The 144,179-nt window shown below is 34.1% G+C and overlaps 1 protein-coding gene and 1 long non-coding RNA gene across 2 annotated transcripts; both read right to left on the bottom strand.

The window, feature by feature from the left end:
• Nucleotides 1–33,997: 33,997 nt before the first annotated feature.
• Nucleotides 33,998–37,307, bottom strand: LOC149553287 (uncharacterized). Its single transcript, XR_016353065.1, has 2 exons — nt 36,389–37,307; nt 33,998–34,668 (listed from the first exon to the last, which is right to left on the bottom strand). It is a non-coding gene; the product is annotated as an uncharacterized LOC149553287 (long non-coding RNA).
• Nucleotides 37,308–40,925: 3,618 nt separating this feature from the next.
• On the bottom strand, nt 40,926–65,059 carry NRPB5 (Eukaryotic rpb5 RNA polymerase subunit family protein). Its single transcript, XM_089788761.1, has 5 exons — nt 64,858–65,059; nt 63,378–63,615; nt 63,054–63,233; nt 41,716–41,829; nt 40,926–41,417 (listed from the first exon to the last, which is right to left on the bottom strand). Exons 2-5 carry the CDS (start codon nt 63,570–63,572, stop codon nt 41,292–41,294), a joined length of 615 nt encoding a protein of 204 aa, XP_089644887.1. The 5' UTR covers nt 63,573–63,615; nt 64,858–65,059; the 3' UTR covers nt 40,926–41,291.
• Nucleotides 65,060–144,179: the final 79,120 nt, after the last annotated feature.

The raw sequence follows: 144,179 nt of genomic DNA on the forward strand, positions 1-144,179 counted from the left end.
AAGATGACAAGTCTTTGGCATTGTTTTCAAAGAGGGAAATAGTGTACCAAAGGGAGAAATACATAAAGAGGGAGAAATCCAATTTAGAGAGACATAAAGGGAGATAGAAGATACAGATAGAAGAAACATGTAATATCTACCTAGAGGGAGATAGTATACCTGTTGATCACATCTACCTAGTAAGAGGGAGATAATGTCAAAGGTGATATAAGAAGTGATTCAGAGGGAGTCATAAGGATGAGTTGGTTGATTGACTGTTGATCATAATAGAATATAGAATTTTGTAAACTATTCAGAAGATGAAAGTTGATGATAGAGGGAGAGATTTCAATACAAGGAATTTTTTTCTTTTTGGTATTTTATTGTTTGAACTAATTAAGTTTGGTCATTTTTTGTTTTCCATCAATGCCAAAGAGGGAGATTGTTGAAAATAGATTGATGCAAGTATGAATATGTGTTTCAATAATTATTTTTTCACTGACATCAAACTTGCTACTTGTTGGTAAGACAATTGCTAATTATATGATTTAAGTATTATCATTTTTTTGATTGAAGAAGACAATTTGATCAAATGAGGCAACAATAGCACCTAGAGGAAAGGTTGAGCTATGATATGGAAATGGAGTACAAGGATCAGTTAAAATAGCAATATTATAATGCATTGATAATCTACTTAAGGTTGCAAAGGATGGATACACTGATTAAGTTTGGAAGAACATGTTAAATAAAGTATGTATGTCAAGCTTAATAATTTGCACACTAGGTGCTTAGAAAAGTTAGTCTAAGCCAAGCATAAAATTAGTTGGAGCTTAGCAAAGTCATTTTTAGTGTAAGTCAAGTGGTACTATGTAAGTCAAGTTTAGTTGATGTTGAGCACTAGTAAACTTTAGTTTGTGTCGAGTGTTTTGATAGTGGATGTCGAGCAATGTAGTATGTGCCAAGCATCAAAAGCAAGTTAATGTTGAGTGTGATCATTATTAGAAAGATCTAAAATTTGATGAATCTGAGCTGACAAGTTTGATTTCTTAGATTGTGTGAATTGTGTGGAAGATAAGTTTGATGAGCTGGTGGCACAAAATTTATGGTGAACCATTTTGAGGTGAATTCAAAGAGAATTGAAGGAGAAGTTTCTAGAAGGGAATGAAATAAAATAATGGGTAGATTCATTGAATCCTACCTAATCTAACCTAACCCTAAAATGGACAATGGAGGTTGAATGACAATTTTTCATTTATAGAGATGTCTGGTTAGAAGAAAAGGTTATCATGTGCGAGAACCTAAGGAAGACAAGGAGTCTAGGGTATTTCTTCATTCAATGACCTAAGAGAAGTGTATGCATTGGTAAGAAAATCAAGAAGGATTAAGGGTATGGATGCTTGAAGGGTGAACAAGCTATCAGAGCTTAAATGTGTGAAAGCCAAGTAAAATCGAGGACTAGAAACAAAGATCTATAATCTGCAAGTGTGTTGTAAGTTGTTATCAAATCTAGGCTTATTGTTACTTTCTAATCATTGTATCAGACTAGGGTAAATTCTTTGGATTAAAGTTGACCTAACAATCATTTGTAAATCCTTTAACCAAGTGACATTCCAAGTGAATGATCTAAAGTCCTCTAACAAGTCTCACTCTTAATAGGGTGATTGACATCCTTTAACCAGGTCACATTTAACAATGTGCATTACAACCTTTAATAGGGTTGCCTTTCACAAGGCATCACTTCAAAAGAGTGACAATGAGTAGCATGTTACTGGTGGTTTTTCCCAAATTGGGTTTCTACGTTAAATCATTGTGTCAAATGTGTTACTGAATCTATTGTGTTTCATGTTTACATTTCTTCAAAGTTGATTTGACAGTAATCTACAAGTTTAAGTAAACATATGATCTAATGGATGCATGCATGGTGAAAAAATTTTCTGGATATGGGTTCACTAAGATGTGAAAAGTTTTAATTGTACATTTGGACCTTTGATAATTGATTCACCCCCCCTCCCTCAATTATTCTAAATAATTCCAACATCCCACAACATGATAAACTAATATAAAAGTTCCTTGTGATAGGTTAAACTCTATTAGGATCCAATGAAATAAAATTAATATATATGAGTTCTTGTTATGAGACATTGAATCCCTATTTGAAGATTCCAACCTTGTTTGGAGTTGTGTCAACCTTGTTAGGAGTTGAAAGGGAGAACAAATGAACCCAAACTCCAAATAGCATCAAAAGTTGTCTTCACTAGACAATCCTTTGGATAAGCATATCCAAGATATTTGAACTAGCTGAAGAAAAACTCCTTTTCCAATACAATTCCTTTAAAAATAAAAATACATCCTCAACATCAATCTTTTCTCTGATCAAATACAACTTCACATCCAAATTCACATAACCAACAAAATGATATCACCAATGATTAAAACTAAGGAAACAATCTTTCCTTTATACCAAGCCCTAAAAAAAATATTAAGTTGGCTTTGAGGCTTTCCTAATTAAAAATAATAATATAGCACATCCTTAGGATATTCCATTACATGTTACACAACAATTATAGTTTTTCTTTAAAGATGTTTATAATAGTTGGCTCACAAAGAATATCTTCAGAATAGTCATCAGCAAACCTCACTTAATGAACATCTATTTTTGCCATCCTAAACATAGTCTCTTCAAAATGTCTCTAACCTTCTTCTAAGCTCACTTAATCATGTTACATATTTGTTAAAAGATATATTTACTTTACTAGTAGCTTTTGAATGGCGATCAGAGTAGAGCAAGGTGAAATTTTGAATCAGAAGTTGGGCTAGAACACAGAGAAGATGAGAAATGGTGATCAAATTATAGGGAAAGAGTAGGAAAAGGATGGGAAAGATGCTAATGCTACAAAGGATGGGAACCCATGTGATTTACAGCCACATCCAAGTGAAAAGAATATCTTTCATCCTTTTCCTAAGTCTTCAAGGGGAGGGGCCCCTGGGGCCTAGGGATGATGGATGAATCTCTTTGGGGTTAAACCTTCAAGTAAGTCAATCTTCCCTAAAATCATTGATAAATTCAATAAGGAAAAGAGGATCTTTTCTCTGGAAGTACCCATTGAAATTATCAACCACAACATCCTGAGTATGGCGACTACCCTAGTGGGTAAATTTATTGGCCCTAGACCAAACATTGATTTGGCAAGGATTTTTGCAAGGAAATAATGGGAACTAAAAGGATAGGTTCAAGTAATGGCCATGGTTAAAGGTTTTATGCCTTTTGAGTTCTCCTATGCAGAGGACAACTCCAAAATTTTGTGTGGGGAACTGGTAGATGGGTAAGTCTGATCTTGTCCTTTAAAAGTGGACTTTCAACCTTAACCTAAACAATGACTTTCTAACCTAGGCCCTGACTTGGATAAGACTACCAGAGTTACCCTTAGAATATTGGCATGAAGTTTTTTTTATGGCATTTCCAGATCCTTTAGAGAGCTACTTTCAGTTGATCCTGTTATTGTAGCCAAGAAAAGAATTACGTATTCCAAAATATGTGTTGGGGTGGTTGAGGGTCAGGATATGCCCCAAGTGATTGAATTTTAGTCTCGTCTAGAAAGAAGGGTATAGAAAATTGACTATGAAAATGTTTCTTTTCCCTACTTCCATTGCAAAAAGGTAGGACATAAAGCGAAGACTTTCCCAATCTTCATTAAGAAGGTTAAGTCTAGTAAAGCCCAAAAAAAACTAGGTAAAAATAAAGCAGGTGGACCCAAAAAGGTGTGGAAGAAAAAATCCTCAGAAGGAAAGAAACTAGGGATGAAGAAGGTTATGATAAGTGGGATCTACCAAAGGATAGGAGCAATCTGGCAGTTGTCAAAGAATCTGAGTAGATGGATCACTCTACAAATAGCAATGACTTGACTGTTGTTCCAGGATCCATTAACCCTATAGATGGGAAGGGTGGGATTCCCTCTCCTAAGAAGGGTGGAAATTTATCTACTTTAGATACCAAAGAGAAGGAGATGGAAATATCTTGTATTCCATATTCTCAAGTAGGGCCTATTGGAGAGATGCAGGAACATCATGTATCTCTTAGGAATCAAACACCAGCCCTAATAAAGGGGTATCCCTTGCAACTATGAACATAATCCTATAAAAAAATTTGGGCACTACCCCTGGGCACCTCTCACAATTAGAGGTTGTCTTTGATAGCTATAAGGAGTTAAATGAGGCCCCTTGGATATCTGTCAAGAAGAAAAAGAAGAATAGTAGGGATCCTTGCCCAGTCTCTCTAGCCACTACTACGAGCAAGGTGAAAGCTGATATTGGAAACAAATCCATCACCCCAAGAAGAAAAGAAAGAACCTTGAAATCAAAAAGGAAGAAACGAGAAGGAATCTGATGGATGGGACACCAAGAACCATCCAGGAATAATGCACTCCAATCAATGCATGAAGATCATTTCCTGAAACATTTGTGGACTCAATTGAATCCACAAACAAGAAATAATTAGGAATATGGTAAGGGACCATAGACCAGATGTTTTTTTAATCTAGGAAACCAAAATGAAGAAGGAAAAGACTAAGAAGATATCCTTTGAGAAAGGCATGAAAAATGTGGCTACTGACTCGGAGGGTGCTTTAGGTGGGCTACTAACAATATGGAAGGATTCTTTGGAGGCCAGTATCATATTTAATGAAGGTAATATTTTTCTTATGAACTTTTTTAATCCCAAAGATAAGATGAGATGGTTTTTGTTGAATCTCTATGCTCCCAATACTAAGAATAGTAGAAGGATTTTTTGGATCAAAATTATAGAATTGTTTATCAATTTAGGTGACACAAAATGCATTATTATGGGGAATTTTAAAACTCTTTTAGCGTTTGATAAGATAGGAGGGCTACTACCTGATGTTGAAAGTAAAAAACACTTGGTTGATTTGATTAGGGATTTGGATCTTCTAGATGTGGTCCTTGGGGGCTATAAGTTCACCTAGTCTAATAGGAGAATAGGCCAGGATTGCATTTAGGTAAGGTTAAATAGAGCTCTTATTTCTTTTCATTGGTTGGGCAAATTCTACTATAAGATTTTTGCTCTTGTGAGGCTTGGATCCGATCATTCTCCTATTTCTCTTACTCTTGATAAAATCAATAGAAAGAAGACCTTCCCCTTTAGATTTGAAAAAATGTGGTCGACTCACCCTAGTTTGCATAACAAAAGCAAGGAGTGGTGGGATATTGAGGTGCATGGGACTTCCATGTATAAATTTGCAAAGAAACTTAGGTTCATAAAATTAGATATACACAAATGGAAAAAATCTGACTTCAGCAATATTTTTTAGGATAAAGAGAGGATTTTGGGAAATTGGTTAGGTGTAGAATAATATCTAGACTTGGGGTTATGATGATAAAATTCTTAACTCTAAGAAGGAAATCCTAGCTAAGCTTCACAACATTGTTGGAAAAGAGGAAATGTTTTGGAGGTGGAGGTCGAGGTCAGTATGGCACAAGGAAGGGGACAAAAATTCCAAATTTGTCCACCTATCCACTATGAAACACCGAGTAGCCAACAAAATTAGTAACATCAAAAAGGGTAATGATACTTTAAAAGATGATAATGACATAGCAAAGGAGGCTATCAAGTATTTCTCATGGATTCTTACAAAAGATCTCAACTTAGATGTTTAGGACCAGAATGAGGTTGTTAACTCCATTCCCAAAATCATCGATAATGCTCAGAACTAGGCCTTACTGGCTATCCCTAAGTATGATGAAATTAAAAAGGTGATTTTTGATCTTCCAGATGAGAAGGCCCTTGGCCCTAATGATTTTCCCACTTTCTTCTTTCATTTGTACTGGGATATTATTCATGTTGATATTGTTAAATCTGTCTAGGAATTCTTTAGTGCTAGAGACCTACTAAAAGAAGTTAATGCTACTTTTTTTGTTCTAATTCCTAAAATCATTGCGGTGGATACCTTTGGTTCTTTTAGACCTATCATTCTTTGCAACTCTTTTTGTAAGATCTTTGTGAAAGTTCTTACTAACAAACTTATCAAAATTCTTCTAGAGATCATCTCACCCCAACAGTCAGGCTTTGTTCTTGGCAGGCGAATTCTAGATTCTATCATGGAAGTCCATGAAGTTATTCATTCTTTGGAGGTAGGGAGGTAGGAAGGATTTTTTCTCAAGTTGGATCTTTCTAAGGCTTGCGACAGGGTGGACTGGTGGTTTTTGGATAGAATTCTTGAAGTTTTTGGTTTCAATGCTAAAATAAGGAAGTTGTTTTTCCAACTGGTTTCCACTCCTTCCTTTGTGGTCCTTGTGAATGGGGCCCCCTCTAATTTTTTTACCCTCAACAGGTCTTGGCCAGGGCGACCCTTTATCCCCTATCATCTTCATCATTCTAGTTGAAGGCCTAGGTAGGTTCATTTACTCTAGAAGGGGTAGAGGGGGTTTGGTGGGTTTGAAGCCATCTTTTGGTCCTTCTATGTTTAATCACCAGTATTTTGTTGATGATACCATTATGGGAGGTGAGTCCTCAGTGAGGGAAGCTAGATCTATTAAAAAAATTGAACACTTACTCCAAGGCCTCTAGGCAGCTCATTAACTGGGACAAGAGCTTGGTGTTTTTCTTCAATACCCCATTAAGAAGAGAGAAGAAAATAGTGGATATTTTAGGTTGTATGGTTGGATCTGTTCCATCCATTTACTTAGGATTCCCCTTGGGGTTTAAACATCCAGACACTTTTTAAGATAATCTTGTGGATAGATTCAACAAGAAGCTTGTTGGTTGGAAAGGTATTACTTTGAGCCAGGCGAGTAAAGTGATACTAGTTAAGTCTACTTTATAGAATTTACCTACTTATGCTCTTAGCATTTTTTCTATTCCTTCCAAGGTAGCTAACCACCTTGAAGCTATCCAAAGGAACTTTATGTGGTTAGGCATTGATGAGAGTAAGAAATACATATTGGTGGTCTAGGATTCCATTGGCAAATCTAAGAAGCAAGGGGGTCTAGGGATCTAAAAGCTAAAACAATTCAACTTAGCTCTTTAAGAAAAATAGATTTGGAGAATTTTCAACAACTGTGAAATGAGAGATTTTGATGTCCAAATATGCTAATAATCTCAATCTTAAACAATTCATTAACATGGATACTGACCCCAGAGGTTCTTTCATCTAGAATGGTTTTATGAGAACTAAGGATCTAGCCTTTCAGAAAGCCAAATGGCATGTGGGAAATAGGGAAGATATAAACTTTTGGCTTGATGATTGGATCAGTTTAAGCCCTCTCTAGGAAATCAAGGCTTTCAACAGATGGGCTAATATTTGTATTAAAAGACTTGGGAGTAGGGTGAGTGACTACAGAATTTGCAATGGGTGGATTGACTTGGTAGAGGTGTCTTAGGATTTGAAGCCACTGATGGACATGGTTAGACATATTCCTTTATCCCACAATAGAGATGTCATTATTTGGGGGGAGACTATACATGGTCTTTATACTATGGCCACTGGTTATGAGACTTTGGAATTATAGGACCAAGCCCCTGTATGGGCCAAAGCCTGGTATTCACGTCTCATTCCAAAGATTAACATATTCTTCTAGATATTTCTCCAAAATCATATCCTCACAATGGATAACCTCACTAAACAGGGGCTAATCAAAACTCAGGTCAAAGAAAATGAAGAGGGTAGAATCTAGCTAGAGGAGTTGATTGATCTTGCTCTAGGCATCCTCAGTGACATTGCTAAGGAGCACCAAGACATGGATGTCCTTAAAAATTTGAAAAATAGTGTGGTGGATAGCTTTTGTACCACTAAGTGGCTTTTCCATGAAATCCTTGACCTCAAACACAAAATGAGCACTCTAGAAAGGGAGACCTATAGCTTAAAGAATAGGGTCAATGAGGATTAATAAAGCATGGACAAAAGAGTGGAATAAGTCAATAATAGGACTCATGCAATGGACAATATAATGCAAGGTATAGTTGAACAGAGCTCTAACATCCTCAAGGACAATGAGAACATCAAGAGGTTCATTCACTATGCAAATGACCAAAGCATTAGCAAGGAGTACGACCCTGACACCCACAGCTTAAAGGATAGGACTTTGGATGAAAGTGCAAGGAAGTGAACCAGATCTAATACTAGGAAAAAGGACACCCTAGCCCTAGACTAGGAGCTTTCTAAGATGAAGGAGGTAGTAGGAAAGCTATTGAGATGGAGATCAACGTAGCTAAAATGTTGAGAGACATCACCTGAGCGCCCTAGCCTTTTGTAGGTTGCCCTGGTTTTTTTTATGTCTCTCCCTGGCTTTACTTTTGTTTGTGTCTTTGTTTTTGGAAATGTTCTTTCTTTTTACTTTCTGGCTCTATTTGTAGCCTTTTGCATTCTATTGTAAGTTGATCTTTGCAATGTTCGGGTTTTAGGGCCCTTTTAAAGCCTATTTTCCTTAATCAAAAACATCTTTCTAGAAACTCTCTCCAAAAGCTACCTTTAGAAAACATCGCATAAATTTGTTGTGTCTCAAGATTTTTGTTTATGCTCTTGACTATAGTATCCTCAAACATTATTGAATATGTTTCCAATTGTTTGTAACCAAATTCTTTGATCATTGACCTCACCAAACAATTCTTCTTTTCTAATCGCGGTAATCTTCACAGAATAAAGTATATGTTGACATCAACAGAAAACATTGTCGTGAATGCAACACATAAGCTCCAAACCATGTCTCCAACACTGCTACAATACTTCCCCTAAGAAATAAGATCAATATTCATGCTAACAAATAAAGGATCAAGACTTGGGTAAAGAAGGTTGGCAAGTTGAAAAAGAAATTCCTTCTTGTTGATTATCAAGTTAATTTGTTGAGAATAATACAAAATTTGAGTCAAAAATATATGACTATGAAAGATTATATTGAGGAATTCCACAAATTGGATATTATATCTTTACATATTGATGATTAGGTTCAGAATATTTCTAGATATTTGAATGGTTTAAGGACTTCTATACAAGATGAGATTAGATTTGTAAAGATGGAAAGTTTTGAAGAAGCATACTTGAATTCCTTGAGGGTTGAGGAAATATTGACCAAGAAGCATGAACATGGACAAAGAGAAAGAGGTGGAAGATTTTAGAGGGGTAGAGGTAAATCCTATGGAGAAAGTAGTAGATCTAACAATGCACATCATGATAGTGGTAAATTTGAATGGAAAGATGATAATTCTAATAGAGAAAGAGATAACTATATTAGAGGTAACTCTTCTACTTACCCTAGGAATAACAATAATGGAAAGATAGAAAAATAGATCTTGATTTAAGGGAACTCATTTTAACTATAGGGAAGAAGGACATAGATCTTTCAAATGTACATTTTCTAGAAAGAAGATAGGAGGTAGTAGTAGAAATGCTTTGATTCAAGAGGAAGATATTGATCCTCAAAATGAACCTAAGAATGGAAAAAACCTGATGATGAGAAGAACATTGTGGAATGAGAAGCTAGGTAATGAACCTATTTTGAGGAAAAGCTTTTTTAAAACCAAATGTAAGATTGAACAAAAATTTTGCAAATTGATCATTGACAATGGTAGTTTTGATAATTTGGCATATGAGGAATTGGTATCTATGTTGAAATTGTAGAGATTGAAGAACCCTAACCCTTATCACATTTCTTGGATAAAAGATGAACATAAACTACTAGTAAGTGAGAAATTCCTTATGAAATTCAAGATTGGTAACTAATTTTATAAATTTTTGTGTGATGTTATGCCTATGGATTATATTTATATTCTTTTGTGAAGACCTTGGCAATATAATAGAAAAGCTTTACATGATGGTAAATTGAATCAATATACTATTGGGGATAATGGGAAGAAACAATTATTGTTGCATTTGATTGAGAGACCTAAGGAGAATCATTGTACTAAAGTTAGAGTTTTCTTGGTTGAAATAAATTAGCTTGTAAAGAAAATGAAGAAACAAAATGTTTTCTTTCCTTTGATACCTAGAAAGATAGAGAAATAAGATGAACTTGAGCATGTACCTGAGATAAGATCTTTGATGATTGAATTTTAAGATATCATTTCTCATAATGTACTTAATGGTTTACCTATTGTGAGAATTATAATTCTCTTTATGGATTTGATACCTAGATCTAGTATTCTTAATAAAGCACCAAATAAATTAACACCTACGGATAATGAACAATTGAATAGACAAGTGCATGAATTGTTTGATAGAGGTTTGATTAGAGAGAGTTTGATTCCTTATGTATTACCTACTATAATGGCACCTAAGAATAATGGAGAATAGAGAATGTGCATGGATTATAGATCTATAAATAGGATAACAATTAAGTACAAATTTCCCTTTCCTAAGATGGATGACATACTAGATTGTTTGAGTGGAGAAATGTATTTTATAAAGATTGATTTCAAGATTTTCTACCATCCTATTAGAATCAAAGGAGATAAATGGAAGACTTATTTTACAACTAATGAAGGTTTGTATGAGTTTTTGGTTATGCCTTTTGGTTTAACTAATGCACTTAGTAGTTTAATGAGATTGATGAATGAATTATTTAATAAGTTCTTGGGTAAATTTGTGATTGTATATCTTGATGAAATACTAATCTTCAATAACAAAAAACAAGGAACACCTAATGCATATCAGACAAGTATTATAGAGGTTGAAAGAGGAAAATTTGTTGATAAACTTGAAGAAATATTTTTTTATGAGAGGGAAGATTGTGTATATCAATTTTTTTATTTTAATTCATGGTTTTAAGATGGATCTTGAGAAATTAAATACTATTTTGGCCTACACCTAAGATTTTTGGAGAAGTTAGATCATTTTATGGATTGAAAAGTTTCTATAGGAAGTTTATCATAAATTTTAGATCAATTTGCAATGCTAAGACAAAGACTATGAGAGGTGATAAAAAGGAATTCAAATGGATGCATAGAGAAAATAAAAGCTTTCAAACATTAAAGGAAAAGGTTGGAGAATTACTTGAGTTTTCCTTATTTTACTAAAGTTTTTCAAGTTGATTGTGATGCTAGTAGAAGTGCAATTGGAATTGTTTTGAATCAAGAAGGTAAGCCTATAGATTTTACAATGAGAAATAGAATGATGCTAAGAAGAAACATTCAGTGTATGGCCAGGAGTTCTATTCTATTATTCAAGCCTTGAAGAAATGGAGACATTACTTGATGCTTAGAGAATGTGTGTTGCACATTGATCATAAAACTTCATAGTATCTGAGAAGTCAGAATAAGTTGAATCGAAAACATATGAAATGTGTTGATTATATGAATAACTTTTTATTTTGTGTTTAAATATAGAAGTGGACAATTTAACAAAGTAGTAGATTCTTTGAGTAGAAGAAGGATCTTTTTGACAAAAATGACAGTTGAAGTGTTTGGTTTTGATGATTTGAAGAACTTGTATGAAATTGATCCTGACTTTATAGAACCTTAGAAAGCTTGTAATAATGGCATAATTGATGAACAAGATAAGTGGGTTAACTATTTTATTCAAGAATAATTTGAATATTGAGCTTAAGTTTAGTTATATGTTTCATCCATAGACAAATGGAAAAACTAAAGTTGTACACAAAATTTTGGGTAACTTGTTGAGATGTTTAATTGGAGAAAAACCTACTAATTTGGACTTGGTATTGGGACAAGTATAATTTTCATATAACATTTCATTGAACATAAATATTAAGAAGAAACCTTTTGAGATTTTGAATGGAATGCATCCTAGAAGAACTACAAAGTTGAGGAACTTGAATGCTGAGTTGAAACATAGCATTGAAGCTAAGGAATTTTTGGACTTTATGAATAATTTGCATGAAGTAATGAGGAGTAACCCGAATAACAATAATCACAAACATGAGGATAGAGCGGATAATAAGAGGAGAGATAAAAATATATTTGAGGTTAGAGATGAAGTGATGACACATTTGAAGAAGAACATATTTTTCATTATTACTTATAGCAAGTTGAAGATGAAGAAATTAGGTCCTTGTAAGATCTTAATGAAGTGTGATAATGAAAATTCCTTTGAAATTTAATTTCCCAATGACAAGAATATATCCCATATTTTCAATATTTCATACATTTATGAGTACTATGAATCTGATGAAGAAACACCTAATAAACTTTATTATCCTAAGAAGACAGAGGGAATTAACAAAATTTTGGATACTAGAATTAGTACAAGAACCAAAGAGAAATACTATGAAGAATACTTAGCAAAATGGAAGAATAAACCAATTGAAGATAGTTCTTGGATATCACAATATGAATTGGATATTTGTGACACTTCTCAGAACATCATGGATTCCTAATGTACATTAATCTTTATTTACCTCAAGTTTCTGATGCAAAAAAATCTTGGGTACTTTAGCAATCTTGCATCAACCAAAATGTTTCATTTCAATTGTTCTTGTCTTTTGTTTAATGAATGTCCTTCATTGTTCATGTTTTCTCTTTTTGCATAGTTGGATCCTTAATTTGGACTTATCGTATTCACAGAAATTGATACATTCATATGTTGGATTTATCCTTTCTCTTTTCTCATAGTGTGTTATTTCCTAGTAGCTCAAGCAATGTGTGGGTTCATCTTTGGTGAGGTTACATGTGGTATCAAGGCTTTTTATGACCTATTTTTTCTTCTTGGATCATGCATGGACCTATCTTTGTCCGTACATATGTTATTTTTCTTAATTGTAATGTCATTGAATTCTCCTTTGGGGCAGGACCTATATTTTATAATAATATGCCTAACAAGCCGACTTCTAGTCTTGTTGGCTATATATTTTGAGATCTAGAACTAGGATAGGTAGAATGAAGTTATATAGAAGGAAAAAATTAAGAACTTTCTTTGTAAGCCTAAGCTTTTGAGCTCGTAGATTGAATTTTTGATGTTTATGGTTGTAACTAGGTAGGCCTTATGCCTATCATATTAATGGAATATTGTCTCATAATATTTTCATTGAATTCTATATAATTACTTGTGATTTCTCATCTACATTGGATTGCATGTGTAACTCTCAACAAGGGTAGCTTAGGATTTCCTTCTTTGGGCACCTAGTCTCATGTCAATCACACACCCAAAGTTTAACCTATTCAATCGATGACAGAAATGAATGAAGAAAGTATAAGAGTTTTAGTATCAATGAAGAGAAAATTGAGCTTCAATAGTATTAGTGAAATGAAAACAAGAAAACCTATTACAGAGATAATCCTACATGAAGAAGAGGAAAATGAAGAAGATAAAGAACTTAAGCATGTTGACATCAAAAATTTAAAGCCAAAGAGCTACTTGAATATTTTAAGAAGTTGGAAAGGAAGGAAATAAGGGATAAATTGAAAGCTAACAAGAAGAAATATAGAGTTGTGGAAGCTACTAGTGATATTCTTGGAGAATTAGTACCTGGTGTTTTATATGATATAAATACAATCCTAATTGATCAAATGTACGAATTAATCAAATCAATTGTAGAGAAAGCTCCAGAGCAAGAGACTATAAGACTTAAGATGGAAAAAGACACCTATGCAAGGAGGAAGACATAACTACTAATGGGAACAATAGACAAAGACATGGTAACTTTATTAGAAGAGGTAAACAAATTAAAAACTATATTGAAGGAATTTGGATAAATGATACTCAAAATATTAGAACTATCAAAGTTTTCAAAATCTTTGTAAAAGTTAAAAAATATAGCACAAAAAAAAATAGATTCATTAATTGAAATATTTTCAAACTCAACAATAGAATACAAATGAAAGGTAAATATAATTAATCAAAAGATAAAATGTATGAAAGATGAATAAGGAAATAGGATGAGTACATTAGTGGAGATGCAATCCTACTTAGCCCCTACAATGGAGAATATGCAACTAAGTGTCTGGAATGCAGAATGACTTCTTAGTCTACCTGATATGAGTACTTTAGACTCAATGGAAGAATTGGTAGAAGACTTACATGAACAATTATTCACATAATCATGCTTGAAAAAATCATAGGAAGACTCAATGGAGAAGGCTAATAGCAGTTTTAAGGAATTTTTTGATAGGTTGTGATCTACCTTTGTTATTGATGACAAAAGGGGGGGAAATGATAGAGGAAATAAGAAACAAAGATGGAGAAACACCATAAGGATGAGAGAAGGGGAAGAAATGGTATAGAGGTGTGAAAATTAAATTCAAGGTGAACTAAAGCAAGATGCAAAGTAAAAGGGGGAGTAACTCCAAGGTGAACATTTTCACAAGAAGCAAAAGGTTTTGATATAAGGTTTTATCAGTAATGCCAAAGGAGGAGATTTTGGCAAGTAAAAATTAAAAAGAAGATATGATTGGATATAAAAAGCTAAATATGATCAATGATAGGTTGTTGTTGGTAATAACTATGGCTACTAAGAGATGGCATGATTGGTGAGATGATGTAGATGATCAGTAACACTTGGTAACGATCTGTTTATGAAGGTGAAGTCATGAGCGAGCATGAATCAAGAGGAGTGGTCATAGAAGGATATTCTATGATGTCTACACAGATCATGTGTGTGATATCAACCTATAATCATGAGAGGTAAAAAAGAATTTGTGTCAGAAAATGATTAGGTAATATGTTAACTGTGATAGAAGGATGGTCAGATGATTGATATGATTGATGTGGTAAAACAAAAATAAGTGATAATGAATTCTATTAGATTAATTAATACTAAATTGACAATTAATCTTTGGAAGCAAGACCTATGAGAAGATTTGAGGTAAAGAAAGTGCAGGCCAAACACATTTTGACTATTATAGGGAATTACACAAGAAGACCTAATAAAGATCAAGGCAGTGATGGAAAACATATTAATGACTTTGAGATATGTTAAGTAAACAAGGTATGAGTGTGACAAGTTTTTAATTTTAATAAAGAGTTCAGATCAAGTGGAAAAAGAGAGTATAAGTTAAAGAAGAAAAGCGGTGAGTATGAGATAGACAAGAAAAATAGAGACAAAGAGATAGAGAAAAGAGATCGAGGGGTGAATTAAAAGTTTATGTGACCACAAAAAGTAAAGGAGAAGAGATTTAGTAGAGAGAAGCTATACTGTGAGTAGAACAAAATGTATCTAACAGGCAAGTAGTATTATAGATAAATCAATCAAGTTGTTGTTACATAACAATTGCACTAAGGGTATTTCCTTAAATGGGTGGACATTAACCGGTCTAATTGTTGTAACTCCTTTAACATGGTAGAATATTAGAAGGATTTATAGATCATATAACTAATTTAGATCCTAACATATTTTGTTGTACTTCTAACACTATACAAAATAGTCCTAATGGGGTGCATCCCTAGAAAGGGTATTTATAAGCTCCTAATAGGGAAACCTTTTTAACAATAATAAAAGACTTTTGGTTATCATCCCCATTGTGATTTTTAACTTCTAATGGGAGTTTTCTATAACACCAAAATGATTTTGTTCTGTGTTGTGCTTCTATGATTGATCGGTGAATTAATTTTGTTTATTGTAGTAGTTATTTGAATTGTGTTATAGAGATAAAGGTTTGATTGATAGTTTATAATTAGTAACTTATGTGTTGTACTTATTTATTCCCCTAGTACTATTTAATACTAACAAAATATTCAACTTGCACATAATTATAACTATAAAAATTAACATATTTAATCTAATTATACATGATCTTGTAGGTATTCAAACAAAGGGAAAATTTACATGTTCGATTTGTGGTCCAAAGATGAAATCTCATCATCAAAAAAATTTAGGAAAGAATGTGTTTGACAAGTAAAGGTACTTCCTCTACAAAAATCATAAGTATCAAAATACGGAAAAAAAAAAAAATTCAAACCACATCAAAACCACGAAGAATGACAACCCACCTATCAAAGTTGGAGTATAATATAATTAGTCATCATAGTAAATGTCATTGTGTTTTGTTTACTCATGATGTAATTGATGATGATTTTCATTGTTAACTTTTTTAACTTATAGCCTCATGAATTTTGTCAAGCTATTAATGAACAACTTTCAAACGGACTAAAAATGTATCTTGGATAATTTAGTAGGTTACCCTACTACAAGCAACTATAAATTGTGCATTTTTTTAATAGAGTGCATATTGGAAAGAATACAACATAGATGTTATGCCAAATATTGAATGGAAGATGTGACAAGGAAAAAATTGTCAAAATTTGTAGTGACATTCATGAATCCAATCATGCTTGATAAAAAATTTCATTCAATTAAATATAAATGGATACTAGATCAATACAAGTGTCATTCCTTGGTTATTAATAGAGAAACAAAGAAATGCTAGTCATATGAAATTTTTGATTGCCCACAAGATTTGTTGCGAACATAAACAATCCCATAACAAAGAAAAGTGGATTTGGGTTAGGGATGAAAATGCAAGATTGGTATACCTTCATTAAGGTAATTTGTGTTCCTATATATTTACTATATATTTTTATGTTGTGTGTACTTTTTATTGTATTTTCTTTTCTATAAAATAATAATAAAATCATTTTATAATTGTTACAATACATTCTACCTCTATCTCTCCTAGACCACTTCGACAATAATGCCAAGAAAGTTATATATAATCTTGGAAAATGCATGAGGTAAATTGTGATATTTATTCAATTTGTGGTATATATATTATATTTTTCTATTTTTTACTTACAATGTAATATATTGAATATTATTTTGTTAAGTCTCATTAATATATTTGTGTCTTGAGTCACTCATAGGTGGTTGTCATCTAAAGAGATCCATAAAGAAGATATAAAATATTGGAAGAGAAAAATTCCTCATCTAATGAGTGAAATGCAAAAGTTTCTACCTTCAACTTTTTTCTATGCACAAGAATACTACCTACACAAGGTTGATGTGGATGGTTAAGAGACACATGAAATTTTTGAAGGATTTTGTTCAACAAAAAGCACATACTGAGGGTTTTATGATAGAGGGATACATGGTGTACATTACCAAATACCTTTCTAAGTTCACAACAAAGATCTATGAAGATTGCATTTGGGATCCTTACCCTACTATTAAATTTGAGCGGGAGTACATAATGGGGAAAGGTAGAATGAGAAAAGTGAGGAATTAATTCTTAATCTTGTATGTGTATGTGTATGTGTATGTGTATGTGTATGTGTATGTGTATGTGTATGTGTATGTGTATGTGTATGTGTATGTGTATGTGTATGTGTATGTGTATGTGTATGTGTATGTGTATTTGGTACAAACCATTGCACCAAAACCCCTAGGTGTTAGTGAAGGTTGCCCACCAGGATCATAATATCCCACCATGCTCCAGAATCCACACACTGGGTTGGATGTGCGCCAATACGATGGGCACTCCCTTGACCATATGAGCCTTGGATGAACACTACAATGTCAGCATTGCCACCCGCTCTGATAGTTGAACCTGGGTGGAGGCTTTGATACCACATAGTACGAACTATTACACCAAAACCCTAAGGTGCTAGTGAAGGTTCCCCACCAAGATCATAGTAGTGTGTGTGTGTGTGTGTGTGTGTGTGTGTGTGTGTGTGTAATTTATTTATTCTTAATTTTCAATATACATCAATTGTAAATTTCTAGTTATTTCTTCTATAGGTGCTTGAGAGTGGGATACACTACTTTTGTATGTTGCAAATAATCTTTATTGGATGTCAGTGTGGATTCAATAATGTCAACAATTAGGTTGTGTATTAAAATGAGAAGGTGTGGCTTCATTAGTTAAAGAAGCTCATTGTAATGGAGATCCCAATGTTAAACCACGGGAAATTGATTTGACATATTGTTTAAGAGATAAATGGATACATATATTAATCACCCTTATTATTTAATATTTTTCCAATTGTAATGATATTGTGTGCCTATGTGTATGTCTCTATGTGTGTTATTTATTTCTTACATTTTTACAAGTTCAACATATTGTAGGTGAAACATCACAAGGCTATGTCATGCAATGGTCATAAATTTTGCATCAAAAATTTGGATGACACAAAGAAAACTTGTGATTCTAGAATAATTGTAGTATTTCAAGTGACTAATGTTTATTATTGAAGTGGCATACATCCTCAAATCTAATAAAATAGATACTATGGGATTTTTGAAGGCATACTTGAGTGTTACTTTTGGTCCAATCCAAATAAGTTATTTTTTGTTATCCAATGGTACAAGCTATGATTGAATGTAAATGATCCTAATAGAACTATTTCTGAACATGATAATAGATTTACAATGGTTAGTAAAAGGTCATTTGAGAAAGCGAGAAATGAGCCCTATGTTCTTCCAAGCCAATGTGAGCAGGTATTTTACTCAGAGGTTCCACAGAAAATGATTTGGTCATTTTTTGTTAGATATGATCCAAGAGGGAGGCTAGCAATGTATAATGTGATGGAAGAAGAATATAGTGAAGAAGTAGATGATGATGTAAATGATGATTATGATCAAAAAATGTTGATGATGTTGATGATGGTTGCAATAATGATGATGGTGATGATGGTGATTATCATGATGGTGATGATGATCATGATCATGATCATGATGAAAATGATGATGACAATGATGATGATGGTGATGATGATCATGATGATAATTTTGATAAAGAAGAAGATCAATGACATGAATGAAATGTATGATGTATGGGATTAGTATATTCAATAATTTGATTTTCATTTCTTGATATAATTTTACTTCACTTATATCATGGTTACTATAGTAATTCATGAAGAAGATGATGATGATGTTGTTGTTGTTGTTGTTAATGATGATGGTGATGATGGTGATTATCATGATGCTGACAATGATGATCATGATCATGATCATGATTGCAATGATGATGATGATGACAATGATCATGATGATAAGTTTGATGAAGAAGAAGATCGATGACATGAATGAAATGTATGATGTATGGTATTAGTATATTTAATAATTTGATTTTCATTTCTTGATAGAAATTTACTTCACTTATATCATGGTTACTACATTAATTCATTTTTTTAAATTATAATGCCATATATATCAAGGGATTACAACATGTTTATGATGATACATAAGTGATTTATGACGCATATGCTTCTATTATTAGTCATATATTCAATTTATATTTTATCAAATAAAAAATGTAATGCTTATGATGCTCAATTGTTGGTGTTGATTAAATGTATATATTTTGTGTGTGTTTTTCACCCTTGGTGGAAACTAATAATTGAGTACAAGCATTCTAAACCTTTTTGTTGAGGATCCTACATAGTTTGGATAAAGGAAAGGTAAGGAATAAAATTATTATGATGACTGCATATTGTAAGAATTAATGAATATGTTCATGTTGATTGCAATTTCATAATTAGCATACATCATGCGACTTAGATAAATATGATAATGATTGGCCTTCATATAAGAAGTAAGCTAACATAAGATAAATGAATTGCATATGTAGGAACTTGACCCCTTTGATGAGGATACTACAAAGTGTCATGGACAACCAACATGTATAAGTCAATAAACCCTATAGAAAATATTTATGACTTGCTTTCTTTCTCTTTAACCCATATTATAGTAGTTAATAATAAATAAATCTTTAGAAACTATATTTTGTGGAAAACTTTGAATTTTTTACCTCACCAAAACCACCTTGACATCCACATGTTATAGCTCTTTCCACTTTCTTGGTCATTGTATATGCTTCAAGTGAAAAGGAAGACTATTTTGTTAAAACTTTAATCTATTTTTTCCCATAAAAAACAACTTGACATTCACATGTACTTATAACTCATTCCACTTTCTTGGCCCTATTATATATTATAGCTCATTCCACTTGATCACCCCAAATTTATTAGGAAAACAAATTTGTTCATTTTTTCAAACCTCGACATTAGCAACAAATCTAATACAATTATCAACACTTGAGGCCCCAATTGGACTTATTTAAAAAATAATCACAAATTTAACTTTAGGGTTGACTTCTTCATCAATATTCCTCAAATTTAATTCCTTTCACAACAACAATTGACCCCCTACCAACTATCTACCTCATTGGATGGAGTGCATGTATAACCAAGTTGGTATCTGTTAGATGTGTCTTCCTCGAGCAAGGTAAATTAGGAAGAGAAGATGAAGTGAGACATGTAGTAGGTCTAAAAGAGGGAGACCAACTAGAGGTCAAAATATTAGAAGAAAATCTAATAAATAAATGGATTTCTTTCTTGCTCAAGGGGCATCATGTTCTTATGATGAAAGCATATAAGGAAACATTGATGTTCCCTTGAGATACAAATATCTATAGAAACAATGAGTTTTTAGTGTGGGGTTTTTGTTTCACCAAAAGATTGATATGTCAATGCTTGATACAACCACTCAACTTATAAAACATAGGAGGAAGTTAAGCCCTTTCCACGAATCCGGAGGGAAATGCTAAACATTTTCCCAACAATCTCCTTCTGAGCATTACCTGAGGGTTAGAGGATTTGAACCTGTGACCAAGCTTTGATACCACTTTTTAGAGTGGGGTTGTCATTGCACCAAAAGACCAATCTATCAGTGCTTAATACAACTACTCAAATTATAGAAAATAGGAGGCAGTTAAGCCTTGTCATAAATCTCAAGGGGAGTGTTGAACATTTTTCCAACATGAGTACCTTAGGAACTTCCTCCAATTTGATTTTTGTGATAATTAGAGGATATCACATAACACCATCATCATTACATAGATTGTGCCTATTTTACATGGATGACATAAAGGTCTCTTACAAAAAAGTAGTTGAATTGATAGAGTATGTTAGACTGTGTTACAATTATAAATTAGATTCAACTTATTCGATATTAAAAAATGTATGTGTAGGTATGCATTGTTAGAAAATTATTTACAATGAAAAGATAATGATTAGAGTAAATAGTGGTTATGTGCATTGACAGAACGCTAAAAAAAATAAGAAATATTGAAAGTTTTATAAATAATACATGACCTAATTCACCAATAAATGTTGCAAGTTTTATAAATTGTGTATTTGTATGTGCGATAATATCAATAAGTGTATGGGAAGATTTGATAATCAATTACAATTTGAATCACATAGACACAAAAAGAGTTACTATCATGGGGGTGGTACATACTATATACCATTTAAACTAACTTCTAATTAATGACTCTAATATAACATTTGATTATTAAGCTTTTTTGGGTAATTCTATGGGTTTCACTTCAATAAAGATATTTATTTAATTTCTATCACAATGCGACATGGATCCAATCTCACATAACACAGATAGGGATGTCGCTCCAGACCCTTCTACCAAGCAGGTAAATCTAATTGTAATTGTATAAATTAGATAGAAGAAAAATGTTATACTATTAGGTTCTTTTCTTTAGGGATTTGGATTAATTATGATAATATTACTAATATTATTTTCATAGATGGATGTTCGAGGAAAGACACCTACAGTACCCAAATCCATCGATGTAGAGGTGGACACACTATTATGGGATGATGACATCGCATATACTGAAAACCCTATTGAAATTATCAAAAAGATAGAAAAAAAGCAAAAAGAAGTTATTACTTTGGGATACATAATCCCTCAAACTGATGAGATAAAAAAAAGGGTACAAAATTTGATGGACAAGGTACAAAACTTGCAAGTAAGTAGCAATTAAATTTTGATTATAACATAAGTTCATTAATGGCTTATATTTTGTACTCTTGTATGTCATGAACTAAATATGTAGTGTTTTTTTTACAAGAATTGTTACGTCCTTATGTGTTGGGTGATGCGACGCGCTCCCCTGCCCACAGGTGGTTAATTATGTGGTGTTCCATGTTCACTAATAGTCATGGCTTTTGGTGCAATGGCAAATGGGCCCTACAATTGGTATCAGAGCCTGGTTTTGGCCTGGTCATGGGTTCAAATCTCCCTGGTGCCTTCCCGACCTGCGTAAGCACCTGGTATGCGCGTCGAGGGGGAGGTTGTTGGGTGATGCGACGCGCTCCCCTGCCCACAGGTGGTTAATTATGTGGTGTTCCATGTTCACTAATAGTCATGGCTTTTGGTGCAACGGCAAATGGGCCCTACATTATGAAGCTGGTCATGACCAAAATAAGGGTGCTCCAAGTGGTTCAAGTGATGACCATGTTCTATGCATACACCAACTCATATCTATGCATGTTTTTGTCTTCTATTAATGCATTATTATTCAAGTGTTGTCCATGTTCCTATGTAGAATTTTCCTTGTTCAAGAGCTAGCCCATCATCCTTCACCTATAATGTTGATTATAGGGTCAACAACATGTAGAAATTGACTTTTTTCACATCATACTAACCCAAGAGTTGGTAGATCTCTCTTGTGCTCTCTCTTTCATTATGTCTTTATTGCCCTTAAAGTGTTCTTTATTTGGGGCATTTCATAGTGAAAATATTTTATGTAGTAGGAGATGTACGTGAGGATCCAAAGGCCATAATAAGTGATATCACAACAATATTTCCTAGATCTTCCCATATTGCTAGTATGTGAACAGTGTTGGTCACATTTGTGGTGACCAAAGATTTTCTTCCATTAAGATTAAGAAGGTTTTAGGCCATATAAAATTATTGTTAATATTATCATATATGGTACATTTATAAATTACTTGTTAATCACTTGTTTTGGACAAATGATCCCATGATTTTATAAAAAACTACATCAAATTGTATTGGTGATCTTTAGGCCCACCATACATAAATGATGGAATGACCAAGATAAAAATTTAAAATAGGAACTCGAAAAACATTTGGTTATATTGTTGGAAACATCACATTCAACAAAATCTAGGTCCTTCGAAAAGTTGTCACATAAGATGCATTTAGAGAAGAACAAAAAGTACGAGTGTCCCCCTATGATTCCAAAGAGGGAGTGGAAGGACCTAATTTTGGATGCAAAGGAGAAAGGTGAAAGGATAACAAGACATACACCACTAGGTAGAGGAAGGTATGTGATACATCAATTAACAATGTGATTATGTGCTAATTACTCTATATTTATATAATATAACATATTTTAAACTTTTCATAGATTGCTTAACACGTTAAAGATAACTAAGACAAGACTAGAAAAGTAAGAGAAACACAAATTTGACTTTGATGGTTATATGAAAGTTCTCACACGAATTGTAAGTTTCAATAAATGAAATATCGCATTGAAATAATAAATTGCAAACATTTTTTTATCATTAAATAATACAAGCAAAACTTGTGATATTGAGAAAAAATGTAGGGCTCTGACTTCAATGGAGTGCCCATAGAAGATGACCTAAAAATTTACATTTAAAAGAAGGTTATGGAGCCATGGTTGTACGCCTAAAAGGATTGAGTGCAGAAGCACAAAATTCTAGCACATCTATTAATCATGTAATTAAGCTAGATAAATATTATTTAAAATCGAATACTTGAGAAATAATCTATTTGATTTTTATTCCCAACATAAAGTAATTATATTTGTTTTAAATAATCAAGAAATGATAATAATTCACATAACATTGGAATGCAACTTGCTGTGCATGGAATAGAACCTCCGCATGATGAAGGTGGTTTTGTGGATCTCGGTACTAGAGGTATTTATGTTTTATATAGTTTTATTATATAATTATCAATACAATTAAACATATTTAATTAAAATTGGTGTGGTAATTATTGTAAATTTTTTTTTTTTTTTATTCTAGAGCACATAGATTGTGGTGATCAAGTTGAGCATGATCTGAGTAAACAACATTAGGAACATGACGTGCCCCCATCAAGTAAATAGGTCCATTGTTATTCCTTAAAATGAATTAAATAGACAGAGTTAAGGAAAACAAATTGCTTGTACCATTTATTGTTGATGGTGGTTGTGGATGTTCTTTGACAATGATGTCACTTGCACTACTCACAAAGGCACTCCCCAAAATGGGGACTTTGTCCCCAAAATTTTACAAAAAAATAATATACCCAACCAAATTTAAAATACTAAAAATTCATAGAAAATTCAGATCCAAAGAATGACAAAAAGTCATACCATCTTGAAAATTGACCTCTCAAATCTGGTTTGCAAAACAAATGCCTAGAATTTGATTTTCATAAAATATAGGCAATTTTTTAGTCAAAAGTCTTGTTAATAGCTACCCGAATGCAATGGCGAGGTCAGAAATGGTTCTAAATGCTCCCAAAAATTGTTGATACTTGAAATCTAAATCATAATGCTCCAAAATGTGAGACAATGGTATTCTCCAATGGCTATGCAACAAAACTCCCTTGACTCTAATGCCATGTAAGAATTTTCCTAAGAAAAAGAATGAAAATTTCAAGATCTAGAAGCTCAATAGCACAAGAAAGACAAATGATATGATCCTCAAATGACTTGATTCAATGATGATCAATAATTAAAATAATAATGGGTAGTGGATACATCATATATGTGTCGGGTAGTGGATACATCATATATGTGCCTCAATATATAGGCAATGCATGATAAATAGGAGTGATGATAAAGATAAGCTATCAACCAAACAAGGTGTAATCACATGTCCACCAAAGGCGGATCATCCTCTATCGCGTAACAAAGTATGTGAAAAATGTGCAAAAATGAGAGGGTGATAATGTGATAAGAACACAAAGGTAGACCTCATGAAAAGAGGTGTGAGACATGTGCTCAAATAGAATGCAAATTCCTAAGTGTCTCAATGATAACTAATATGCATATGCATTATCCTATGTAAATTTAAGTAAAGTGTAACTAGTAATATTTAATTACACCAATAGATTGCAACATCTTCATGTATCACTTCCGAAATTTTGCATGTTGTGATAAAGGTTGACATGTTATCATATGAACATTACATATCATCACCACAAAACTTCGCAAAACTTGTTTTCAAACTATTTGGAAAATCATGCATACTAAAAGCACCAAAGGTTCAATGTTGGTTCCTTACTATGAAAGAAAAGGAGGTGAGAAAGGTCATAATAGTTGGTATGATGACCCATTATGTGCAAAGGTTTTTTGGCTGGCACAGTTGAAACTTTGCAAGTTTAAGGGCAGTTATTGAAAACCTACTTTTGCTTAAAGATGTTGGGTTGGTCACTTGAAAGAGGTCATCAAAAGGACCTGTTCTCCCTTATTATTTGGTTTTGGAATGAAATAGCTTCAATTGGAAGTGACAATACAAAAAGAAACTTACCATTGCAAAACCAACTTCATGTATCATGTGCTTCACAAGAGCACAAAAACTAGTAGCATTTAATTTGTGTACCACAAGCCATCTCAATGTGAAACAATATGTAAACCAAACCTCTCTTGAATTAATATAGGAAAAAATTTGAGATCTAAACTAATATAAGCACAACTATAGACAAATTATTTAATTATTCATTTCTTAAAATGTTTCTATCAAAGAGAATTTGTATAAGAAAATCATGTGTTTTAGCCTCTTAACTATGTTTTTGCCTAAGCCACTTAACCTAGAGTTACACATAATTTCAAAGGCTAAATAGCTAAGTTATAGACAAGGCTACACCTAAAATAGCATGCAACATCACTACAAGCTTAGTATTAATATTATTATCTTGTTTCAATTTAATGATTGAAATCACAATATTAATAACACAAAACCAAGAACAGCGTATCAAACACTATCAACAATGATAATAAATGAAACCTTCTCAACTACATAAATCTAGTATTGACTATCATCAAAAAAAAATGGTGCTCAAAGCATTTTCTTATGGATTACAAGATGCCCATTTATTAGTTCCTCTTGTAGGCAAGTAAACTAATGGAATCATTCAATTCCTTTGTTATTATACCAAGTCAATGCACCAATAACAATGAAGAATTATATTTTGATGGATGAAAATACAATAGTTAACTTTTTAATATTTAAGTTAAATGATTTGAAAATATGAATTCTCTGAACTTTAATTGGTTAGAAAAATTTAAAAAATAAAATTTCCTTAACAAATATAAAATTATTACATAACAATAATAATAACAATCAAATACGATTTTTGCAACCTTCCCTACTAGTTTTAGAGTGGCCAGAAACCTTCCCTCAAAGTTCTAGATTGGACAGAATTCTGATAAATAGATTGGGCATTCCTTGGTGAGTTCATCAACAAGAGTCGATGCGGAGGAAGAGTTGTAGATTCCTAGAGAACATATTAGGGAAAGAAATAGCATTGGAACAACTACGTCCCTCTAATTGAAGGCAAATCTCATGTGGCTCGGTGATCAAAATGTGATCAGCATTGTATAGCAAACCACCATTATTACAAGTGTATGCTTTGCAACTTACACAACATTGAATCTCTCATTCAAATGCCATGAAGAATTCTGGAATTTTGTCTGTTTTAGGGATTGTTAAAGTTTAAGATTATTTCTTGCATTTGTAGGATTCCCATCTAGCATATGTTTATTTTGATATATACATATTTCACATAGGTTTGTTTTGAATCGGGTATTATATTTAGCTAGGAATTATTGGAATATATATTCATTGCCTGATTTAGGGGTTACAACATTTCTTCAATATTTTTTTTAAAATTAAACAACAAAATATGCTTGATTTGTTTATTTTATGATGAACTGGATACTTTGGAAAATTAAAAGTCTTGTATTTGCCAATAGCTATGTGAGAATTTATCTGTGATAAATTGATTTAGTAATATTAAAAAGAAAAACTCCTAAACACAAAACAAATACAAGTTCAATTCTTGATATGGGTATAGACAATGAATGTTAGCAAATCATTAAAAGATTGAAATAAATGATTAAAAACTCCATTATTTATGCTTTGATGAATGTTGATGCCCTACTCTGTAGCGTTCTTATTCTTGATGGAGGCAAAGTAAATCTATGCAAAGGTGTTGAATCTAATTTTATGCTAGCCAATATGACATTTGTCTAAGCTTTTAAATGCTTTAATGTGCATCCATACTCTTGTCTAATGTTTCATCAAACTTCTCAATGATGATGTTTCATTCCTAAGTCATAATTAGAAGCACCAAAAGATGTATGATGGATGATGCATGGACCTCCAATCGTATAAAATAATTTTATGAATTCTTCTTAACATATTCTTTAGGAATTTTAATGTGAAATTTGCTCCCATCGATGATGTATAGTTATTCTGAAATGTGTGCCAAATGTTGGTGTTTTTGTACGAGAGATTTTATGAGCCAGATTTAATTTTATGCATTCAGGCTAAGCGATTGCCATGGAAAATAATAATAGATTACATGCCAAATACTAATTTATGGCATGGTTTTGGAGGAGAAAATGATTAATAATATGTTAAATTTTAATAAAGATATTGCAAGATCTAGGTGTGATGAGTGTTGGATTTAGCAATTACAATATCAAAATAGTTATTATTAGACTAATCACAATAGGTCCTTCCACATGATATGGCTCCACAATATTTTAAAGAATATAGCATAGAATCACTTTTTAAGGAGAGGGTAAATTTTTGTTGACATTAGATGTGTAATATTTTTTCTTTATGAGCTATGTTAGGATTAAACCACGGATAGAAATAACAATTACATGCAAATATAAACAATATTAGAAAATAATAGATCACACAAAAAGTAACACAAGACACTAAGATTTAATGTGGTTCACTCAATCCCTAGGCTATGTCCACCAAACAACAAGTTCGATATTATTACGATCTAGTGATTACAACTTGATTACAATCTGTAATCCCTTACAGCTCAATACTGCTGCAAGAACCAATTTTCACATCACAACAATGAAACAATTCCTAACCCTAAGCCCTTTTATACAAGTATTTTTACCGCTTTAGGGTTATAATTAATAATTACATGTTGGCCCAAAATCCCAAAAAAATAGGGCCCAAAAAAAATTATTTATGAAGTATGTACAGTACTTTCTTGATTAGTCACCACAAACTAACAATCTCCCACTTGGAAACTGATCAAACTCCACACTAGACAATAATCTCCCACTTGGAGATTGATCTTGTAGCAATACCACTATGACACAAGGCTCTCACGGAGTCAAACCACCCTGGACTTTGCTATTCTTTTATTCCTATTTAGTCTAGCAGACCAACCGAAGCTAAAGAGGAATGCAACTTCTCTCTTGTCACTACCTTTGTAAACATATCCATTGGATTGTCATATGTATGTATCTTGTCCAGCTTTAACTGTCCATCATCCAAAACTAATTGAATGAAATGGTATCACAACTGTATGTGTTTGGTCTTTGAATGCAGAGCAGAATTCTTCACAAGATGAATGGCACTCTAACTATCTGTAAACAAATAATTATCCTTTTGAGGGTGTCCCAATTCTTCCAAGAAGAACTGAACCCATATCATCTCCTTCTCTACCTCTGTAGCAACAACATACTCTACCTCTGTAGTGGATAAAGCAATAACCTTTTGTTACCTAGAAACTCAACTCACGGCTGCCCCACCAATAGTAAAGACATAACCTATAGTACTTCGCCTAGTATCAATATCCCTTGCCAAATCTGAGTCAACATAGCCCTTTAAGTTAGTAGTAGAGCCCCCAAAGTGTAAACACTTATTGGATGTTCCTCTCAAATATCTAAGAATCCATTTGACTCAATTCCAATGCTCAATTCTTGGATGACTCATATACCTACCAACGACTCCCACTACATGTGCAATATCTAGCCTTGTACATACCATAGCATACATCAAGCTTCCTACAACTAAAGCATAAGGTACCTTTGACATCTTCTCCTCCTCTTCTTGTGTCTTGGTACACATCTACTTAGTCAACTTCAAATGACTAGGTAAAGGTGTGTTGACAACTTTAGCATTCTCCATAGAGAAATGTTACAACACCTTCTCAACATAATCAGCCTGAGATAGCGTCAATTTTCTGTTCTTCCTATCTCTACAAATTTTCATACCAAGGATTTGTTTTAGTGCCCCCAAATCTTTCATAGCAAATGCATGTGCTAACTAGCATTTTAGCCCCTTAATCTGATCCATGTTAGATCCAACTACAAGCATACCATCAACATATAAACATAAAATAATGTAGCTATCATCATCCAACCTCTTAAAGTAAACACAATGATCTAAATGACACCTACAATATCCATGCTCATACATAAAACTAAAAAAATTTAGATACCATTGCTAAGGTACTTGCTTCAAGCCATATAAACTTTTCTTCAATTTGCACACTAAGTTCTCCTTACCTTTGACCTCAAATCCCTATGGTTGAGCCATATATATATCTTCATCCAAATCACCATGAACGAAGGTTGTTTTAACATCAAGCTACTCTAAATGCAAATTTTCAGTAGCCACAATACTTAAAATAGTACAGATAGAAGTTATCTTAACAATAGGAGAAAATATCTCATCAAAATCAATGCCCTTTTTCTATGCAAATCCTTTTACAACTAACCTGGATTTAAATTTTTTTCTTACCTCCATCCTCTTATTTTAACTTGTAAACCCGCTTATTCTGTAAATCCCTTTTACCTACAAGCAACTTGCATAAATCCCATGTCTTAGTTTTCAGCAACGAGTTCATTTCATCCTTCATTGCAAACTCTCACTGAATCTTAGTATCCACCTGCATAGCTTCGTCATAACATTCAGGTTCACTAGCATCTGTTTGTAAAATATAATACAAAGAGGGAGAAAATCTTTCTAGAGGTCTAAGTTGCCTTGTTGATCGTCTAACATAAATTGGTGTGTGTGGTATTTGTTGTTGTGGTTATTGCACATCATGAGGAATGGCTAGAACATCATCTATTGGAGCATCATCCAGCACTACATAATTATCTTTCTTCTTCTCGTGTTGTTGCAACAGATCTTTGTACAACACTTTCTCATTAAATATGACATCCCTACTTCTTACAATGTTATAATTTTCAAAAATCTCAAAGCCTATAACCAAATTCATTAATGTCATATCCAAAAAATACACATTTATTTGACTTAGCTTCTAGCTTGGTTCTATTTTCAGAATCTATATGAGTAAATGTTTCACAACCGAAGGTTGTGAGAAAAGAATAACTCACCTTCTTACTAGTCCATGCTTCCTCTAGAATACTACAACCCAAAGGAGTAGAGGGACCTCTATTAATCAAATATACAGAAGTATTGATAGCCTCCACCCACATGTGTAAGGGCAACTCAGCATGCAACATCATGCTCCTTGCACGCTCGATTATAGTCTTGTTCATGTGTTCAACCACTCTTTTTTCCTGTGGAGTCCTTGGAATAGTTTTCTATCTATGAATACCATTAGTGGAGCAATAGTCTTCAAATTCATGACTACAATACTCATCACCATTATCAGATCTGAGACATTTTAATTTCTTACCAATCTCATTTTCAACCAAGCATTTCCATTTCTTAAAGTTTGAAATACATCAGATTTATTTATAAGGAAATAAACTCATACTTTTCTAGTTGCATCATCAATGAATGTAACATAATAATGAGAGCCACCAAGGGAAGACACATAAATGGGTCCCCATACATCGGTATGCACAAGCTCTGATTTATCCTTTTTATTTTCCTTCCCAGTCTTCACAAAACTCACTCTCTTGTGTTTTCTATACACACAACTTTAACAGAAATCCATATTAACACATTTCAAACCTGGTAAAATTTTTTTTGAAAGAAGTACTTCCATACCTTTCTCACTCATATGCCCAAGTCTATTGTGCCACAGTGTTGTATCAAATCTACAACATTTATTTGTTCTCCTTGCTCAATTGCAGCAATTGTTCTTGAACACTCATTTTCCTCTAAAACAATTAAAGTAGAAGGAACAATATGACTTGTACAAAGATATAAGGTGCCTACTTTCACACCTTTTGCTACTACAAGGGAACCTTTTCAAACCTTCCATTTTTATCATTAAAAGTAACTACACAACCCTCATCACCAAGTTGCCCTATTGAAATTAAATTTTTACTTGGCCTTAGAACATGTCTTACCTCATGTAGTAGTCAGTGATTCCCATTCTACAACTTAATCTTAATTTTTCCCTTTCCAACAATCTGACAGGGTTCATTATCCTCCAAATAAACAAGTCCAAAATCCCCTTGGACATAATCAATGAAATAACCTCTATGAGGTGTAGCATGAAATGAAGCACCAGAATCTAAAACCCATGAATCGTCAACACTTTCTAAAGATAGAAGCAAAGCATCCTCTTCAAATTTGTTACCACATTTGCCTCCTTGTCTCCATTTGGTTTATCTCCTTCATTTTCTTTCGAGTCCAACAATCTTTCTTTTTATACCCTGGTTTCCCACAGTACCAACAGTCATTCAATCCTCTCGATTGAGACCTGCTCCCATTTGACTTTCCTCTTGATTTTCCATGATTTTTGGAATTACTCCCTCTCTCAGCCGTTCTACCTCAACTTTGTGCGTTCAAAGCACTTCCTGATGTGGATCCACCTAAGGTTTTCCTACGAGTTTCCTCCCTCAAAATAACACCGATCACATCATCATATTTTAGGGTACTAGATCCAGGAATAGAATTACTCACAACCATTACCAAGCCATTCCAACTTTTAGGAAAAGAACACAAAATCAAGAGAACCCTAATTTCTTCATCAAAATTGATACCCACAAAAGATAACTAACTAGTAATAGTATTAAACTCATTTAAATGATCTACTACAGATCCACCTTCTATCATTTTAATATTAAATAAACACTTCATGAGAAATACCTTGTTTGAAGTTGAGGGCTTTTCATACAATTTTGATAGGGTTTGCATCAACTCTTTTGTTGTCTTTGCTTTTGTAATATTAAATGTCACCGATGGTGCCAGGCATAATCGAATGCTTCCAAGTACCTTTCTGTCTAAAAGATCCCAGTTGTAATTTGACATAGTTCTTGGTTTTGCCTTCCAACGGCTTTCATAAATCCATCTAATAAAGATAGTTTTCCATTTGCATCTTCCGTAACTGAAGTTTTGCCTATTAAACCTGTCAACCCTTAGCTTACCCTTATTTTTATCGCTCCCACTCAACCGTGAGACTTTCCTGCAGATGATAACTGAAAGAACAACCTCACTTTGATACCCCACTTGTTAGGATTTAACCACAGACAGAAATAACAATTACACGCAAATATAAACAATATCAAAAAATAATTGATCACACAAAAAATAACACAAGACACTAAGATTTAACGTGTTTCACCCAATCCCTAGGCTACGTCCACTTAACAGCAAGTCTAATATTATTACAATCCAGTGATTACAACCTGATTACAATTTGTACTCTCTTACAACTCAATACCACCGCAAGAACCAATTTTTGCATCACAACAATGAAATAATCCCTAACCCTAAGCCCTTTTATACAAGTATTTTTATCGCTTTAGGGTTATAATTAATAATTACATGTTGCCCCAAAACCCTGATAAAATAGGGCCCAAAAAATTATTTATAAAGTACGTATAGTACTTTCGTGATCAGTCACCAAAAACTAACAAATTAGGCCTTTTTCCAATTACTATAATTCAAAACAAATTTTGTTTGCAACTTATTAGATAATGTTATATTATTTTTCTTCCTAATGTCATTTTTTCATTTAGATTTTATTTAAGAATATATTAAATAGATGGAAGTCATTTATACAATCATAATGAAAAAAATAAAAAATTGATAAATCTCAATATAAATCTTAAATTAACAGTTTATAATAAATGCAATAATATAGATTAGCAATGATAAATAGCAATTGAAACTATTTCATTTATTATGCAATTATTTAATTTTAGCTAAATTTAAATTATATATAAAGTTATTTTTGAAAAATCCTTAATGTATAATTTAAATATTTCAAATTTCAAACATCAATTTCCTATTTTATGTCTAAAATTTAAAATATTTATCAATGTTTAGAAAAGTAGAAATTAAAGTTAATTTTATCAATATTTAGAAAAGTAAAAATTAAAGTTTATAAAATATAACTTTTTAATTGAACTAATGATTCTTAATATATATATTGATAATTTGGACAAAAAATAAAATTTTGACTTCTTATTATTATTTATGTATTTTTAAATATTGTTATTTTAATTTTATATTTTTACATATAATAAAAAACTTATGAGAGAATACCTCTATGTTTTGATATTTATTTTGAAAATAATATACCTATAAGAGAAGATAAGATAAATTTATTAATGTTCAACAAGAGACCAACGAGGGTCTAAGAAAGAGCAACGCTTAAATTAATTAATATAATTAATGTTAATATTTTGAAATGTAAACGCTTAAAAATAATAATATAAGAGTTTGTGTTAGTGTTGGCATGGTCGTGTGGTTATATTTTACCCCTTGTTTGCATTGATTTATTGTTAGTTATCAATTAAAATATTAGTTTAAGGTTAGTTATTTTGGAGTTGTATATTATAGATGTATATACCATTTGACCTTGAAATAGATATTTACCACTCACTACTAACAAGCAACATGAAACTCCATAGTTCAATGCATCGGGACAATATCAACAACTGTCATGTTAAGAGATTACAAGTTGCTCACTAATCACTTCATCGTTCTCACTAAAGGCTGTGTTCTTAGTATTCCAATTATGTCTTCTGTGTTTAATAATGGCAACTGTTCTATATATAATTCTGAGCTTCTAGGAATCAACAGTTTTCCTTAGATAACATTTGAATATTGGTTTACAATAGACAATTTTACCATAACAATCAAAACTATTATGTCATCCATTTTAAGTTTACAATTAAATAACTCAACACAACAAAACACAGGAACTTCAGCACTTGTGCCCCTTGTTTAGATTCTAGCATAATTGTCACTTCATTCCTAAAATTAATATTATGAAATATTATAAATAAATTTAATTTAAGCAACCTAAAATAAGTCCTTCCCCCTCTAAAAAGGGATCTATGAAATAGAAATTGCCAAAACTGTACACTCAAAGGAAGCTCTTCACTGTGAAACCTATCAAATTCTTGAAGAATACTAAAACCTTAACCATCAAGAAGCATAATATAAACATTTTATATAATATAAACACAATATGGATCATAAGATTGATGTATCAAACTACAATAAGCTGAAAGTACCTATGAGTTTACCAAATCCTAACTGTCAGAACATGATTGTCTCAGACCCATATAGATAGCACAATCACAAGCATTACAGAATTACATCAAACGACTATACATAAGTTATAGAAAAGTTCTGAATATAAAGTTTCAGAGCAGAATAATATTTCTTATCTCCTCAACCCATGATTCCACCCAAAGGACACTACATCAATTTATGTACATTACACCAAGTCTTGGGGTCCATGAAAGACAGCACCACTATCTCTACAACTGGGAACTCTGCTACTGCTGCAATTGGAAGCTTTGTTGTTGAGATCGCAACCTCTTGTACCCTTTCCTTTTCTTCTCTCTTCCTCCCCTCTCCTAGCTTTTCGATCAAATTGTAAGACAAATTTCAAAAGGAGTTTTGTCCAAAAGTTTGTTTGGTCCATGAAAACCCATGCATGATCTCCCAAATGAACACACCCCTGGCTAAGCCATCCTGAAGTAGCCTCTCTATTGTTTTCTTTGCAAACCTCATAGTTACTGTGACCCGCCAACAAACATTGTGGGTTATTAAACTCCTTACTGACTTAGTAAGCACTCTATCCCTGCCACCAAACACATCATCATTTCTAAATTTTCAAATCAAAAATAGAATTTTAACAGAGAGAACAAACCAAAAGATATTTACATCTTTCTTGAGGATACCCACAGCCTACTACAATCTCCCATCTATTAACATTACAGCTGATAGAAATTTGAGATAAATCCCACATGTCCTTCACATAAATACAATAAAAGAAGATATGCTTCACAATCTCAAGCTACCTACAAGAGGACCAAAATTTGGGTTCCCCATCAATTTTGAGAATAGGAAGCTTATGCAAAATGAGACGTAAAAAAAACCCTTCTTTTTAGGCTCGATAGATCTGCTCCAAAGATTTTGAATATCTTTTTACCATGAGGATGCATCTTGGTTATCAACGAGATGATTATCCTTGTTATAGCTTTAACACTGGGGAGAAGGGATCCACCAGGTCATCCAAAGAGGGTGGTCTATCTTCAACAATATCACAAAATTTGGGGAGGGAGAAGGGAGAGCAAGCCTCCCTAAGAACAGTGTAAGCCCTCTATTGAAAGAGAGGTCACAAGTTCAAATCCCACTGGGGGGTAGGGTATGTACGCCTTATTTGTAGTGCCAAGCGCCTCTCGAAAAAGAGTACGAGGTAGTCCCATATCACTGTCACCATATGTAAACCCAAAAACTATGGCATAGTGTCGTGGATTATAAAACCCACTTACTTTTTTTTTTTATTATGATTGGGGGCATCAGATTTTAAGCAAAATTCATTCCAGCTCACCACGTGCCCCATTTTCATGATATCTATGAACCTCTACCCACTTGGAAGCCCAATTCCTGGCCAAGTAGCCTTGGAGATGTGCCAATGGATTACCATGATAATTTGAATTCCACCGTATACATCTTTATGCACACACATTATTGTTGTCACTAATAATGTTGTTATGCGTAATTGAGTGTAACACTTTCCCAGGCTTCCCAGATGACTTTGAAAACAATTGACCCAACTAGCTTGACATGGAAATGGCCAACAATCGTCACTGAGCTGCAAGGTCTTCTATGCAAGACTTTGCTTTGGAACAGAATATGAAATATTATGTTTTACAAGGATCTTCTATGGTTCTTCCCCTTCAAATGTTTTGAAAATACACTTCGCTGAATGTTCCAAACTTAAGATCTCATTGTCAATTATTATCCTATAGCCCTAATTGTTTAGTCTGAATAGCAAAATGGAACCACTGCCCAAAGTTTCAACAAATTTAAAAATCACGTTTGAATCTTTGAATGAAAATATGTCCAGAAATTAGCCTACTTGCAATCATACTCAAAGAAGTAAAAAATCCTCCATAAAAAACCCTACCTCGTAACTTTTAAATCAGCAACAAAATGTGTTAGACAAGCAAAATCTTCCCAAGCGGGTCCATAAAACCCAATTACCTCCAATTGACTACGCATTAAGCATCTATGTCACTCAAAAGAATACTACTACAAGTAACTCAAATCCATCAGTTTTTGTTGGTCACTAAAGCTTAAAATCCTCCAATATCATCAAACCCTAATTGCTGACATAAATTGTCCACAATTGTTTGGTAATAGAGCTAGTGCACTTTTTTCATTCCAAGTTGTTAAGATTCCAGATGGACTTACGCCAGTCTTTTTTAACTTCCATAACATTGGAGTGTCACTCAAAATAGCACAATCCACTATGCAGGCACCTCTACCATGTATCAGCAGCACTTAAACCTCACCTGATGTACTAAAGCACGCCCATGTGACATGTTTGCTACTGTAAATTGTTAAAAATCCACTCCCGAGAACAGCTATACATCCATAATGCCACTTGGAGATTTGCTCTTTACTCAAAATGCACATATCCTGAATATTTGTTACTTTAAAAAGTAGACCCAAACAGGGACAGAGGCAAAGAAGTTATCCTCAAAGTTCCATATGGGAGCCCATTTACGGAAAGAGAGTCATTTTACCAATCATCCAAGGTCCCCCACAAAGGATACGGTCACAATCCTCTTTGTTGGAGAACTCAAACAACAGGAAACCCATAGGGAGGGCAGCAATCTCAACTTGGCCTTTCAGATATCATTTCTTTTTAACATAAGACCAGACTTCTTCAATGTTAGGGTGGGAACCAGGAAACTTACCAGTAAGTGTAGTCCCCAAAGCCGATATCGAAGAATCTAGAACGGGGTTAGGGATAAGAATACATAACTCCCCATTTTGGCATCCCATTTTAACAGATTCCCCCGGAAGCGAAGACTTATTGCTCAAGTTGGCTCCAAATTGCTTGCCCCAATCTTTTTTATCCCACTTGAAGCTCCCTTTAATAGGATCCTCTGACCCCACTTTCACAGACACCTCTAACCCGCCTTTCACTAACCCAGAGGCAACACTTTAGGGAAGTGGGACTGCAACGTCAAAAGATCTGACCCGAGGCCCCTGCCACCCGTCATTCAAGACACCATCAGAAGAACCCCCCAGAGATTCCGGGAACAGAATACGGTCAAGTTTAAAACCAACAGAAAGGTGTGAAACACTTGCGGATCCACGGTGTTCATTTAAGATGTTTTGTCAATTGAATGACCTAGTTTAAGCATACCTTGAGACAACTTGTGCCCCTCGAAGATAAATCATTGCTAAAACCAGGTTTATTCAAGTGGGTTGACTGAATGACTGTTAGGTACTCCTATTTGTATCTCTTGACATTTAAGTAACTAGCAATCATACCTAGGTGTGCAACAGGTATGTTGTTTTGGTTTATCTATAGTCAATCAAACTAAATATAGTCTGTTTTTCAAAAAATAATTAATTAATTAAAATAATTTCTGAACATAGTTATTTTTTATTGACTAAACATTATAACGGTCAATTCAGACATTTGTACCCCATGAATCTTATACACTACATCAACATGACTATTAACAACCTTTGTTCAATTTACAAAAATTAAACAAAAATGATCATTTACCTAGGGAGAACATTATTACCCCTTCCTTGTATACAACATATTAAAAAACTCAGAATAACATATTAAAAAACTCAGAATATCATAGAATGACATTTAACCCCATAAACATTGATACATTCCCTTTGCAAATGGCCTTCTTGACACCCATGAAGGAGTTATTCCAAAAGTCATTTGGCGAGAAGATAGGAGTTCAAGTCTCCTTCCACCAATTTAGTGGAATTGGCATGTAATGTTGATAATGTCTCTTAGGGTCTGTTTGGTTCGTAGAATTTAAAAAACTCGAATTTCTACAAACCTTGATTTAGCCAAATTAAGGTTTTGTATATCTTTATTCCGATTTTTGGGATTTTACTAAAACCGTTTTTGTCACTCGAAAGATGCGTGTGAAGACACATTTTTATGCGTAAGCTTGGAGTTGAAGGCAAATTTCAAAAAGTAGTCCAATCTATTGTTTTTACACTCCTTAAAAAACAAAACCAAGTTTTGATTTTCAATTCCTACTTTTTTAAGGAAGTTGGAAAACCTGGTTTTGAGGCAAAATTGGAAGTCTCGTATGCTAATTCCATTTTTGCAAATTTTGAAACAAACGCACAAATTTTCAAATCCAGATTTTGAAAAAGCTAATTCCTGTCATCTTCTAGAAACCAAACGACCCTTAAAGATTTTCAATTTCTTATTAGACCTTGTTTGACATGCAAGTTTGAATATATGTACAATATGTTCTAGTAACAACTATTTGATACATTGAATAGAGAAACATGATTCTATTGACATGGTTGTATAATTATGACTTTTTTAGAACTAAATTAGAAAATGTATAAATAGTAACTTGCATTGGGTGTAACATTTTCTTTGATCAATTTAATTTTTAAACATAACTTTGTATTGAATAAGTTCTAACAATTAGTTCTAAATATAAATAAATGATACAAATAGAAATCATTCAAGCACAAAAACAATAAATTGTACAAACTAACTAATATCTTGTAAATTAAGTATATTATGTTAAACAAAATACTATAATTAATAACAATTAAATATATTTATTTTAAATTGAAACTAGACGTCAATGAACATACAAAGTTTAATTATAGAACATAAAATTTAGACATATATTATTGTTCAAAGGAAGTTATAATTAATAGATTGTATCATCACACTAAATAAAATGGGTAAATGATTATAATACAAACAAAATAATGTTATATATGTATCTTAAAAAGAAATATTAATATTTTTTTAATATTAAAAATAAATTAATTCTTCTTTTTCATCTATTTTTCACATTTTATGATAAATATCTAAACAATTTCTTTCTTATAATAATTTTGGAAACACAAAGTAAATAGAATAATTACAAAATAATTCTTAAATAGATAAAATTTCTTTTTTTAATATACATATATCATTTGTTTTTATGTGTTGTGATTACTTATTATTATTAAATATTAATCTTGAGTAGATTCAAATAATAGGCTCACTATTTCCCATTGTGTTGTAGGCCTCTTGCCTATACATATATCATTTTTATATAAATATAATAATTTTTTAAAAAAATTAAAAAGTGAGTAAAATTCAAATAGTTTTATGATTTATTTACTTATTATTAAAAATTAAAATAATTAAAAGTAAAAAGCTATAAATTAATAATAATTCTCAATAAATCATAATAAAATAATCTCCATTTACACCTAATATATATCTAATAATGTTGAATCATAATTAATTTTTAGGAATAAAAAAAGAATTTGATATTGTCTTTTTCAATTATCTATCTCAAGTGAGTCACACAATGTGAAAAAGAATTAACCAATTAAATGGTGCTAAATTACAAAAGCTAAATAAAAATCCAATTCCATCATAACTATTTGTTACAAACTATTACTAAAATTAACAAACACCAAAAATAAAGAACACATAGTGTTTAGTTTTAATTATATAATTAGTTATAAATTATATTTAAATTAATATGTTTAAAAGAAATTATATAATAATTATAATTTATTTTTTATATATGAATATTTAAATCATTTATTTATTTTTATATGAATATTTAAAAATGTAATAATGCATATGATATAGAGTATTAAGATGTATTATTTATCAATAGAATTGAGTAATGTCATTTAATTTTAAGTTTTTTTATGTTTCTAATTTAAGGAATTTGAATCTTATTTTTAAAATATAACTAAAATTAGCATACTCTTAGTAATACATAAGACTTATACTATTAAACTATTATTTTGAGCTCACTACTATCTATACCTATATTTCATACATTTTGAAATAGCTTAAGATAAATTTATCATTATAAAAAAGAAAAAAAGATGTATATATACACTTTATCTATATAAAAACTATTATTTTACAACAATTTTTTTAATTATCTCAAGTTCTACTCAAGTAAAGATCTATAGCTATACTATATTCAATATTCATTAAAATAATTCTAATAGCTATACTTAGTTACATAACTAAAGGCCAATACCTAGCCACTACCTTACCCTTGTTTTTAATAATATCAAATAGCTTGAGTTGTGGAGTTGTTGATGTAAAGCCAAATTGAAATTATAAAATAAATTTAATACACATACATTGATTTTTATTTTTTTTTAATTAATAAATTTACTTTGGAGATGCAAATCTCTATTTTGTCCACATATTCTATTATAAACACCCATACTCTCTCGAAGAAGAGAATTCAACTCGATGACCAATAAGCTATGTGTTATGTTTGCAATAATGTGTAGGAGAGCGCTTTAAAATTTTAATCAAATTTTATGATTTTACTATATGTAAAACTTTAATCCCCAATCCTGACATTTTATATGTATATATTTAGGTCACTATTAGATTGTAGGTTAGGTAATAGATAGTCACATGTTAATAATTAAAATTATAAATAATTTAGTATGATATTCATTTATATAGATTAAGTGTTCCAATATCTACATTTGTAAAAAAAATGATTGATGATTTGTACTAATTTAACATGAATCTATATATATGATTATAGTATTTCAACATAACTTAAAAATCTCATGATTTTAATCTATCTTTTTTTAATATTCTTCCCATAAACATTTTACTATAAAAACTTAACTATTCTTCAATCAACCAAGAGATTGAAATTTACACTTTACTCTTCAACTATAATATCTCTATTTATTTATTTATCAAATCACTTTTGTTAAAGTTGTAATGTTGTACTTTAACAACTATAAAATGGTAGTTCTCTGACAACATATCTACAAGCATTATCCACTTCTCACAAGGGTGACTTTAGTTAAGGGCAATACAATAGGTGAACCAAAAACGTTAATTATAATTTGATGGCCTTCAATAAACCGTGAATATGAATTATTAACCTCTGGGGAATAACCAAAACTTTGCAGCCATAAGCAATTGTCAAAGTGCATATTATAATCTCAAAAAGAACAGGTTTTTCAGTTTTAAGAAGAAAAAGCAACTGACACTACGGAGGATCTGTTTCAGACAACTAAACACTTTGATTTCATCCTTAAAAAGAATGACATGTCTATATACAGAATACCAACCACCAATATTCTTCAACGGAGCTGATTTTGTCATGTGTACCAAACAAGTGGCCATATGTTGCAAAAGTAATGCCAATCCATCATAATGTTCACCTTTCGAATGTATGATTGAAGTCAAACAACATATCGATAAGTCACATATCTGCCAGCTGTTTCGCTAGGCCGAATAATCTTCACAACTTGACCTCGCCTGAGCCCGTAATACCGTGAAATAGGATCTGACTCTTGCATTCGTGGAAGCTGAAATCAATTGTATTAACAGATAGAATTAGACCATTACAATTCAATCTTCATCCATTTAGATATATGACACATGAAATTAGACACTCAAATCCATAAAATTAGGTATTAACAATGAAGTTCATCTGTTAAACTATACAAGCAATATAAGTGATTGTGCCTTGTGTCTCTATTACATGCCATGCCAATCTCTTTGACAACTGAAAAGAATTAATAGTAGTACTCTGAGATATTAAATTTCCAGTTCCAAAAAAAATATAGACTTCAGTGATACATCCAATACTAATAAAATACAGACCTGTGTTTCTTTTACAGTGTATCTTTCCAGTAGTGCCTTTTTCTCTTCATTAGTCAACAGTTGGTGCTCTGGCACAAGAACATGTTCCTTTATGTTAACAAGTAGCTCTGCCTCCTGCACATGATAAAACACTGACAAAATGATCTTGCAAATTATGAAAAAGCAATTAGAACAATCCAGCCAGAGAATACAAAAGAAATTCTCTATATTTTTTTATCACTGAACAAATTCTACACTTAATGACTAAAATGCAAGGTTACACAGGTACGGGGGTACTTAGGAACAGGTAGGGGTAAGGCTATTTTCCAAAGTAGGGGATGAGAGTACTTGGGTACGTCAATTTTGTTTTTAATATAATTTAATATTTTATAGAAGTTTGCAGAAGTAATGTGCTGTTTCAGTTTCAGATTTGCAATATGTTTGTAATAACAATATATGCTAAATGTTTAAATGTTTAGATGCGTAGCAAAAAAGGCAAACTTTAAATATGAACAAGAAGATAATAAATCATATAACAATGACATATTTGATATTACAAATGATGCAAGATGTTGTTAGAAATCCAAGACAAATCTTTAAATTTTTCATGTTGTTGCCGAGTTTGAAACATTTCCTATGCATGCCGAGTGGAATGTTAGTTGATGCCGAGCTGCCAAGCTATCTAGTTGATGCCGAGCTCATAGTAAACACCTAGCATTAAATGCAAGGTTTTCGAAGGGTGTATGATCGATTTGAGCTCATTTTTCATCATTTTGAAATTGAGAAAGAGAGAGAAGAGCTAGTAGCGACCTCAAATTTGTCAGAAGTGATTATAGAAGATTTGTGCAGAGATCCATCATCACTTCGACAGATTTTCAAAGGTATTTATCGGAAGTCGAGCTATGCAGTTTCAATTTTTACAAACCCTAGTTTGACAAGATGGCATCTAGTTCAAAAAATGTTGAAGGGAAAGAAGTTTTAAATGTTCAGCTAGTCAGTAATGAAGTAAAGTAACCTGTATTTAAGGCCATTCCTAACATCACCTATAAACAAGACCCTTTTGGCGCATTGTCAATGGTCCCGCCAAATGTGATAATGGTGCAAGATGTGAGGAAATGCTACAATTGCAAGATAGGAAGCATTGGAGACATGGAGCTAAGAGGTGCGTATAACAGATTATGTGAAAACGGTGTTTTGAAAGAGGAATTCAAAATTGTTGAGAAAAAGGGTTTGATTGAGCCCTAGATTTTTCAAATGTTTTTAAGACTGAGTGGATAAGAATTGTGCTAAGCGAAATTCATGATGGTTCCTTGTGGCTAGAAGGAGGACCAATCAAAATAACCAAGAGAATAATTCATAGGGTTACTAGCTACCCAACCCTAGATCAGCCAAAGACACTCGAGTGATTCCAAGGAAGTAATTGAGAATAATATTGGAGTAGTTTGGAACAAGAGAGGTATGACTATAGATACCATCACTGATCCATTGCTAAACTTTGTTGCAAAGGTAATCTCACATTAATTCTATCATTCCAATAGATTGAATAGTGTACCCTACATAGCTGTGGATGTTGGTTATAAAATTGTCAAGAAAGATCATACATATGATCTAGCAGAACTTCAACTACAACAACTGATGGAGAACCTTGGAGCTATAAGGAAAACCAAGAGTGCAAAGTGCAAGTTTGGTTCTATGCTGGTTTGTATATTCTTTTATCTACAAAACACATTTCCCTCATTTGGTACTATAGGATGGAAGGCAAATAAATCAATTGTAGTGCAAATTAATGAGTACATTGAGCAATTAGGAGAAATTTTTGAAACTATAATGACTAGTTACTTTGAAGATTTTAAGAAGTCAATGACGTAGAGACTCGGGATTCCAATTTCTTGTTGATGCTGACTACACATTTGTGCAAGCTGCCACACCAACGGTAAGATGGTTAAGACCCTTAGGGTACAAGATAAATGTTGAAGAAGCCTCAGCAGCCATAACAGCCCTACTTGCAGAGGAAGTAGATAAGATTGCAAAAGACTTTGGAAACCATGAGATGGTGAAATCAAAGATTGCCATGGAATTAAAAACTGACTCCACAATTAAGAAAAAGGATAAATTGGTAAAGAAATTGAAAGCTAAATTTGGAGATGTTGCTAAGGAGGAAGAGGAAGAAGAAGAAGAGGATGAAAAGGAAGAACAAGCACAAGCACAAGCACAAAAACTTCTAGCTTTGACTCAAGGCATGGGATAAGATAAAGAAGAAGAGGAGACTACAGGTTCCGAGGGAGAAGAAGCCAAGGAAGCACCTACCACTGACGAGTCAAAGAAGAGGAAGGCAAAGGCACAGCCAGTGTCAACGGCAAAGAAAGTTGTAAAACCTAGCCAGCCAAAACCTACTACACCTACCACCAGAGCTAGCAGATGTGTTACTACCCAAAAGGCCAAAGAAAAGACCAAGTAGATAAAGCAAGGAGGCCAAGAGCAGAAAAAACAAAGAAGGACGTATGTGGCATAGCCAGATTCTGATGAAGAAAAGACAGAATCAGATGACAACAATCAATTCAAGGTGGTAAATCACAATCCTCTCTTTGATCTTGAGAACTTATGTGAAAATGTCAAGACATATTGACTTTGATAAACTGGGAAAAGAAGAGAAAAACCAAGTGGAAGAGGCATTATATGACATGATGTCAAAGTTTAAGAACACTCCACTAGAATTTGCCAACTCAATACCAAAAGGTTTATATGATATTGTTGAGCAAAAATGGCATTATTGTCTGAATTTGGAAAGATAGATCAGGAAAACAACATTAGCCCAAGTAATGCCAGAGTTGACAAAGGGACAAATTGCTAAGGTTGTCGAGAGATATGCCGTTAGGTTCACACCTAAATATAAAGCCTTTAGCATTCTCCAAAATAACATTGAAAATGTGGTCAAGAAATCAACTCAAATATGGAAACTTATCTAAGGGTTGACCACTGTGAAGCAAGGAGAAGCTAATCCTTCAAAGGGTAAAGATGATGATAAAGATGATGACAAAGAAGATGATAAGGAAGATGATAACAAAGATAATACAACTGGGGAAGAAACAAAAAAGCAAAATGATGACAAGGCAACAGCTGAGCAACAGCAAGATGAAAGGAGTGTGTAGGACACACAAGTGTCGAGCATCAGTCCTCCCCAAGACACAACCAAAACCATTGAAACTATAATTGTTAAGGATGTTTCTGATGCATCAGCTCAAAAAATCAATCCACTTACTACAGAAGATCTAAAGAAGATATTGGATCAGTCCACACTTCAAGCCAAATTATATGGCAATCCAGTTTTGGTTAGTGTAGAAGAATTGCAGAAGGCAGTGACTGAAGTCACAAGGGAGAAGGTGAATCCACAAGAACCACCTTCAATCATCCTTTCAATTACCAATGTACAACCTTTGGTTCAAACAAAAGTAGACACATCCACCAAGGTTGATACAAGTGTTAAAATTGATACAATTGAGAAGAAGGCAGAAGAGGAAGACACTACTACAGGTCAACAGCAGGAAATAGGAGAGATAGATTCATCTGTACCTACAGCACAAGAACAAGGTGCTAGCCAAGTCGTAGTGATAGACCAAGGCAAGCCTGAAGAGAGTGAACAAACACCAAAGGTGAAGGAACAAGTGGACATCTAAGCACTGGTAGCCCTACCAGCATCTACCACTCCTTCTACTCAAACTCTTCAAAGGCCGAGCACAGAAACCATTCCCTTGCAAATTTCAGTGCCAAGCCCAAGCTCATCAAAGGGAGAAAAGGTAATCTATTATGAAGACATAAGCCTTGATGAAGAAATTGTTATTCCAAAGTATGACTATGATACTATGACATTAGGGCAAACAGGCATTTTGCAACTAGCCTTAGAAAGTAAAAAGCATCAAGAAATGCTTAGGAGAGAACACAAGCAGAAGCAAGCACTCCAAGATATAAAGGACATCTTTTTAGATGCATTTAGTCTGCCAACTCCTGAAGAGACCAAGCCACTCATAGAACAACTAACTGATATAGTGGAAAAGGTCACTAATGAAGACCTTGATACAAATGCAAAACTTTTAGAATGGTCTAAAAAGAAGTTTCAAGGCAAGGTAAATGAGAAAATATCCAGTGAGATAGCACTACAAGAAGTTGCATTGGCAACAAAGGTTGAGGATGTGAAGAAGGTACTTGAAAATATATTCTCACTATACACAAAACTATGCAATCCTACACTCTTCACCCAAGAGACCAGAAGTCACATTCTAAGTCTAGAAAGCAAAATATCTGCATCAAGTGCAAGCCTACCATCAAATCCAGCTCAAAGTGAGAAGCATTTCAGAACATTGCTTCAGACACAAAGTCAGTGAGTTGTCTTAACAGCAAATGAGGCTAATATTAGAGCCAAACTGACAAGTATTCAGGCTACCCTCACCCCACATATAGAGATAATGCACAAGGAGCTAGGCTATGCCGAGACTTTACTGAAGAAAGACCCCAATCTTTCTACTTTAGATGCTCTAGTGCACATTGTTGTTGAGCTTGCAATCCATATTAAGTCATTGGATGTTGCATGTGATAACTAGGATGCAGCTCTAAGGTTAATAATGGATGTCCACAAATCCTTCTTGGGCAAACACATCATAGGTGTATAACCCATTTGACATAAGTGTCAAAAAAGGGGGAGATAAATAAAGACAAATGGGGGAGATAAAGTCAAAGGGGGAGATAGAGAAAATGGAGATGATAGTAAAGAACAAAGGAGTATGAACAAAAGAGAAATAAACAAGAAAGTGGGAGCATAGTAGCAAAGATATATCATTGGGGTGATATGCATTTTTTGAAAGAAAGCAACAAACAGATACAGATATCAGCTAAGAGAGAGCATATCAAATGAAACAGTATCAACAATATAGCGTATTGAAGTCAAAAGTGTATCAGCGGAGACACATTTACTCAAAGAGGAGCACAGATTTCGGATACAGGATAGATCTACTAACTCAGGGGGAGTTATCAAATTTTGAGGTATACAAGTTACTGCAAAATTTTGAAATTTTGAAGTTCCGTATATATGCCAAGTCATGGATATGTTATACTCGAGGGATTAAGGTTGATCATAAATATTCAAGTGTTTTTGACACTCATGTCAAAGGGGGAGATTGTTGATCTCAGATTGGTTTTGACAAGTGAGTATCAACACACTTAAGTCATTTACTCAATTCATGCCGAACTAATAATACATGCCGAGCACAACATGTAAATATTAGACGATGCCGAGTTGCAATGAGAGGCCGAGTCACTCATGTGTCGAGTCACTCAACAGTCGAGCAGATAGACCATGCCGAGTGATTCAGGAACCAAGTAAACAGTGGATGCCGAGTAATGCAGGTGTCGAGTCAGTAGACAGAACAGTGCATGCCGAGCATCAAAGACTTCATATGCCAAGTGACACAGTTTTGACATATTTGTTTGTAATGGAACAAACAACTATGTAAACCGTTTTTGAGCCCACTTAAAGATAGATTTTGATATTTTGGAGATCAGGACGAATCTATATTTGGATTCCCTATGCAATTACAAGCAACCAATCAGAAAATGAGAAGGATTAAGAGGCAAAATGGATGAATCTCAACTATAGATTCATACCTAACCCTCAGCCACCAAAGTCTTCTTAAGGAGGATGAAGCCCTAAACTCTTTATAAAAGAACGGACAGAGGAGTGAATGCTATGGAGAGTTGAAGGAGCAAACAAGATAGTTTGTAGAGCATTCAAGGTGACTTAGAAGTGAGAGTGAATTGCAAAATCAGTTAGAGAAGAACAGAAGATAGAGCAAAGGATACAGCATTTAGACATCCGATCGTGAAAGATCAATAAGATTATTGTTTAGAGGTGATTTGTTATCAGGCAAGCAAGTGCCAATCGCAGGATCTATGCTAAGACATTTTAACGGGTAAAGATCTTCATATTATGTATGAAGGAGCCATTTTCCAATACTAATCTTCAATTCTTTCATTATCATCATTCATTGGTTAATGGTAGAACCATAGAAGCACTATATTAAAGTACCCTGTTGCTAACCAAAAACTCTTCATATTACAGATACAACAACTTCCAAAACTCCTATGCTGAAGTTAAAAATGTCCATAGCCAATAATCAAAATGCAAGAATATGGGCATCATGATTTATGTGTCTGTCTGCTTAATAAAAATCAAGCTGCATTGAAAGTTGAAATTTATCCCTTCACCTTCCATTTTAAAGAAGCTTACTCCAATATTCCTCCTATTTATCTTTGACTACAAAGTACAATAATTACTCTTTTCCTCCAAAATATCTCGGGGACAATAGCTTGTTATTTGTTTGTTCAGCTTGTCAGTTTATATTTCTTACGGAACCCTATCTAACAGTTAACTACTATGTATTTATATATATTCTTCCCTAAATCTGAAAGAAATTAGATACATTTATATTTATAGCCCATCACAAATTGCTTTGGTCATCAATTCTTCAACTAAGCTATTTGAGTCCTTCTACAGTCCAGATTTTGCAGTTTATATATCATTGACTAATTATTTTTACATCCACAAGCTGTTCTGCAGTAACAACCTTTTCTGACCCTTAATGATAGTGCAAGTAGTGATAATTAGATTTTTTCCATATGTGCATGACCATAAACCCAAGTATGAGATTTTTTTCCACAGGAAGTAATATGTTTATATCTATTGATAAGTATTAATAAGTAGATTTTTTCCATATGCACATGACCATACACCCAAACTTAGATTTAGTAGAGTCAAACTCATTGACCCATGTTTATATCTATATTTATATAATTATAATCGAAGGCAAATATTGCATGGCCAAACTCAGCTGTATCAAATCTAGAAATCATTGCCGCGTGGATATGTGCATGACCATATACCCAACAAGAAAACTTAGATTTAGTAGAGGCACTTGAAATCATAGTTTTCAAATTTGAAGCCATACTTTAGAAATGATTATATGTTGAATAAAATCACAATTGTAAGCCTATATGAAGTTTACAATAAATCCGTGATACAATTAATTGTATTAAAGTGATTCCATAGATCTAACGATATTTGTCTCTACAATTGTTTAAAGTGATTCCATAGATCTAACGATATTTGTCTCTACAATTGTTTTAGGTTGTTGATGGATCTACTGAAAAATAAAAATATTCTAGGACACATTGCTAGGAAGAGGAGTCATTTGTGCTCTTGTCGTTGGTTTGGCTGCCTTTGTTGCATCCATAGCAGCGTCTGCGCAAGAAGGTAGAAGAGCAATACGTAAGCGCAAAAAAAGAGAGATTCTCTTTTATAAACATATTATCTATTCAAATGAGACTGATTGTCATGATCAAATTCGAATGAGTAGAGGAGCCTTCTTTTGTCTAGCCACTATTAGTAGGGAAAGAGGGAGCATCACAATATGATGCACTTAACATTGAAAGAACAACTTGTGATGTTCCTCCATACCCTTGGCCATAATTTGAGGAATCGTAAGATTGCCCATAACTTTGGTCACTCAAGAGAGACAATTAGTCGATACTTCCACAAAGTTTTGACGACAATCTTGGTAGTCCATGGCAATTACCTTTTGCCAGCAAGTCCAACCACTCCTCTAGAAATCAATGGCAAGGACCGTTTTGATCCGTACTTCAAGGAAGATATTGTATTTGTACAATTATTTTTTCTCGACTCTAAATCCTATTATTGCATATTTGTTTGATTATAAATTTTCCTATTGTAGGAATGTGTGGAAGCAATTGATGGAAATCATATTCCAGTCACTGTTGATGTCGACACTCAAGCTCCATATCATGATAGAAAAGGCAACTAGTCACAAAATGTTTTGGATGTGTCTTCATTTGATTATAAGTTTCAATACATCCTTGCTGATTGGGAAGGGTCTGCCGTAGATAGTCGTGTTTTAGCATCGGCTCTTTCAAGATCCGATCCATTAGTAGTTCCCCAAGGTATGTCAAATATGTTTATATAGTCATGCATATGACAATTGTTACAAAGATATATTAATATACTTTTATTTAATGTAGGTAAATATTATTTGGTCGATGTTGGATATCCCAATGTACCTAGATTTCTTGTGCCTTATCGTTGCACCCGTTACCATCTAAAAGAGTTCTCAAAAGCAAGCCCCATAAACACTCTTGAAGAGTTATTTAATCACCACCACTCCTCACCAGAAATGCAATAGTATGCATGTTTGGCATTTTGAAGCAACGCCTTCCTATACTGAGACAAGCGACATCGTATCAAATCATGACCCAAACAAAGATTGTTTTGGCATGTTGCATATTGCATAACTTCATTACCATAGAAGACTGTATTCCTTTTGAAGTAGACATTGACGAGGAAGATGATCGTGAGGGGATACATGTACCAATACTTGAGAAATATGGGATGACTCAACGCGATAGAGAGGATTGGAGGAAGTTTAGAGATGACATAGCAAAAAGGATGTGGGATGATTATAGATCTCGATCTTAGTTGTGATAGCATACTGTTTACCACTTGCATCATGTATGAGAATGTTGTGTCCAAATTTGAAGTGTGCTTTCTATAATACTCAGCTATTATAAAACAAACTATAATTCCATGTTTCAGTGTTTGTTCTGGTTTACATAACTTATTTCTTCTTAAGTGATTAGCACTCAATCTATTCTTGAAGGGTGCAAGCATCATGAACTCTCTGTGTGCAATGCCATTAAGATCTCAGAATGGTAAGATTGAAATATAGTTTCTATATCTAAGTTATTGGAATTTGAAACATATTTTTCATATTATTTCAAGCTCATCAACTTTACCTTTCTATTGAATTGGAATTATGCTCTTGTCATTTGTCATAGATAGAGGATGAGGGACACTAATGATTACAGATCTCAGTCTTACTTGTGATAGCATACTATTAACGGTGATATGAGTTGCATCCATTCCTGTGGGAATACTATTTGTTGTTTGACTCTTTATTTTCTTTCACATGTTAGTTCTGCACCTGAAACAAACTTCAAACTATTCTGAAAAATAGAGTGTTGTGAAATAAGAATGCCTTATTAGATTTCCTATCTTCTCTTGGTAGATCATACTTCTTTGGCAATTGGCTATCAGATTTGAGTTATGCTCTGAACCTCATGGATTGATGCCCCTTCTCCTCCAATCATGGGAGCCTGACTGTTTATTGATTGGGATTGAATCCCATTGGCTCACATCCTCTTGATAATTACTTGAAATACTTCCAACATTCTGTCAAACAAGTCACATATATATTCCTCTGTCTATGTTAGATACCATCAATTCTGAATGTAGCTTGAAAATCCTGATTAATGTTCCTATTCTGTATTGAAGAGCTTGAAACTGACGATATTTTGCAGAAGTGTAAGAAGGATATGAAGACCTTAGTGATGTGGATGGAGGAACGAATATCATAAAACTGATTCAAATTTAAATCTTTCACTCTCTACATTTTACTGATTCAAATTTAAATCCTTTACTTATAACTCTTCCAGCTGTAAATATGGAATGAGACAAATGTTATTTTAGTAATATTTTTCTTTTCTAATTGGATGTTCCTCTTATTTGCTGATTGGAAGGAGGAAATACTTGCTGATAACTCTTCTAGCTGTAAATATGGAATGACACAAATGTTATTTTAATAATATTTTCTTTTCTGATTGGATGTTCCTCTTATTTGCTGATTGGAAGGAGGAAATATCTGCTGATAACTCTTCTAGCTGTAAATATGGAATGAGACGAATGTTATTTTAATTATATTTTCTTTTCTTAAGTATAATTAGATCTGCGGTCGAATGACTACCACTAAAATACTATCAGTAGTCCTTCATGTTTTTTTATTATTATAATCTTTTATTTCTGTGGTCCATTTTCCTCAGCACTATCTATGTCATACACAGCACTATTGATGAGCATGGACTATGATGATGTTCAAGTTGCTCAAACACCTTCTTTTAATCAAGTCACTGAAACACCTCCTTCATCCAAGAAGGAGGTATTTTGGAAGCCGGTCATGGAGCGTAGGTTTTTAGACTTGCTCCATGAACAAATCACTCTCGGAAGGAAAGGTGACGGAGGCTTCAAAAAAGAAGCCTAGACAGCCATTGAACGAAAGTTCAATGGAGAGCTCAACATGAACTTGTCTAAGGACAATTTTAAGAACAAACTAAAAACCTGGAAGCAAGGGTACAGAATTATGAAAGAGCTGAAAAGTACCAATGGCTTTGCTTGGAACAAGTCTACCCAATCCATGGATGCTGATGACAGTGTTTGGGAAGAGCTCTTGAAGGTAACATGCATGTTAAAATCTTTTTTCCTTATTTACAACTAAGTAATTAGCAATGATAGTCAAATAATTAATTCAATATTTATGCCAAAATGCAGAGGAAGGAGTTTTAAAATGCTAGTCTTTAAGAGGCAGTCTTTTCAATACTTTAATGATTTAGCCTTGATTGTGGGTAACGATGTGGCTGAGGGTGCAACGGCTGCAACAGCACAAGAAACAGAAGAAAAGCACCATATGGATGAGACTATAGGTCTCAATGATGATTATGGGAACATTCATATACCTGTTTATGCTGATGTTGATTTGGATGATGAAGATATGACTATTCCTGTATCCAATCAGTTTAGTGCAGCAAATGGAAAACATGCTCGTTCAACATCATCATCTAGGAGGCCGAAGAAGAAGGCCAGTATGGCTAGTTCCGTGGATTGGATGTCTCATTCAATCGATAAGCTAAATGAAACCCTCCTTCAGCCTCAAGTTATTGAATTGGGTGAAGAGCATAAGCTAAAAGATCTACAAGATGTATATGCTGCACTAAAAGCCACCGCTGAACTTAGTATTAGTGCTTTGATTGCAGCATTTGACATCTTTGTGGCTGATCCTGATAGAACCAAGGGGTTCTTGATAATGAACGAAGAGGAGAGAGAAGAATATGTTTGAATAAAGTTTCTAGGGCTGTAGTACCTTTTGTTGTTCAATACTTTTATGATCAGTTTGATAACTATTAGATGTAGCTTAACTTTGGTGATTTACATCCCATGTGATGGTTATAGAACATGTGTTTTTGGCAACTGTTTGTCAGCAATTTTGGATCTGGATATATAACATATATTTTTTAAGCTTCTTTTAAATTAAAATCGTACACATTGAATGTTGCATTGTCTGTGAGAGGTTATATATATATATATATATATATATATATATTTTTTTTTTTTTTTTTTTTTTTTTCGCATTATTTTGACAATTGTTGCTATTTTTTGTTGTCCAATCTTGGCCTAAGCTGTAGGTTTTGCACTAAAATAAACTTTAGATTGATGCTACTCTGTTATGTCATTATACTTAGCTAATGACAACAATACTCATTTGATGTTTTTTGTTCAGTGCGAGATGTCATAAGCTGTAGGTTTTGTACTAGAATAAAATTTAGATCGATGCTACTCTGTTATGTCATTATACTTGGCTAATGACAACACTACTCATTTGATGTTTTTTGTTTAATCTGAGATGTCATGATACTCGCAACTGAAATGAGATGTTAGCCTCTATTGAAGAGCATGAAAGTTAGCAGCCTGTGTATGCATATATTGGAATCAATTTTTTAGTTTGTCTTGGCTTGAACAGTGGCTGGAGGTGTGGATTTAGCATCTCTTTCTTTGTCTTCACTTGAACAGTGGTTGTAGGTGTGGATTTAGCATCTCTTTCTTTTTCTTCACTTGAATAGTGGTTGTAGGTGTGGATTTAGCATCACTTGAACAGTGGCTGTAGGTGTGGCTTGAACAATTGTTGCCATTTTTGCTGTCCAGTCTTGGTCTAAGCTGTAGATGTTTAAAATAAACTTTGTTATTTCTACTGGCCATGGCCATTGTTTTGACAATATGACAATTGTTGAAATGAAATGTTAGCTTCTATTGAAGAGCACGAACATTAGTAGCCGGTGTATGCATATATTGGAATCAATTTTTTAGTTTGTCTTCTCTAGCCTATATATAGTTAGATATCGACACTCAGAGTTTCAGTCAGTGAAGGCTAAGACAAATTAACACACAAACGCGTTAAGTAACATCTACACCTTGTAGCAATCGTGGAGGAGTCAAAAGGTTGTATGCGAATGAAGCAATCCGTCAATATAGCACTAGGGAAATCGACGCTCAATCAATAGAGTCAGTTTGGGTTGTCCCGAGAACTTCTCGTTCTGTTACAAAACAAATTTAATTAGGATGATCAATATTCTTCTAAGACTGTCATAACGGAAGCAAGATTACTTTATTCATCTCAAATTCTATCATTACAGAATGGAGCAAATTCTAATATTTTTGTTATAAAAGTGCTAGTGTTATTTTTGCTGTCCAATCTTGGTGTAAGCTATAGATGTTGTATTAAATAAACTTTGTTATTTCTTCTGGCCGTGGCCATTGTTTTTTGACGGATCTTCCATGAATTTGAAGCCACTTCTAGGCTGTTTGAACCTGAAAGAAACTTGTGTTTGCCCTTTTGCTGAATACATGCCGCCATGAGAGTGGATTTTCTTAGAGTTTTTGGATTCAAACATTGTACTTCTCTTGCATTTTTGGCTTTGCTCCTTATCATTCGTGTGCACTTTTGTTGTTTTTCTGGAAAAAAAATCAAAGCCTTTTTTTTAATCAAATTTCTGAAGTGATCTCATGCATATACCTACTCCTTTGTCTTTATAGCTGCATGAAACTTTTCTAATCTTACCAATTTATTGATACAGGATACATGGCTGTGTGTGATGTGCCAATTTATGAATTCCCATGTTGTGCTGGGCCGTGTCTAGTAAAAGTATGGCACGCGATAAAAAATCTAGGGTGCCAATTTTTGAGTTGCCCTGACAAAAAGAAGGTTATTAATGACATGCTATATATTATATCTTTCAAATTAATGGCATGCAATCTCTTTGATATGAACTAATGTTGATTTTGTATTGTAGGGGAATGATGGTTGTGGATATTTCGAATGGGTTGATGTCCTCTGTGCAATTGCACATGATGAAGGAAATGAGTGCAAAATGCGCTAAGGCACGAGAGGTGGGCAACGCTGGCATTGCTTCAGCCAAAGCTGAAAAACAAGATCAAGAAACTAGTGCAAAACATGTAAGTCCCATGAGGCTGAAATAATGTTTTTACGCAGCCTTCTAGGTGTAATTATTGGCCTTGTATGTTGAAACCTTATGTGACAATGACCTTGTATACAGACATTAGCAAATTATTTGTAATGGAACGATAATTTGTAAAATGTATTCTGTTTTGTATGGAGTTAATATTTTCATTGTGTAGCATGGTTTTAATGATGATAAATTAAATGCATTTAAAATTCAGTAACTTACATTTAATCACATTTTCAATCAAGCGAAAATGATATATTAAAAATATAATTGGCAAATTATTTGTAATGCAATGATAATTTATATAATGTATTTTTTTGTATGGAGTTAGTATTTTCGTTGAGTAGCATGGTTTTAATGATGAATTAAATGAATTTAAAAATCATGTAATGTAACTTACATTTAATCACATTTTCAATCAAGCAAAAATGATATACTAAAAATACATTTCATTCATGTTAAAAAACTTAAAAGAAAAGATTGGCAAATTATTTGTAATGTAGCAATAATTTATGTAATGTATTTTTTTTGTATGTAGTTAATATTTTCATTGTGTATCATGGTTTTAATGACAATAAATTAAATGAATTTAAAAATCATGTAATGTAACTTACATTTAAATCACATTTTGTGAAAATGATATATTAAAAACATATTTCATATGTTAAAAAACTGAATAAAAAAGATAATGCTTCTTTTGGCTAGTATTCCAATTCCACAATGTGCAACCAAACAAAGGAAATGCGTATTCTCATAAAGAATTCTTGGTCAACCAAACGGTCCCAAATTGAATTCCCTAATCATAATCTGGATTCCAAATTCCAGAATCCCAAAGTCAGCATTCTGAATGCCAATGCTTTAATTTATATTCCAGCAACCAAACGGGCCCTTAAGGAACAAGTCAAGAAAGAAAGTAGTGGAAACTCTGGTGTTGAAGAAGAGGTTAGTGATGGAGAAGAACCTCTGCAAGATGAGGAAGGAGAAGAGATTCCTGTTGACCAGAGGCTACTTGTAAGGACTTTGAAATCCATGGAGAGAAGGACTATGGATGGTAAGCTTGACCTACCTATTTTCAGTGGGAAGATGGACTCTGGAGAAGTCATGGATTGGCTTGATGCTCTAAACAGTTTCTTTGACTGTGAGGAGATACCTGAACACCAAAAGGTGAAAATTGCAAAATCCAAGTTGAAAGGGTTTGCCTTAACTTGGTGGAATTTCATTCAATCAGAGAGAGTGAAATTGGAGAAAAATCCTATAAGCACATGTTAAAGGATGGAAGCCTTGGTGAAGGAGGCTTATGTACCAGAAGATTATGAAGTGCAACTTCATACCAAAAGGCAAAATCTGAGACAGAAAGAAATGAATGTCTGTAGTTATACAAAGGAAATTCATAAACTTGCCATGAAATCAAATATGGTGGAGCATAAAAGTGTTAAACTTGCAAGGTATATGCAAGGACTGAGACTCAACATTTAGGATGAATTGAGTCTATGCTCTCCTAATACAGTCCAAAAATGCTATCAATTAGCATTGAAAGTAGAAGGAAGACTCAAGAGAAGACAAGACCAAAGTGGAAAAGGCAGAGGCCAGAAGGACTTCAATAACAAAGGAAGAGGGACAAGCAATGGGAGAGGACAGAATAATAGACAATATGGTGACAGCAGCCAAGAGAACAATCAGGCAGAAGGAAGTTCTAGGGGATCTTCAAGAGGAAGAAGAGAAGACTCTAAAGGCCAATTTAGAGGAAGAGGTTCAGGACCTCCAAGATGCTATAGATGCAATCAAGTTGGGCATATTGCCTCAAAATGCCCTGAGAACCCAAGTAATCAGGCAGAGAGGAGAGCTGCTCTGATTAGGGAAGATGACTGTCAAGGGGACCAATCTCAAAATTCCTATGCACCACCTGAGGAAGGGGAAAGTCTAATGATGAGAAGGACTCTGTTAAGGACACCTACCATACAAGAGCCACCTCAAAGGATGTCATTGTTCAAGACAACTAGCAGAGTTGGAGACAAGGTATGTAAGATGGTGATTGACGATGGATCTACTGACAACATGGTGTCTGCAAAAGCAATAGAGAAATTGAAGTTGAAGAGGGTACCTCACCCATTCCCCTACAAGGTATCATGGCTCACAAAGGGTCAGCATGTTGTCATTGAAGAACAAGCTTGGGTGGAGTGACAACTTGGAAAGTACAGAGGTAAGGTGCTTTGTGATATTGTTCCAATGGATGCTTGGCACTTGTTACTTGGGAGACCATGGCAATACGATGTGGAGGCACACCATGATGGGAGATGAACACCTACACCATCAATTACAAAGGTGAAAAGGTAACTTTCTTACCCATGACTGATAATATGGAGGAACAAAAAAGAATCAAAGTTTTTATTTGTAGGTGAGGAGTTTCTAAAGACTGTCAAGAAGGACAGATCTCCATGCTATGCTTTGGTGATAAAGCCACAAGACAAGAGGAAGGAGGAAGTCCCTAAGATGGAAGAACCAAAGAGGAGAGTAGGTCCTAAGGAGGTTGTAGACCTACTTGACATGTATGCTAATATCTTGGACACAGATATACCAAGAACACCCACCAGAGAGAGGTAAATCATAACATTGATTTGATTCCTAGAGCAACTTGCCAAACAAGGCTGCTTATAAACTCACACCTCAGCAGAACAAAGAGATGGCAATACAGATTCAAGAACTCCTAGACAAGGGGTTAATAGCAAAGAGTTTGAACCCTTATGCAGTTCCAGCCCTTTTAGCTCCAAAGAAAGATGGAACATGGAGGCTATGTACGAACTCCAGGGCTATAAACAGGATTACCATAAGGTATTGATTCCCTATGCCTAGAATAGAAGATTTGCTTGATCATTTGAGTGGAGCAAGGTATTTTTCCAAGATTGATTTGAAAAGTGGATATCACCAGATTAGGATAAGGGCAGGGGATGAATGGAAGGCTGCCTTTAAAACCAATGAAGGCTTGTATGAATGGAGGGTGATGCCATTTGGGCTATCTAATGCCCCAAGTACATTCATGAGACTCATGAATGAGGTCTTGAGACAATTTCTTGGAAAGTTTGTCATAGTGTATCTTGATGATATACTAGTGTTTAGTAAGACAAATGGAGATCACTTGAAGCATCTTGATTTGGTCTTGACGAGGCTACAAGAGGTAAGGTTGTTCATCAACTTGGAGAATAGTGTCTTTGTGCAAGAGGAGCTTGTATATCTTGGGTTTATCATATCTGGAGGGATTATCAAGATGGATCCTCATAAGGTGGCAGTCATACTAAGTTGGCCTTCTCCAAGAAACATGTTTGAGGTAAGAAGCTTTCATGGGCTTGCTTCTTTCTATAGAAAATTTATTAGAAATTTCAGTCAATATTGTGCACCTATGTTGGACACAGTAAAAGGTGGTCAAAGATGCAAATTTGCTTGGACCACGGAGACTGAAGAAGCGTTTCAAATGCTGAAGAAAAAGGTGGCAAAGAAACCAGTACTTGCCGTTCCTGATTTTCAAAAGGTATTTAACTTAGAATGTGATGCTTCAAATGTTGCAGTTGGGGCAGTTTTGAGTTAGGAGGGTAGACCTATTGCATTTTTCAGTGAGAAACTGATTGACTCCCAAAAAAGGTATTCATCTTATGATTTGGAATTATATGCATTAGTTCAATCATTGAAGAAATAGAGGCATTGTTTGCTGCCTAGGGAATTTGTGGTTTTTACTGACAATCAGGCCCTTAGTTTCCTAAATAGCCAAGAGAAATTGAGCCATAAACATATGAAATGGGTAGAATCTATTCAAGCATTTACCTTCACAATAAAACACAAGAAGGGGTTGGCCAACAAAGTGGCAGATGCTCTGAGTAGGAGGAACTTGGCAGTGCAAGAAATCAGGTTGCAGAGTGTGGGAATTGATTCCTTGAGAGGAATGTAGGAAAATGATGAAGACTTCAAAGAAGTATATCAGGTATGTTCAGATTTTTCAAAGGATTATAATGTAAAATATGCACATTTTTTCATCCAAGATGGGTTACTGTTCAAGGACACCAATTGTGCATCCCTAAGTGTTCAATGAGGGAAAACATAATAAAGGAGAAGCATGCAGGCAGCATGAGTGGCCATTTTGGCTTGGATAAAACTTTGGAACATGTAAGGAGGTTTTTTTTTTGGCCTAAGGTTCAGACAAATGTGAGGAAGTATGTGGAGTCATGCTCTATTTGTCAGAAGGCCAAGGGAACTTCTACAACTGCTGGTCTATACCAACCTCTACCTATACCAACTAGATCATGGATTAGTTGCAGCATAGATTTTGTCATGGGCTTGCCAAGGACACAAAAAGGTTTTGACAGTATATATGTGGTAATTGATAGATTTAGTAAGATGTCTCATTTCATTCCATGCAAAAGTACTAGTGATGCTACCTACATTGCTAATTTGTTCTTCAAGGAGATTGTGAGACTTCATGGTTTACAACAGTCCATCATTTCAAACAAGGATGTGAAGTTCCTTGGGCACTTTTGGAGAACACTGTGGAGGAGATTGGGCACAAATCTGAGTTTCAGTTCTGCCTATCATCCACAAATGGATGGTCAGACTGAAGTGGTCGATAGATCACTAGGAAACTTGCTTAGATGTCTTACCAAGCAATATGGTGCAAAGTGGAATCAGATTCTACCTCAGGCTGAGTTTGCATTCAATGATTCAGTGAATAGGAGTATGGGAAAGAGTCCCTTTCAAGTTGCTTATGGGTACAGCCCAAAGGGTATCTTGGACCATCTGATGTTCCAATCAGTGCTCATGGTGAACAGTTTGCTGAACATATGATGGATGTCCATGATCAAGTGAAAATGGCATTGGAAAAGAGTGCAGTAAAGTATAAAGAAGCCAAGGATAAAGGTGGGAGAGATGTGCAATTGCAGGTTGAAGACTTGGTGTGGGTCTACTTGAAAAAAAAGAGATTGCCAAAGGGCAAGCACACCAAATTGCTGATGAAAAAGGTTGGTCCATGTAAGGTGTTGAGGAAGTTGGGAGCAAATGTTTATGAAGTTGAACTTCCAACACACCTTGGCATCTCACCAATCTTCAATATCTCTGATCTCACACCTTATAAAGGTGATGTAGATGAAGACAATGAAACACAGTTGGAGGAGTTCGAAGAAGATGTTGCAGCATTACCTTTCCATGCAAGAAAGGAACCTGAGATGATCTTGGACACTAAGATCATTAAGAAGACCAGGAAGAATACTTATAAGAAGTATCTAGTGAAATGGTCAGGTTATCCTGAAGAGGAGGCTGTTTGGATGGATGAAGCAGACATGAAGAGGCATGGCACAAGTTTGCAAGAACTTGTCCCAAACAGACTTGAGATTAATAAACCCCTCGAGTATTGTGCAGAGGCACACTCAAATGCATCTTCATCACGGAAATAATGTGTTAGAACTTCTCCGTTTGATTCATGTAATAAGTCCTAAGTGTAAGACCAAGGGACACAAGATGCAATTATAAATCTTGTCATCTACCTTGGGTCAAGGGACATTTTATGCTAGGACTAGGAGTCTAGGTGTTAGGAGGTCTTAAATATTGTTTTAAACATATTCTAAGTCCTCTAGAATGCAAGAAATAATGACAACTTACTGTTTGACAACTTATTGCTAAAAGTTGTCAAAAGTTTTCAAAGTTGTTAATGAGCAACTTTTGCATTTTTAGTTGTAATTGTGCAAAATCGTTCCAAACCACCTTTTGGTTGGGGGAACTGTTAGGACTTGTAGAAATAGGATGGAAAACATGTCCTATCACAGATTGGAATTGAGATTGTAAGGAGGACGCATTGAATCAATAAGAAAACTGAATTTTTGGTGTATTTTTGTTGTTTCTAGGTGTTGTATGGAATTGTACGGCCTGACATTGGATGGATCACATGGTCAAATAGAGGACAGACTCACCTTTCCATTGTATCTGGTGTGAGGCTTTGAAGTGAAGGGATAAGAAAGGAAGGTTTTTGTGCTGACTGGTTTAGAACAAGCCCATGCCTAGGGTTTCAACTTCTTTTGCTCATATCTTGCAAAGTAACCATGGGAAAACTCTAACCCTTGGTGATTTTCAAGATATACCAATGTACTTTAAGACTTTTGTTGTTGCAGGTTGTGAAAATCCTAGCCGCTGTAGTTATCAGCAAAACCCTAGGAAATGCATCTCCATGTGACAGTCCTATTTTGTGCAAATGATTGCATAAGTCAAGTTGGGGTGGAATATGATGATGAAATCAGAGAATTAATCATATTTCATGATCCTTGACATGATCCAGGTGTTGGTGGTGATTGGGAGGCAGTTTTGAGGGTACTTGCTTTGTTAATGAGCCCCAATTAGACCTAATTCCTACTAGGCGATTTAGAGGAAAAGAGGTGTTAGGGGATTGGCCAAGTACTCATCTCTTGGAATACATTGAGGATAGTTGAAAGTGTCATGTTGAACCAATAGTTGGGCTTAGCCTTGTCCTTGGGAGCCATTTAAACCAAGTTGCTGGTCACATTTCCTTGTAGCCCTCCTTAAGGAATGCAAGTTTCCTTGTATGCCATAAACTTGGGAATTGGGTTGTGAAGACTAAATAGTTTGTTGTGGTTGTTTTTAGTTTGAGGAAACCTAGATTCCGCCCTGAAAATCAAGTGTAACCTTGAGTACCTGTTGTTATTCAACTGGGTCTAAGTAGCCTAGTAGAAAGCCAGAGTGTGGGTGTGGACTACCTTGTGGAGTCTCAATCTATCTTGGGAATAAGATATTTGGAACATTTTGTTCATTCTAAACCTATCAAAGGTGCAAAGGGAGTAGATAGCTTGGGGTTCTGCACCAATACCCATTGCCACTGTCCTAACAAGTCTGTGAACAACATTTTATCCTCCTTTTATTACTTCTTGGCCCCTTTCCTATTTTCCAGATTCTATGTGCACAGAGCATCTGACAATCAAGAATCCTATTCATTCTTCTTGAAGGTTGAAATGTTCTTATTAGCAATTGGGATATAAGCCCCAAATATTTTGATGAAAGAATGGGATTTTAAGTCCCAAATATTTTGACAAAAATTTACTTACTTTCAGGTACACGAATTGAAATAAATAGGTCATATTCATTTTCAGATGTATTTCAGATGCATCTCTTCCATGAAGAGAAGAGAACAAAGATTCATTAACAGAGAAAAGAATTTTAAAGATTGCCATCTACCTTAATGGAAATTTTCAAGTTCTCTTAAACATTTATGACAACTACTGACAAGCTCAAATAACTGTAAGTGTTTTTGAAAATTTTATTTGTCACATCACACAACCTATAAACATTCTGTTGAGTGGCTACAAATATGGTATATGTTGAAGGCTTGTAATCTCTCATGTTCTACCAGCTGTAAGCATAATGCATACAATTCCTATGCTATCAGTGATTTTGAGCTTGGACAAACTGATGAGGACCACACTTTTGCTGTATCACATGCCTTGGCTTGAAACCATCATTTCTTAGTCAAAAGACAATTCAGCGTGGCTGTTTGCTCTAACTGTAGTTTTTAATAAGCCACAAGATGCAAAGAGATAAACATACTATAAAGTGCAAGAATACAAAATTAAAGTTAAAATAAAATATTAATGGTTTCAAGAATATCAAGCAGTAATATAATTTGATAGTTCAAGGCTTGAGTTTGAAAGTTCAAAATTTGAGATAGCCACATACAGTCATAGTTTCAATACAATATCAAAGTTAACTGGAACATGTCAGTTTTATTCAATACATCAGAGGACACATACAGTAAAAGATTTAATAAACTCCACACCACTTTCACTCCTACCAGCAGCACAGCCTATTGTAATTTAACATCATCATCCATGGGACTATAGCTGCAGATTCAGCTTTGCACTCACTTTAAACGTTTTAAGCTTTCCTCAATATTATAAAAGATTAATTTCTGAAACTCATACCCTATCGAGACAGTATACCCTAAATTCTAAATCCTTGTTCTAGTGAAAATATTATAAATCTGAACACTGTTTAGTTATGAAAGGTTGTAACTCACCAAAAACTAGCATATATTTTGAACATTTCAAATAAAAACTAATGTAACAAAATGATACTGCAGAAAAACAGAAGACCAAAAGAATAGAAAATTTTACAAGGACCGAATAACTGACCTGGAAAACCTCCAAGTGGAATTTGCCAGAAAACTCCTGAAGACTTTGTTTTGCAAAAGGAGTCAAGTTCTGCTGGACAACTAATATGGCCCGAAAGACACTTTCAGATTTCATTCGCTCTACATAAGTTTTAATCGTCTTTACCCCTACCTTAGGTTCTTCAGGGAAAAATACATATATCTGCAAAGAGATGGTGATTCTTTCATATGTCAAAATCCCTTGAATGGAAAACTCATGTCACATAAAAACAGAGGAAAAAAATGATTGACAGTGGAACTCAATGCAACTAATTTAATAAACAGAAAATGGCCGTAATACAATCACCTGATCACCAGGATCGCTGCGCTTACTTCTATTGAGAACAAGATCATCTTTCTTGGGTTCATCCCCAAACCTTTCAAGAAATTGTTCTTTGGAAATGTCGTCATTGTCAGTCACAAGATAACCCCTGTCCTTGAGCATTTGCAAAATGGTGCGCCGGATTCTGTAAAGCCTGTTAGTCTGTTCATTCATTGACATGGCTCCCTTCTCTCCTCTCTACCAATGCTCTCTCTCACTCTCTCTGAGACAATGAGGCTTCATGAGTCAGATTTTTGGATTGCTATGTCAAATGCTTCGAAACTTAACCAGGAGAAACAAAAACCTAAATTAAATTTAACCGCTCTCTCTTCATGTCACACAGTATGGAGATTTTGCCTTTTGGACTATGTCAATAATATCAATTTACAGACATATGAAGATGCAATTGAAATTTAACTATGATTATTTTCAGGTTATGTGCATAAGAGCTAACATCCACTGGTAAATAATATATTAATGAGCACTGATGCAATCCAGAAATATGCTTCATATGATAAGAAAATACTTATAATCACAATAGAAGATTAATGTATACTCCAATATAATGTATTTTCTTTGCTGGCAAAGATTTTTACATGTTTCAGCAACTGTGTTTTGGTTTAATATGTTTGTAACACGGTATAATACATGCTAGACATGAAGGCAACTAATATTTCTTATGCTCTAAAAACGTGTGCTTCAAAACAGAGAAATATTGACATTGTTAGTTAATTTCTTTGGTACATATCTTTTAGTAAAACGTCCTCCAATCTTTCATTTGTAAGACAAGCTAACCTCACGTACAGTTTTTAAAAAATGAAATTGCAAAATATAGAATAGAAAACATTAAATTAACAGAAAAAATGTAGATATTGATCAGGTGTTATGATTTCCACACACTGCCCAAGCCCTTAATGTCGGAGTCCATTTTAGAAATCTGAAAATATTAGACTTCACAATATTTTCGGCTAGCACCGATTCAAGTAGAGATTTGGCACTGATGGTGCAAAAGTCTTTATTTTTTGGCAAGGGAGTAAGATTATATAGGGCACAATAACGATGGTTTTTAGTTAACCGGGGGGGAATTTCCTGGACTCTATCTCTTCGAATGATTTCTTTGAAACTCACATTACAAATCATGATGGAGGCGATGGCTGAAACAATGTTTTGCCTTCATTCGGAGACTATTCGAGCATATGTCCAGGTTGCAACGCCTGATCCTTCAAACGTACAACAAAATGCGTATAGTTGTACAAAATTAACCCTAATGTCTAAGGACTTTGAAATGACGATTTCATATTCTGTAGTGACCTTAAAAAAAGAGAGAAACGAGAGCCCCAGCCCAGCACCAATGTAGAAATTGTCTGCGTTTTACAACTGTAAAACCTAAATTTACACATAAATTTGCCTAAGTTTTACAACTGTAATACCTAGATTTACATATAAATTTGCCTAACTATATTACCTGTGCCTCAGATTTTGCACAACTCTAACACTCGGCTTCTTTGGCCTGCGGTTCTTTCCCCTTCCACTGATCAAGTTTTTCTCTGCTACAATACTAATGCTGCAAAACAATGACGTTCCTCTCTCTGACACATAATTAATGCTCACTTATCGTCATTTTGCTGCTCGTGAAAATTCAATAAAAGCCCACGAAATTCTTCAGTGACCAATCAAAAAAAAAAATTTACATCTAATAATTATTTTTTTAATCTAAACTTGGAAATTCTAGCATATGACAATGGTACATTAAAAAAATATTATGGACTTTTTTCTGTAATGTTTATCAAAATAATAAATTTTATTTAAATCTTATAAAGATTTTTTTCCTTACAATTGATTATTTTTATTTTTAAAAATATTGGTGAATTATTTTATTCATTTGAAATTTATCTTTCCTTTTTTAATATTTAGATAAAAGATTCAATCAATTCATAAGTAGGAGGTATTTTTGGCATCCATTCAAATTGTGATATTGCTATTAAGATTCAACTGTGTAGTTTTTGCGCAAACTCATTGACCCATATTTCATGAGTAGTGGTTCACACGAACCCCTCTTTCATGAGAATGAATGAAACACTTAGCACCTATTAGATTTAGGAAGTGATGCTCACAGAGGTGAAGCACCGGGACTTCGTGGAGGTCACCCATCCCAGTACTTCTCCAGCTTGAGCGCACTTTACTATGGAGTTTCATGCTACTTATCAATTGATAGCTTAAGGGGCTTTCTAATGAATGGCTCATAAGGCACAACACTTGGTGAAGGTTTTGCAAATGGGGTTGCAAGCGGGGTGGATTTAACCATGGAGGAAACTTTGTAATTAAGCGTACTCAAGTTGGAGTTGTACTACGATGGGTAACCTCCCGAAAAGTTTCGGTGCTTCACCTATGTGAGTATCACGTAAGTCCAATGAGTGATAAGTGCTCCATTTGTTCTCATGAGGTATGGGTTCATGTGAACCACCACTCATGAAATGTGGGTCAATGAGTTCGAGCCAAAAACTACACAATTGAATTTTGATAGCAACATCACAACCCAATTAATTGAACTTAAACCATCATTCCATGACATAGAATGTCTCTATCGGGTACATTATTAGAAAATGAAGACTATATTTTTTTCTTAATTCATTAAAAAAACAATAGCTACATATATACTCTATAATATAAAATTCATTAAATGCTTTATTTTAAGTCTAAAGGTCCACATGAATGCTTCTACTTAGATTAAAATATTTTATTTCTAATGCAAATACTTGTATACACCAAACATTTTCTCACACTTTCAAAACTATTTATCTTTTAAATTTTTATTTTTTATTTTTTTGCATTAGACTATTTTTCTTTCAATGTTAGTTTTTTTACATCAAGTTAATTTTCTTTTAATATTAGGCAAGAGCTCTTGTTATAAATAATTTGCATTTTAATATTATTTATTTTTATATTAGGCGACTCTTGTTATAAATGATTTTTATTTTAATATTATTTATTTTTTATATTAGGCGGGAGCTCTTCTTAAAAATAATTTTCATTTTAAGTAAAAAAAATATTTCAAATAGATTAAGAAATATTATTTATTTATATGTAATTTAGCATATATGAAGGCAAGCCTCTCATTTGGGAGGTCTTCGATTTGAGTGTACTCAAACTCAGTACATTAACAATTGCACTCTTTTGTGCTTGCAACAATGAATCTTGATAAGTGTTTAATAATATATATGTGTGTGTGTGGAAAAAATTGATAAAAAGTTTTACAAAAATAGCTTAATTTCTAGCGAAAATGACAAAACAGTTCAATTCTGTGAAAAATCATAGACATAAACAATTGCGAAAGAAGAAAAACAGGTGTTCAGGTCAAAATGATAGACAATCAGCTCCAGATCTATGGCAACGTCACTGGGAACCCTCCAAAGATTGCGAAGCCAGATATTCTGTGGCGACGACTAATAGATTTGCACCATTCGAAGGTACTCCAGGTGAATCTTTCAACTAGTTTTGGATGGATGGGCATCAATTGCACCACAATGAGAGTTTCAATAGGGTAATCATTCCAAACGCTCCTCCTATCTCCACAGGCTCATCCGCTATCACATCGCCGAATCCAATTTTTAAGATTGAGCTCTTAGACAAACAATTACAGATCTTTAATCTCACTAAATATGCAAACCCTAATTTCCATCAGTTGTTCAGCAGCTCCCCTCCAACACCGCCACCAGTCATATCTAAATCTAAGCTAGCTTATCCATCATCCTATATTCTCCCCCATCGCTGGAGAACTAACAAACCTCTACCTTTAACCTCCATAACATCCCTGAGAGTATCCCTGAGAAAAACCCTTGATAAACCTATTCAGGTCCGTGACAAAGTGGTTGAAGAAAGCTGGGATGTTTGCCTCAAAAAAGGAGTATTTGCCATATGGAATGGTCCTGAGAATGATGTTCCACTTCTGTCCAATTGGTTGGAGGATAACTATGATGATCAGGTAAGTATTTCTCGGTACTCAGACAGAATTTTATTTCTAAAGTGTGAAGAAGAATCTCTCAAAAGAGAGTTTATTTCAGTATCTGAATGCTTTTTCAATGGTCATTGTGTTAAATTCTTAGAATGGTCACCTAATTTTCATATAGAGAAGGTAGAATGCTTGATCCCAACCTGGTTCATCATGCCCTCCCTACCCCCAGAGTTATGTTAGGTTGATACCATTAGCTCCATAGGATCTGCTATAGGTGAATTCAGAGGGATCGATGCCTCTTTCTATTGCTGCAACAGTATTAAAGTTCTTATTAACACTAGTTTTAATCATCCAAAGGTATTTCAAAAGAAATTAATCACGAACAAGACATCATATGATATTAATTTTCAAACATATAAAGGGAAAATTGTTGATATCTTAAAATTTGATGATCATCACAAAATTATGCCCAAGATACTTCCTCTCAATTCTGATTTCAGAAGTAAATTCCCATGGTTGAGGAATATGATTAACAAAATGATCAAGGAAGACTCTTTCAACATTGTTGATACAGCGAATAGAAGATCAGAAGTTTGTCGAAACAATGAAGGAAGGTTGAAATCAGTAATAGTAGTGGATTCCAAAGGCAAATCCACAACACATGGGAAAGGTAAGATTGACAAAAAACATAAAAGCAAGATCGGAAAGGAAGCCAATAAAATCAGCAAAAATAGAAACAGAGGTGGAGAAGGCACCACTTTACAACAACAACAATTAGATAAAGATAAAGTTGTAGGAGGAAAAACAAAGCTTTCCAGTTCAATAGTTAAGCATGCCACCAAGGGTACAGAACAGAGGAACATGTCCAAAGAGGCACAGTCTGAAACTGAGATTGAGAATAAAGAAAAAGACAATGAGGTGTTGGAGATCCATACACTATCTAATTCAGAAGATCCCCCTCCTCTGAGTCAACAAGTTGAGACAAAAAGTGATGACAAGGAAGCCACAACAGATGAGTTCCCAAATACAGCGCATAAAGGAGATATGGTTCAAAACGTGGAAGAATTTAGCATGGAAGCAATAAAGATTGTCCATGAACAAAGGCTCAAAAATAATGCAGATCCAAGAATCGAAGACATCCACTTGGAAATAATATCTACTCCACAACGACCAGGATCTTCGAAAGGTCATCAAGCAAGACATCTTGAGGAATTGGAGAACCATAAGTTGTTTAACTCAAACAAGGGACATTTTGAAAAATCACAGCAAGAGGACAGCAACAGCTCACATCCATTGCAGCTTCCAGAGAAAGATAGTTTGATGAAGCCACTAGGAATGTCGAGCAAATTCTAGCAGACTCTTGAAGCCTCTAATATCTCTCCTTTCACCTCGAACAGTAGGCTCTAGTAGACACATAAAGGAAAGATACAAACAGATGATCTACCAATTATAGAGTTTCAAGAATTTCTGAACAAGGAATGTATCTCAGGTCGTTTCATTGCCAATACTGATTTGACAAAGATCGATATTAAAAAGATTGAACTGCTTTCTGAAGAATTGATCCAAGTTTTCTGTCTAGAAAACATAGATCAATCATCAACCTCACAGAAGGAGGAACTCATTCAGAAAATCATTCAATTGGGAGGTGAAGACTACACATGTGAAGACCTAAGAAGTGACATAATCAAAATTCAATTGGAAGATACAGCATCAGCTTTTCCAAAACAATTGGATCTAGCCAATCAAATTATTTTAGAAAGCAGCTCAGAGACTCAGGAACAGGTGACAGTAAGCAAGTTAGACATAGTTCAGACAGCAAAAGACAATTTGGATCAGCTTGGTATTCACATGTCTCAAGAAGGGTCTAAAGTCCCATGTTGCGGGCAAACAAAAGGCAAAAGAGGAAGGAAGTCTCTAAAGGAACTTAGAGAATTAGAGGGTCGCAACAAGGACCAGCAGAAGTTAGATCATCTCTTTTATAATGGGAAGGGGAAGTGCCTTCCCGTACAGGTATGGAACTCACCACGTGGAATGCTAGGGGCCTCAACGCCCCTAGCAAAAAGAGGTTATTAAAACATAGCCTCAAAACTTTTAATTCTAATGTTATTCTTGTTCAGGAATCTAAACTAAATTCATTAGAAATAGAAAAATTTAATAGGATGCTTGGAGTCTGGTGCTCTACTTTTCAGGAATCTCTTGGGAACTCAGGGGGTCTAAGTATCCTTTGGGACCCTAGGAAGGTAAATATTAAAATTCTTAACTGCTCTAGAAACTGGATTAGTGGTAAGGTCCGAAGTCTAAAGTCAGAGCTAAACTTTACTGTTATTAATGTGTATGGTCCTACCAACAATTCTGATAAACAATTAGTATGGAATGAAATTGGTTTCTTTTTAGATAGTCAAGTCAATGAGATCGTTATATTAGGAGGTGACTTTAATATGATTCTAAACATTAATGAGAAGACAGGAGGATCTCTAGTGTTATCTCAAGCAGCTAAAGATTTTAAAGAATGGTGCGCTATGCACAATTTATTTGATATACCCTCTAATAATGGCAACTTTACATGGAACAATAGGAGAAAGGATCAGGCTTCATCGCAGAAAAATTAGATAGATTTCTGATTAAAGGTGAACTAGACACCCAAAACTTAAATTTTTAGTCTTCAATTCTACCTATTGCAGGCTCTGATCATTTTCCGGTCAGCTTTGAGTTCAGTGAGCCCAAAAAACTAGCTCATAACCCTTTCAAATGTGAGAAGATGTGGTTTCTTGATCCCAATTTTCTCAATAATGTTAAATACTGGTGGACTTTAGATAGTTGTGAAGGGTCCAAAATGTTTGTATTCATTAACAAATTAAAAATGCATAAGGAAAGAATCCAAAGGTGGAATAGAGAACAATTCCACAACATATTCAAAGAAAAGTTGGACATCGAAAATCAACTTTCAAATCTTAATTCGGAAATTATTTGCAAAGGAATGGATAACCATAGCTATCTGTTGGAAAAGGAATTATTAGCCAAGCAAGAATCAATACTTTCCAAAGAAGAACTCTTCTGGAGACAAAAATCCAAAGAAAAATGGTTGGCAGAAGGTGATCGTAACACTAAATTCTTTCATAATTCCACTCTCTATAATAGAGCTAAGAGTAAAATCACGTGCATAAAGAATCATCAAGGTACTTTTATGGAAAATCCAGGAGAAATAGCAAATATTTTTGTAGATTTTTTCCAAAATATCTTGAATAATGAGAAAGGCTCCAACCTTGTTGCGCAATCTCATCTTCTGAGAGTAATTCCGAAAGTTGTTACCCAAGAAGATAATAAATTGCTGAACAGACCCATCTCTCTAGAAGAAGTAAGGAAAGTGGTCTTTGACATGAATCCGGACAAATCGCCAGGACCAGATAGATTCCAAGCCTTCTTTTTTCAAAATTGTTGGGATATAATAGGAGTAGACCTCTGGAAAGCAATTGAAGCTTCCAAAAATGGGGGTTCTCTCCTATCCGAAATTAACTATTCCTTTATCACTTTGATTCCAAAAAAAGTTGATCCTGAATCGCCAGGAGACTAGAGGTCGATAGCATTATGTAACACGGTTTATAAAATTTTTTCCAAAGTTTTAGCTAATTGATTGAAAGGGATCCTCCCTAAGATTATCTCTGAGGAACAAACTGGCTTCATGCCAGGCAGATCTATTCTAGACGGTATTATCACCATTCAAGAGACTAGCCACTCTGCCGGTTATAATAAAGAAGCTTGCATGTTTATGAAATTGGACATCCAAAAAGCATATGATATGGTCGATTGGAGGTTCCTCTGCAAAATGTTAGAAGCCTTCGACTTTTCTCACCAATAGATTAATTTAATCTTCAAATTTATTTCAATGCCCAAGATTTCCATACTAGTCAATGGTACCCCTGAGGGTTTTTTTGACATTACAAGAGGCCTCCGACAGGGGGATCCCCTTTCCCCCCCTCTCTTTATTATCATGGCTGAAGTGTTTGGGAGAGCTGTGACAGATGCCTATTATAATCAGAGGATCTCAAGAATTATTGTTACTAAAGATTTACCTAATATAACTCACCAACAATTTGCTGATGACACGATCCTTCCTAGGAAGAGCTTGACCACAGAAGCCCGTGCCTTTAAAAGCATTTTAAACGAATATATGGAAGCCTCTGGTCAGAAGGTTAATGATCTCAAGTCGAAAATTTTCTTCTTGAATACCAAACCTGAAACTGAACAACATATATGCAGGATTATGGGATTTAAGAAAGGAACATTCCCGTGCAAATACCTAGGTATAGCTCTTGAGAAAGGTTCAAAGTCAGGCAAGGTTTGGGATAACATGATGGAGAAAATGGACTCAAAGTTATGTTCCTGGAAGGACAAATGGCTCACAAAGGCCTATAAATGCACTAAGATTCATGTTGTCCTTTCGGCTATTCCAACCTATCCCCTTTCGTGCCTTCCTCTCTCGCAGCGAAATCTTAGAAAATTTGAAACCAAGATGAGAAACTTTCTTTGGAACGACCGAGATAATGACAACAAACTGGCCCTTGTTAAATGGGATAACATTTGTAAACCGAAGTCATTAGGAGGACTTGGTATTAAAAACCTACAATGGTAGAACAAAGCCTTAGGGGCAAAGCTAATTTGGAGGCTTTACCACGAAAGTAATTGTAAATGGGCAAAGATCTTATATCACAAATATCTAAAGGCAGATGACCCTCTCTCAATCTTCAGAATCATATCTCCACCTAGAGGTTCAGAAGGCTGGAATTTTATGCTCAAGTGTCGCCCGTTGATCAATAAATACCTTACATGGAATGTTGGGTCAGGTGATGAGGCCCTTTTTTGGGATGATTATTGGGAAGGCAAGCCTCCCCTCTCCTCCCTCAAGATCTCTCTAACTCTCAAGGACAAATTAACTGAGTTATGGGGTAATAAAGTCAAGGACTATAGGACCCTGGTTAACTCGGATGGTTCTCTTGTTTGGAAATGGAAATCTCCACAAGAACTTGGCTTGGATGTTGAGTTTGTCCGCTATTTTGAGAAAATTCTGATAGATAAGGATCTTAAACATTCCATCAAGTAGGACTCCTTAATTTGGGCAGCTTCTAACGACGGGAAATATAATGTTAAAAATGGATACTTGGCTATTCTGGATGCTCACAGGCCAGAAGCAGTGGATATTCCAGTCAAGCTTTGTTGGGACCCCTCCTGCCTTCTGAAAGCTGGATTCTTTCTTTGGCTTGCAATTCAAAATAGGATTACTATGATGGATAGATTGTATATTCTTGGTATTCAGGGACCCTCTAGATGTGTTCTTTGTCTTCAAAACTCTGAAAATTCGGATCACCTTTTGTATCAATGCCCCTTTTCCCTCACTTGTTGGGAGTGGCTCAGACAGAAGCTGGAATGGTCCACACACTTCCCTAAATCTCTATCCGAATTGCTCAAGGGATGGCCTTCATTCAATGCTAAAGGTGTTTATAATAAGCTCTAGAATATTTCTCCTTCTATTTTGATTTGGGAAATCTAGAAAGAAAGAAATCGGCGTATCTTTCGTAATCTGGAGCTCAAACCTAAAGCTCTAATCTTCAAAATAGAAGCTAGTATTGTAGAAACTATGAACTCTCATTTGAGGAGGTCAAGATTTGAAGAAGGCTCATTCTCTAATTGGGATGGTCTCATGAAGAAGCTATGGCCTAACTTGATCAATCATCCTTTGCTTTACTCCAAAAGCAATTTTGTAGCAAGAAAAAATTGCAAATGGGAGCCTCCTCCCTCAGGTTGGGTAAAATTGAACTTCGATGGGGCACCAAGGGGCAAACTAGGTATAGCCGGCATTGGATGCATCATTCACAATGTAGAAAGGCTTTGGATTGCCAAAAAAGCTAAATCTATTCTCCCTACTTCCAACAACTTAGTAGAACCTGAGGCCCTCTGCCAAGGGATCAAGTTATGCCTAAAGCTCAACCTTTTGAATGTCGTTATCGAAGGCGATTCCCAAATTATTCTAAATGCTATTAGAAATAGATCCACACCTAATTGGGCTCTAAATTCACAACTAGAAGTAGCCCTTTCTCTGTTAGAGAAGCTAGAAGATTATAGGATCAAGCATATCTACAAAGAAGGTAATTATCTTGCAAATCATTTAGCCAATTTGGGAGCAGATGGGTGGGACACCATATACGTTAATAAAGGTGTCTCCCTTACTCATTGATCCTGCTAGACCAAGAATATACAATCTATTTATGATCAATCTCAGAGGTCTATTTAGATCAAGTATCTTTTATGGTTAAAATATCATATGCTTCATTCTAGCTTTGCGTTGTGATGGATCTTAGACTGGATAATTGTTTGAATCTTAACCATTCAACATTATCGTGCTTTTCTTTCTTAAGTTTCTTTTTTGGTTATAGGATTTAGGCCTTGCTAATGTAGGATTGAGCATGTAGGCCTTGATATTTCTTCAAGTATAGTTGCTTCCCTCTGAGATGTAACTAAATCATTTACTGATGGTTACTAGCTTTGATAAGGACTTGTTGTAGTCACTGTCTTATAGTTTGATCTCTGAATCATCCCTCTAAATCTTGTTTAGAATCTCCTTTAACCTTTAAGTATATCCTTCTAGTCTTTCTGACGTATCAAACTCTTAATAAAGGTTTATGGAAAGAACCCCTTAGATATCTATGGATTATGTTCTTATGTTACTCCTACTTCGATATGTTATCGCCTCTTTCAATATCCTCTATATTTGTATATATTTCTTCTCACTTTTTATTGCATGCCTCTGTTGTAGAAATTATTGTATCTTTCAATCTATGTATTTTCATATGGCATCGCAGGTATTTTTGGAGGATCTTCTATCAAGTAGTATTGACCATAAATATTGGTGATGTACTGAGCTCAATAAATTTGATACGGGTATGTCTTAACATAGTAGTCTTATTTCTTTTAATGAATATATGATCCATGCTGGCATTGGTTAATAAGGTCTGTACTAACTATGTGTTATCGCCTGCACTTATTATAACTGAGTTCTTCAATTCAAATAGCAAGTCGTGTCATTGGTCTTCCTATTCCTGTCTTGAAGGTTCTTGACTTGAAAGAGACTTTGCAGATGTATGGAGAATTTATATGCTTGCTGATTCAAATTTCTTTCTTCCTTTTTCCGAACTAGTCTTTATCTCTATATTATCTGTTGTCGATTTAGTATTACTTTAATGATTATCGTATATATCTGTATGCTGATCTGGATACCTCTCATCTCTCCTTATCATTGATGGGTGTGTTTATTACTAGAATAGATGTGTCTCTTAGAGCAGGTGATGATGTTGGAATCATTGGTTTTATTTGCTGACTGTAGTTATGTCTAGTCTTATTACCAATTATATTTTCATTGCTAATCTGAGATTGCTCAGAACAAAAATAGGATGCTTGAGAGACCCTTTCAGTTTCAACTTTGTCTATAGGTGCTGGGGTGTTCACTATTGAGTATGGTCCAATTTGTTACTACCTGTTCGCTCCTTCTAACTCGACATTGCAGTGTCTTGTTATGATTAGTAATTGCAATCTTCTCTTAGATTATTCGATGGTTTTTGGCGCTATCATTCCTCTATCCTCAGTGATGTTTTTCATCTGATGGTTTTCCATTACACATTTTGTTATTTTCTATGTTTAATTTTGGATTTAGGTTCTCCCTGCTTTTGTATTGTTATCAGAATTATCATTTAGATCCAATGCACCCATGAATTATACACCAGGTTTTCTATGTTCCTGAGCATTATCTATTTTGACGGATGATCTACAAATTTAACTCTTTCTACTACTCTATTTTAGCATAGATTTTCAATATGATGGTCTGTCGGTGTAGTATCTCTTTTTGACATTTGCAAACCACATTTGGGTAGCTGACAGGCAGACAGAGGTTTTTTTGAACCCTAATAATGTTCAAAAGATCTGGTTTCGTGGAGAGGCTTCTATCCCGGGATTCAAGAGGAGAACATGATTGATATTTACTAACTAATTAGATCCTGCTCATTATTTATAGTAAATCTAATTAGGATATGTAGAGTTTTCACTTTATTGCTCTGTAGATTTTTAATTAGGAAGTTTTTTCATCCATAATCTTGGTTTGTAGTTAGTATTTTTTGCTAGTCCTTAGCTATTTCCCTTTGATACATAGTTTGTACTTTCGGTCCTTTGATCAGTATGATAAAGGGTTCCATACTTTTCTGCTCATCCATGATCTTCATTTTTCATCTTGGAGTAGGGAACATTGCAGTAGGTAGTCTCACGCTCAATCGATGATGGTCTTTGTTTTTAAGTTTGCAAGCATTCATAGTAAGTGCATTTTAGCACAGTAGTTTTCTTTAGACTTGAAAGATTGACATATCCTATCTTGTCTTCTTTAAACTCTAAATGTAGAAGGATTTTGATTTGTTGAAGTCTTGTAAGGTAGGGAATTGATTCCCACGCTCCAGTCTTTACAGGGACTAGTGGTCTCCTGACTAAGATACTTTGGAGGCTTTTGATTACTCTTAGAGTTGTGTTACTCTAAGTTTCCATTTTGTCTCAGTATCAAGACAACAGGATTATCTTACTAGGAGATTATTTTTTAATTTAATTCCCTCATCAGATTAGGTAATGTAATTACACTTTAGTATCGATTTTCCTCATCTTATTTTGTGAATTGGATCAACTAACTCTACTAATGATTCATGATGTTTTGCACTAGATGTTTTCAGATAGGTATTTCGATAAAATAAGGTTTGACCTCTTTGCTGATAAGAGGGAAGGAGTTTTTTAGCTAGACAAACGCGTCCATGGGAATGTCCATGTGGAATTTTATGTAATTTATTAGATCTGGGGTATGCCCCTATGGAAATGTAATAATATAGGACGCAAGTACCGGGCAAGACTAGAGGTTTTCTTCTCTGTTCTTTCCTACCAGTGCCCGTTTGAACGGAGAAACGCTATGTATCTTTACTTTTCCTTTTAATAAAATGATCCAAGGCTCTAGCCGTAAACTGATAAAAAGTGTGTGTGTGTGTGTGTGTGTGTGTGTGTGTGTGTGTGTGTGTGTGTGAATAAATGAAATTATAAATAATTTTTATTTAAGAAAAATAAATATTTAAAATTGATTAAAAAGTATTATTTATTTATATTTAATTTATCATATATAAATAAAATTATTATCTTCAAAATTCTCCTCATAAAAAATCTATTATGAAAAATTAATAGGAAAATAAGATGAAAAAAATAGTACGGATAAAGATAAGAGCAATTACATTAAAGTAAAACAATTATAAAAACTAAAATTTAGCCAAATTTGATATAATATTAGAGGTTTAAAAATGAATAATATAATTACAACTAGACTAGATATAAACTAATTGATAAGGTTAGATGAACTACACCAAAATGAGAATTTCAAATTAAGAGATCTAATTAGTAAGGGTGGTAGTTTCTCATAATAATAATGGGTTTATTAATTATAGTACAACTTAAACAACTCCATTAAGAGGACAAAGTAAAGATTAAAACACTTAGTCATCAAGATAAAGATCATAGGGAGCATCCCTTGAGTAGTAATATAAAGGTTAATTGATTGTCTTTTTTCATCCTAATAATACACATGAATTGTTAATACAGATAATTTTTATTCAACTTAGATAAAATATGCATTGATTATTGCTAACAATGATCTTGGTCAAAGAGGTGAGTGTGTGCAGGATAAATAAAGAGGGCAATATGATCCGAAGTCAAAGTGATGTAACTCCCCGACCTTGCTTCCAAACCCCAACCTCTCACAGGGCTACCTTAGGTCAACCACTAGACCCACTAGGGTTTCTTTACACCCTATTCTTACTAGGACCTTGCTCAAGAGATCCTAATCCTTCAGTTGGGAGCACACCAATGAAGTAACATCAAATTTCTTTCTAGCCGGCTCCAGTCAACTACTAACCCTCAAGTCCATCTATAGCCCCAAGGGTGCTAGTTCTTCATCCAGGGTTTGTTTAGACTCCTAACATCCATGACCCTAAATAATGCTGATTTCATAGGTGCATTCAATCTACTAGGGAAAATACACCAAATTGCTCCAAAAAGGCTACTAGGAATTAGCCCTCCTAAATAGCTGGAAACAAGATTTCTTGAAAAAATTCTTAACAACCCTACAAAAAAATTACATTTATGGATACCCTTTTCGGAGTACTTCATGATTCTATGATTTTTCAACCCCCAAACTATCCGTACAACCAAAGTACAGTTTTAGGCCAAAAATGAGGATTTCAAGTGCTTTATTGTTGTTGTGATGGCAAACCACCTTGGAAAACATTCCAAGACCTCTCCTTTGGACTGAAGCAAGGTTAAACCTTCTCCTTGCTCACTGTGTAGCTGGATTGAGGTGTTTGCACATTCAATCCCCTCCATAGCTCATTTTTCCAACTGTGATTCCTAGCCAAGTTGCATTTGGCTTGCCTAGGGCATCACTTTAAAAATGTTTTCTGTGCTTCCCATGGGCTCTCCTTTGTTGTACATAATGTACAAGGAGTCTAGTTCCAAATCCCAAGAGGCCCTAAGACTCCATTTTTTATTCGCTGCCCAGTTCAGAACAACAACCTGCTAACTTACAAAATAATTTATTTAAACACACACAACTCTTTGTAACAACACAAAAACTAAAAAAAGAAATGAAGGAAAACTACTACTAACACTTCAAACTTAGAAAAACCTAAGTCTAATTTGTATAAAGCATGAAAAACACTCAAACAAGAAACTGTTGTAATGTAGTAAAAATGCTGATTACAATTCGTAAACTCTCATTTCTCCTTCCTCCAACCTCTTGAAAAGGATGAGTTCGACCTAATATAGGCTTGGCATGGATGTTTCTAACTACTTTACGTGATTGAAGGTCTCCCACAAAGAAGAATAAAAGTTACAAAAGTTGTCAATAACAACTTTGCAAAAAATGAGCAATTTTTGCAATTTTTCAAATTATCTTTCCAAACTTGCTCTACTTGCTACCAAACTTTCCAAAAGGCTAAAGATGGATCCAAAACACCTAATAAGGACCCTAAAACACTTGCTTTCCCTATTTGGCCCTCAAAAACCAAATATTCTCTATTGAGCCAAATGAGCAATTTTGAGAATTTGGAGCAATATTGCATTGTGGGGCTCTTCTAACCTATCTAACCTCACCTTAGGACCTAGTTGATCCTATTATTAGACTAGTGATGTGGCTAGCATCAATACAAGCCAAAAATAAGAAAATACCTAGGTTTCACACTTAGCCTACCTGGTGCTCCTGCACCATACTCCCCCTTAAGGGAAAGTCAAGTAACTCTAGCTTGAAGAAGGTCCAAAGGAATTCCTAGCTTCTTGAACTCAATCTAAGCCACCCAAGTAGCCTCTGAATCAAGTTTTCCCTTCCATTTGATAAGATGCTCAAAGTACACCTTGTGCCTAGTTGCCTTTGCGGGTCTTGTTTCAAATACCTTCTCCGCTTCTAATTTGATGACCTGAGGTGTTGTAGCAAGGTCCACATCTTCATAAATATCTATAGTAGTTGGAGATACAACACCCTTGAGAGCTACCAAATCTTGAACATTAAAGATTGGTGATATGCCTAGATCATGAGGTAAATCCACCTTGTAGTTATTTGCTCCATACCTTGCCAAAATCTTGCATGGTTCTATCCTCTTCATTTACAAATTGGTGGGAACACCTTTTTGGAGTCTTTCTTTGTTCAAATGTACCATGACATAGTCACCAACAGAAAATTGTATATCTTTCCTCTTTTCATCCAATTTAGCCTTGAGTTTTTTAGTGTTCTCTTGGATAGTTTACCTAACTTGGTCTTGAATTTCCTTCATCGTTTAAACAAAGTCTTCAGCTTGTCCACTCCTCTTATCCAAGTCTCCAAGATTCCTCAACTCACACACACCTCTAGGATGCATGCCATAAACCACTTCAAAAGGGCTTTTGCCGGTTGTTCTATTTTTGCTATCATTGTATGCATATTCAGCTTATGAAATCACCATATCCCAAGACTAACCATACTCCTTTGTAAGGCACCTCAAGAGGTTTCCTAAGGTTCGATTAACCACTTCAATTTGACCATCAGTTTGAGGATGGTAAGCTGAACCAAAAGACATGTTAGTACCAAGCCTCTTCCATAGAGTTTGCCAAAAATGACTCATAAATTTCACATCTCTATTTGAAACAATACTCATAGGGAGTCCATGAATCCTAACCACCTCCTTAAAGAACAAATGAGCAATATGACTAGCATCATTAGTAGTCCTACAAGGAATGAAATGTGCCATTTTGCTGAACCTATCCACCACAACAAAAATACTATCAAATCCTTGCTTGGTTTTGGGTAAACCAACAATGAAATCCATACTTACACAATCCCATGGACTGTTAGGAATTGGTAAAGGCTGGTAAAGACCTACATTACTCATACCTCCTTTTTCTTTCATGCATATGATGCATTGCTCCACATACCTGGTAACATCTTTGACAAGTCTAGGCCAAAAGTAGAATCTTTGTACAAGCTCCAAAGTTTTGCTCATGCCAAAATGGCCACTTAAGCTGCCATTGTGTTTCTCTTGAATGAGATTCTCCCTTATAGATCCCTTGGGAACACACAACTAATTACCCTTGAAGAGTAACCTATTTTGCAAAGTATATTCTCAAAAGTTTCTATGAAAATGGTTCTCAAAATCTGAACATACCTTATATGCTTCACCAAAATCTTCATCATCTTTATAGAGATGTTTGAATCCTTCTATTCCTATGCTATGGAGTTGCACTTCTTGGACTGTCATGATCCTTCTACTGAGTGCATCTGCTACTTTATTAAGCTGCCCTTTCTTGTGCTTAATGGTGAAAGTGAAAGCTTGCAAGTATTCCATCCATTTCAAGTGCCTATTGCTTAATTTCTCTTAGGTATTTATGTAACTAAGGGCTTGGTTGTCAGTAAACACCACAAAATCCTTAGGTAACAAATAATGTCTCCATTTCCTAAGACATTGTACTAAGGCATACAACTCCAAGTCATAAGATGAATACCTCTTTTTGGCTTCATTAAGTTTTTTCGTTATAAAAAGCTATGGGCCTACCCTCTTGACTCAAAACACCACCTATGGCTAAACCACTTGCATCATATTTTAAGGTGAACAACTTCTCAAAGCTAGGTAATTGCAATATAGGCTAGGTAGCTACTTGTTTCTTCAACAACTCAAAGGATTCTTCAGCCTCTAAGGTCCACTTAAACTTGGTTTTGACCCCTCCTTTGATAGTATCCAACAAAGGTGCACAAATCCCACTAAAGTTTCTAATGAACTTCCTATAGAATTGTGACAAACCATGAAAAATTCTTACCTCAGTGGCTGTAGTAGGTGTTGGCCAACTCAAGATAGCAGCAACTTTCTCTTTATCCATCTTCAAAGAACCTTTGGATACAAAAAAACCCAAATATACCAGCTCTTGTTTGAAAAATTCACATTTCTCAAGATTAATAGCCAACTTCTCTTCATGAAGCCTCTTTAGGACTGCCTCCACATGATTGAAATGGTCCTCCTTTGTCTTACTATAGATGAGAATATCATCTAAGTACACCACCACAAATCTACCTGTGAAATCTTTGAGCACTTCATTCATGAGTCTCATGAATGTGCTAGGAGCATTGGAAAGACCAAATGGCATTACAAGCCACTCATAAAGACCATCATTTGTCTTAAATGTTGTTTTCCATTCATCTCCCTCCTTTATCCTAATTTGGTGATACCCACTTTTTAAGTCTAATTTTGTGAAGTACATAGCACCACCTAGACAATCCATTAGGTCTTCAATCTGGGACATGGGAAACCTATACCTGATTGTGATCTGATTTATTGCTCTTAAATTAGTACAAAACCTCCATTTTCCTCCCTTCTTGGCTGCCAAAACCATAGGAATCACACATGGGCTTATGCTTTTTGAATTAGGCCTTGATCCAACAACTCTTGAACTTGTCTTGTAACTTCCAAATTTTGATCCGGGGTGAGTTTGTAGGCTGCTTTATTAGGTAGAGAGGCACTAGGAACAAAGTCAATTTGATGGCTAATGACTCTCCTTGGAGGCAAAGTAGATGGTGTACCATCACTCACAATTTCCTTGTACTTATCAAGCAAAGTTTGCACTTCAAAAGGCAAAGGTTCTTTGACTGATTTTTCTTCGTTTTTAGACTTTAATATGACAGCAAAACCTTGATTTTCCACTTGTTTAAGTTCCCTTAAGAACTCCTTCTCACCACATAACAACACTTTAGGAACCTTTTCTTGTGTTCCCTCTTCTTCTAGTAAAGACTAAATTTAAAAGTCTTACCTCCTTTCTTGAATAAAATGGAGTTTTCTCTACCATCATACTTCATCTCTCTATCAAATTGCCATGGTCTACCAAGCAAAAAATGGCATGCATCCATGGGCAATATATCACACAACAACTTGTCCTTGTAGCCGACTATGGAGAATTCCACCCAAGCTTGCTCATTAACCAAGATACTTTGCCCCTTATTTAACCAAGTGACCTTGTAGGGATTCTCATGAGGTATCCTTGTCAATTTCAGTTTAGTAACAACCTCTTCAGAGACGACATTATCAGTGGATCCTAAGTCCACTACCACCTTGCATACTTTTCCTAGAATCTTGCACTTGATCCTAAACAATGCCCTTCTTTGTTTGGGTTCATTATGGGTAGGTTGTTTGATTAGCACCCTCCTATACATCAAACTCTCTCCTTTTTTAGAATCAAGATGATCTACATTAGTGTCCTTGTTGTTTGAACAATCCTCTTGTACAAATGCCACTCTCTTGCTTTGATTCGAAGAAGAAGGCTTCTCAGGACACCTATAAGCAAGGTGTCCAAGCTGGCTGCAATTGTAGCACTTCATGCTTGCAAAATAAGAATTTGATCTGCCTACTCCTCTTCCTCTTTGAGAGCTACTATGATTTACTCTTCCTCTATTATGATCTCCTCTTTGTGAGGTTTCATTTGGTTGCTCATTGGTCTTACTTTCAACTTGACCTTTTGGTTCACCACCTCTACCATGGTAGCCTCCTCTTTGTCCTCTTTGGTTCCTTCCTTTTCCTCTAAAACTTGAATTGCCTTTCTTTTTGTGCTTCTCCTCCACCTTTATAGCAAGTTGATGGCATCTTTGGACAGTTGTAGGTGTCCACAAACTAAGCTCTTCTTGAATACTCCATTTTAGGCCACTTAGGTACCTTGCAACTTTGATAGGCTCCTCCTCTTGTTTCTTGGATCTCAAACACAATCTTTGGAATTCTTCTATGTAGGAAGCCACATCCATATCTTTTTGTTTCAGTCCTTGCCTTCTTTGATGGAGTTGGATTTCAAAATCCTTCAGAAGAAAGTTTTCTTGAATCATCATTACCATAGCTTTCCAGTTGGCTATGGGTGCTTTATCCTGCATAACTCTCTCACCTTGGACATATTTCCACCAAGTGAATGCTGATCCTCTAAGTCTAGAGGTTGCCACCTTCACCTTTTGAGCCTCAGTTACCCCTTCACACTCAAAATGGTTCTCCATGCCTTCAATCCAATCTAAGACAACATCTAAGTCCATCTTTCATGTAAACATAGGTATTCCTTCCAAAGCTTTGCCACCTAGTGCTTTGATGGCTTTTAAAAAGGGCTCTTCTTGCAAGATAGGATCAGGTTTAGGTACAATGTCTTCCTCTACTACCTTTTTTCCCTTTCCATCTTCTTCTTCATCTCTTTTCCAAGCTTCCTTTGCAACTGCATCTAGTTTTTGCTTCACCTCTTGCAGTGCTTCTTCAAGAAGCCGATTTCTTTCCTTTTGTTCATTAACCTCTTTAGCTAATTGAACATTAGTCACCATCATGGATTCACCTACTGATTTGGTAGCTTTAGACATCCACGACCTTTTCCCAAATCTTTAACTCACTCTGATACCACTATGATGTAACTCCCCAACCTTGCTTCCAAACCCCAAGCTCTCACAGGACTACCTTAGGTCAAACACTAGACGCACTAGGGCTTCTTTACACCCTATGCTTACTAGGACCTTGCTCAAGAGATCCTAATCCTTCAGTTGGGGGCACACCATCAAAGTAATATCAAATTTCTTCCTAGCCGGCTCTAGTCCACTACTAACCCTCCAGTCCATCTATAGCCCCAAGGGTGCTAGTTCTTCATCCAGGGTTTGTTTAGACTCCTTCTAATATCCATGACCCTAAAAAATTCTGATTTCATAGGTGTATTCAATCTACTAGGGAAAATACACCAAATTGCTCCAAAAAGGCTACTAGGAATTAGCCCTCCTAAATAGCTGGAAACAAGATTTCTTGAAAAAATTCTTAACAACCCTAAAAAAAAATTATATTTATGGATACCCTTTTCAGATTACTTCAAGATTCTGTGATTTTTCAACCCCCAAACTATCCGTACAACCAAAGTACAAGTTTAGGCCAAAAATGAGGATTTCAAGTGCTTTATCATTGTTGTGATGGAAAACCACCTTGGAAAATGTTCCAAGACCTCTCCTTTGGACTAAAGAAAGGTTAAATCTTCTCCTTACTCACTATGTAGCTGGATTGAGGTGTTTGCACGTTCAATCCCCTCCATAGCTCATTTTTCCAACTGTGATTCCTAGCCAAATTGCATTTGGCTTGCCTAGGGCATCACTTTAAAAATACTTTCCGTGCTTCCCATGGGCTCTCCTTTGCTATAAATAATTTAAAAGGAGTCTAGTTCCAAATCCCAAGAGGCTATACATTTTATACAGTGGGAAAAGGCCCTAAGACTCCATTTTTTATTCGCTGCCTAGTTCAGAACAACAACCTACTAACTTACAAAATAATTTATTTAAACACACACAACTCTCTGTAACAACACAAAAAATAAAAATAGAAATGAAGGAAAACTACTACTAACACTTCAAACTCAAAAAAGAAGAAGTCTGATTTGTACAAAGCATGAAAAACACTCAAAGCAAGAAATTGTTGTAATGTAGTAAAAATGTTGATTACAATTCGTAAACTCTCATTTCTCATTCCTCCAACCTCTTGAAAAGGTTGAGTTCAACCTAATATAGGCTTGGCATGGATGTTTCTAACTAATTTAAGTGGTTGAAGGTATCCCACAAAGAGTTTCTCTTTTTGCATAGAAGTTACAAAAGTTGTCAATAACAACTTTGCAAAAAATGAGCAATTTTTGCAATTTTGCAAATTATCTATCCAAACTTGCTCTACTTGCTACAAAAATTTCCAAAAGGCTAAAGATGGATCCAAAAACCTAATAAGGACCCTAAAACACTTTCTTTCCCTATTTGGCCCTCAAAAACCAAAAATTCTCTATTGAGCCAAATGAGCAATTTTGGGCAATTAGGAGCAATATTGCATTGTGGGGCTCTTCTAACCTATCTAACCTCACCTTAGGACCTAGTTGATCCTATTATTAGACTAGTGATGTGGCTATCATAACTACAAGCCAAAAATAAGAAAATACCTAGGTTTCACACTTAGCCTACCTAGACCTAGGTGCTCCTGCACCACAAAGTAGCAAGAAGAACACCTACTAAAATGGAAATTATAGAGTGTTAGAATTTAAAGAGATAGAAATAACTATTACATGCAAATATATCTTATATTTGAAAATAATAATTCACACAGAAGAGAACACAGGACACAAAGATTTAAAGTGGTTCACCCAATCCCTAGGTTGCATCCATCAAACAATGAGTCCAATGTTTTTATTGTCCAGTGATTATAAATTGATTACAATATGTAATCCCTTATAACTCAATAATACCACAAGAAGCTATTACCTCATTACGCCTTATGAAATGCGTAACCTTGAGCCATTTTATACAAGATTTTTGCTGCTTACAAAATTAGGGTTAGAATAATTACAACATGTCAACCCCCAAGGAATTATGGTGAGTTTACAATACTTCCATGATCATTCACCAAAAACTAACACAAAGATAGTTAAACAAAAATCCTCCAATTGTGGAAATGAGGAACAATCCTCATAATCCCATTATTTATGTAAGTAGGGGAATGCCCCTATATTTTTCTATATCTTTAGTGGATGTTAGTTCTATTGTCACAAAATCTTGCACCCTTGTTCAAAGTTTTTACCTAAGGACAACCTTGTGAAACATGGAAACAACCTCCAAGTTGTGGGACTTGAACTATGAGGTTGAGTCTCCGAAGAAGGCCAACTTCCTTTACTATTAGGATGCACTTAAACTATTCTTGAAGAGAAAAGGGAGAAGGAATACATGAAAGTAACTACCAATTCTATTATAAGGAAGTGATGCCCCAAAATAGGGTGTTCAAACCAATCTCTGCCCATATGTGCACAATATAAATAACATGACATTCTGAAGATATACAGATTCAGACTTGCTTTAATTTATTGGCCACATATAGATCAGACTACCAAATGAGTGACATGAGGAAAAAGAGCTTCACTTCTTATCATTCATAAGCCAAAAGAGATACATAAATATAGGTTATAAATATCCATAATACATCAAAGAGAGGCAGACAAAGCTTGGATAGTACACCCGTGGCTAAAGGAGATAAGATAGGATGTTATATAATTCATAGGCAAAGAGGGAATTTACAGTAGTATGCCAAGGCAATACTAGAGAAACAGAGAAGATCTGACCCTAAGAAAGAGTACAACATCTGCTTTTATAGGATAAGCATAACTCAGATAGCTTCTACCCTAAGATAAAATTCAACCACTACAATCAACTTTATAGAGAAAAATTACTGCAAAACTGGAAAAGATCTAATCACAACTCAAATCCATACACGACAAGATCACTTATCCGCCAAACAATCTTTGAGAGGAAAAGAATGGCATCCATTAACTTCTGACTGAATAGATGAATCCACAAGTGGTGATGGAGTGTCCCTTTGCATTTATCAGACCTAGGGAATGATGGGAGTGGTTGCAGGAGATCAAAAAGATTAGATCCATCATCAAGGAGTTGCTTTCGATGTCATAAGTATGCCAAATTAGATTGGTTATTCAGTCAACTGGAGTCAACCATCAAACCTTGCCACATGGACCAAACATCTCTTTCCATTCTACCACTTTGTTAGCATTCAACTTTAGGCCTTATGTTTGATTGCCTGTGATCACAGCTTCGCCACCACCTTTCCTCAATAATAGTTCTTGCTTGCGAAACTGCCACTAATTGGTTACTGTTGCTTCATAGTCCACCCTTAACATCTTTCCTTAATTGCTATCACCTAGTGAAGACTGAGATTCTGACTGCATCTGCACCATCGCCACCTTAACCCAAGGTTTACTTTCTAACCTTGCGACCAAGCAAAATAAAGGAAATCACTTGATTGCAAATCTAACCTTAGTTTCTCCTCAACCTACTACGACCATGCACTGGCCATAGATTTGAAATATCTAATGGCATGAAATGACTCCTTGAAACGTTGAAGACTTTCCCTTTCCACATTGTCATGACCTTAACCACAATATGTTAATATAACCTTGCGACCATGTGAAAACAATACAAACGTACCTTCGCCACCTTGACCTTGGTTGACGCTTAACCAATCGCAACTATGTGAATCGCACGGTCGCGACTTAAAATATTCTAAGACATAACATGAAATACAAGATATAGCAAATGTAAATTATTTCATAAAAAAAGCTAGGTGACCGTTGAACAAATTATCATTTAAATTTGATTTTTTGGCAGGAGGGCATTTTGGTTAACATTTCTAGCAACTCAAAGGGGATGCAAGCCTACTTGGCATATGACTATTGACCATTAAAAAGATCCAGTGGGCTATAGAGTCTCTGAAACCATGAAAACTTCATCAAATTCATCACCTCTGCCATAATCTAGGCCATAAAACATGCCTCTCTACCTCTGTAATTCTACAAAATTGGAACCAAAACTCTCTGCAAAAAAACATATGCTCAACACTTCTTGGAAAACAGGAAAGAACATGAAGCAAACTACTCTAACTATGTACAAGAAACTTCATCTTTTCCTCAGAAATAGGGCTTGAGATATATTCCATTTACTGGAATAGGCAGAATTTCACCATCAGGTTTGCTTAACTGGAAAGCATTGGCCTATTTACAACTAATAATTACATAGGGACCACTCCATAAAGTATCAAATTTTGAGTGTCTCCCTACTTTTGCTCTATTTGCATCCCATTTGAGAACAAGATCACCTTCCTTGAAATTTTTGACCTTAGCCTTCTTATCAAAGCTCATCTTCATTTGTTGCTGATGTATTTCTAAGGTCTATATTGCTTGATTTCTTTTCTCCTCTAGCTCTATCAAATATGTCATTCTTATAGACATAGCATCATTTTCTATTAGTACCAACTGATGAGCTAGCTCAAGAGCTGGAAACTCTAATGAGATAGGAAGCCTTGCTTCTCTACCATATACCAGCATGAAAGGAGAGTTCCCAATAGCTCTTTTAGGTGTTATCCTATCAACCCAAAGGGCAGCCCTCAATTTCGGATGCCAACACCTTTGATTATCTTCAATAGTCCTCTTAATGATTTTGATCAAATTCTTATTGGATGACTTGGCCAAACCATTGGAAGATGTGCTTAAGTAAATGCCATGATCAATTGCCCATGTACAAATATTAGCTCCTATAAATGATTTTGCGTTGTTTGATATTATAGTGGAAGGAGCACCAAATCTAGTAATAATTCCATTAAGGAATTCCACAATTGAAGCCTCTATAGAATCCTTCAAGCTACTACCTCTATCCACCTTTCAAAGTTACCTATTGCAACCAAAATCCACCTATGACTAGAAGTAGAAGGCAGATTAATAGGACCAATAAAATCTAATCTCCACTGAGCAAAAGGCTGATCGACCTGGATGGGGTGAAGTGGAAGGGTTGCAAGTCTTTGTTTACCTAAGAAGAAAGTACACGACAGTCATGGAACAAGGATGGCCAGTGGTAACTGACTCTCATGATATTCATTGCAGTGGTTCTTGCTGAAAAGTGGCCACCATCAGGACCATCATGAAGCTCCTTAATCATTCTCTCTACTTGATCTACATCAATACATCTTAGCAAGGCTCCATTGAAGTCCTTCCTAAAAAGAACACCATCAACTATAACATAAGGAATATACTGCAATTTGAACTATCTTCTTTTATCTTTATTCAACCCTTGAGTATATCCATTTCCAGCTAAGAAGGTCTTCCATATCATCTATCCAACTCCTTGGATTATCATTCCTCTGCTCTTGTTGTTCTGCCAATACCAAGACAACTTCCTCATTAGGCTCGTGAGATGAGATCATCTATATGCACAACCCCTTTCCTCTTATTACTTTGGTAATCTCGATGTCCACATCATACTCCATCACCTTAGTGATCCAACTTGCTCTTTTCTCACTAATATCTCTACTCTACAAGAAATCCTTAACAGTTGCATGAGGGACCAATATATGGATTTTGTTATGAGATAGAAGGTGTTTGAATTTCTTCAAAGCTCTTATGACTACAAGGGCCTACTTTTCCACATAGTTGTACTTATTTCATACTCTTTCAACTCTTCACTAAAGAAAGCAATAGGTTGTTCTTCATTTTTATCATTTAATTGAGTCAAAATAGTAGAAATACTTGACTCGCCTCCTAAGGTGCAAAGAATGAAATCATTATCAAAACTTGGATTGATGAGAGTAGGGGTTGAAGTTATGGCTACTTTGATTTCTTCAAAACTTTCTTTCCCTTCCTTGGTCCATGAGAAGACCAAGTTCTTTTTAAGCATGGTTGTAAGAGTTTTCAACATGGTAGCCAAATTATTAATTAATCTTCTCACAAAATTTATTCTACCAAAAAAACTTTGCAGACCTTTCCTGTGACTAGGAAGGGAAAGGGCAAGTATTGCCTTTGTTCTTTTTGGATCAATGGTCAAACCATCCTTAGATACAATATGTCCTAATAATTTCCCTTGATTAGTGTTAAAGACACACTTGCTTGGATTTAAAGATACTCCATACTCTCTACATCTTATACACACTCGTCTGAGATGACCAAAATGCTCTGCAACATCTTTTGAATATACTATGATATCCTCAAGGTAGACCAACACAAACCTTTCAATAATGATTTTGAAGGCCATCTCCATTTCCTTTTGAAATGTGGCACCCACATTTGTTAGTCCAAAAGGCATTTTACTATAGGCATAGGTGCCCCATTTGGTAGTGAAAGCAGTCTTATATTTGTCAGCCTCTTTGATTTACACTTAATTATAACCTGAGAATCCATCCAAGAAAGAGAATTCTTCTAAACCACTAACTTTGGACAATATATATTCCATGGAAGGGAGAGGATGATGATCTTTAAGGGAGGCTTGGTTAAGATCCCTAAAATCTACACATGGTCTAATTTCTCCATTATTTTTCCTAATAGGGACAAGGTTTGCCACCCAAGAGGAGTGCTTAATAGGAAAAATGATATTGGCCTCAATTAATTTGGACACTCTCTAAGGTATAAGACCCTTGGGAAACTTATTGGATCTGAGATTGATGATTTGATCACCACATTGGTCATGCAATCTCAACTAATTTCTATCTGATAACTTTGCTTCATTCTGCAAGAAATTCACAATTTGTGCATCAAATTCAAAATTGCTTCTTCTCATCTTTGAGGCTTCTTGGGACATCATAAGATGCACCCACTACCACAAGTCTATCAGCATGTCTATTCCCTTTCTTAGGGACGCTTTGAATATTGAAGGCATTGAAAATTTTAAGCAAATCCCATACTTTATGTTTATAAGACCTGAGCAAACCATTTTTAGTAACATTTTGATTCCTCACTTGATTGACCACTATCTCACTATTTTCACATACACTTAATGCTTGAATTCATCTTTTTTGAGCAAGTAAGAGACCTTGAATCAATGCCTCATACTTGGCCATATTATTGGTACAACTAAATTGAAGCCTAAATGAGAAGTAGTGTGTTTCTAGTGCAGCAAAAACCAACATCACACTAGCTCTTGATCCATTTTTATTTCTTGATCCATCAAAATACATACTCCATGTCCCACTTGTGTCTTCTTTGATTTTTATTAAGTTGGGAACAAGAGCATCCTTTTCTGATATACAATAAGTGCCCAAGCCTGTCTCCAAGGTTTTTGATATACGATCAAATTGATATGCATTAGCCCACTCATCTAAGATGAAGTAAGGTGTCTTTGCTAAAGAAGTTTCAAGCTCATTTGCTATGTCATTTTCATCTATTTCTATGATGGTGTAGTTCATATTGATGAGATAAGGAGTGCAGGGTTCAATATGATGGAGGGCTAATGGTTCTACTTTGATTGAAGCTTTGGTTCCATATCTAGTTCTAAAAAAAAAAATGACCAATCAGAGGATATGTAACTGCCTATTTGGGCAGTGAAATCTCTTGAAAGACAAATGACAAAGTGTGGTTTAACCTCAACAATTGATATATCTTGAACTACAGTACAACTAGGGCATGCATGTAAGGCCATTTCAACATTTCTAAGTATTATCACAGTCTTGATAGTACTACCATCTAACTGCAATACATCCTTAACAATGGGTTCATATTTCACTTCTAAAATATCATCAACACATCTAGGCATTACTAAACTACTAGCCCCTAAATCAATCATGCAGTTGTGGACTAGCTTATCTCCTATAATCAGATAAACATAAAATGGAGGAGGTCTAACCTTTTTACTTATTTCTACCTCCTTTGATGGTTGTACCAAACTCATGACATCCTCCACACTAGGTGGCTAATCTCTGAGTTCAATGCTTTCCAACTCCTGCTGCAGTAGCTTCTTTTGTGATGGTATAGTAGCAACAACATCCCACATAGAAATGTTCACATTAGTCTTCCCCTTTTTATCTACCACACTAAAAGATGCATTAGATGTCTTGGTAGAAGCCCTAGATGTAGGAGCTTGAGATGGAACAACTTGAGGGTTATTCGCATCTCCTCTACTTTTATTTTGCCTTCATTGCTGAGGGACATTAGTGGGTTGATTTGCATCTTGTTGCTGGGCAACTTCTTATATACTTGGCACTACACTTGATGTTGAAACCTGATTAGGAGTAACCTCTTCCACAACTCTTCTCTTGCTCCAAGTATTGTAAGCACAAGAATCCTGGTTTACTTTACAATGCTTTTCCACCAAATGGTTCATGAAATAACAATCACCCTGCTGAAAAGTATCAACAAGTTGATTAGCGTTGTGTTGTTGGGCAATTGCTCACTTTAGTACAGTTAAAGCTACGTAATATTCTGCCTTCTTACACGTGCAATATCCATAGGAGTAGTTATAAGAAGGGCAGAAATATTGATCTTAGGCAAGAGTGTTCTAAGGGACTAAAGCCCTATTTAGGTTAGTGGTTAAAGACTGGGTGTGGTTAATAGGTCTATTTAGATTAGGATGGTGGTTGATAGGTCTATTTTGATTGTAGGAGACATTACTCTGATTTGGGGGTCTACCATGAATGGGACCTTGACTTTGGAGTTGGAGAGGCCTATTATTTTGAGCTTATTGCCTCTTCATAGTTACCAACTCATTTCCCATGTTTTGTGCTACTGCACTATTGTCCTCCATCTTCTTTTCTTGATCTTGCATCCTCCTATCCACATTCTGCATCAGTGTATGCATCATGGATTCAATCCTATCAACTTCATTAGAGGATGTGGAGGCTATTGGGACTACAACAAGAGGTTGAATTGCAGAGGAAACATGAATAGGGGCTACAGTAGGCTGATGATTGGGCATGTCAGGGAAGAAAGGCATTGGGGGCCTTGAAGCTAACTTCCCTCCTTGTATCAAAATATTTTTCGCTCTGATGGCAACCTCATAAGCATTTGGTAGAGTGTCCCCTCCCATAGATTGTAGAGTGGTAGCAATATCACTGTTGAAGCCTCTGAGATAATACAAGAATGCATTACCAAGAGAGGGTTTCACTATAGTAGATATCTTGCCAATGTCTTCTAAAATCTATAATTGAAATCAATCATATATTCATGGGGTGTCCTCTTGATAGTTGTCAGTTGTTCTAAAAGTGATAGGTGATCACTTTTGTCCTCAAGATTCTTGCATAGGGCTGCCCCTAACCCATCCCAATCAATAATAGAGTTATGAGGCAAACCTCTATATTATTTTAGTGCCTTCCCTTTCAAGGATGAGGCCAAAAGCCTGACTACTACATCACCCTCGATGATGCTATGAATATTTCAGACGTTAGATGCCTCTTGAATATGCTCAATAGGGGAGATGGAGGTTTCACCAGTAAACTTAGGTATACTTTTAAGAGCTTATATTGGTATGTCATGCCTTTGGGCTAATAGGAGGGGGATTCCACCATTAAAGGTGGTGAAAACATGAGCTCTAGCCATGTAAGCAAGTGATCTATTGATATGAGCAGATGGTATTCTAGGCTGAGACCTAACAACAAGAGGAGTGGAGATGGATCTTGCAGGGGTATGTATTACTATCGCACTCCTAATTGGTGATAGAGATACCCTATGATTTCTTCTTGGATTAGAAAAAGAAAGCTCTTGGTATTGGAAATTACCTCTGGAAGATGCCCTTGTGTGTGTCTTGGGCATGAATCACAACAACTTTGGTTTGGAAACCAGCTTGTGCTTGAAGCTTAGAGTCGCCAAGTACTTTTGAACAAATGAGCCTCTTGAAGGCTCTATACTGAAGGCAATACTATCTCCTTGGCATGAACATAGAATCTTTCTTTGTCACCGATGAACTTTAAATGTTTAGTATGTGTCCCACCGGGCATGCCAAAAATTGTTGTCATAAAAGCTTGCACCCTTGTCCAAACTTTTTACCTAAGGACAACCTTGTGAAACATGGAAACAACCTCCAAGTTGTGGGACTTGAACTATGAGGTTAAGTCTTCGGAGAAGGTTGGCTTCCTCTACTATTAGGATGCACTTAAACTATTCTTGAAGAGAAAAGGGAGAAGGAATACATGAAAGTAACTACCTAATCTATTCTAAGGAGGCAATGCACCAAAATAGGGTGTTCAGATCAATCTTTACCCATACGTGCACAATACAATTAACATGACATTCCAAAGATATACAGATTCAAACTTGCTTTAATTTATTGGCCACATATAGATCAGACAACCAAATGAGTAGCACGAGGAAAAAGAGCTTCACTTCTTATCATTCATAGGCCAAAAGAGATACAAAAATGTAGGTTATAGATATCCACAATACATCAAAGAGAGGTAGACAAAGCTTGTACAGTACATTGGTGGCTGAAGGAGATAAGATAGGATGTCACATAATTTAGAGGCAAAGAGGAAATTTACAGTAGCATACCAAGGCAATACTAGAGAAACAAAGAAGATCCGACCCTAAGAAAGAGTAAAACATCTACTTTTATAGGGTAAGCATAACTTAGATAGCTTTCACCCTAAGATAAAATTCAATCACTACAATCAACTTTATAGAGAAAAATTACTATAAAATTGGAAAAGATTTGATCACAATGCAAATCCAGACGCGAGAAGATCACTTATCCACCAAACAATCTCTGAAAGGACAAGAATGGTGGCAATTAACTTCTAACTAAATAGATGGATCCATAGGCAGTGATGGAGTGTCCCTTTGTATTTATTAGACCTAGGGAATGGTGCGAGTGGTTGCAGGAGATCAAAAAGATCAAATCAATCATCAAGGAGCTGCTTCTCTTGTCATAAGTACAACAAATCAAATGTGTTATTCAGTCAATTGGAGTCAACCATCAAACCTTACCACATGGACTAGACATCTCTTACCATTATACCACTTTGTCAGCATTCAACTTTATACCTTATGTTTGATTGCCTGAGATCACATATTCACCACCACCTTTCCTCAATAACAGTTCTTGCTTGTGAAACCACAACCAATTGGTTATCGCTGCTTCATCGTCAACCCTTAACATATTTTCGTAACCACTATGACCTGGTGAAGACTAAGATTCTAACCATATCCGCGTCATCACCACCTTGACTCGAGGTTCGCTTTCTAACCTTGCAACCAAGCAAAATAAAGGAAATCGCTTGATTGTGACTCTAACCTTGGTTTCTTCTTAACCTGTTGTGACCATGCACTAACCATAGATCTAAAAGATCTTACGACATGAAATGTCTCCTTGAAATGCTAAAGACTTGTCCTTTTCGCACTGTTGCGACCTTAACCATAGTATGTCAATATAATCTTGTGATCATGTGAAAATAATACAATCATGCCTTCACCACCTTGACCTTGGTTGATGCTTAACCAACCACGACTATGTGAATCACACGGTCATGACTTAAAATGTTCTAAGGCATAACATGAAATAAAAGATATAGCCAATGTTAAATTATTTCATAGAAAACCCTAGGTGATCGTTGAATGGATTATCATTTAAATTTGATTTTCTAGCAGGAGGGTATATTGGTTAACAAGTTCCCAAACAAGACTAGAGGTTTTATCGACTCCATTCTTGTCTGCCAATGTTCACTTGAACAAAGGAATCATGTATGAATTTTGTTAACTAGCAATAAAAATATTCGCTTGACCTTTTACCGAAAAAAAAAAAACCAAAGTGACTTAAAAAGTTAAAATTAAACTAATTTAAATAACAAAATAAATAATTTCTAAAACTAAAAACTAAATCAATTTTAAAAACCAAAATCAAATTTGGATTTTCTAAAAGAAAAAATAGATTAACTTATTATTTCTAAAATCATAAGTTGATTTCTTTAAAAAAAAATGAAAAAAATAACTGAAATGTATAGCCAAAATATAAAAATGTTTCGGGAAGAGGGTTGATAATTTTCCAATAAGAAAACGTTATTTCTGGGAACAAAGTTCCCACATAAAGCCTATTAGCTTAATAATAATAACTAGCAGTTGCACAATTTTGTATGTGCAATGACAAGCCGATAAGAATGATTTATGATGATGCGGAGTTGAATCAACTCATTCTACTCTAAACTTTCTATTAGTCAAAGCCTCTTATTAAATACTTTGTCATGTACAACTACGTTTTGTTTCTTACTAGTATTTTGTTAAGTATTTGTATAGTATTGCTAAGTGATCAATATTTCCATATGTACACATTGTTTATCTTATATTCTCATTACCACACACTCAAAAAAGGACCAGTCTAATATATTTATTTTCCAATTGTTGTAGTCACATGAATAATAGAAGTACCAAACCAAAATATTCAACAATAACTTTAAAATATCTTATATTCTAAGCCTAAAATGCTTGATACATGAACTCATAATTTGTCCCCAAATGTTGTTACTTGTTATTAAAGCCAAATATGCTTTGCATAAAATAACCAAACCTATACTCTCTTCTATAATATACTTCACAGTGAAGCATTCAAAAAATTCAAAAAATTACTTTGAACAGTCTACATTATGAGAGAGAGGGCAATCCTCAATATATATTTATTTTGACAATAAACTAACATTTTCTCTTAGTCAACATGTATCTAATTGGTGTATTGAAAAAACTCATTTTGTTGGAAGCTATGAAAGAAACTAAGGAAAAAGAGATCATGATAATTGAATATATATATATATACATATACATATACATATGTATATACATATACATATACATATGTATATACATATACATATACATATGTATATACATATACATATACATATGTATATACATATACATATACATATGTATATACATATACATATACATATGTATATACATATACATATACATATGTATATACATATACATATACATATACATATGTATATACATATATATATACATATATATCCTACAATGTTGTGGATGGCTTGTACTTCAAATATCTTCATTAGAAGTATTTGTGAGTATCATCACATAAGAATTTTAAAGGTTTCAACATGTCATTAACCATTTCTACATATTATCAATTAAGAACTTTATTCGAAGGATGGAAAAAGAATGAATGTTGTCCAACTAGTGCTCATATAGAATTAATTGAATAGAATATGGAACACAAGTTTTATTTACTGAAATATAATCTTGTTCCATATAATATTTGTGATCTCAAAAAAATCACCATTATATTGATCAGTTTTGATAGTCTCGTTGTCTATGTTTAAGCACAACCTGGTACATAAGGGAAAATAAACATTATCTACATTGAAGGAATTATTCTAGTTGAAATGACTCCTCAAGAGCTTACTACTAAAATATACTTGGAGATTATGAATTATGTATCCCAATCTTCTCAGTGCTCAAAGCTAAGTGAAATTTTATGTTGTTCAACAAAATATTCCATCCCAATAAAATCAAGATGAACTCTAGCTCATAGGAAATAGAGCCTTTTGTTAGAACAAATAAAGAACCTATAATTTGAAATAGATGCATAAACAACTATAACTAATCTAGCATATAAAATAGAAAGCTAACATCGTTGTTATTGAGTAAAAAAAAAAATCACATTAGTTCAAAAAAATCAAATTATTCATTCTCATGAATTACTAAAAGATTAGAAATCAATTTTGTTTTTAAAAATATAATTTTTCTTAATAGTAGCTAATGGGAAAAATGGCAAGACCTAACATTTTAGACAAAATAACCTTCAAATATAATAACAAAGTGGAATAAAAAAAAAATCGATCAAAGACCTTTTAAGGAAAGTGGAATATAACAAAGAACAAATTGGACTTCTTACAAATGAAATTTTACACATCACAAATCTTCTGGATTCTACCCAATTGCAATATATGTAGAGGCTCTAAAAGCCAATTTAAATATACTAAATTTACACATCACAAACAACTTAGAATCATTAGGGCCTTGTAGCCCTGTGAGTATAGTAAAGTTAATATATAGTTATTCTTGTATGGTTTTGGTTGTATAGAAATAATTCACATATAATTTTCATCAAACCAAATCTACTCCACCCAAAAAAAATAGAAAACCCCTCTTTGATGCTTGGTAACCATTTTACTTAGTCAAAACCCTTAAATGTGAATATCCATCCATTGAAAATAATCAGTGAATAGCCTTAAACATAAATCTATTAAAATTAAATGATAAAATAAAATATACATTAAAAAATGCAAAAGCCTATAACACAATGGTAACTTGTGAGAGTCTCAACTGGGAGGTCTTGGGTTCTAGCCTACTCAAGCTTAACACATAATAATAATTAATTTCAACAAATAATAATAATTAATCTAGGCTTTGACCCATTACCTATCAAAAAAATACATTCAATAAAAAATGTCCAAATGAATTTTACATAGTACGTTTGTAAAATTCCTTCAAAAAATAATCGAAGGTATTTTATTATCTTAAATTGGAAGCACTTCAATTTAATGATGGTTTAATACCTATTTAATGTGAGATCATCATCTCCTTGCATCTCTCCTCCTTTCTTCTTGTTTCTTCTCATTTCTCCTAAGCAGAATAAGCATAGAACCTAATAGATTCTCTTTAAAACACATATTTACATGATGTAAAGATCAAGGTAGGATCCAACCACCTAGGTCTTCCCTTTCCCTCACCTAGTCATTCAAAATTTCTTTTCAACATTGTAATATTCATATCTTGAAATCTGACCTAATTTTCAGGATCCAGGACATGTTTCAAGGCCTCAAAGGAATTCTAAGAGTTTTGGGCATTGGTTGGCAGGGACATAGTGCATCCCTATCCAATCAGGGATGTAGCTCATTCTTGTTGGGCCAATTAGGAATGTAGTGCGTCCCTTCTTGGACCTTATTTTGGGACCACCCCTTGAGTCTCATGTCCAGATTTATCCTTGAAATTAATGCATGGTATCATCATCCCATGGGAGCAAGCTAGTTATGGCCCCTTTATAAGCTCATCCATTTTCTCCATTTTGCATCCACCACATTCATGATCAAGCGTTTATGTGCACTAGCATTCAAACACTCAAGTTCTCAAACATTCAAGAAAATTCCTCCAATGAAGACAAAGGATTCAAGCAATTGAAGGAGTTTCTCTTTAAGATCTATCTCAATCCATTCAAGGTTCTTTATTGCATCTTCTACATCCATTCATCCACATTCTTGATCTAATCTTATTGGTAAAGAGAGCTCATTACATTTTTTTGAGATATCTAGCTATTGTAAGGTGATTTTGTACATTCACTTTACATTTATGCAATTCAATTATGTCAATTCAAGGTTAATAAGTACATGGGTTTGATTGAGGCAAATCACCATTAATAAACAAAAACCCATTTTTATGGTAGGTTTTAGATCTTGGAAGGGAGAATAAGTTATGAAATTGGAGAACCTTTTTGTCATTCATTGGAACTATGAATTCAAAATTAGGATCAAACACAATTGATCACGGATGCATTGCTCCTCTTTTTTAGGAGAAAGTCAGCCTCGCACAAAATTCACCCCTACCAAATTGTCGAATGATTTTTGGGTTTCGTAGATTTGGTATGTGTCAGGCCCAGATCCAATGCTATTTGGAACAACACATCAAGCAAAAAATCATAACCAAAGATGAGTCTTCTAATTACATTCTTTATTTCAACATATCTGCTTATTACATCTAGTGTCTTAAATTCATTTCTTGTCTCTTATTACAACTAGGGTTTCAAGGGCTTTGGCATATTTTCCCTTACTCTACAACCACTAGATTCTAGTTTGCATTAGTGCTCCTTTATCACTTGGCTAACACCAATCATTCTAGATCTAGTCATTTTAGATTTTAGATTGAAATGATCAACTTCCTTGAATCCTCCTTTTAGTTGTGTATGTGTGGTTATGTGATGAACTTAGCTTTACTTTCCCTAATCACATTTCCACCTATACATCTTTGGTGAGCCTGACATGTGCCCTCTTTTTTCTTGGAGTTTGATTGTGTTATCTTCTTCATTTTTTGTTATATATCTTTGCAAGTTTTATGTATTTACTCTCATAAGATTATATTGTGTGCTTTGTGATTTTTTTTTAATGTTTAAGGTTAGATCCCTTTTGTGTATTCTTTCCTTGTTTAGTGTATGATTTGTATTACCTTAAGCCCTACTTATAGCATTCTTGTTAAGAGAAGTTGTAGACTCATGATTCTCTTTGATCCAAAATCCTCTTATCCTCTCTCTAGAAAGCTTAGTGATCATATGGTTTCTCATGATCCTAATCCTTCTATGGAGCATGACTCTTCTCATTTGTCTCATGATGAAGATGAGGATTTAAGGGTTCCTCCTGAACAAGTTCATAAGCTTACTACTGAGATTGATTGAATGCATGATTGGCTTCTTCAAGGGAATCACAATACTAATACTATTTTTTTTAATGCTCTTAAGAAAATGGTCTATAATGATGAACATGGTGTTAATTTTTGTGTGGTCTTACTAACCTTTTCCATTCACATGTTAAGCCTTTGGTTTAAGCTGCATCTGAAATAGGAATGGCTCTACCTGTCACTACTATTGAACCTGCCTTGCCTATTTCTACACCTATCTCTAGCATTCCTACATATGTTTCTCCTATTGTGGCTACTTCTGTTCAACCATCCAATCCTCCTATTAGTAGTATTCCTATTCCTTCTCTACATGTGAGTGTTCCACCTACTTCATTGCCTACCTCACAACCTTCATACAATAGTGTTCCTTACACTTATCCTAATCCTCCTACTATGGTTCCTAGTGTAGCTCCTATAGCACCTTCTATTCCTACTAATTCATAAACTCTTCCCATTGAAATTATGGGTGTTGAACACATTGCATAATATTTTTTATTTAATATTATTTTATTTTGTTATGTAATGTTGCACCTACGAGCACCTAGATAGATGTGCAACATGGAGTGATTCGCATAGAATATTCTTGACGAGTTGTTTTATAACATTTTGATAATATTTGATGTAATTATTTAGTATTGGAGAAAAAGAATTAAATATCCAATTTTAAATGTGGGTCAATGGGGGTTTGGTAGCACATGGTTTATGTAATATCACTTGGTGGTTTTGTGGGATCTTGTTACTATATAAGCAATGACATGGGTATTTTTTGATGTGAGAAAGACAAAAAAGGAAAAAGGAAAGTCGAGCAAGACAAGGCTTGACAGGTTAGACAAGGGAGGATTTGTGAAGGTTGGAAGCATGACATGGGATGTGTTGATTCATGCTTGTTCACATAGATTGCTTAGTTGTGGCTATGACTTGAAAGATTCCATGGTTTTATTGCAATCGTGTTTTTGTTGAATAATACATGGTGGTGGATGCTTTTGGAGGCTAGGTTTTTTCCCTAATGAGGGTTTTCTAGGGTATATCTTGTGTCACATATTTGTGGGTATATTGTCTACTCTCTTACATGTAGATTATAAGTTACTATTTATTTCAAATCTATTATGGGTTATGTGGAAATGGTAATATTTTTTGGCTGCAAGTTTCCTTATATTTTCTAGTGTGTCAAATGTGTCATTGCTAACTATTTCCTTTAATGATTCAACTATCGTTAGCCTTGCTCAAATTATTTCTTCCTTGCAATAACAACATGCTTTCATTACTCAATCCAAGTTTCATGTGCCTACATGTGATATGGGTATTCCTTTATCTTTAAGAAATTATCCATACCACTAATCCTCAACAAGCTGAAATGCCTTGCCTTGATACTTATAATGGTAAGGGTGACCCTTTGACTTATCTTGAAATTTTCCAAGTTCCATGTAGTGATTATGCTCATGATCATAGGATTTTACATATGTTTCTTCTCGCACTTTTATGAAAAATATTTGCAATGGTATTGCTCTTTGCTACCTTATTCTATTTATTCCTTTCATAAAATTGGTAATGCTTTCATTTAACATTTTCATAATAACATTGGTCCTCAGGTGTCTTTGACTGATTTGATGAATTGTAAATAAGGTCCTAAGGAAAAAGAGATTGTTTTTATTGGTAGAATTAAGCATTTGCATGCTCATATTTCTTATCATGTGCCTGATATTGATATTCAACATATTTTTAGTGTGAATTTACAAAAAAGGTATTAGATATAAGATTCTAGTTACCGAGTTTACTTCCTTTTCAAAATTTATCATGATGTCTCATCATTATCAATTACAAGTATGTTTGAGAACACCACTCTAATGACTTGTGTACATGTTGATAACAATGATGTCACACCTAGTCATAAAAAATTCTAGAAACCTAAGAATTATGTCAAGATCAACAAAGCCATGAATACAATAGATGAACAAGTAGCTGCTACATCCAAAGGTGTTATTGCTTCTTACTCTATTTTTTAGATGAATCATAAGTTTAATCCTCTTTTAGAGTCTTTGCATTCCATTATGGGAAGGTTAGTTAGCACGAACATTATTACACTCCCTGTTGTTAAATCAATTCTTCCTTCTACTACATCAAGTCCACACTTTGATCTTAAAGCCTTTTATCAATATCATTGTCAACCTAGCCATTGTACTGAGGTGTGTTATACTCTGAAACATAAGATTCAAGAATTTATTGATTATAATTCTTTATTTGTTTATAGTCATGATAAACAAATATGTGGTGGCTCCTGATCAAGACCTTCAAATCTATACCAATACTTTACCTCAACTCACTACTAATATAATTGCTCAACCTTCTTCTTCTTCTTCCCCTAATATGAATATTTCTTATGATACCTTATAGGAAGAGAATGATCATACTATAAAAATTGTGTAACGTGTACCTCCACCTCCACGTAAGAAGAAAGTGTCATCTAAATCTCATAATCAACCTAAGCATGAACCTAATCTTAACCGTGCTAGAGACCTTACTATTTCTTTTAATGACTAATATATTCAATGCTCCTAATGGTCTTCTTTATATTGCTACTAGGGTTGTTGAGTATTCTTGTTATGGTTTTCTTGTGGATCATACTTCAATGGCTAATGTTATCACTGAAGAACATGTATTTGCTAAGCAATAGCATCATAACTACTACGACTCAACTAATACTTGGATTCAAACTTGTAATGGTTTCTTGTATTCCCCTCATGGTTCCTCTTCATTACATGTCAAACTATGTGGTAAAGTGGTGAATAGTACTTTTGTTGTCATTCCTATGTTTGACCAATTCCAAGTGAAGCTATGTTTACCTTGGTTAACTTCGATGTAAGCCATTTCTTCCCCTATTCATTAGTGCACTAAATTTCCTTGTGATGGGTGAGATTAAGATGATCAATCATAGTCTTTATCATCCTTCTCAGCCTATATATTGTGCTACCCTTAATTTTGTTTGGCCTTCTATTCCTACTACACATCCTACTCTTCCTGATTATCTTTTTCAATCTTATCAAGCTCACAAATGTCAAAAGATTGATGAATTGAGTATGTCGAGAGATATCACTCATGGTATTTTTCCTAAACCTTCTACACATATTTCCTCTAGTTCTTCAATTTATAATGGTCAACTAGCTCAAGCATCTAATGAACCTTCTAGTGTGGTTCCTCCTTCTAGTTCTCAACTTGATGTTGTTCCTCCTGTTAACCCATCTAATGATAGTAAGGAGCCTATGGTTATTGATCCTTCTTCTTGTCAACAAATTTATTGTAAGACTAAGCGTATTTGATATGATCATGGATGTTGAAAGAATCCTCAAGCTTGTGCTAAAGCTTGTTTGCATGCTTCTCATCAACCAATATCTATAGAGGAAGTTAATCATACTAACGAGATAGATAAATGTGTTATTCATATTTTGGATTCTATTGCTATTAATCTTGATGAATAAGATACATTAGATGATGATGAACACGAGATTATTTATCTTGATGTTGATTTTCCTAACATTCTTTTTACGTAGCTTACACTTATATCCAGTCTTCAACATAGTGACTTTCAAGGAGGTCCTTCTTTAGGCTTAGACATTGTTCCTGATGTGTTGGATGTTGCTCCTCTTGCAAGTTGTCCACCTTCTCTACATACTATTGGCCAAGATAGGGGATGAGGGCAAAACACTTGAGTGAGTGCTCTAGCATACTAGCTTTTTGTGTGTTTGCATGTTGTGATGTGCTTCCCCCATATTGTGCTTGCTATATGTTTGTTTATATTTCTTTAGACAACCCTTGTTGCTCCATTGGCACAAGGTTATGAGGGAACAAAAATGTCATATGCTTCTTCTATTTGTATCTTACTTCTTCCATATATTGTTATATGTCATGTTATACATGTACCAATGTTTGTATGGATAGTGTATTATCGATAGGTCTCATATGGCTAGTATTATTGACTTCTCAAGCATGTCCTCATTTGAGGTTTCATTTATCCTTGAGCTACTAGAACAAATTGACAAGTAGAACGATGGTAGACTATGATGAAAACAAAATTTAACAAACTTTTTTGTAGAGCTTCTCAAATGCTTTAAATCTTTGTATTTATCCAAACTTTATTAAAATATCAATCTAAACACATGTTTATAGTAACTTATTTTTTGTTAATTTAATTTCAAGTGAAGATGTTCTTTCAATAGAAATTCATTTCGTATCACTCTTTAATTTCACACAATTGTATAATAGTTCAATTACATAGATACTTAGCGCTTCAAGTGTAACCTTGCACTCAAATAATGCATTGGCAAAAACTAGACACAAATTTTAAATCATCTCAACAAAAGCATTTTTACTATCTACAAACTAAAAACTAAAGATCCCAACTTAAAAAACCCTAGGTACCTATATCTATTCAAATAGAAAACCCTAGGTATTATGTATTCTTATAAATGCAATAACCCCAAATGCCCACTTGACAACTTGCCCATGCTCACATCATGAGGTAGTGATGCAACATGGATTCCACGTGAACAAGCATGTGATATTCCCCTGACCCCTGTCAAGGGGAACAAGAAATATGGGCAACAACACATAAGCTCTGGGGAGTTCCAGACACTCATTCTCCCACGTGGCACCAAATATTTTTGGTGGCCTTGGAACAGAACTATCATCAACTGATGGCAAAGATGACGTAAACCCCAGCTCATCATTTATTCCATTAGTTTCACCTTCACCCGATGAAGTGTCACCCTCCACTGATGTGTCAATAAAGTTCAAATCTTTGTGAAGGGTGAGTTGGATTCTGAGGCGCCCATTCTAATGCCACATGTGTAGGATCTCGTGATGTGGGACGAGACCTTGTCCTCCTCCTCCACCTGTCATAGAAGAAATATACCATCATTTGGCAGGGGCTTCAGCAAAAGCAAAGATTTGAGCCAAGTCGGGGGGGCAGAAATTCAGCCCCCTTTTTAGCCCCCATAATGACTGTGACTGGGAGCGTATTGATGATTTTCAGCTGAAACAGAGCCGGCATCGGGAACCTCGACATTTTCTTCCATAAATTTCACTAGATTTTCTGGAAAGCCTGCATTAGAATCATCTCTCTCGTCGGAGCTCCCGAAGCCCAAGCTTTCCATGCAAAAATGAAGGTTATTGTTGGAAAATAAATGACTCCGAGCTCCATGAGGTTCCGTGTTCGAAACTGCGGACAGGCCGTCGTGTCGTAGAAGAGACTCGTTGTGGCTCTTTTTCAGCTTGCACAAGCTCTACAGATCTGTGAACTCCTGATTTTGCTCTTCTTCATCATGAATTTCATCAAAATGCATGAAATTTCCTTCCTTTACAAGCTCATTCAGATTATTTCCGCTTAACCTCCACAGGTCTTCAGACACTTGATTTTGCTCTTCCTCATCGCGAATTGCATTAAAATGCATAAACAACCTTCCTTTACAAGCTCATTCTGATTTATTTCAATTAAGAGATATCTAGACTCTTCATTTTTCACTTTCTCATCGTCGATTTTATTAAAGTGCATGGAATTACCTTCCTTCACAAGCTCATTCCGATTAGTTTCAGTTAACCTCTACATATCTCCATACTCTTCATTTTCCTCTTTCTCATCGTCGATTTTTCTAAAATGCGTAAAATTGCCTTTCTTTACAAGTTCATCCTGATTATTTTCTCTCAAGCTCCACAAATCTCCAGACTTTTCATTTTCCTCTTTCTCACCATCGATTTCATCAAAATGCACAAAATTACCTTCTGCTATAAACTCATTATGATTAATTTCGCTTTACATCTTGATCCTCCTACTTCTTTCATTGGAGCACATTCTTACATCACTCTACTCTACAGAATCTGAGAGGCAAAATGATGTGCAAATGCAAATGTGCATTTCCACTTACGTTCCTGCCATGAGACTAGCAGTGCTTAAACGGTTTGGAGAATATTCGTGGCACAATACAGTTGTGGGTACGAAGGAATTTGGCTTAGTTGGCAGGAAGCATTGAATACAAAGGTCGTAAACGATGTGCGTGATAGGCTTGGGAAAGATCTCTTCCCTGTGTATATCTCTTCAACTGGGACCCAATTTCCTACTTCGACCTATCCAGGTTAGCTGCTTCTACTTTCCATTTCCTTTTTAAAATTAGTTGGTCTAGATCATAGGGTTTTGAATAGAAATGTGCATCATAAATCAGCTCGGAAAATGCACTTCCTTTACATTGCTTTTTCTAACTTTTTAAAAAATTAACTAAGTCCTCTCCTTCGTATGGAAGTGCATTTTCGTGGCTGTATAGACGTTGCCCATAAATCACGTTTAGATATGATTATGTATATTTTATTATTATTATTTTGATATCATGTCACTTTAATTTTATTTGTGATTTGAAGTTTGAATTAGGCATAACATTAGTTTTTTTGATTTGAGATGTGAGGGCCCCTACTTTACATTTGTGCTTAAGGATTGTAAATATTGAGAAATATCTTGGAATATTGTTGAATCATGGGGGTTTATGTTTTCTTTAGTCAAATTCTTGAATAATTGATTTTATATTCTTGATGAATGTAGTAGACAAGTAAAAGATCAAGCAATCTAAGATGCAATTTTTTATTCAATTTTTATTTCATTTAATGTCTAAACTCAAATTATTCTAGTTAATGCCACTTGAATGTGATAGTGCTCAAACATGTGGCTTTACAATCGCTAAAGGTTTTTACCTACATCGAAGACCAAGGAATGCCAACATACATGATGAATAAGATTTGTGATTAGAATGCAACATGAATGGACCACCTATCATAAATGGATGGGACCATATTTATCTTTAATCTTGACTTGATACCAAAAAGGTTATTTCCCAAAGGTTTCCCTACTAGGATATTGCAACGTCGTAAATTACACAGACTACAATTTTACATCACATAAGTCTTCTCTTTAGATATAATAAAATACAATTATACAATGTGACCTTTAATCTAATCTAAAACATTCTTATTTGATAAGAATGTTTGATTTCTTAATCATTCTATCAAATATTTGCTTGAATGAATGCACCATGAGAAAATGTTTGTGTGATGCGCTAGCATCCTATAAAAAATCCATAATTGTATTGATTGTTGCGACGTTTCATTCACTTTTTGGTAGTGGAAGACCTTTATGAACTTGAACATATATTGCAAACACATTTTAGGCTTGTTATTTTCTTGTATGTAACAACATAAATTGTATACCTCTACAATTTCATACTTATTTTGGGCTCACTTTGGTAGTTATCCCTCATGTTGTTGATTCCTGCCGAGTTGTTCAATGAAGCTTAGTGCAATCCTCTTCTCAATGAGCTTCAATTTAACCCAAAATTATAGGACTATGGTGCCTAGTGGCTTAGTCCATCTATTTTCGCCCAAATTTGAAATTTAAACGGTCAACTTTGCAAGTAGTGAAAAAGTGCTACCTCATGCTGACTTATTTAGAAATTGCGCTTGGAAAGGTGTAAGTTGTGTATAAATAGAACTCGCTCCCTCATTTGAACATCATTCCTTTTTTGTATGTGAAGATTTAGAGAATAAGGATATGTTGGGGTTTTAGGTGACTCAATAAACCCACGGGATCAAATGAAAGAACAAGATGACTTCTACAAGATAATGGAAAGACAATTGCATTAAGATGCAAGCTGATATTATTGACAATGGACATAATTAAAATGTAAATAATAGACATGTTTATATAGATAAGGTAATAAGAGACAGTGAAAATGAGTAGATAAATTATCACCCATACAAGGTGGAACCACATGTCCACCAAAGGTAGATCATCGTTCATTATGAAATGAAGTATGATCAATATGTGGATGATGATGATGTGATATGTACAATAAATGTGGATCTTGTTAAGGAATTGAGGATTACAAATAGGGTAGATATGTATGTTTCAATTAACTTGCCCAAGATAAAATGATCCTTGTATATTTAGTCTTGATTTTATTCTTTTATCATTTATTAATCTTTGTCACTATCTGATAGATCCAAATCAAAATATATATTGTTATCTTCAAATATGCTAGTCAAACTGTATAATATTGAACACCAATTGTTGATGGAATGCAAGGAAGAGGAAATCTCCTGGAGATAATATGTCATATATTGATATTCCATGTAGTAGTCTTTATCTAATATATATACATGATGGAAAGGCATGCCCACATAGGGGCATGACTCTATGTGGCTTATGCTACATAGGGTCATGACCCTACGTTGTCATAACTATTCAATAACACAAAACATTATTGTCTTAAGTAATACCTGATACTATGATTAATGACTTTGATGAGTATAGTGGAGCAAAGCCTAATCAAGTCATATACCCCACACACACACACACACATATTGCATTATGCACTATGCAGAGATTGTAAATTATTTGCTCGGTCATTCTTAATCTATAATAAACAATAGGTACACACACACACATACATACATACATATATGTATGTATGTATGTATATACATAGATGTGTATATGTACATATCTATATATCTATATGTGTGTGTGTGTATGTATATCTATATATCTATATATGTATACATATATGTTTATATGTACATATCTATATTATGTATATGTGTGTGTGTGTGTGTATGTATATCTATATATATCTATATATATCTAGGTATATATATACATATACATGTATACACATATATATAGATATATATACACATAAATACATGGATACACATATGTACATATATAAATATATGTACATATATAAATATATGTACATATATAAATATATGTACATATATAAATATATGTACATATATATATACATATGTATATACACACACACACACACACACACACACACACACACACACACACACACACACATATATATATATATATATATATATATATATATATATATATATATATATATATATATATATATGTACATATATATATCTACATATGTACACATAAATATGTACACACACACATATGTATGTATGTATGTACATATTTATGTGTATATATATACATATGTATATATATATGCACACACACACACACACACACACACACACACACACACACACACACACACATATGCACATATATATATGTACACACACATATATATATATATATATATATGTATGTATATATATGTGCATATATATATATATATATATATATATATATATATATATATATATATATATATATATATATATATATGCACATATATATTTATACATATGTATGTATATATATATATATACATACATATGTATAAATATATAAGTGCATATATATATATATGCACATATATATGTATATATATATATATGTACATATATATACATATATATATGTACATATATATATATGTATATATGTGCATATATATATATATATGTATATATATATATATATATATATATATATATATATATATATATATATATATATATATATATATATGCATATATATATGTACATATATATATATATATAGATATATATATGCACATATATATGTACATATATATATATATATAGATATATATATGCACATATATATATATATATATATATATATATATATATGCACATATATATATATATATATATATGTGCATATATATATCTATATATATATATATGTGCATATATATATCTATATATATATATATGTGCATATATATATCTATATATATATATATGCACATATATATGCACACATATATATACATATATACATGTACATATATACATATATATATGTACACATAAATATGTACATACATACATACATATATATGTGTGTGTGTGTGTGTGTGTGTACATGTACATATATATACACGTATACACATATACAAATATATGTACACATACACACACACGCGTGCGCGTACATCTATATGTATAGATGTACATATGTGTGTGTGTGTGAGCGCGCGCATGCGTGTGCGCATGCGCGCACACACACACATATGAAATGCATTATGCACTATACAAAGAATCATAAATAATCATTCTTGATATATAATAGATAATATGTACACACAACTATACAACCATACACACACATGTATGTATATATCTATATAATTTGTTCAATCATTCTTGATATATAATAAACAATATGTACACACAACTATACAACCATACACACACATGTGTGTATATATATATACCCAGGTTAATTGCTTCTACTTTTCCATTTCCATTTGAAAAATCTTTAGTCTAGATCATATAGTTTGAATAGAAATGTACATCATAAGTCATGTTAAAATATAATTTTGTATACTATAAATCATGTATAATAATATTATTTTGATTTCATGTCACTTAAATTTTAATTGTGATTTGAAATTTGAAGTAGGCATAAAATTAGCTTTTGTGATTTTAGATGGGAGAGCCTCTACTTGTGCTTAAGGATTGTAAATATTGAGAAATGCCTTGGAAGATTGTTGAGTCATGAGGATTTATGTTCTTCTTAGTCAAACCCTTTAATAATTGACTTTATAATCTCAACGAATCTAGTAGATAATTAAAAGATCAAACAATCTAGGATGCAAATTTATATTCAATTATTATTTCATTTAATGTCTAAACTCAAAATAATTCTATTTAATGCCCCTTGAATGTGATAGTGCTCAAACATGTGGCTTTACAACTGCTAAAGGCTCACACCTACACCAAATGCCAAGGAGTGCCAACATACATGATGAATAAGATTTGTGATTAGAATGCAACATGAATGGACCATTTATAATAAATGATGGGCTCATATTTATTTCAATCTTGACTTGATACCATAAAGGTTATTTCCCAAAGGTTTCCTTAATAGGATATTGCAATGTCGTAAATTATACATACTACAACTTAACATCACACAAGTCTTCTCCTTAGATATAATCAAAGACAATTATACAATGTGACCTTTAATCTAAACTGAGACATTCTTATTCGATAAGAATGTTTGATTTCCTGATCATTCTATCAAATATTTGCCCGAATGAATGGACAATGAGAGAATGTTTGTGTGACATGCTAGCATCCCATAAAAATCCATAATTGTATTGATTGTTGAGACGTCACATTCACTTTTTGGTAATGAAAGACCTTTATGAACTTGAACATATATTGCAAACACATTTAGGCTTGTTATGTGCTTGTGTGTCTCAACATAAATTGTATACCTCTACAAAAATATACATTTTGGGCTCACTTTGGTAGTTGTCCCTCATGTCGTTGATTCTTGCTTAGTTCTTCAATGAAGCTTAGTGCAATCCTCTTCTCAATGAGCTTTATTTTAATCCAAAATTATAGGACTATGGTTCCTAGTGACCCGATCCATCCATTTTGACCTAAATTTGAAGTTTAAATGGTCAACTTTGCATGTAGTGAAAAAGTGCTCCCTCATGTTGGCTTATTTAGAAATTACACTTGAAAAGGTGTAAGCTGTGTATAAATACAACTCACTCCCTCATTTGAACATCATTCCTTTTTCGTATCTGAAGATTCAGAGATTAAGGATATGTTAGGGTTTTAGGTGTCAATAAATCCATGGGATCAAATGAAAGAACAAGATGCATAAGATGCAAGTTGATATTATTGACAACGAACACAATAGGTATATCTATATAGATAAGGCAATAAGAGACGATGATAAGGAGTAGATAAGTTATCACCCATACAAGGTGGAACTACATGTCCACCAAAGGTAGATCATCATCCATTATGAAATGAAGTATGTTCAATATGTGGAGGATGATAATGTGATATATACAATAAATGTGGATCTCACACATAAAGTGGAATACAAAAACAACTATCAACACCTAAAGTGGAACTTCTCCTACCTCATGGGATAGATCTTCCCTCCAAAAATAAATAAAAACATAGAAGATGCATAGATAGATGGATGACTCAAGTCTCCCAAAGGACTACATACAACATGTGTATATAAGTCAATTATCTCCAATAGGAAAGAAATAAGGAGACATGATATACTCCCTATAATGAACAAGCTCCAACGTTGGTGAAGTTTACTTGCAAACAAAAGATAATCCAATGCATACAAGCAAAATTTATCCCCTTGGAGACAATATTAAAAGTACAAATATGACCCAAATCAAATGATGATGATGCCATAAACTAATCCATATGACTCTATAAGACCCCAAAAACAAATGAAGAGCAAGATAACTTACACAATATGATGACAAGACAATTGTATGAAGATGCCATGATGGACATAATAAGCCTACTTATATAGGTAAGGAAATAAGAGAAGGATAAGGAGTAAATAAGTTATCACCCATATAAGGTAGAACCACATGTCCATCAAAGGTAGATCATCCTATATTAAGAAATGAAGTTTGTGTAATATGTGGAGGAAGACAATGTGATATTTCAATTAAAGGTGGAACTCACACATAAAGTGGAATGAGATAACAACTATCACCACCTAAAGTGAAATTTCCCCCATACCATGTGCTATTATAGGTACAAACTCCTAGGGGTATCATATGCAAACTAATATGTAATGCATTATCCTAATTAATTTGAACTAAAGTGCAATTGGTCAATATTTAATTACACCAATATGATCACTAGCCTAAACATGAAAACTTGCAAATCAATTCCATTCCAATCAACACTCATTAAACGGTAGCTCAACTGGCCCAACTTCAAAGCAATTGAATTGGGAAGAGCTAGACAAAAATGAATTGATGTATTGAATTATATGTTTTTGTTTGTAGTGATTTGATCAATGTTATCATAAGGTTTGCACCCTTTCTAAACTAGCAACTCAATAACCTATTAATACATGGAAATGGCTTGCGAGTTTATCATTAATTGGAGTGGATCTCTAGTGTAAGTTGCTTTTTGTTGATACCTTGCCTAAAAATAATTAAATATCGATGCTTCACTCAAAAATAAGCCTAAATTAGTTTTAGAAAACCAAACTAGTTTTAGACCAATATAGCTATTTGGACACAAAATTTCTCAAAATTTAATTTATTCAAGACATAATATACATTCTTTACATGATTTGATTAACAACAATTTATAGGATGATCAAACATCTGCAATTTTGGAAGTAGAATGTAATTTTATCACAATGAAAACTAAGTAAATGATATTCCAATCTATAACCTACACAAAAGCATGTTTATTTCCTGTATGAAGGTGTTGGGATGAGACAACATTCAAGGATTTTCACATGGTATCCCAAAAACATAGAACATTTAGTTACACACAACAACAAAGGCACATAAGGCCAAAAGTTGCACTTTATTGATAAAGAAAAAGGTATTGGCCACACAATTTATTTTGAAAATATTTTTATGTTTCATGCAAAGTGAGTTGCAATATAAATTTTACCTAGAATATCTCTTATTGAGTTATAATACTTACTTGAAAAGAAAATAAATCTCACTAGGAGAAGGTAGGCATTGGTTTTTAGCTTAAAAAAGATTCCTAAAACTTCTCACCATAATAATAATGGTTAGAGAAAATGTGTCATAATTGACCTAATCAACTCTTCTTTTGAGTTATAGAAAATTATCCTACTCCTTGCCTTAGTTGATGAAGAAATTTTTTATGACTTTTAAAATCACTTTGTTACACCTAAAAATGTTGGCCTAGATTCCCTCTAGGTGTCCATAATTATCATTAGTATCTTGAGTGTTAAGAGCTCTAGGCAACTAGTCTGCATCAACTTAAGAATCAAATTAAAGACCACATAACTTCCACAAGAGAATGTCAAGATAATTGTAGCAAGATGGAAGAATGATAATATTGATAATTGACATAGATGGATTAAAATATCATAATTGGCAGATTAAATTAATTCAACTAGAATGACTTACAATGTGTTGGAATTCTTTATAATAACTGAGAGAAGGGTGGGAGGGTCAATTAGTTATACAAGGTCTAGATGTAAACTTTTCAAAGCTTAGTGAAACCATAAAACATTTATTATCATCTATGCATCCATAAGATTATGCAATCACTTAAAAACTTGTAAGTTACTATCAAATCAATTGTAATGGACACCCAGGAATGCCCAAAAGCTGAACCAACTGCTGAAATTATATTAATTCTAAAAATGCTACAATCAAGTACAAAGAGATGTATTCCAAAGGCCAAACCCTAAGGGAATGACGTCTAGAATGTTACAACAGAGAATGAACGTCCCCTATTGCCAAAAAAGAGTGCGATTCACACATCCAAGCTATTATTAAATGTAAGTCATAATCATTCGATACAATAATTCCATGCTAAACAATGAGACTCTCACCCCTATTTATCCTATTCCTTCACCCTTCTAGAAAGAACTAAAACATTAATTAATTACAAGTGCTAGAAGCTTTCCCCTTCCAATAATTAATGCACTCTCTAGAAACTCCTCTCTTGCAATAATTAATTGTGCTTCTAGAGGCTTCCACCTTTCCAATAATTAATACACACTCTAGACGCATCTCCTTTGTAATACAACAATTAATTAAATTAATTAAATATAAAGCCACCTTTTAATTTTAATTTATTTAATGACTTTATAAGAAATTAATTTAATTTTTTCTCATCCTCCACTTAGACTTTGGAGAACGTGAAGGCCAAAAGATGGGATCATTACATCAATTTGCAGAGATGTAAACATGAAACATAATAGATTCACTAACACACTTGATGCAATGATTTACGTGGAAACCCAATTTGGAAAACCACCAGTAACATGCTACTCTTTCTCACTCTTCTGAAGTGATGCCCTGTGAAAGGCCAACCCTGTTTAAGGTTACAATGCACACTGTTAAATGTGACCTAGTTAAAGGATTTCAATCACCCTATTAGGAGTGAGCCTTGTTAGAGGACTTTAGACCGTTCACTTGGAATGTCACCTAATTAAAGGATTTACAAATAACTTTTAGGTCAACCTTAATCCCAAGGATTTACCTTAGAATGATACAATAATTAGAGAGTAAAGGTAAGGCTTGATTTGATAACAACTTACAACTCCATTTGTAGATTATAGATCTTTATTTTAGTCCTCCATTCTACTTGGCTTTCACACACTTCAGCTCTGATAGCTTGTTCACCCTTCAAGCATCCATACCCTTAAGCCTTCTTGGTTAATTTGCCAATGCATACTCTTCACTTAGGTCACTTAATGAAGCAATACCCTAGACTCCTTGTCTTCCTTAGGTTCTCGCACATGAAAACCCTTGCTTCTGACTAGCCATCCCTATAAATAGAGAATTAAGATATTTTGTCATTCATTTTCCATCGTCCAAATTAGGGTTAGGATAGATTAAGTAGGATTTAATGAATCTACCCCTCATTCCATTTCATTTCTAGAAACTTCTCCTTCAATCTTCTTTGAATTCACCTCAAAATAGTTTACCATGAATTTTGTGCCACCAACTCATCAATCTTATCTTCCACCTGGTTCACACAATCAAAGAAAACAAACTTGTCGATTCAGATCCATCAAATCCATGATCTTTCTAATAATGCCGATACTCAACATTAATTTGCTTCTAATGCTCGACACAAATTGCATTGCTCGACATCCTTTGAAAAATCACTCGGCAGGAACTAAAGTTTACTAGTGCTTGACATCAACTAAACTTTACTCGACATCCTCTATTTAGCTCGGCATACACTAAAATAGTTTTTTACTTGGCTCCAACTAATTTTCTGCTTAGCTTGCATTAACTTTTCTTAGCACCTACTGTCCATTCAATCAAGCTTGGTAGACAAACTTTGTTTAACTTGTTCTTTTGAACTTGCTTAGTTTAGCCAACCTTTGCAATCTTAAGTAGATTATCAATGCACTATGATATCATTGTCTTAGCTGATTCTTATACTACTTTTCATATCATAACTCAACCTTTCTTCTAGGTGCTATTGTTACATCATTTGATCAAATCCTCTTCATCAATCAAATAATAGATAGTACTCAAATCATATAAGTAGTTATCTTACTAGCAAAATAATCGGTTTGACATCAGTGACAAAATAATAATTCAAACACATTTATCATACTTGTATCGATCTATTTTCAACAATCTCCCTCTTTGGCATTGATGACAAACCAAATTGATCAACCAAACTGACTTGGTTTAAACAGTAAGATCAACACAATACCAAAAAGAAAATAATTCCTTGTATTGAATTCTCTCCCTCTATCAAAAAATTTCATCTTCTAAATAGGTTACAAAAGTTTGTTCTATCCTGATCATCAGACAATTAACTCATACTTATGACTCCCTTTGAATTACTTCTTATATCTCCTTCTACATTATCTTCCTCTTACTAGGTAGATGTAATCAACATATACACTTTCTTTCTCAGTAGTTATAATTTCTCCCTCATAATGTGTTGTAGGATTTCTCTCTCTTTGTTGAGTTCCTTTATGTCTATATTCAATATCTCTTTTGATCAGTTCCAATCTCCTTATCCTATATATATATATATATATATATATATATATATCTCCCTTTAGTTATATGTCTCTTCTGATCAGTTCCAATCTTCCTCTTTGAAAACAATGCCAAAGAGTTGTCATCTTAATATGTAGATATGAACTTCTTCTGTTTCTCCTTTTGTCACCTTTCTTGTGACTGATTTGTATTTCAGCATTTTGATTACTTTAGGTAGCTCCTAAAGTAAGATCCACTGCATCAATGTATAATATATGCCAATCAACTTTTTTGATGTAGGGCACTCCTTTTGTTTCTTAGATAACCTTTGAGGGGTATCACCCCTAATTTACCTCTTAGATACTCATGAGCATCCTTAGGTAATTCTTTTGTGAAGATATCAACAATTTGCTCTTTTGTGTTAACATATTCCATCTTTATCTCTTTATCTTGAACTAATTCTCTTAAGTAATGATACTTGATTGCAATGTGCTTAGTCTTTGTGTGCATCATAGGATTCTTTGATATATTTATAGCACTTGTATTATCATAATAAAGTATCATTGGTTTAGTGACCTCTTCCTTCATTCCTTTGAGTAGTTGTTTGGTCCATACAATGTTTGTATGATTTACTACAACAACAACATATTCAGCGTCAACAATAGATTGTGAAGTGTAGTTTTATTTCTTGCTAGTCCATGTAATTAGCCTCTTGCCTAAGAAAAATGCTCCTCCACTAGTGCTCTTTTTGTCATCAATGTTTCTAGTCCAATCAACATTAGTATAGGCTCTAAATTCAAATTTCTCATTTTTCTTGTAGTGCAGACCATATTCCTCTATTCCTTTAAGATATCTCATTATTCTCTTAACAACCATCGAATGATTCTCCCTGGGATTAGTAGAGAATCTTGCAACTATCCCTACAGATAATACAATATCAGGTTTTCTATGTACTATATATTGTAATTTGCGACTCATAGACCTGTATAATGTTTGATTCACCTCAGCTGAATCATCATTCTTTGACAATTTATGTCCTATCACCATAGGTGTACTTACTGGTTTGGAATCTTCCAATCCAAAAGTTTTTAGTATCTCCTTGACATACATTGATTGAGTGATGTATATACCATATTTCATCTGGTGTACTTGCAAACCCACAAAGAACTTGATCTCTCCAATCATAGACATCTCAAATTCTTGCTTCATTTCATTTTCAAAAGCCTTACATAAAGCATCTTGACCTTCAAATATGATATCATCAACAAAATTTTTAGATAATAAAATACCTTTGCCTTTCTCTATCTTCAAGTACAAATTGATGTTATCATCAGTCCTCTCAAATCCAATCTTCACAAGATAATTATGAAGTCTCTCATACCATGCTCTTGGTGCTTGCTTCAAACCATATAAAGCTTTGTGTAATCTACATACCATGTTTTTATTATTAACATCAACAAATCCTTTTGGCTATTCTATGTAAACTTCTTCCTCTAATATGCCATTCAAAAATGTAGATTTAACATCTATTTGATAAACTTTGAAACCTTTGTATGCAAAATAAGCAAGCAAAGTTCTTACTCCTTCCAATCTAGCAATAGGGGCAAATGTTTCTCCATAGTCAATTCTTTCTTCTTGTGCATATCCTTTACAGACTAATCTTGCCTTGTTCCTTATGACTTCACCATTTCCATCTAGCTTGTTTTTGTATAACCACTTGGTGCCAATCACATTTTTGTCTTCTAATGTAGGAACTAGAGTCCATGTTTTGTTTTTTTTCAATTTGTTCAATCTCTTCTTTCATGGCTTTACTCTAGTCCACATCTTCTAAGGCATCTTCCACTATTTTGGGTTCTTTCCTGCTAAGAGAACATGTATCATTTCTCAACTTGTTCCTTGTCATTGGTCTGACATCTTTATCTCCAATGATTTGTGCAGTAGGATGATGTCTCTTGACATATTTGGACAATCTTGGTTCAACTTTGGTATCTTTTGGTCTTTCAACTTCTGAGTCACTATGTACATCTTTGTTAGGTAGTTCATCATCTCTCTCATGTAAACTAATCTTAGAATTAGAATGTGCCTCAACTTCATTCTATAACTCGACATCTAAATGTAGTTCTGTTCTTGAATGCAACTTGACATTCATAGTATGTGACTCGGTAGTCACTAAAACTTGCTGTTGGTTTGTAACTTGATTTGCAACATCTTCTCCATATTTCATACCTTCATAAAAGTATACAAATGATTTGTATTCTTTTGATTCCTTCATAGGTTCAACCTCATATACTTTTGTATATTCTTCAAATTTCACATTTGCACTTTCCACAACTTTGTTAGTGTTAGTATTTAAACACTTATAAGCTTTACTTCTTGTGGAATAACCTAAGAATATACCTTCTTCACTTTTTGAATCTAGTTTACTATTCCTAAAATCTTTGAGAATAAAACATTTGCTTCCAAATACCTTAAAATATGTTACATTGGGTGAGTATCCATACCATAGTTCAAAAGGTGTTTAATGAGTACCTTTCTTGACTTGTACATGGTTCAAGGTATAGATAGCTGTACTTACAACTTCTCTCTAGTATTTTAAAGCAACATTCTTCTCCATCATGAGTGTCCTAGAAGTGTCCATTACAGACCTGTTCCTCCTTTCAACAATTCTATTTTGTGGAGGGGTTCTAGGAGTAGATGTCTATCTTTTGATTCCTCTATCATTACAGAACATCTTAAACTCATTTGATTAAATTCTCCTCCTCTATCAGATCTCAAACATTTTATACTTTTACCTATTTCTTTCTCAACTCTTGCTAAGTACCACTTAAACATTTGGAAAGCATCAGATTTCTATTTCAGAAACATAATTATCATCATTCTAGAATAATCATCAACAAGTAGCATAATGTACTTATCTCCTTTGTAGCTTTGCACTTCAGTTGGTCCACATTAGTCAGTATGAACAATCTCTAGTATTCCTTTAGAGGTATGAGTTTTACTCTTAAAACTTGATTTTGTCATTTTGCCTAACTAACATTGTTTGCACATTATATTATCAGGCTTCTTCAACTTAGGAAAACCTCTAACTTTTCTCATGTTACTGATACTGACCAAGTTATCAAAATTAATATGCCATAACCTCTTGTGCCATAGCCACACATCATCAAATTTTACAACTAGACAAGTATCATCCTATATATCAAGGTAGAATAGATTGCTCCTAGTTTGATCACGCTTTCCAATAATTTTACCATTAGTATCATATATCTTAGCAATCTTATTTTCAAACTCAACCTTACATCCTGAGTTATTCAGTTATGACACACTCAACATATTATAGTTAAGTCCTTCAACATAGTAAACATTGTCACGTAGAATCTTTTCTGTGAGTTTGATAGAACCTTTTACTTTTATCAAACATGGTGCATCATTCCCAAATATTACACTATTTCCATCATAACAATTCAAGGTAATGAACTTACTTTTATCTCCATTCATGTGATGTGAACATCTACTATCAATGATCCATCTATCATTCTTGTTCACACAAGACACAAGTGCAGTTGCCTCATCTTCATCAGATTTGTCCTTCATTGCAACATACACCACTTCATCATCATGTTCATCAGATTCATCTCTTGTTTCCTCTTTAGCAATGTAGCAAGACTTCTTGCTTCTATCTTTGTAATATTTTATGTTTTCATCTCTTCTACTTTTGTACTTGTCACCACCTATGTAGTTCTTCTTCTCTGGACATCTAGCTGTAATATGATCAACCTCATTACAATTGAAACAAATGATAGGCAATTTACCTTTAAACTTGCCTTTAACTCTGTAAAATCTCCTTCCCAGTAGTGCTTCAAGTTGATCTACATTTGTATCACTGTCACTGGACATATATTTTGTCTTTTTCTTCTTCACATTAGGTTCTTGCAATGACATCATAGCTTTGAAAGTAGATTCAATATTTTTAGGTTTGTAATTATTGAAGTTAGATAGCTCAAAAGTAGTGAGTCTGCCTACTAGATCTTCAAGAGTTAGAACATGCCTTGGTATACATCTTAGTTCTTGTATTGTAGAAACTTTAATAGCATATATAGGCAATAGTGTTGTTAAAAATTTTCTTAGTACAGTATCATCATCTATTATACTAGTAGATCCTCTTATTGCATTAACAACATCTTTTATCCTTGAGTAATAATTTTACCTTCTTGCATTCTTATATCATCAAACTTACCTCTCAGACTCTCAAATTTGGCTCTTAGAACATTCTTGTCTCCTCCATAGATGGTGTGTAAAGCATCCCACATTTTTCTTTTCATTGTCAAGAATTTTGATATCATCAAACTCAGCATAACTTAGGGCAGAGGCAATCTCCAACATTGCCTGGTTGTGTTCTTTCTTCTTTTTTAGATACTCAGTAGTTAGGGCTCCAACAAGATCATCATGCTTAGTAGTAATGGTAGATTGTGCATGATCTCCAAGTCCTCCAAGGTGTAGCTTCATCAAACTTTTCCATGTAGGAAAGTTATCTCTATTAAGCTTGGGTACTTCTCTTTTTGACATCTTGATCTTTGTGCTTCTAGTACTCCAATAAGTTATCCAAGGTCCAGATGTATAAATAAAACTTTTCATAGCTTAGTGAACCCATAAAACATTTATCATCATGCATGCATCCATAAGATTATGCAATCACTTAAAAACTTAGAGGTTACTGTCAAATCAATTTGCAGAAATGTAAACAGGAAACATAATAGATTCAACAACACACTTGACACAACGATTTACATGGAAACCCAATTTGGGAAAAACCACTAGTAAATTATGCTCCGACAAGTTAAACCAAAACCATTCCCTCTTGGAAACTTCATCATAATCAAAAGTGAATCCTGAAACATGTTGAAAATATGTGGCCCAGAAATCTCTTCCAAACAACCATGCTTCATCATAAATTTCTAATTCTTCCATGTGTTCTTGCACATTACTTCTTGCACAATTGATCGTTTTTTGTGAGGAAGAAAAATATAAAGATTCTAAATCTGGTATAGGAACATACTCACCTTCATCTCTTTCTGCAATATCACTTTCAATAGAGATTTCAGCATCTGAAACAAAATTGACAAAGTTAGGAGACTTAAATGGTTTTGAAAATGATATTCCATCATAAACACATTTATCACAATCATTTTAATAGGAGTTTCAGATTTCAAATCAAGGCTGAAATAAAATGATTCTTCATCACACATAGGGTCAATCTAGACCGAAGCAACTTCATCATTTCTAATGGCTATCAAATCTAAAAATTTTCTATCCAAATTCAAAACTCAAATACTTGAATCAACTATAGAGGAAGGCTCATCTTAGGCAGGCATAAAGACTTGATGAACTTCCATTTCCTGACAAAGAAAAATATAGTTAGACTCTTCATCCTCTTTATGATGATGCACCATTTCATTAGCCATCAAAGGTCTTTGTTTGAAATCTGTCTTTGCAACCACATCTTTAGACTTAAAATGGTATTTGTCAAAACATGTTTCAACCTTTTCATCAATACATAATTCATCAAGAATACTCAACTTGTCATCTTCTACAAAAGAAAATGATTCCAACACTGTAGATTGAACATCATATTCTCTACTATCTTCTTCAAACTTATAAGTCTTATATTTTACTTGTGCAAAAACAAAAGGTTGACTTTCATAAAGAATGTTATGTAAAATATAATCTTTATCATTCTCTTCAAATATGAAACTTTCAACAATAGGAAGAGAAGAGGGTATGAACAAATCTTCTTTTTCAACTTCACTTACCATTTTATTATCGTCTTCAAGAATCTCCATGTTCATCAAAGTGGGCGCATCTAGAAACTAGGGCATTTCTTGCTCTCCAAGAACCAAGCAATTTGTGGATAAAGATTCTTTTTTTACTAGTTTTTCTCCAAACCAATTCATTGAAACATATTTTCCTTCTCTTTAATCTTCGACATTAAAATACCTTTGGATCACACAATTCAGCAATAGGGAAGATTGATGATATTTGGAGAAACTCAATCCCTTCTTCTCACCTTCCACAATACTTTCTTTAAAAGCAACCCAAAGGAATTGTAGATTTAGATCACTTACAACATCTATTTCTTCATCAGTAGGTAATTTTCTGGTTTTTTTCTTTGGCTAAAAGTCATGTTCATTCAAAATTGAAAAATTATGAGAAACATAATTAGGTGGAACTTGTGAAACTTCATCATTACCCACCTTTAATTCTTCACTAAGCTAGAACACCCTTTCTTCATAGTGCTACAATAACTTCATCTTCACCTCTAGCTCTTTCAATTTGTGATACCTAGCACAAACACCTTTCCATAACACAATTGGTGCATGATCTTCTTTAATGCTCAAGTTCATTTTTCTTCCATGGGTAACACTTTCTCTAAAAGTGTCAAAAAGATTATGCAAGACTGGATCGTGAGTATCAAAAAGTTCAATAAAGGAAGGGCCTGGCCTCCTCCCTTTCACAACTTTAAAAGGCATGGTCTTTTTATAATAGAGTCACCAATCTCCTACAAGTAGAGATAATAAAAAATTCTGAAAATGAAAGCACTAGACTCTTTAACTAGAAATGATGACAATCAAAACAGAGTCACCAATCTCAAGTAGAGATAATAATAAAAACTAAGGAAGTAAAGCTTCAACACTAATCTTCTTTTCCACTTCCCTAGCAGAGTCACCAAAAATTTGTTGGTAAACAAATTATTCTTTCCAATGTAACTCTTAAATGCCCAGATATTTGAGAAACAATTTGATACCAATAGTTGGATAATCCATCATGAGGTTGATAGATTTACTTTGAATTAAAGGTACAACTCCCTTATCAATGATATTCAATGAATCTTGTTTTATTCCTAAACTAACTAGGTATGTTCTTAACCTGAGAACGAAAGAGGAAAACCAAGCCAACCCTAGATGGAACTAACTTAGGTAGTGAATTTAGTTCTACACCTAGCCAACCCCATGAATTCACACTTCTTATGACTTCTTGACATTGGTAATACAATGTAAATGATAATTATGCAAATGCGATGCAAAATGAAAATGAAGATTAAACATCCTAATCTTTACAAAAGGAATGAATGATAGTACTCTAATCTATCACCATTCACCATTTGACTAAGAATGTAAGAAAGTGCTAAAAAATGACCGTAACAATACTTCGATTGAAACTAATTATAAAAAGTGATGCTTAATTAATCTGATTCATAACAAAACCTTTCTTTTTTTAAACACAACAAACACAACACTCTGGTTATATTTTCTTGTAATCTACATCCAAGTCTATTACAAAAACTGAATATCAATCTCCAATGCATAAACATAAATATAGAAATTAAATGCCCTACCCTCTGCTCCAACAATGCCTACTTTTGCAGAAAAGAAGAACCCTCCATACCCACAAAGATTTAAAATAAATAGAATTCTTCATAACCATTCGGTTCTCCAACGATGAGCTTTTAGTTCTATAACTATTTCTTCCTGGAGCTTCTCTTTACATTCTGATTTGTTTCTTCTGGTGACTTTTCAGTTCTATAACTGACTCTTGTCTCTTTGATTTCTCATGTTTTCCCTTTTGAAAATTGATATTCTTATTAACTTTAAAGTTAATAATGATATATCTTAACATATTTAAATTATATTTTACCAATTGACATTTAAATATGTTCAATCAAAATCTTTCCTTTGTTGGGCAGACAAAAAAAAAAATACTGTTGCCAGTAAAAATGGGTCATGTTTTAGGGGGCATATCTTTTTCTTCCATCATTGGATCAAGCTCATTTTTAGATTTTTTTTCTAAACCTAATTTTTGCATTCTGACTAAAGAAATAAAAAAAAATCACTGAGTCAAAAGATATGAGCTATTGAACGCTGGTCTATATGATTGTTGCAAAATCAGAATTGATAAAATGAAGTTTCCAGCCACTCTTCTTTCACATGCTTTGTAACCCATATGTCTTCAATTTTCCAGTACATCAATCTTTCATGCTTACCATGTTGATTCTCTACTAAATTTTGGGAGTGATTTTCTAGAATGCTTGTGGTGAAAAATCCCGAATGGAGGTCAAAAAGCATACCAAGTTCTTAGTTTTTTGCTTCTTTGTTCTAGGTGAAATTTGCACATTCTAGTAACAACTACACTTTGTAAATAATTAACAAGTAATACTTCTTCTTTGCTATCGGGTCACTAGTTATAGAACACTCCAATTCATTCTTGGTGGTAATTTTTGTCTTCTCCCTTTTGTAAAAAACTCCAACCTGACTACAAAAGGCGTAGCATAAAATGAAATTTCCACTTCATATTTAATGTCATGTTGATGTCCAAATCTTCAAGAGATAAATCATTATTAGATTATCATTATTTGTTTAATTAATTAAGAATTCTTTTCCATCTCTCTATTGTTGATTTGATACTTGGTGGAAATTCCATTTTTGAGTGCGGAAAGTGCATGCAATCTTTAGTTTTCCACCTTCATGTAGTGGGCACAATTTTGATGTAGATTGATTCATAAATTACATTTCTGAAGTGATCTTGATATTAGACCCCATATATCTTCATTTTGGATTGAGATTTTCCTTTTCTCTCCTCATGTGGAAAACTGAAGTTTGAGTGCCAAAGGCATAGTGGAAAATGAGTTTTTTGCTATGCTTTTCCCTTTGGTGGAAAATGAAACATTTGCTTCTCCAATGGAAAATCTAAAAATCATTGTGAAAGACGTAGCAGAAAATGAGTTTTCCACTATGCTTTTCCCTTTGGTGAAAAATGAAACATTTGCTTCTCCAATGGAAAATCTAGAAATGACTGTGAAAGGCATAGTGGAAAATGAGTTTTCCACTATGCTTTTCCCTTTGGTGGAAAATGAAACATTTTCTTCTCCAATGGAAACTCTGAAAATGACTTCTCCATTTTAGTAAAAATTTCTCTCTTTTCTTGGTATAGATTTGTTCTTCTATTCATCTCTTCACATGCTTTTCTTCCAATTTTAGATCTACATTCTGGACTTTCTTTTTTGAAAAAAGAGGGGTAAAAATTTATTCAATCAAATCCAAGATACAGAGGAAAGGCTAAAGGCCCAAAACAACATTACATACTCTTGTCCTCTAGTAACATCTAATCAATGATCTCACAATACTCAGAAGGTAACTCATCCCTACCGTTAATGACCCATCTACCCACATTCTCTGAAGCCCACTTTGCTAGACAATCCACCACTCTGTTCCATTCATGAGGGATATGATGAAAGGAGATAGAGTCCAAGGAACTATAGAGACTAAGAATTTGTCTAGCGAGAGAGGCAAGTTTCCAACTAACATTGTCCAACCTCTGGTTATTGAGCATATCCACAACAATCCGAGAGTCAGACTCATAGATGATCTTCTGCCACCCTAACAAATAACCACACTCAATAGAAAATTTAATAGCTAGGGCCTCCATCAGATTATTAGAATGTTGACCCTTGTAAATAGAGAGGAGAAAAACCACACCCCCATCATTGCCCCTACCAATAGCCCCAATACTAGCATGACCAGGGTTCCCCCAAGAAGACCCATCTATATTGATCTTCAAGAACCCAATCGGGGGAAAAGACCACCTCCCATCCTGACACACCCATTGCTTACTATAGCTCGATATTTTTCTGGCAATGCATCCTCGATAGTTATCTCCTAGGTTCAGATTCCTCACAATAACTTGATCCCTAGGATCTATATTAACAGACATATCACACTTTGCATAAATCATCTCTTAGAGCCTATTAAGAATCAACTTCCATAATTGGGAGCTTCCTAATTTGGAATCACAAAAGATTCTACGATTCCTTTCTAGCCAAAGGTTCCAAAGAATGAAGACTAGACCAACCATCCAAGAAATCTATAGGAAAGAAGTCTTCACTGTAGGTTTGCCCAAGCTTTCCCAGAAATCAATAATAGAAGTAGCATGAATACAACCATGACACCAAGCCTCCCACCATATATGCCATATCTCTCGCAAAAAAGGGTAGAGAAAAAACAAGTGGGAGATATCTCTCTCGAAAAAGGGTAGAGAAAAAATAAGTGGGAGACACACTCCTCATTGTGCAAACAAAGAACACAAACCAATGGTCCCTGAAAACCTCATTTGTGAATATTTTCCCAAGTGAGGCATTTCTTTTGAGCCAACAACCATAAGAAAAAGTTACACTTGGGCCACAAAAAGCTGCTCCAAACCTTCTTCCACCAGTTCACTTTAGCTAGACTGTATAAGTTCCTATCAAGAATAGCATAGCCTTGAGCCATAGTAAATTTACCTTTTGGACTAGGACTCCAAGCCAAGCTATCTCTCCCATTGGGAGAGTTGCAAAACCTATCCTCCAGAACTCTAGAGAGAAGGGCTCAATCCTCATCAGAGCCACCCATCAGTGACTCCTGAGAATCTTTCCAGCAAGTCATCTCAACTTGCCCCAGGCACTTGATAGTCTTAAAATGCTCCACCTTAAGCCAACTTGCATTATTGAAAGTTTGGGAAAGGGGAAGAAGTTGGGGATAACTAGAAAGAATGGGAGGATGGCCATCCCATGAGTCCTAGCAAAATGAAGTATCCGAGCCTCTGTCACAAATCTAGAAGATCCCCTCTTTAACAAGTTGGGCTCCCTTCTTAAGAGTATCCCAAATACAGGAACCTGTATCCACCAAAGGAAGATGTGGCACCTCAGAGCAATCTGCACTAGGAAAATACTTATGGGTAAGAATCTTGGTGTTGAGATAATGGGTGTTGCACACATTGCATAATATTGTTATTTTATTATTTTATTTTTATTATGTAATGTTGTACCTAGATGGACGTGCAACATGTAAAGATTCCCATGGAATATTCTTGATGAGTTGTATTGTAACATTGTGATAATATTTCATGTAATTATTTAATATTGGGGAAAAGAATTAAATGCCCAATATTAAATGTGGGGTCAGTGGGTTAGGTAGCACATGGTTTTAGCACATGGTTTATGTAATACCACTTAGTGGTTTTGTGGGACTTGCTACTATATAAGCAACCATAAGGGTAGTTGTTGTAGAGAAAAAGAGTGACAAGGAGAAGATAAAAGGCAAGAGTCAAGCGAGACAAGGCTTGACAGGTTAGCCAAGGGAGCATTTGTGAAGGTTGAAAGCATGGCATGGGATGTGTGGATTCATGCTTGTTCACATAGTTTGCTCGGTTGTGGCTATGGCCATGAAGGCTTCCATGGTTGTATGGCAATGGTATTTTTTGCTGAATAATACATGATGATGGATGCTTTTGGAGGCTGGGTTTTTCCCTCAATGAGGGTTTCCCAGGGTATATCTTGTGTCACAATTTTGTGGGTATGTTTTCTATTCTCTTGCATGTGGATTTTAATTTCGTGTTTATTTTAGATCTATTATGGGTTATGTGGAAACGGTTATATTCTTTATTGCCAAGTTTCCTTACACTTGGCCCACTCTTGATCTTGATTGTTACACCATCGCCAGTACAATTTGGTAGCCAAGGCCGTGACAACGAGAGCCATCAAGCGAAGCCCAAGGCCACCCGCATGTTTTGGCCTAGACACATACTCCCACTTGATCAGGCCCCACTTCAAGGATAAAAGACTACCAGACCAAAGGAATTGTCAAGATAAAGCATCAAAGTCCCTCACAAAATTAGAAGGGGGAACCTGAACATAACACCTATAAATGGGAAGAGACTACACCACAGTCTTTAGCAGAACCACTCTCCTAGTAGAAGATAATCATCTGCAGGTCCAGTGACTAACCTTACTCCTAAATTTATCCAAAATCCCCTAATAGTAATGCTTCCACTATGCACCTAAGAACAAAGGGACCCCAAGATACATTAGAGGAAGGGCGCCAACTTGGAATCTAAGAATTCTAGCAATCCTGTTCTGAATAAGCTAAGGAGTGTTAAAGAAATAAATAGAAGACTTATCATCATTAATTCTTTGTTGAGGCTTTCAAATATATATCAAAAGCTTTCCTGATATTCATTGCCTCACTGATTCTAGCCATGCCCATTAATCCAGTATCATCCACAAACTGAAGATGAGAATATGAAGGAAAGTTATTATTCCAGCTCCAACCTTGGATAAAACCCTGCCACACCTAAGCTTTTAAAAATCTTCCAAGACCCCCTACCATGATAATGAACAAGTAGTGAGATAGAGGGTCACCTTGCTGAAGTTCCCGAGAGGCACCAAACAACTCTAAAGGTTCTCCATTAATAAGAACTAAGAAGGAGGGCGATGCCACATAGCTAAGAACCCATTTGACCCACTCCACAACAAACCCAAAAGTCAAAAGAATTTTCTGTAAGAACTCCCAACTCACCCGATCATAAGCCTTGGCCATGTCTAGTTTAATGAACATAGATTTCTCCTTAGAAGTAGCCATAGAGTGGATTGCCTCCATTCCTATCAAAATTCCATCCAAAATTTGTCTTCCATCAACAAAGCCACGTTGTTTAAAAGAGATCAAAAAACTAAGGAATGGCTTGAGCCTCTCAGCAATCAATTTGGTGATGATCTTGTAGATAACATTACATTGTGCTATAGGCCTAAATTGATCTGGCCAATTAGCCCCTTCCTTCTTAGGTATGAGAGCCAAGAAGGTAGAATTTAAAGACTTCAACATTTGTTTATTCTTGTATGATTCCTGGACCACATCTAGGAGATCAAAATTTATTATCTCCCAAAATTCTTGGAAAAACTCAATCAGAAACCCATCTGGACTAGGGGCCTTGCCTTTCTTCATATTAAACACAATCTTCTCCAATTCTAGAAGCAAGATAGGGCTTAAGAGGGCAGCATTCATCTCTATAAAGACTAAGTGAGGGATACAATCCAATATGTCTCGCTCTTCAGACCTAGCACAAGGATCCTACCTAGAAAAAAGATCAGAGAAGTAATTGACTGCTTCCTAGAAATATCTTCACAAGAAAAGATCTCAACTCCATCCATTAAGACAAGAGAGGAGAGAGAGTTCCCCTGCCTTCATGCCTTAACAGAGTTGTGGAAAAAGGTAGTGTTCCTATCCCCCTCCTGAAGCCATTCAATACGAGATTTTTGTTTCTAGAAGATCTCCTCCCGAAGCTCCCATTCTTCCAGCTCCTTAAGAGCTAGGGACTTACATTCTAGACTTTCATCTATTATGTTTTTCAACCTTTATTCAATCTTCATAGATAATAGATCCTCACAAAACATGTGCTTTCATCAAAATTGAATTTTCTAATAGTCAAAACCTGAATCCATGAAACCTCTGCATCAAATACCTTAGAACATTTAAACTTCATAGAAATATGGTTAGGGAAAACCATAATCATTTGGGGAAACTCTTTATTAGGTTGACTTTAAAAATTTGAAAATGGTGTACCGAAAGTATGCCTACATAACCAAATAGTTGTATCACATGTAAATTGGACATTTAACTCCAAATCAAGACCAAAATCAAAACCAAAATGAAATGGTCCAAATCATCCAAAAAACTTGGTCAAAATATGTTTCCTCAACACCAAATCAGCTCAAATTAGATTCTAATTGACTCAAAATTGTTTTAATTGATTAAAAGCATCTCCAAGTGGGTTCAAAATATCTTTAAGTTGATTCTAATCATCTTAAAATAGATTAAAATCACATTATTGTCAATTACACAACATAAAATATGCTTGAAATTCTATTCTGATTTCACTTTTGAGGGTAATAATCATACCTAAATCTATCAAATATTCATAAAATCCTATTAGGGATCTTATTAAAATGAATCAAAATCATTTAGCAATAATGGGGGAATGTTTTTCCTCTTTGATTAAGTGAGAAGTGTCAGGTACTTGACTTCTTCATATCAAGTTTCTTATTTGTGCCTAAATCAAATCAATTTTATAGTTGATCAGTTTCATAACACCAAATGAAACTAGTTATTCTATTATATCAAACATCATTGTTGTTGATATCTTCTAACATTGATCAATTTTATTGCTTAAAATCAAATTGATTATTTGTCAATAAACCATGATCTCTTGGATATTCAATTTCTTTGTCTCAAATCAAACCTAATAATCTAGTTATCTCTTATTGACCTTCATTCCATCAAATTTGGAGTGAATAAAATTGGTTACCATTCTATAAAGTTCAAAATCAATGTCTTAAAATCATTTTCAATAAAATGGTTAAGCTCTTATAAATCTTTGTTCCATTAAATTCATAATCGATGATTTAAAACTTTCGACCAATTGAATTTCATTTGATTAAGCTCATAATTTTCAATCTACAAATCATAAATAGTTTCATCACTTCAAATCAAATTATTCTCTTAGTCAACATCATTGTTTCTTTGAATGAACATGTTTCTCACACAATGATTCAAAGAAGGGAAAATATAATCACCCTAAAATGGGCTAGTGGACTAGAAGCCCAATTTTTTCTAAATCAATACCTACCCCTCAATTATGCTAGCATGATTGTTTAACATAATTTGTCAAAATTAATGAAAACACTAATCATTAATTGATCACAAAACCTCATTAATTACCTTGGATTATATAATTAAATCAAAAAATTAAATACACTTGGCTAAAGTAATTAATATAAAGGATTTAATAAATCCCTTAAAATATATGTCATTACAAAGGGGATAAGGTAGATAAGACAGTTATTAATGAACTAATAAGAGTTGACACACATGGATCACTCAAGGATGAATCCTATTCACTCGTTAACTTTGAATCTACACCACTCATTTACTCTCTATTTCTATAAAAGGGATGAAGCTCATTCATTTTGATTCTAGTGCTAGGTTGTAGAATTCATAGCTTAATTGATCAATTGCATCTAGTTAATTAGCTCATACTTAATTTCATAATGGAAATTGATAATCTAGCTTTCATTCTTTCATGTTAGATGCATTAGAATTGAATTATTTCTTCAATTAAATCTCTCATTAGAAGCTTGTAATATAATTGATTAGGATATAAATCTAAGGGCAATTTAGATATCTTGATCACACTCTTCTTAGATAGTGAGAAATAGGATGCTTTTTAAAGCTTCATTTACGTATCTTTTCTCAAATTGATGTATATGGACTAATAAGCTAATTTCTTTTTGAAGTGTTACATTATCCTTAGGTACACTAACCCACACATAAACACAAGATTTTCACCAAAGGGTGACCTTTTTTTTTCTTTTTTTTTTTTCAAAATTTTCCATTTCACCCTTTTTGTTGTTGTTGCCAAGGTTCATGTATTATTCTCTTTAAGGACACTTAATAATTGGCCATAGATTTTGGTGGTATGCTAAAATATATTGATAAGGTAATGATAAAGGGAGATAACTTAGATTGTTGGATAAAGTTTGTGTGAAAGATTGAATATACTAGATAAAAGGATAGAAAATGTGTTGGATAATGGAGCGTTGGTCTAATTAAATATCACTAATTATAATTTACTTAAGTTTAATAAGGATTTTTTTTTTCATATTAGTTGTCATGTAAACATTATGCAAAAACATCCTGTGTATAAGGGTAATGTTGCATCACCCAAAACTATTTCTATTTAATCTTTTTCAATAAGGTTTGTTTAGTGTAGGATTTATATTTGTGGAAACTCACTTTTTTTTATTAAGTTGGTCATAAAAGTTCAAAATGTTCATATTTCAAATAGGAGGTTCATCTTAGATATATCAGCCTTCTAGTTAAGTTTCATTGCACTACTATCTGTATTGGTAAAACTAAGAATTTTTGGTACAAAATCCTTGAACTCAATTATGAAGGTTTAAAGGCTCCAAAAAAAGGTTGAACTTTGTCTAAAAACACTTACATAGTTAGGGCATTGTAGTTCAATAGGTTTCATTTCTGAAAAGTGGTATAGTAGTCAATCAATGCTATAGTTAAAAAGTTATGGTCTCTAGAAGTACAACTACCTGAAAATACAAATGAAATTATTTGAGCTGAGTCTAATGTAAAAAATTATGGAAAATAATAATAAGGGTTGTTCAGCCTCAAGGATTACAACTAAATTTCTAGAACCTTCTTGGATGGTCAAAAATTGCCTATATAAGGAAGGCCAACAGGATTGTCTAGGGTAGTTCTGGGTTGTTGGTGGTGGCTATAGCTTACTGAATATTGTAACGAAAAGACTCATGCAAATTTGTATGTTATATTTGTGAAATTTTTAATTTTATACTTTTGGAGATAATAATAGGTCAACTTTCTATTCTTACAACTTCTTGTTATTTCTCTATTTTTGTTATATGTTTGTGTGACTAAGCACCCTTCATCAAGTGGTATAAAAGTAGGAGTTTTTGAGTGTGTAGATAGATTATTGAATGTGAGGAAGTTTACACTAGGATAGTGGTTTTAGGTTCCAACAATAAGCATGAAAATTCCTCAATGAAGAGAACATAGTGAGAGAGCTAGATGTGTGACACTTGAGATTTTTAGAGCCCTCCAGACATGAGTGCAAGCATTGCAAGAGGAAATCTATAGAGGAATGCATATTGTGGTAGGAGATGAAAATGAGGATGAATTTTGAAGAAGGGAAAGTTAAACCAAAAGGAGTAGAATAAGCTAGGAACCTTGAGGGAGAAAGGATTTTAAGGGCCATTTTCAAGATAGGGAAATAACCCAAGATTGAAGTCCCCACATTTTAGGAAATCTTAACCTAGAGAAATTGATCAGTTGGATCAATGAATTAAAATAATATTTTGAGTATGAAGATATCAAAGATCTTAATAAGGTCAAGTTTACAAAGGCCAACAATGAAGGGTCATCCAAAGATTTGGTGGTAGGAGATTCAATTGGAGTGAAATAGAAGAGGAAAGAAGAAAAATAGAAGATGGGATCAGATAGAGGATAAATTGAAGTGACAATTCATTCCCATCGATTATGAGCTTTATTGATGTAGGAGCATCCTAGGTGTAAGAGCAATCTTAAATCACCCAACAATATTTTTCATTTTAGTCTTTTCTATTTTAATAAGGACTAGTAGATAGGGTGGTTACTATTTATGGGAACTTGCTATTTTTGGCAAGTTTGTCATACGAGCTCAAAATGTTCTCATTTTTTACATGAAGGTTCATTTTAGAGTTGTAAGTCTACCATAAAAATCTCATTGCTCCAACTTAAGTATCAGAGAAGTTATTACAAATTGTTGATGAAAAATTTGTAGAAAAATCTTCAGGCTAATCGTTAGAGGCCTTAGAGTGCCCGAATGAGGTCCAAAAACTCGACATAAGGATGCTTATAGTTTCAAGCCTATAGATCATGAGTTGGCATTTCCAAAAAGTGGCTATAATAGCCAATCAGAGCAACGGTTCATGAGTTATGGCTTTTCAAAGTTGGGCTATCCAAAATATCTAAAATAATTGTCAAAGATGTATTTGGCCGACTCTATTAGTATTGTTAGGGTTTGTCAGCCCTAGGTATTAAGTTTCAATGTCTAGAACCTTCTCGGGCAGCATAAAATTGCTTATTTAAGAAAAGCTCGAACATTGTCTAGGACAACTTTGGGTGATGCAGATTATTGTAATGAAGGCGCCCATGTGGGTTAACATATTGTAGTTATAAATTCTGTAATTCTGCATTTGCAACACAAATAAGAAGTCCATATTTTTTTGTCGCATTTGTTGTTGTTTCTTTGTTTCTATTATGTGTTTATGGCATTAAGGGGAGCACCCTTCATCATTTATCCATTGAAGAAAATGCAAGGGTTGAAGAAAGAGGGAATATCTATACAAGAGTATATAGAAGAGTTCTACCAAGTCCTCATTGGAACAGGCCATGCAGAAGATGACAAGGAGAAAACTACTTGTTACCTTATCAAGTTGAGACCAAGTAGTCAAGAGGATTTGAGTATGGTTAGAATGACCATTATTGAAGAGGCATACTTGTTTTCCTAAGAGTAGGTAAAAAGCTGAACAAGAAGTTTGATAGTAGGAAAAATGAAATAGGTCATGGTGGAAGATCTATTGGACAGTCTTATGGAGGCTAAAATGAAGATAAAAAAGAAGAAGGATGAGGCCAATAATAGTCAAAATCAAAAGGAAAATAATTTCAATCTTTTCTATGATAAAAATAATAAGGATTATAGAGGAAGAGGAAGGTGAAAAGGACTAGGAAGAGGACGCTTTAAACAACATGTTTTCACTATGGAGAAGAAATTCATAGAGCTTATGAATATCCTCAATGCCAAGGAAGGACAAATAGGAGAGCTAAAGGCTAGACAAAAGTTGTACATTTAGATGAAGATGAAAAGTCATCACATTTTGAAAATGTTGAATGAGGAGAAGTCCTAGTTAATAGAAGACTTTTTCTAAGTGACAAGAATGAGCCTAAACAAATGAGGATATTGTTTCTCACTAGATGAAAGTGTGAGGATAAGTGTTACATAATTATCGATAATAGGAGCACTAAAAATTTATTTGACATAGGATTTGGTCACAAAGTTAAAGCTCAAGAGAGAGACATCCACATCCACACTAGATTGCTTGGGTACAAGATGACTACAAGGTCTTGGTCAATGAACATTGCTTGGTAAAGCTAAAATAATGGAGCTACCATGATGAGGTACTATGTGGCATCATGTACATGGATGTATGTCATATGTTTCTTGGTATGTCATGATAATTTGATAGACATACTATACATGATGGTAGCACAAATACTTATTTCTTCACAAAGGATGGAGTGAGACATAAGCTAAAGTCATTTAAGAAGATAAAAGAAAAGGTATGCAGTAATGCCAAAATATATTTTGTTGATGGAATAAAGTTCCTAGAGGTGATGATACATGAAAATATATGTTCTTTTCTTTAATTTCAAAAGTTGGTAAATAATTAGAAGATATACCTACAAAAGTTACAGATTTGTTGGATGAGTCTTAGGATATTGTATATGATAATGTGCCTAATGGGTTATCACCAACAAGGAAGGTCATTCACCAAATGGATTTTATTTATGAGCTAGTTTTCCAAATAAGGAAGCACACATAATGATACCAACATAAAGTGAAGAGTTGAACTATAAAGTACAAGAGTTATTACAAAAAATATTGATTTAAGAGTCTGAGCTCATGTGATGAATTAGTAGTATTAGAACAAGAGAAGAATGAAGAATAGAGGATGTGTATAGATTCTAAAGCCATTGATAACATCATGATCAAGTGAAAATTTCCCTTTCAAGGATGGATGATATTATGATCTATTTGAGGGGATTTGTGTATTCTACAAAGATAGATTTGAGGAGTGAATATCACTCAATTATTAGAAACTACAATTGGAGCAATTGTTATGTTGTCATTGATATCAAATGTATTAGTAAGACATAGTGCCAAACCTACTGGGGAGACATTTAATAGTAGTGTAGAGTGCCATTCATTTGATTGATCAAGAGGATTTGAAAAAAAGAGATAACAAGGTGAGCTAGTGCTGTTGATGAGTGATGAGAAGTTAAGTATCATGGAATCACAAAAAGCACTTGATAAGTTAGTCATTGACAAGATAATTTGTTGTTCAATCAATACACAAAGTGAAGAAGATAGTGGGATGAAGCCTAGAGTTGGAACAAGTCAAAAGGATAAGCTTTACTGAGTATCAACATTGGTTAGTCAATGTGGAAGATGAAGTAGAAGATTAAGGAACTTATGTAGAAGCCAAAAAAATTAGTTCAAGTCGAGTGATAGTTATTGTGAAGAAGATGTATGAAGAAGTGTTAGTAGTGACCAAGCATAGTAATTGCTGAATAAGCCTATTGATGATGAATGAGATAATATACTATATACCAAGCTACAAAGTGATGACCGAGTAGAAGAACACAATGATTACTAAGTGACAACAAAAGTCATAGTTTGAGAAAGATTTAAATTTGGAGCATACATAATTGAAATTTTGAATTAGTCAAAGCATGTGGAAGATAAGGATTGATGAGCTGACATATTTAATGTATGAGGAGAGTTTGTTAAGCGATCAAAGGTAAGGATTTGATCAAAAGTTTCTAGAAGAAGAGGGAGAACAAAAAGATGGAAGAATTTGATGAATTTGATCTAAACCTAAGAAAAATGTTGATGTTTAAGCAATAAAAGATTGAAATTACCTATTTAAGGAGGCATAAGAGATGTTTTCTAAGGTTGGTTCATTGTTTATTGGCAATCTTAAGGAGAAGCTATGAAGAGAAGAACAATAGAGATGAACTGTGAAGAGTTTGGCAAAGAGTGATTTCTTGAGGGGATGCCAAACATATCAATAATGAATATGTGAATGGAGGCTAGGTAATGAACCAACAGATGAGCAAATGGAGATCTAAATTTTCAAAGTGAGTTGTAATTTATGGATCAAACCTACTATTACATTCTAACCATTGTATTAGTCAAAATCCTTTAATCAAGGTTGAATAGTCATTTTGTAAATCTTTTAATCAAGGTGACATTCTAATATAATGATCCAAAGTACTCTAACAAGGCCAGTCCTAATAGGGTGATTAAATCCTTTAACAAGGTCACATTTAACAGTGTGTGTTTTATAACCTTTAACATTTTTGGCTCTTAACCGAGCTCACTTTAGAAGAGTGAAAAATTGGTAGCATGTTACTTGGTGGAATTTCCCAAATTGGGTTTCCACTTTAAATCCTAGTGTCAAAGTTTTATTTACATGCGTGGATTTTATTGTTATGTATTCTATATTTTATTGTAGTTTTTTAACTGGTGGTCAACACATATAAGAAACAAAGAGTTAAGAAATTAAATGAAAAGTTAAATTGTTAATGATATGCTATATAGATCGAGTGGGTATTTGAGATTGATTAATCTATTTGAAGTTAGTAAAAGTTGAATTGGTTGTTAATCTCATTATGGTTTTGACATTATAGTGAAAAAATACTGAGTCATTATTCATCAAAGAATAGTGCAAATTGAGGACATAGTGCATGTCGAGTGATCAGAGTGAGATGAGTAATTAGTGCAAGCCAAGTGATCAAAGCATGTTGAGCATAACTGTCCAGATAATACATGCCAAGTAATATGACAATATGTGTCAAGCATTAGTAGGTGTCAAGAAGTCAGAGTGTGCTAAGTCACTAAGGTGCCAAGTCAATAGAAGGTGCTGAGTAAATAGTATGTGCCAAGTGATTTTGGTGCCGAGCAATAGTAAGTGCCGAGCTATTTAGGAGCTAAGTATTAGTATGCAGAGCACAATGAAGGCTGAGCATCAGAGTCTATTGACACTAACTGAACAATGAAGGAAATAGTTATTGTAAGGGCACAAACTACTATGCAAACAATTTTTGGGCTGACATAACCATAATTTACAATTATAAGAGAGAAGTATGGAGTCATATCAGATATCCCTATGCAATGCATACAACCAATCAAATTAAGGGAAGCTTAAGGCGATGATATGGATCAATCACATCCATTGATCTTAACCTAGCCCATCTTCATAATGCCTATTTAAGGAGGCAAACCTTAAAGGGTAGAAGAGATACGAGAATGAGTTAATGAATACACAAAGGAGATGAATTAAGAGATTGCAGAAGGCATTCATAATGGTGAAGATGGTTGTGATTGAGTTATGCAATACATAATCAGTCTAAGAGGAACAAAGATAATCATAGAAAGGTTAGAGAGGATAGATCTAATCAAGAGGATCAAGAAACAATCAGTAAAGAGGAGATTTGACATCAAGCAGAAAGGGGCTAACCAAAGGATTAGGTGTTGGATTATTTTAACAGGTGATATAGAGTAGATCTCTTAACATAGTAGTTCTAACAGAATTTTGTAAATCTCTTAACTGAGTGCTTACTTAATTGTGAGTTTTAAATCCTCTAGCAAGTTGAGACCTAATAGTCTTTGTAACCTTTTAACAAAACATGCCTTTCATAGGGTAAATCATATCTTATGATCAAAACTTTGTAGCCATAATTGGCCACACTTTATGTTGTAGTAGTGAAGATTTGTGGGTGTCATGCCCACCCCAGTTTTACCTTCTCATTGGAGGGTTTCTGGGTATTCAATTTAGTGTGTTATGTGTTGCTTATTTTATCCTATGGATGTAATGTATGCTTAAATATTCTCAGTTTACATGTTAAGTTATGAGATGGATTAAGGTGATATGTTTTATAGGTAGAAGTTTTAACTATTGATTCACCCCCCCCTTAGAGCTTACTTTCCCATTGTTATTTCCAACATTGGTACATTTGGAGCTGAGGATAACTGATTCACCCCCACTCATAGATATTCTAAATCATTATAATGATTGGTCTTAAAGCCTAGTTGCTTGTAAGGAAAGTTTGAAGGGACTCAAGTCAAAGATCAAAATGTACAAGAGAGAGATACCTAAGATGAACACGAAGAACTTCCTAGCATGGTAAAGACTAATGAGATTACACTTATATGGTATTAGAGATTTCACATTATACTACATGGAAAATAAATAAATTAAGGTACTAGCATATCACCGGCAGTCTCTTGTGAGTGTAGCACTGAGCAGTACAGTTTCCCATAGAATTGTAGGGGGCCAATAGAGTGTCATCAATTGCTAACCCAATCCTCTCTCGCACCCCTGGGTGGATAGGCCATCGGGATGCAAAGTGCATGAATGTAGGCCTCATAGTTGAACAAATGAAAGAGAAGTAGGTGCACATTCAAATGATGATTGAACTTGTAGTAGCCCTAAGTTATGTAAAATTTGATGATGTGATGTAATGCAACACTGCAAAGCAAATGTGGGAAAATTTGGAAAAGATCTATGAAGGAGACAAAAATGTGTTGAGAGCTAAGGGAAAAATATTAAGAGGAAAATTTGATGACATGAGACTAAAAGAAGGTGAAATTGTTCTACAATATTGTGGCCGAATCAAAGAAGTGGTGAATGCTATCAGAGGAGTTGAAGAACACATAACTAATGAGACTATGATAAGTAAGGTATTGCAGAGTTTACTTTCCATCTATGCAATTAAAGTATTTAAAATTCAAGAACTAAGATGTGCACTTGGTAATGACCTAACCTTTAATGGTCTAATTGGTAGACTTACTGCATTTGAATTGTCAAATTTTGATAATCATTCCCCTAGTAGTGTTGAATTTTCATTCAAGGACCCTTGATGGATCTAATAAAAAAGAAGAGTAGGTATGTAGAAAGTGATAATAGCTTTGATGTTGACCTTGATAAAATTGAAGCATTTTTGGCAAGAAGAATACCTAGAGGAAAAAGAGAATGCAAAGGTTGTTAGAAATAGGAAACATTGGGGGCGGAGTGGTGTGGTGAATCAATATTTTACAAACTTTATCCTAAAACTAGATATTATTCATAATCTTATAGCTTTCATAAGAAAGAAAACTAACCATGTTGAACAATAAACATTACCATTCAATAAGAGAACTGATACCACCATATTTTGTTAACTAGGGAAACCCTAGCCAAGGGAAAACCCTGATGGGGATGGTAACCACAAAATGATGCACTAATAAAAAGTATCTTGTGAAAGATATTGATCCGGTTAAGAGTCTATTACATCCATATAGTGTCTTAGTCAGTGTTAGAGGACTTAGGGCTTGTTAGAAGCCTCAACCATGTTAGGAGTTTTATATACAAATAAAAAATGTATTCAAGATGAGCCCATTTCAAAAACATGCAATATACAATGCAATTCTTCAATACAAAGAGATAGATACAAAAATATCTTTATAGTGTTATTGATATCTTCAATATTTGATATTGCCTTTGGTACTCATCAAAAAACTTTATATCAATTCACATTCCTCTGATCATACATCAAAATTTTCATATCAATATTACCATACACACTTCACACAACTTCACATATAGCAATCTTTCCTTTATACCGTGCTAATCACAAATTACTGCCCAGTCGACCTTTATGCCTTTATACACTTACAAAATATAAAAATTAACTTTTTCCCTCTTAGGGTTAACATATAGGATGTCGTCCCTAATTAGTTAAGTGATTATTTAATAAACACAATAATTCCTTAACCTAAATTACTCATTTCTCTATCTTGCTTATTTCTGCCTGTATACTATTGTAACTGGTAAACTAACCATAACTCTATCTGTATTGTCTATATTATCCTGCACAATTGCATACATCATCATTATAGTCTCAATTATCCATAATTAACTTCATAGGTGTCCATTATAAGCCTATGAATCTCACCAATCAAAACTTTATTTGTTTTGCAAGATAAACTGTATGATACTTAGACAATTTTCTAAGTACACATGTCAATACTTCATCTTCATGACCTGCCCACTTTATATGATTGATATGTTGCCATAAATAACAACAAAAAAATGTATAACCTAGCCAAATTTTCAAAAATCTACCCCTTTGGCATTGATGGAAACATACAAAAAATTGGCTAAGTCTCAAAAACAAATACATCTCAAAATTGGCCTTGACAAAATTTCAAAATTGTGGATCATTACATATTTATGATATTTCCTTGTATCTCCTAATTAAATTATAACTCCTCCTATAACTATAAATTTTACATTCCCCCCCTTACTTGTACCTTATCTTTACCTTATACACAATTTAGTTTATCTCTCCCCCTTACACACACACACACACACACACACACACACACACACACACACACACACACACACACACACACACACACACACACACACACACACAGCTATAGACAGAGACACAGACACATACACAATTTTCCTTATCTCTCCCCCTTTGAAATCAATGACAAAGGTGTCAAAACTTATATACAAGTCAAAATATGTAGTGGATTACCTTCATGGTTGCTAATGGCTGGTGATTCGTGAGATGTAATCATCAAAGTTTTTCTTCAACATGGTGAAGTCCATGTCCCATTTGTCCTTCACTACATCTGTCACACTCAAAATATTACATAGAGCATAGGATGCTATCTCTACTACTTCTAAATATGTGTAGGAAAACTTGTCACAAGATGCCTTCACTGCCAAGCATTCTTTTAGTTGTTTCTATACAAGATCAATCTTCAATGCAAGGTGTTCCCTTAGCAATGAAAATTTATTCAATTCATCTCCTTCTATAGCTCTAAAAGATTTATATCACCATTAATTTTGTTAATTCTACTCTCAAGATCAACAATCTTAGTTGAGGGATTATGTACTTCATTCATAAGTGCCTCTAGTTCACCGAGTTCGGTGCAACTCATCTAATATTATCCTTAATTAAAGTGTGTGCTCCAACACACTTTCCATATGTTAGGAATTGCCTTAGTTCCTTGATCTTTTCATCATGGTTCTTCAACTCATTTATGATATTGTCACACATGTTTTTGAATATCTCTACATCATGAAGATTTTGTGCCTTGACTATTGCTATATCTAATAAATTTGTAAAATCAATATAAAAAGCTTGGATTACAAATTTTCCTCTATCTTATGGATTTGCCTTTGTCATCTATACTGATATGGTGTTTTTTAGTCTATCAGTCACTTCCATTAGTGAACTATGCATACTCTTCACCTTCTTGTTCTTCTTTATGATTGTGCTGAGTGATGAGGTCAACTCTATCTGCTCATCATCATTAGACCCTATTAAGGCTTCTAGTGGAAGGGTTTTCCTAGAAGAACTAGGTACATTGGCCTTCTTTTCTTCTTCCACCTTTTCCTTCTTCTCTTCTTCCTCCTTTTTCTTTTTCTCTTCTTCCTCTTTTCTCATCTTTTCTTCTTCTCACTTTCTATCCTCATCTTCCTTCTTCTTCCTTTCTTCCTTTTTCTTCTTCATCTCTTCTTCTCTTCTCTTATTTTCTTCATCTTCTTTCCTCTTTTTTCTCCCCTTCTTCCAATTTCTTTTTCTTTTCTTCCTCTTCTAACTTCTTAGTTGTCTCTTCTTCTCCTCCTCCTCCTCCTCCTCTCTTATTCTCTTCTTCCTTTCTTTTCTCTTCTTCTTCTTTTATCCTCCTTTCTTCTAATTTCTTTTTTTTCTCTACTTCTTTCTTCCTTTCTGCTTTGTTTCTCTTTTCTCTACCTCATCTTCTGAACCTATATAGATGACCAAATTGCCAATGTTTGTGCCATAATCCTTAAATGGATCCTTTGTTGTGTCTAAAGTGATCCTTGTACTATCCACTTGCATGGTATCAATACCTATAATGACTTGTAGAGTTGATCCTAACACTAGCTACTGCTATTGCTCCCTGTACTTGGCTTGATGTGGAGGTCATGAATTTTATAACAACTTACTCAGTTTCTTTGTTTAATTCTTCATGATTTCCTCCCATTATCAAAATTTCTCTTCTTTTTTTTCTTAAGAGGGGATCAATAACCTTCACTATACTTTCAAAATGTTCATAATTATTTACTTCACATAATTTCCTAATCATATTTTCTCTAATTTTCTTGTCTTCATCAATTACTCTTCTTTTTCTATTAACTAATCTATTATATAGGTCTTTAGGAATTTGACTTTGAATATCTTCAAATTTCTGATTAGATAGGATCATATTTCTAATAACAAAATTATCAAGTTCTAATCTCTTAATACCAATGTATAAGTGGTAATATTTGTTTAATTGCACAAAATTACCTTCATCAATGATTGTACAATTGACTTTATCAATTTTAGGCTTCCAGACATTTCTTCCTTTGACCACACTCTTTGATTGTTCTTTTTCTACCTTTTTTGGCTCAATTTTTTTTTCTTTCTTAGGTGTCTTCACCTAACCTTGCATTTTCTTTCCCTCAAAGGTCATTAAGACCTTTTGCCTCTTTTCTGAACTAGCTATCATTTGCTGTACTCTTTGTGTTTGTGAGGTTCTATTGGCTATTTGTTTTTTTCAACTAATATTGCTGACTTTCTTACCTCAACATTTTCTATTTCTCATTCTTCTTCTACAATTGAGACAACATGTATGAACTTGGGTTGTACCTATGAAACTATTGCAAAAGGTGTTTCTGCTAATGGTATTGCAATTGAGACACCTTCTAATGGTCTTGCTGCTATAAGTGGTGGCACATACATGATACCTTGCTGTCCATTCTTCTTCAATCCAAATACAATTTGTCTTACTATTGTAGCCACATCAAGATTTATTTGGGCTTCTTCCATGATCTTCCTCATGGTGGCGTCTACCTTCTTCTTTATAGAATTCTCAAGCTGATCTTGATTAGTTTAGAAATGCTTTAGAATTTATTTATTTTTTTTTGGGGGGGGGGGGGGGGGTGGTGGTGAATTAGTTATTCAAGGTCTAAATGTCCTAATAAAACTTTTTCACTAAGTACAGTATGCCTATTTAAACTAACCATGCATCCAAGCTAAACATTCATTTTAGCAAGTTACTGAAAAATCAACATGCAAGAATAAGACATGAAAGATCAACACATAACACAGTGATTTACGTGGAAACCCAATTTGGGAAAAACCACCAGTAACATGCTACTCCTTTCTCACTCTTCTAAAGTGATGCCTTGTGAAAAGCCTGCCCTATTAAAAGCTACAAAACACACTATTACATGTGACCTGGTTAAAGGATTTCAACCACCCTATTAGAAGTGGGCTTGGTTAAAGGACTTTAGAACATTCACTTGGAATGTCACCTTGTTAAAGGATTTAAAAAATGGTTGTTAAACCAACCTAAGTCCATAGGATTTTACTCTAACTAATACAATTGCTAGAGAGTAACAATAAGGGATTTTGATCATAATTCACAACATAACTTGCAGATTTTAGATCTCAATTCAGCTCACAAATTTTCCTGGTTTTCAGTCTCTATAGTTTTGTTAGCTTGTCCTCCTTTCAAGCTTTGTCTCCTTGAGTCTCCATGCTCATTGTGCTAGTGCAATCACCTTTCTAGTCACCTATCAAAGCAAAGTCTTTGTACTCTATTCCTCCCTTTCGATGCCTTCTCCTTGACACCACACACTCTCTCCAACCAACCACTCTTGCTTCTTGACCTATAACTCCTTAAATAGAAGTCTGGAATAATTTTCTTACTCTAATATTCCAGCTCTTATTTTTGGTTCAAATGAATTAGGTAAGATTCAATGAATCTACCCCTTATTT

This window comes from Cupressus sempervirens, chromosome 6, assembly GCF_028749045.1.
Source record: "Cupressus sempervirens isolate cs-2001-9-10 chromosome 6, ASM2874904v1, whole genome shotgun sequence".
Lineage (NCBI taxonomy): Eukaryota > Viridiplantae > Streptophyta > Pinopsida > Cupressales > Cupressaceae > Cupressus > Cupressus sempervirens.

What these genes read in the sequence shown, in the direction of transcription:
- NRPB5 (XM_089788761.1), bottom strand. Translation starts at nt 63,572, where the DNA reads ATGTCAATGAATGAACAGACTAACAGGCTTTACAGAATCCGGCGCACC. An exon ending in GCAGCGATCCTGGTGATCAG is followed by an intron (nt 63,234 to 63,377) that starts GTGATTGTATTA and finishes ATCTCTTTGCAG; the next exon opens with ATATATGTATTTTTCCCTGA. An exon ending in ACACTGTAAAAGAAACACAG is followed by an intron (nt 41,418 to 41,715) that starts GTCTGTATTTTA and finishes AATTGATTTCAG; the next exon opens with CTTCCACGAATGCAAGAGTC.